This window comes from Oryctolagus cuniculus, chromosome 7, assembly GCF_964237555.1.
Source record: "Oryctolagus cuniculus chromosome 7, mOryCun1.1, whole genome shotgun sequence".
NCBI classification, from domain to species: domain Eukaryota; kingdom Metazoa; phylum Chordata; class Mammalia; order Lagomorpha; family Leporidae; genus Oryctolagus; species Oryctolagus cuniculus.
Window position 1 is genome coordinate 38310433 of NC_091438.1, and position 144179 is coordinate 38454611.

The 144179-nt window shown below is 43.3% G+C and overlaps 3 protein-coding genes across 5 annotated transcripts; 2 read left to right on the top strand and 1 right to left on the bottom strand.

The window, feature by feature from the left end:
* Window positions 1-19385: 19385 nt before the first annotated feature.
* LOC100353281 (heterogeneous nuclear ribonucleoproteins A2/B1) lies at window positions 19386-21200 on the bottom strand. Of its 2 annotated transcripts, XM_051858467.2 has the most exons (2): window positions 20220-21199; window positions 19386-20099 (listed from the first exon to the last, which is right to left on the bottom strand). In XM_051858467.2, exons 1-2 carry the CDS (start codon window positions 20971-20973, stop codon window positions 19915-19917), a joined length of 939 nt encoding a protein of 312 aa, XP_051714427.1. In that variant the 5' UTR covers window positions 20974-21199; the 3' UTR covers window positions 19386-19914. The 2 variants fall into 2 exon arrangements, with proteins under 2 accessions (XP_051714427.1, XP_002715276.1); XM_002715230.5 differs by having other exon boundaries at window positions 19386-21200.
* A 1018-nt stretch (window positions 21201-22218) lies between these two features.
* On the top strand, window positions 22219-57154 carry CD84 (CD84 molecule). The gene is made up of 8 exons (XM_008264214.4): window positions 22219-22363; window positions 42936-43277; window positions 52477-52728; window positions 53099-53218; window positions 53824-53856; window positions 55211-55308; window positions 56329-56391; window positions 56901-57154. Exons 1-8 carry the CDS (start codon window positions 22318-22320, stop codon window positions 56964-56966), a joined length of 1020 nt encoding a protein of 339 aa, XP_008262436.3. The 5' UTR covers window positions 22219-22317; the 3' UTR covers window positions 56967-57154.
* A 16654-nt stretch (window positions 57155-73808) lies between these two features.
* SLAMF6 (SLAM family member 6) lies at window positions 73809-115729 on the top strand. 2 transcript variants are annotated; one of them, XM_008264216.4, is made up of 8 exons: window positions 73809-73941; window positions 100046-100372; window positions 109783-110046; window positions 110490-110600; window positions 110898-110936; window positions 112249-112328; window positions 114078-114152; window positions 114485-115729. In XM_008264216.4, the coding sequence occupies exons 1-8, from the start codon at window positions 73848-73850 to the stop codon at window positions 114530-114532; spliced, it is 1038 nt and encodes a 345-aa protein (XP_008262438.2). In that variant the 5' UTR covers window positions 73809-73847; the 3' UTR covers window positions 114533-115729. The 2 variants fall into 2 exon arrangements, with proteins under 2 accessions (XP_008262438.2, XP_008262439.2); XM_008264217.4 differs by lacking the exon at window positions 110490-110600.
* Window positions 115730-144179: the final 28450 nt, after the last annotated feature.

Sequence of the window (144179 nt, forward strand, 5' to 3'; positions counted from 1 at the left end):
CAAACTCCAAGACAAGGCCATAATCAAAATGGAAGTTCTCTCCTCTTTTCAGAAAAAGGTACCTCCTTCTTTGATGGTCCATTTTTTCCACTGGGATCTCACTCACAAAGAACTTTCATTTAGGTCACTTTTTGCCACAGTGTCTTGGCTTTCCATGCCTGAGAAACTCTCATGGGTTTTTAGCCAGATTCGAATGCCTTAAGGGCTGATTCTGAGGCCAGAGTGCTATTTAGGGCATCTATCATTCTATGAGTCTGCTGTGTATCCTGCTTCCCATGTTGGATAGTTCTCTCCTTTTTAATTCTATCAATTATTATTAGCAGACACTGGTCTTGTTTATGTGATCCCTTTGACAATCCTATCTTTATGATCAATTACGAACTTAAATTGATCACTTTAACTAGTAAGATGGCATTGGTACATGCCAACATAATGGGATTTGGAATCCCATGGCACATTTCTAGCTCTACCATTAGGAGTAAGTCTGAGTGACCATGTACCAAACAATACATCTCCTCCCTCTCTTATTCTTCCTCTTCTTTTTTATTTTTATTTTTATTTATTTGACAGATAGAGTTAGACAGTGTGAGAGAGAGAGAGAGACAGAAAGAAAGGTCTTCCTTCTGTTGCTTCACCCCCCAAATGGCCACTATGGCCGGCGCTGTGTTGATCTGAAGCCAGGAGCCAGGTACTTCCTCCTGGTCTCCCATGCAGGAGCAGGAGCCCAAGCACTTAGGCCATCCTCCACTGCCTTCCCAGGCTACAGAAGAGGGCTGGAGTGGAAGAAGAGCAACCAGGACTAGAACCCAGTGCCCATATGGGATGCCGGTGCTGCAGGCAGAGGATTAACCAAGTAAGCCACGGCGCCTCCCCCCCCCCTTATTTTTAACAGGGATCAATTTTCAGTTAAATTTAAACACCCAAGAATAATTGTGGTTAATTAAAGAGTTCGACCAATGGTATTAAGTAGAAGAAGAAAATATTAAAAAACAATAAAATAGTAAGCTGTTCCTTGACAGTAAGGACAAGGGCTGATCAAGTCATTGTTTCTCATAGAGTCCATTTCACTTCTACAGGTTTCCGTTTAGGTGCTCAATTAGTTGTTACTGATCAGGGAGAACATATGATATTTGTCCCTTTGGGACTGGCTTATTTCACTAAGTATGATGTTTTCCAGATTCCTCCATTTTGTTGCAAATGACCGGATTTCATTTTTTTACCACTGCATATTATTCTATAGAATACATATCCCATAATATCTTTATCCAGTCTTCTGTTGAAAGGCATTTAGGTTGATTCTATGTCTTAGCTTTTGTGAATTGAGCTGCAATAATCATTGAGGTGCAGACAGCTCTTTTATTTGCCAATTTAATTTCCTTTGGGTAAATTTGGTGGAGTGAGATGGCTGGGTCATGTGGTAGGGCTATACTCAGCTTTCTGAGGAATCTCCAAACTGTATTCCATAGTGGCTTTACCAGTTTGCATTCCCACCAACAGTGGGTTAGTGTCCCTTTTTCCCCACATCCTCACCAGCACCTGTTGTTAGTTGATTTCTGTATGTAAACCATTCTAACTGGGGTGAGGTGAAACCTCATTGTGGTTTTGACTTGCATTTCCCTGATGGCTAGTGGTCCTGAACATTTTTCATGTGTATGTTGGCCGTTTGTATTTCCTCTTTTGAAAAATATCTAATTAGGTCCTTGGCCCATCTCTTAAGTGGGTCTTTTGTTTTGTTTTCGTGGAGTTTCTTGATTTCTTTGTAGAATCTGATTATTAATCTCTTATCAGTTGCATAATTTGCAAATATTTTTTCCCATTCTGTTGGTTGCCTCTTCACTCTCTTGACTGTTTCTTTTGCAGTACAGAAACTTCTCAATTTGATGTAATCCCAAGTGTTAATTCTGGATTTGACTGCCTGTGCCTCTGGGGTCTTTTCCAAGAATTCCTTGCCTGTGCTATATCTTGCAGGGTTTCTCCAATGTTCTCTAATAATTTGATGGTGTCAGGTCATAGATTTAGACCTTTAATCCATCATGAGTGGATTTTTGTGTAAAGTGAAAGGTAGGGTCTTGCTTCATACTTCTGCATGTGGAAATCCTGTTTTCCCAGCACCATTTGTTGCATAGACTGCCCTTACTCCAGGAATTGGTTTTAGATCCTTAATCAAACTTAAATTGGCTGTAGATGTTTGGATTGATTTCTGGTGTTTCTATTCTGTTCCATTGGTCTATCCATCTGTTTCTGTACCAGTATCATGTTGTTTTGAGTATAACTGCCCTATAGTATGTCCTGAAATCTGGTATTGTGATGCCTCCGGCTTTGTTTTTGTTGTACAAGATTGCTTTAGCTATTCGAGGTCTCCTGTGTCTCCATATGAATTTCAGCATCATTTATTCCAGATATGAGAAGAAGGTCTTCGGTATTTTGATTGGTATCGCATTGAATCAATAAATTGCTTTTGGGAGAATGGACATTTTGATGATACTGATTCTTCCAACCCATGAACATGGAAGATTTTTCCATTTCTTGGTATCCTCTTCTATTTCTTTCTTTAAGGTTTTGTAATTTTCATCATAGAGATATTTGACATCCTTGGTTAAGTTTATTCCAAGATATCTGATTGTTTTCATAGCTATTGTGAATTGGATTGATCTAAACAGTTCTTTCTGAGCCATGGCATTGCCTGTGTATACAAAGGCTGTTGATTTTTGTGCATTGATTTTATATCCTGCTACTTTGCCAAACTCTTCTATGAGTTCCAATAGTCTCTTAGTAGAGTTCTTTGGATCCTCTAAATAAAGAATCATATCATCTGCAAAGAGGGATAGTTTGACTTCTTCTTTCCCAATTTGTATCCCTTTGATTTCTTTTTCTTGCCTAAAGGCTCTGGCTAAAACTTCCAGTACTATACTGAATAGCAATGGTGAGAGTGGGCATCCCTGTCTGGTACCAGATCCCAGTGGAAATGCTTCCAACTTTTCCCCATTCAATAGGATGCTGGTTGTGGGTTTTTTATAAATTGCCTTGTGTTGAGGAATGTTCCTCCCATACCCAGTTTGCTTAGAGTTTTCATCATGAAAAGGTGTTGTATTTTATCAAATGCTTTCTCCGCCTCTATTGAGATAATCATATGGTTTTTCTTCTGGAGTTTGTTAATGTGGTGTATCACATTGATTGATCTGCGAACTTTGAACCATCCCTGCATACCAAGGATAAATCCCACTTCGTCTGGGTGGATTATCTTTCTGATGTGTTGTTGAATTCTATAGGCCAGAATTTTATTGAGGATTTTTGTGTCTATGTTTATCAGAGAAATTGGTCTGTATTTCTCTTTCTCTGCTGCATCTTTTTCAGGTTTAGGAATTAAGTTGATGCTGGCTTCATAGAAAGAATTTGGGAGGATTCTCTCTCTTTCCATTATTTTGAATAGCTTGAGAAGAATTGGAGTTAGTTCTTCTTTAAATGTCTGGTAGAATTCAGCAGTAAATCTACCTGGTCCTGGGCTTTGCCAAACTCTGGTCCTGGGAGGTTTGGTCCTGGGAGGGCCTTTATTGCTGATTCAATTTCTGACTCAGTTATGGGTCTACTTAGGTTTTCTATGTTTTCACAGTTAAATTTAGGTAGGTTGTATGTGTCTAGGAATCTATCCATTTCTGATAGGTTTCCCAATTTGTTGGCATACAACTCTTTGTAGTAATTTCTGATGACTCTTTTTATTTCTGTGGTATCTGTTATTACATTCCCTTTTTCATCTCTGATTTTATGGATTTTGGTCTTTCCTCTTCTTGTTTTAGTTATGGGCCAATGGTGTCTCAATTTTCTTTATTTTTTCAAAAAAAAAACCCAGCTCTTTGATCTTTTGTAATTTTTTTGGATTCAATTCTTTGATTTCTTCTCTAATTTTAATTATTTCTCTTCTCCTATTAGTTTTGGGTCTGGTTTGCTGCAGATTTTCTAGATCCTTGAGATGCATTGAGAGCTCATTTGTTTGGTGCCTTGCCAATTTCTGGATGTAGGCACCTATTGCTATAAACTTTCCTCTTAACACTGCTTTTGCTGTATCCCATAAGTTTTGATATGTTGTGTTCATTTGCTTCCAGAAAGTTTTTGATTTCTCTTTTGATTTCTTCTATAACCCACTATTCATTCAGAACCATGTTGTTCAGTCTCCATGTGTTTGCATGTGCTCTAGGGATTCCTGATTTGCTAATTTCCAGTTTCATTCCATTTTGTTCTGAAAAGATGCATGGTATGATTTCAATTCTTTTGAATTTGCTGAGACTTGATTTATGGCCAAATATGTGGTCAATCCTAGAGAAAAAGCAATGCACTACTGAGAAGAATATGTATTCTTTAAGTGTAGGATGAAAAGTTCTGTAGATACCTGTTTTGGGCTATAGTGTCGATTAAATCTGCTGTTTATTGATTTTCTATCTGGCTGATATGTCTATTGCTGAAAGTGGAGTATTGAAGTTCCCCAATACTATTGTATTGAAGTCTAAATCTCCCTTTAAGTCCTTAACATATCTTTTAAATAGGCCAGTGCCCTGTAATTAGGTGCATAAACCGTTATAATAGTTTTATCTTCCTGTTCAATTGATCCTTAATCATTATATAGTGACCCTCTTTGTCTCTCTTAACAGTTTTTGTGTTAAAGTCTATTTTTTTCTGATATTAAGATGGCTACACCAGCTCTTTTTCTGGTTTCTGTTGGCATGGAATATCTTTTTCCAACCTTTCACTTTCAGTCTACAAACATCTTTGTTGGAAAGGTGTGTTTCTTGTAAGCAGCAAATAGATGGGTTTTGTTTTTTAATTCATTCAGCCAGTCTGTGCCTTTTAACTGGAGAGTTGAGCCCTTTTATATTCAATGTTACTATTGATAAGTAGTGACTTTGTGCTGCCATTTTTCCAAAGATATTTCTAATATATACTTTGAACTTCCTGTGATCTTTTACTGAGAGATTTTCTTCCTTTACCTTCTTTCATATTGATGACCATGTTTCTGTGTTTCTGTGTGTTGCACATCTTTGAGCATCTTTTGCAGGGCTGGACAAGTGGTGACAAATTCTTTCAATTTCTGTTTGCTGTGAAAGGTCTTTATTTCACCTTCATTCATAAATGAGAGCTTTGCAGGATATAATTTTCTGGGATGGCAGTTTTTTTTCTCTTAGTACTTGGGCTGTATCTTGCCATTCCCTCCTAGCCTGTAGGGTTTCTGATGAGAAGTCTGCTGTGAGTCTAATTGGAGATCCTCTGAGAGTAATCTGACATTTCTCTCTTATACATTTTAGAATCTTTTCTTTATTTTTTACTGTGGTGAGTTTGATTATAATATGTTGTGGGAAAGATCTTTTCTGCTCATGTTTATTGGGAGTTCTATGTGCTTCTTGTACTTGGATGTCTCTTTCTTTCTCCAAACCTGGGAAACTTTCGCTAGTATCTCACTAAAAAGGCCTTCTAATCCTTTCTGTCTCTCCAAGCCTTCAGGAACTCCTAGAACCCGAACATTGGGTTTTTTAATAGTATCCTGTAGATTGCCAACAATATTTTTTAGATTTCTAATTTCCTCTTCTTGTCTTTGGTTCCACTTTATACTTTCCTGTGCTCTGTCTTCTAAGTCCGATATTCTCTCTTCTGCCTCATTGGTTCTGTTTTTAAGGCTCTCAACTGCATTTTTTTTATTTGTCCTACTGAATTCTTCATTTCATTTTGATTTCTCTTCAATTTCAGTTTCGTGTTCTATTGAATTCTTCATTTCATTTTGATTCTTCCTTAAGATTTCATTTTCATGAGAGAGATTTTCTTTCATGTCCTGTATGGATTTAAGTAGCTCATGCATTTGTTTTTGATTACTTCTAAGTATTCTTATCATCAATTTTTGAGTTTCATTTCTTCTTTCTCATCATCTTCATAATCTTGTATTGAAGTGTCATGTTTTTTTTGGGAGTGTCATGTTGTCTTCCTTATTCTTGTTTCTCAGATTGTTGTACTTGTTGTACAGCATTTGTGGAGATACTCACTGGTTTCTTCTTTTTTGCTGTGGCGGCTTTTCTCATTGTATTATGACTCTGTAGATAAGTGGACTGTCTGCTTTCAGTGAATCTTTAGAGGCTTGTGGTGGGTGTGGCCAGAGAGCTCTGTTCAGTTCTTAAGGGGTAAGGGTTTGCCTAAGGTGACACACCCAGGTTTGGCATGGTAAATCTTCTCTCTCTCTCTCTTTTTTCTTTTTTTTAATCAGAAGGGAAGTAATTCTGCTCAGCTGGGCTCTTCTCCTTGATGGCAATCAGTGCCTGAGTCTAGCTCCAGTGGGTATAATATTTGTCTGCTCTGTCCCAAGGACTACACAAAGGATCTGTGTAGTACTCAGTGTAAGCTCGGAATCCCCTGCAATGTCTCTCACCGAGTTGCCAGGGCCGCCCAAGCTCATGGAGTCTCCCACCAAGACTACTCAATGTCTCGGCCACACCATGAGTTTTCCCACACACCCTTAGTTTTTTTTTTTTTTTCTTTTCACAGTCCCAGCTTAGAAGCTCCACACATTCACTAGGTCTCAGTCTCATGTTATTATTCCCCACCAGAGTGAGGTTTCTCCACTCGGCTGATTGCATTGCCAGGCGCAGCCCCGAGCTGGCACAGCTTTTATGTATGTCCAAAATGGCGCCTGCTCTATCAGCTCATAAGCCTTTGTAAGGTGATTGGAGAGAGAGAGAGAATCGTATCTGTATCATCCCTATTATTTTTTCTCTCCTCTAGTTAGGCTGGTGTACTTTCCCCCACGGGGCTTCAAGCCTCATTCCCTCTAGGCTCTTCCTGCCTCTTTTCTGCCAGTGTCTCAGGCTACTGCAGTCTCGTCTCACCTCAATTTCCAGTGCTGGTGCAGAGGCTCTCAGCAGCTGGAGTCCCGAGCCATGGGCACCTGTGCCCTCCACGTAGGTCCACTGTGTCCCTCTAATTACAGAAGAGTTTCCTCTGCCATTTTTTCCCTAACTCTTCCCTGAGACTACACTATCTCCACTTTTATTAAACTATCTTCTCCTGGACTAGATCAGTAAGCTCCCTCCCTATTCCACCATCTTGGAACCCGGTTCAACATTTCTTTTTTAACCCAATTATCTCTTTAATAAAAAGCTGCTCTTACATATATTTTCATTTATGAAGAGAGTTGAAGAGCCATAGTTTTACCTGTAACAAGTTTGCCCAAGGCTTTGATACCCACTGCTCAGGATACCTTAAAAATCAATTTCTCTCCTGTTACTTTCCTTTCCTTCTACCTTACCATTCCTTTTACAATGCTGTGAAGAGAGTTCCCCTCCTCAGATGAATTGGTATTATTTTGTTTGTTAATGGGCAATTTTGAGGATGAAAAGGGAAGATATAATTTCTTCGATTAGCACTTATTTAGATACGTACACTCTAGGAGAGTCCTGATATTTAGTTTCTAAATATATACTCTCTCCTGGATTTCCTCCTTAACTTTTTCTAACTTTGGGTCCATTTTATTCATTGCTTCCCCTTCCAAGCAGCTCTTTTCATGCAGAACCGTGGTACAACATTTTAAAATTCCGATGGAAAACACCATAAGGAAAGTCTGTAGAATCACTAGTGACTAACTATTGGGAAACTATTTTCTCAGTCTTCTTCCATATGTATTCTTTGTAGTCTCAAGATACATATATTATGTATTTGAATTGCTGAAAAATTGAAAATGAAGTTTAAAATAAATGTATATAAAGTATATGTTGTATTAGTGCAATAATGATAATTAAAATGTGGAAAAAAAAAAAAAAAGACCATCTCAAAGTCTCAAGTTAGCAAAAGAACTCTTGAAGGGACCAGAAAGGGGAGGTAAACTGGGCTTAGGAACAAGGGCAACAAAGGACAGGGCCAGCCACAAATCAGTCTGTGGCCAGATGTTCGGGGGACTGCTGTCAGTCTCAGTGGTTACTTTCAGCCTACAGTCATAAATGCAGTTCTCTAGGCATGATGACTGGAGCAGACCTGACTACTTTGCATCTTCAGCTAGCTTTCTCAAGACTAATTTCTAGAATTTTCAAAAAAGTGTTATTTGGCTGTTGCATTAAACAAAAATCTGATTAGTTGCAAAGTCAACTGCTAGCTTTTGTTAAAGTCAAGTCATTTGAGATGCTGTTACAAACTGATTGTATATTCATTTTTTAACATGGTTTGCTTTTTATGAGAACAATGGAGAAGAGATGGTATAGAGTGGAGGATGTGTGGTCAGGAGATAACATTTGGAGGATTAGGTTATGAAGCACATGGAGAAATTGGTGTTGTGGGAAGGAGTGAAGGGGACAAAGTCCAAAGAGCATGGGGAACACGAGCTTTTCACTCAGAGCCACCTCCTTGTTTCTTCTGGTGGACACACCTGTATTTCTCCTCATGATTCTGCTTAATTCCCATGTGATTCACCCTTTCTTTGTTCTGTAAATACAAATAGTAACATAAGTAGAATAGTAATCCCTGTATGTAGTCACAGAATTTCATTACTTTTTTAGCTGCATCTGTCTCTCGTATCAGGTCACTGGAATTTTTAAGAATGCATGTTTTAATCTAAATGAAAGATCCTGGTGAACAAGACTCCAGCAGAAGGATCAGGCCATCAAGGAGGGAGGCGCCTTTCTCTGAAGGGAGGAAGGAACCTCTACTGTGATACGGCCTTGACTAAACAAGTTCAGAGTCGGTGAACTCAAGGGGCTTCCATAGCCTAGACAGCTCATAGCAAGAGTCTCGGGTGATTGCTGACGTCATAAATAAGAGTGCCAATTGTTAAATCAACAACGGGAGTCACTGGGTACATGCTCCCCACATAGGATCTCTGTCCTTAATGTGTTCTACTAGGAAACTTAAAAACAACACTACTAGTCGAACAATACCCTATACCTTGTGTGGTTGTGTGAGTGCAGCCTGTTGAAATCCTTGCTTAGTATATACTAAGTTGATCTTCATTATATGAAGGTAATTGAAAATGAAACTCGATGAAGGGTGGGATGGGAGAGGGAGTGAGAGAGGGGAGGGCCACGGGAGGGAGGGAGGTTGGAGGGGGAGCCATAACAATACAAAAGCTGCACTTTGTAAATTCACATTTATTAAATAAAAAATAACTATATAACAAACAAAAAAAGAAACAGAAAAAAAAGAACTTAATACTTTACCCTTTTAGTATTTTTTATGTTCTACTTAAAACTATTGGTTGAACTCTGTAATTAATACACAATTACTCTTAGGTGTTTAATTAATGCTATCACTAGTACTCAAATAGTATTTTACACTTTGTGTATCTGTGTGGGTGCAAACTGTTGAAATCTTTACTTAATATATGCTAAATTGATCTTCTGTATATAAAGATAATTGAAAATTAATCTTGATGTGAATGGAAGGGGAGAGGGAGTGGGAGAGGGGAGTGTTGTGGGTGGGAGGGAAGTTATGGGGGGGAAGCTATTGTAATCCATAAGCTGTACTTTGGAAATTTATGTTCATTAAATAAAATAAAATATAAATTAAAAAATGCATGTTTTAACAGTGATCTTATTAATTTAATTTAATTATCTTCAAATTACTATTTTAAAAAAGACTTTATTTATTTACTTGAGAAGCAGAGTTACAGACAGAGAGAGGGAGAGTCAGAGAAAGGTTTTTCATCTGTTGGTTCACTCCCCAGATGACCACATGGCCAGAACTGGGCTAATCCAAAGCCAGGAGCCAGGAGACTCCTCCAGGCCTCTCATGCAGGTGCAGGGTCTCAAGTACTTGGGACATCCTCCACTGCTTTCCCAGGCCATAGCAAAGAGCTGAAACAAAAGAGGAGCAAGGAGCAGCCAGGACTAGAACCTGTACCCACATGGGATGCCGGAGCTGTAGGTGGAGGCTCAGCGCACTCCACCACAGCGTCGCCCCTTCAAATTGCATTTTAAAAACACAAAAGAAAAAGAGGAAGAGAGGAAGAAAAATGGGCTTCATTTAAAATCTGAACCTCTTTGTATTTGTTGAAGATAGGGATTTCTTGCTAATGCTTGATTCTGAGAAAGGAATAAGGAGAGAAGAGGGGGCCTGCTGGACTCCTCATAGGTTTCTCTAAGTGATGAGAGAATGCAGATAAATCCTTGCTGATGTTTTACACATTTTCTCATTCCACAGCTAAAAACACATGATTCCAAAATAAGTTTCCATGTATTGATATAAAAAGTGATTTCTTGAGAAGAAAAGCAGAGGCAGTGCATTCCCAGAGGAGAGTTGGACAGAATTTTGCAGTGGAAACTCTACAGAAAGAAGAGGGATGCTGTGGAGCAGCATGGAAAGCACAGACGTGCAGCAATAACACCACCAACGACTGCCACCGCCCAGGGTTGGAGGAGACGCCAGCTTCTGAGAGGGAGCTCACGCCTCCAGGTGTTCATTGAAAGAGCAGACACTGATCCACAGAGGCAGAGTGCAAAGACAAAAGCCAAGAGGAGAAAACCAACAAGTGTTCCCACAAATGTCTACAAATAAATGCAGAAATACAAGAAACAAGAACAAGGAAGACAGCGTGACTCCGCAAAATGAACACACCAACACTTCAATATTAGAATGTGAACACAAAGAGATTGATGATAATAATAAGATCAGAAGTGACAAAGGACATGTAATACAGCTACCACAGAAATAAAAAGAATCATCAGGAATTACTATAAACAGCTATATGCCAGCACATTGGAAAACCTAGAAGAAATGGCTAGATTCCTGGACACAAACAATTTCCCAAAATTGAGTCATGAAGACATACAAAACCTAAACAAAACAATAATCAAGACACAGTTTGAATCAGTAATAAAGATTCTCCCTGGCCAGCGCCATGGCTCACTAGGCTAATCCTCCGCCTAGCGGCGCTGGCACACCGGGTTCTAGTCCCGGTCAGGGCGCCAGATTCTGTCCCGGTTGCCCCTCTTCCAGGCCAGCTCTCTGCTGTGGCCCGGGAGTGCAGTGGAGGATGGCCCAAGTCCTTGGGCCCTGTACCCCATGGGAGACCAGGATAAGCACCTGGCTCCTGCCATCGGATCAGCACGGTGCGCCGGCTGCAGCATGCCGGCCGTGGCAGCCATTGGAGGGTGAACCAATGGCAAAAGGAAGACCTTTCTCTTCTCTCTCTCTCTCTCTCTCTCACTGTCCACTCTGCCTGTCAAAAAGAAAAAAAAAAAAAAAAAAGACTCTCCCAACAAAGAAAAGCCCAGGACTGGATGACTTCACTGCTGAATTCTACCAGACTTTTAAAGAAGAACTAATTCCAATTCTTCTCAAGTTATTCAAAACAACTGAAAGGGAAGGAATCCTCCCAAACTCCTTCTATGAGGCCAGCATTACCTTAATTCCAAAATCAGAAAAAGACACAACAAAGAAAAAAAAAAACTATAGACAAATACTCCTGATGTACATAGATGCAAAAATCCTCAACAAAATACTAGCTGATTGAATCCAAAAATGCATCAGAAAGATCATTAACCCAGACCAAGTGAGATTTATTACTGGTATATAGGAATGGTTCAACATACCCAAATCAATAAATGTGATACATGACATTAACAAATTAAAGAATAAAAACTATATGATTATCTCAACAGGTGTAGAGAAAGCATTTGCCAAAATACAACATCATTTCATGATAAAAACCTCAAACAGATTTGGTATAGAAGGAACATTCTTCAACATAATCAAGGCAATATATGGCAAACACATTGCCATCATTTTACTGAATAGGGAAAAGTTCAAAGCTTTTCCATTAAGACCCAGAACCATACAAAGCTGCCCACTTTCACCATTGCTATTCAACATAGTCCTGTATTTTAATCAAGATCCATTAGGCAATAAAAAGAAGTCAAAGGGATACAATTTGGAAAGGATGAAGTCGAACTATCCCTGTTTGCAGATGGCATGATCCTAAATATAGCATAACTGAAACACTCCACTAAGAAAATATTGGAACTCATAAGAGATTTTGGTAAAGTTGCAGGATATAAAATCAACACTCAAAAAAGTCAATAGCCTCTTTGTATACACAGACAATGCCATAGCTGATAAAGAACTGTTAAGAGCAGTTCCATTCATGACAGCACAAAAAATTCTAAATATCTTGGAATAAATTTAACTAAGGAGGTGAAAGATCTCTACAATGAAAATTATAAAACATTAAAGGAAGAAATAAAAGACACAAAAAATAGGAAAATCTTCCACATTCATGGATTGGAAGAATTAATATAATCAAAATTTCCATACTACCAAAAGCAATTTACAGATTCAATGTGATTCCAATCAAAATACCAATGACATTCTTTTCTGATCTAGAAAAAAATGATGCTAAAATTCATACCCACACCAGCTCTATGCCCATATGCCAGCTTGAAGAACATTCAGAAGATGGACCTTCACCCATACTACTCCCATAAGATTATGGACTACTTCTCTTGAGGGGGAATATTAAGGTAGCTAGGTAGACACTGGCTTATGTGTATATGAGTATATGAGGAGCTAAAGAAAATGAAACTTTTTTTTAAGAAAATGATAATTTTTGTTGATGGAAAGAGGAAGCAAGCCTTGGGAGCACCCAAGTATTTACACATTAAAAGTGTTCTCCTTGTTCAATAATCTTGTTGGTTGAGTATTTTGTGTGGTTGAATGGGGGAAGAAATGCAGAAGCAAGCCTGACCAGCAATTGCATAGCTAAAGTATTGCTTTCATTCATTAATCTTCCCAGGAGCAGCTTACAGGAATTGTCCCCACCCCACACCTAGGAACTATTGGTCCTTTATGGAGTTCTGGGAGGATCTCCAATCCAGAAAACCCTCCACACAACATACCCCAGAAGACAGAGGGGAAGAGGAACAGAAGGCCAATACCCATTTCTATAGAAACTCCAGTCTGAATACAGACTCAGTTCTCAGTTCCTTACCAAAATGCCCACCATGTCTGCTAGTTGTACTGTCTTCATCAAACTTGCTAGCATGCTTACTGATAAAAAAAAATTAGGTCTTAATTTTGGTCATGTACAATTTATCAATTTGTTCTTTTATGTATTGTGCTTTTGATGTATCTGAAAGAACTTGGTCCATCCTATTGTTGCAAATATTTTCTCCTATGGCTTCTATCTTTTTTTCTAGAAGCTTTATTGTTTTAAGTTTTACCTTTAAGTCCATGATCAATTTGAATGAACTTTTGCATATGGTAGGAGGTCTGCCTCAAAGTTCTCTCTCCACCCCCTCCTGTGGATATCCAATTGTTCTAGCACCATTTGTAGAAAAGGGTATCTTTTTTGCACTAACTGTTTTTGTACTTTACCAAATCATCCATGAGTGTGTAATTCTATTTCTGAATTTTCTCTTCTATTCCATTTACCTGTTTGTCTGTCTTTATGCTAGCATTATTTAACTCTAAACTTACAACTGATGAAAGTAGGTAGTGTTAGCTCCCCAACTATGGTGTTCTTTCTCAAAGTTATTTTCCCTGACTAGGACCTTTGCATTTCCATATAAATTTTAGATCCAGCTTGTTAAGTTCAGGGATTTTGAGTAGAGTTGTGAAGAGATCATAGATATGTTTGAATAAAATTCACATCATAATAATAGAAAATTTTCCAATCATTCACAAGTATTTTTCTCCATTTACTTAGGTGTTAATTTTTCGGAGCTGATTTTTCTAGTTTACAGTGTCTTTTATCAGATTTCTCCCTAATTATTTCATATTTTTTTCTCCTTTCTCTACTCCAGTTTGAATAGTTTTTATTTGTTCTTTTTTTATAGAGCCCACCCTACTATTAACCCCATTTAGTTATTTTTTCTAAGACAAGTAGAGTTATACACAGTGAGAGAGAGACAGAGAGAAAGGTCTTCCTTCCGTTGGTTCACTCTCTAAATGGCCACTATGGCTGGTGCTGCGCTGATCCGAAGCCAGGAGCCAGGAGCCTCTTCCTGGTCTCCCATGCGGATGCAGGGGCCCAAGCACTTGGGCCATCCTCCACTGCCTTCCCGGGACACAGCAGAGAGCTGGATGGAAGAGGAGCAACCGGGACTAGAACCGGGACTAGTGCCCATATGGGATGCCAGCGCCGCAGGCGAGAATTAACCAAGTGAGCCACAGAACCGGCCCCCCATCTAGTTATTTTTAATGTAGATTTTTTTTTTTTTTTTTTGGACAGGCAGAGTGGACAGTGAGAGAGAGAGACAGAGAGAAGAGAAAGGTCTTCCTTTTGCCGTTGGTTCACCCTCCAATGGCTGCCACGGCTGGCACGCTGCGGCCGGCGCACCGCGCTGATCCGATGGCAGGAGCCAGGTGCTTATCCTGGTCTCCCATGGGGTGCAGGGCCCAAGCACCTGGGCCATCCTCCACTGCACTCCCGGGCCACAGCAGAGAGCTGGCCTGGAAGAGGGGCAACCGGGACAGAATCCGGCGCCCTGACTGGGACTAGAACCCGGTGTGCTGGCGCTGCAAGGCGGAGGATTAGCCTACTGAGCCACGGCGCCAGCTTAATGTAGATATTTTTTATCTTTGAATTTTAGAATTTCCATTTGGTTCTCTTTTGGGCTTTCATTTCTCTCCAGAAATACCCTATCTCTTCAAGTTTTCAACAACTTTTCCTATAAATTCCTTAAAATGTCACAAACAGTTGCTTTAAAGTCCTTGTCTACTGTATCCTAATAACTAGGCTATCCATGGTCTGCTTTTATTGATTTAGTTTTCTCCTGATTATGAATCAACTTTCTTAATAATTTTCATAATTTTTGTTGAATTCTAATAATTGAGTATGAACGAATAGTATATTTTGTCTTTCTTTGCTTTGTTAATTTCCCTGGAAATGTAAGCCCTTCCCTCTGGCAGTTGGGAGTGAGAAGAAATCCTCAAAATTCCCTTTAGAATTCACCTGAACCAGGATGAAACCAAAACCTTAATTACATTGAATGCACCTGCAGTTAGGCTAACTCTCCAGCCTCCTTCACCACTGCCTTTTAAATCTTATCAATATTTTATATGGGAAGGGATTGGACTTCAGTTTCAGTATTTTCAGTTTACTTTTAGATTAAAACCTCAGAATCCAATTATTATAAAACAGATGGTAACGTACAATTTGCCTCTGTTTTCCAGTCACTTCTCGGTGCCACTTTCTCAGAAAAAAATCTGCAGAGGGATGAAAACTGTTGAACAAAAATATTTGTCTTCCACTTGGGGCTCTTCCAGATCCCAATCTGTCTTGCCAGCCCATCTGTCACCTAAGTGTCCTCTCATACATCCTTCTCCTGCAACGTCTTTGTCAATGGCAGACCCTCTCTTCTATTTGTCTCTACCCAGGCCAGTCTCCTGCCCAATGTGTGGGAGCTACTTCGATCTTTGCTCATCTATAAAAGGCTCATTTCTCTTCTGTAACTTTGTCCATCAAGGGTGTTCTGCATACACTATAGAAAAGTATGGCTTTAATTTTGTTCATGGTTTTCTTATTTCCATGGAACAGAAGAATTTCAAATCCTTCTATGTGATTATCAAGAGAAAGAATTCTCAAATACAGTATCTTCTTGCTAAAGATATACCAGTTGTCTGGTAACTTAAGTTTGAAAGACAAAAATAAGATTCTGGTCCAGGTTTAATGGGAAATAAAACCTTGAGCAAGATACTAATCTAATGTCTCTAAAGACATAGACTTGGGGCTGGCATTGTGGCGTAGTAGGCTAAGCCTTCCCCTGTGGTGCTGGCATCCCATATGGGTGCCAGTTTGTATCCTGGCTGCTCCTCTTCCAATCCAGCTCTCTGCTATGGTCTGGGAAAGCAGTGGAAGATGGCCCAAGTGCTTGGACCCTTGTGCCCATGTGGGTGACCCTGAGGAAACTCCTGACTCCTGGCTTTGGATCCATCCAGCTCTAGCTATTGCAGCCAGTTGGGGAGTGAATTAGAGGATGGAAGACCTCTCTCTCCGTCTTCTCCCTTTCTCTGTCTGTAACTCTGCCTCTCAAATAAGTCTATACTTTAAAAAAAAAAACATGGTATCAATCAAGAGTTAAATGGTAGGGCTGGTGCTGTGGCATAGCGTGTAAAGCAACCACCTGCATCCCATATGGGCACCAGTTCAAGTCTCTGACCATCTGGGGAGTGAACCAGCAGATGGAAGGCCTCTCTCTCTCTTTCTCTCTCTCCCTCTCTCTCTCTCTCTCTCCTGTCTCTCTGCCTCTGCTTCTCTGTAACTCTGCTTTTCAAACAAATAAATAATTTTTTAAAAAAGAGTTAAATGGCAAGGGAAGCAGGAGCATTCTAGTAAGAGGGAAGAAAGAGAGTATAGAAAGTAGACATAGAAGGGCTGGTGCTGTGGCGCAGCAGGTTAATGCTCTGGCCTGAAGCACTGGCATCCCATATGGGCACTGGTTCGAGACCCAGCTGCTCCACTTCCAATCCGGCTCTCTGCTATGGCCTGGGAGGGCAGTGGAAGATGGCTCAAGTCCTTGGGCCCCTGTGCCCTCATGGGAGACCCGGAGGAGGTTCCTGGCTCCTGGCTTCAGATCGGCACAGCCCTGGCCATTGTGGCCAGTTGGGAGTGAACCTCTCTCTCTCTGTGTAACTCCAACCTTCAAATAAATAAATAAATCTTTAAAAAAAAAAGACACTGAATCAGATTTTTAGCTCTTAGCAATTTCATATTCTTTCTCTGTATGTATTTGATACATGATAGAGGTATGTTTTTGCACATATAATAATTACATATTTCAGAAGACACGCTTGCTAGAAATGTAAAATAATATGGTTTAATCTTATGAAATAAAATGCCATTAATTTGGGAAATTCCACTTTTATTCCTAATCTTTTTTTGGTCTCAAACAGCTGGTAATTTCTTTTTTTTAAATATTTATTTATTTATTTGAATGTCAGAGGAAGCCAGGAGCTTCCTCCCAATCTCCTATGTGGGTTCAGGGGCCTGAGGACTTGGACCACCTTTCGCTGCTTTCCCAGGCCACAGCACAAAGCTGGATTGGAAGTAGAGCAGCCGAGACACGAACCAGTGCCCATATGGGATGCTGGCACTGTAGGCAGCGACTTTACTGGCTATGCCACAGCACCAGCCCCGGTAATTTCAATACACCAACATAAAGGCATTCAACTATCCAATAATGAATAAGAGTAAATGGGAAATGATGAAGAGTTTTTTTTTTTTTAATTTTTTGACAGGCAGAGTGGACAGTGAGAGAGACAGAGAGAAAGGTCTTCCTTTGCCGTTGGTTCACCCTCCAATGGCCGCCGCGGCCGGTGCGCTGCGGCCGGCGCACCGCGCTGATCCGATGGCAGGAGCCAGGAGCCAGGTGCTTTTCCTGGTCTCCCATGGGGTGCAGGGCTCAAGCACTTGGGCCATCCTCCACTGCACTCCCTGGCCACAGCAGAGAGCTGGCCTGGAAGAGGGGCAACCGCGACAGAATCCGGCGCCCCGACCGGGACTAGAACCCGGTGTGCCGGCGCCGCTAGGCGGAGGATTAGCCTAGTGAGCCGCGGCGCCGGCCTGAAGAGTTCTTTTTTGAAAGATTGATTTATTTATTTGAGAGTCAGAGTCACACAGAGAGAGAAGGAGAGGCACAGAGAAGAGGTCTTCCATCCGCTGGTTCACTCCCCAGTTGGCCACAATGGCTAGAGCTGCGCCGATCTGAAGCCAGGAGCCAGGAGCTTCCTCTGGGCCTTCCCACATAGGTGCAGGCACCCAAGGACTTGGGCCATCCTCCACTGCTTTCCCAGGCCATAGCAGAGAGCTGGATCAGAACTGCAGCAGCCGGGACTTGAACTAGTGCCCATATATGGGATGGTGGAACTGCAGGTGCCCTCTTTACCTGCTATGCCACAGTGCCGGCCCCTAAACAGAATTATTTAAAGACTTGTTCCGGAGAATCGGTTTGCTTAGAATCAGTTAGTCAGCATCTCCTCTCAGTGAGAAAAGCTGTACACAACTCTACCCACCCCCACCCCCACCCCCAGAACTCAAGCACTGTGTCCCCAGCCTTCCCAGCACTCCTCAAAACAATGAGGCCCAAGATCAAACTTCTTGGCTCCTGGACCCAAATATTTATTCCCACCGCCACCCCATGACACACCCCTGCACAGAGAAGGGCATTCGCTCTTATGGTTGGGACGTGGGCCATTGCTGAAGAACAGTCCCATGTTACACCTGGCTTAATCCCTCCTGAGTGTGCTTCCTCTGCACCTGCTGCTGTGCATGTCTGTGTAGTGCAGGCTTCAGCAAATAACCTTCTCTGGCTGTTACCCCAGTTCTGTAACTCACTGTGTCATCCTGGGAAAAATCACAGTTTCCCCAGCTACAAAACAGAGTAGATAGTCTAAAGAATCCCTTTCGATTTTAAGTCTTATCAAAGGTGTATTGTGGGGGCCGCACTGTGACATAGCAGGTAAAGCTGCCGCCTGCAGTGCTGGCATCCCATATGGGTGCTGGTTCGAGTCCCAGATGCCCTACTTCTGATCCAGCTCTCTGCTATAGCCTGGGAAAGCAGTAGAGGATGGCCCAAGTCTTTGGGCCCCTGCACCTGTGTGGGATACCAGGAAGAAGCTCCTGGCTCCTGGCTCCTGGCTCCTAGCTCCTGGCTTCAGATCAGCACAGTTCCAGCTGTTTCAGCCAACTGGGGAATGAACCAGCAGGTGGAAGACCTCTCTCTCCCTCTCTCTCTCTCTGCCTCTCCTCTCTCTCTGTGTATAACTCTTTCAAGTAAATAAATAAATCTTTTTAAAAAATACACTTTGTTGGGGCCAGCGTTGTGACACAGTAAGTTAATCCTCCACCTGCAGCGCCGGCATCCCATCTGGGCATCGGTTCTAGTCTGAGCTGCACCTCTTCCAATCCAACTCTCTTCTATGGCCTGGGAAAGCAGTGGAGGATGGCTCAAGTCCTTGGGCCCTTTCACCCATGTGGGAGACTGGAAGAAGCTCCTGGCTCTTGGCTCCTGGCTTCGGATCAGCACAGCTCCAGCCGTTGCAGCCATTTGGGGAGTAACCAATGGACAGAAAACTTTTCTGTCTCTCCCTCTTACTGTCTGTAACTCCACCTCTCAAATAAATAAATAAAATCTTTAAAAAAATGTATTGTATCTCTAAAAAGTATAATAGTAATCATATTTATAAGTATATAATTATATATTGTTATCTGTCATATACTTATAATGTTTTATATATTATAACTATATTTATATGATACTGGATCTTATATATTACCATAATTGTATGTTTTTTTTTAACTTCTGTTTAATGAATATAAATTTCCAAAGTACAGCTTATGGATTACAATGGCTTCCCCCCCATAACTTCCCTCCCACTCACAACCCTCCCCTTTCCCACTCCCTCTCCCCTTCCATTCACATCAAGATTCATTTTCTTTTTTTTTTTTCTTTAGAATTTATTTTATTAAATCATAAATGTACAACAGCTTCTTAACTCTACACACGCACTTAAATTTTTTTAAAGGAAAAACGTTATGTCTTATTACACCATGATCCTGGCTAATAGCTTTTCAAAACTTTGAGAAAAATCTTAAAAAAGGTTTCACATGTCACCTGAAACTTACAAATTTAACATTATCAAAGGAATGCTTCTACACTCTTACAAAGACCACTAGAAAGAAACAACAATTAAAAAGCTAAGAAACTGTCTCAAAGGCATTTTTTTTTTTACAATCCTTCCTCCACAGTAAGGTAATGTTATTAAATAATCCAATCCATTCACAAAATGGCTCTCTGCATCTGCTCTGGTGTCTTCTGCCATATCACTGCATATTTATGCATGACTGAGATAAGAGTTTCCTTAACATTTGTTATTTCGATAACCTGAAGCTGTTCTGTTACCTCTGGGCTCTCATCCTCTCCTATTTATACAGTGAAGCCCAAGGCAAAGAGAAGAAGCTCAATATCGGCTCCTCCCACCATAACCCCCACTTCCTCCACTGCCTCCTGGACCATAGTTTCCTCCACCATATGGTCCCCCCATGTTTCTGCTACCACCAAAGTTTCCACTCTTCATTGGACCGTAGTTAGAGGGTTGCTGGTTGTAATTTCCAAAATCATTATAATTTCCACTTCCGTAATTTCCTCCTCCATAGTTGTCATAACCACCTCCGTAGCCCCCACCCTGGTTGCCATATCCAGGTCCTCCACCACCATATCCTCCTCTTCCTCCTCCATAACCAGGGCTACCTCCAAAATTGCCACCTCCAGGTCCTCCTCCATACCCATTATAGCCATCTCCAAATCCACGTCCACTTCCATATCCATCAGATCCTCTAAAATTACTTCCTGGCCCTGGTCCAAAATTCCCACCACCACCACGTGAATCTCCAAAACCAAAGTTACCTCCTCTTCCACTCCTAGAACTCTGGACTTCTTGCATTTCTTGTCTAGACAAAGCCTTTCTTACTTCTGCATTATGACCATTGATGGTGTGGTACTTTTGCAATACAATTTTATCCACAGGATCATGGTCATCAAAAGTAACAAAGCCAAAGCCTCTTTTCTTCCCAGACTGCCTATCAGTAATTATTTCAATGGTATCAATTTTTCCATATTCTTCAAAGTAATCTCTAAGGTGATGTTCCTCAGTATCTTCTTTAATTCCACCAACAAACAGCTTCTTCACAGTTACATGAGCCCCAGGTTTTCCAGATTCTTCTCTTGCTACAGCACGCTTTGGCTCAACCACTCTCCCATCAATTGAGTGAGGTCTTGCAGCCATGGCAGCATCAACCTCAGCCATGGATGAGAAAGTAACAAAACCAAATCCTCTTGATCTTTTGCTTGCAGGATCCCTCATCACCACACAATCTGTAAGTTTTCCCCATTGTTCGTAGTAGTTCCTCAAACTTTCTTCTGTGGTTTCAAAGCTTAAGCCCCCAATAAAGAGTTTACGGAACTGTTCCTTTTCTCTCTTTTTCCTCTCCAAAGGAACAGTTTCTAAAGTTTTCTCCATCGCGGACTCAGTCGCCTCAGCCCGATTTCCCGCAGCCGAGCGAGATGAGAGAGATCTCCGCGGACGAACGCGAGCCGGACTCGTCCTGGCGCCGGGCTGAGCACTGCCGCAGCTCGAGAAACAACACCGCCTGCGAGCACCTCCGCCCGGGGCCCGGCGCTGCTGCCGCTGCTGCCACTGCTGCTGCTGCTGGAGCCGCTGCCGCCGCTTTTCTAGCAAGATTCATTTTCAATTCTCTTTATATACAGAAGATCAGTTTAGCATATATTAAGTAAAGATTTCAACAGTTTGCACCCACATAGAAACACAAAGTGAAAAATACTGTTTGAGTACTAGTTATAGCATTAAATCACAATGTACAACACATTAAGGACAGAGATCCTACATGAGGAGTAAGTAAGTGCACAGTGACTCCTGTTGTTGACTTAACAAATTGACACTCTTGTTTATGGCATCAGTAATCACCCTAGGCTCTTGTCATGAGTTGCCAAGGCTATGGAAGCCTTTTGAGTTCACCAACTCTGATCATATTTAGACAAGGTCGTAGTATATATTACCATATATGTATATATGGTATATATCACCATAATTGTGTGTTGTTAATATGCTAAATATTAATTATAGTAAATAATTTCCATAAGGAGAAATAATAATGATTATATATATCATTCTATTTGCTTACAATAAAATTAATCTATAATTTATCTTATATAATTACATAATTCTATCAATTTATGTAATGTTAATGATATAATATTAATTACTACCACTTAATAAGCTCCTACCATGTGTTGAGACATTTTTCTTCTTTCCTATCTACCACCAGCTTTTGCCTAATAATGCTAACTCACTCTTTAGGTCTTGTTCAGCACAGTTGTCCGTTCCTTCAGGGAGGTTTTGGCAGCTCCCTTTAGCCTGGGTTAGATGCCCCTGCCACTCCCATAGCTCCTTGTATTTCTCCCATGGCAACATTTATCACACTATATTGGAGTTGCCTGTTTGACTGTTGATCCTTCCAAAGAGATCATAAGCCCCACAAAAAGAGGTCAAGCAATTACTGTGTTACTCTTTATTTTACTAGTGCCCAGAATAGTATCTGCCACATAGTAGGTACTCAATAAATATTTGGATTTTGTTGGACAAATACTAATTAAGGCAAGGCACCTTTTAAGTTATCTAATTGGAAAAAATTAGCATAGCAATAAAAAAAACAAGTCTTCCTAAATCAGTTAGCTCACACTTCCTTTCTTAAACGTGGCTATAAAAAGGAGCAAGAAACTCAAGCAAAACAGTCTCTGCCAGCACAGAGCCGCTCTGGTGCAGACATTTAGACCCCAGAAGAAGATGGCTCTGCACCACCTATGGATCTTGCTCCTTTGCCTGCCTATCTGTGAGTTCTGATCTTTGCTAACCCCTCCTAGTTTTCATTGTTCTAAAAATTACATTTGGGAAGACACTGAAGTGTTGCTTTAATATGTTTTTAACGTAATGCCCTAAGTATCAGTATATTTTATACTCAAAAGAAAACCAACTGACTGGGAAGAAGCTAAAGACCTAAGCCTAAGTGGTTTTCAGTGGTAAGAGTTCATATTTCTGAATTTTATCTGTGCTACCTCCAAAGCTCTGAGATAAAACTATCTTCTCAGAAGAAGGGTTAGCACTTGGTAAACCCACTCCCCAAGCTTGACAAAAACATTATCCAAAACATTGAATAACTAAAAGCAATTTCTTTCTGGCACTAGAGTACAGTATATGGTTTTTCAGAAATATTTTCTTCCTAACTGTGTTTCATTGTTCTATTAAGTTAGAGTGATGTATCACATGATCATTGTAAAATCTCATCTCTAAGCTCTGTTTATTTTCAAAGCACATTCCCAGCTACTAGCCTACTTTTATCCCCCCAAAAACTCTCTAAATTAAATTGAAGAGATCTTTATCTCATTTTTACGAATAAGTTAACTATCAAAAAAAAAGAGGTAGGGAGCATTAAATTAAAATTAAACTAACTTTAAACCCTTGTTTTTCTTGCTTATGGCTTAGTAGCAAACTATAAAGGACAAAAATGAATATTGGTTGTTATTAGTACAAACTATGTAATATTAAGATGGCATGGCATTATTATCTCATCAAATTCAAATAATTTTCCTGGTTAGACAAAAACTCACCATGTTTGAAGTCTCTGAATCTAGTTCTATCTAGTTGGTATCTCTTACCAACTCTGGAAATATAGTAGAAAACTTCTGGCATGAGTTAGAAGCCAGTGAATGTAGAGGGTTAGGATTTTCTGAAAAGGTAGAAACAATACCTGTGATTCCTCTTGTCCCCTTGGCAATTTAAAGTTGTGGCTCCTTTTATTTTGATCTTCATGGTTTTTGTAACCATGAGCTAAGGCAAGGCTCTGGAGCCAGTGAGATGGTCACCCTTGTGAGGCAGACTGAAAGTGCTACATGGAGAGATGAACTGGATCTAGGAATACCCCTAATCTTTCAGAGAAAGACTAGACAGAATTTTATACCATTTAATTTGTAAGGTATTCTGTGAGTTTGTGCTTATATTCTTGCTATCTATAGAAAACCATTAAAATAGAAAGCTAGATGTGATTAATTCCATTATGTAAAGAAAAAATAAACTAAGATTCTGAAGTTTAAAATTTTTCCTGAAATTTCACCTCCTGAAATTGGTAGAGCTGGAGACACACCTTTACTCTTCTCATCGCAAAGCTAGAGGTCTTTCTGCTACACCTGACCTCACTCATTAAGTTTTAAAATACCTGATGTTCCGCAAGGGCTAGCACTGGTTAAGACAAAAGGCAGCTCTAGTCACTTCCCCATGTACTGAAACTGAAATGAAAGCAGTGGGTTCAGGTAGTAGCTAACCATTCACACTCATCGGCTTTATGACCCTAGGAAAGTTATCTAACCTCTCTCACTTGGTTGTTTCCATCTCTAAGTGGGAAAACTATTAATACAGTAGGGTTATTTTGAGATTAGAATAATAATGCATATACAGCACTTGGCAAAGAACAGGAACATAAACTGCTTAACAAATATTATCTAGTTCTATTGTTTTTCACACTTGCTTTGCATGCATTATTAGGAATAGCTGTGGCTTTATAACATCAAAATACTGGGCAACCCAAGCAATGTGAGCAGGAGGAAAGGCGGTCAGAGTTTGAGCTTAAGTATGGGCTGACAGCATACTGGAAAAGAAAACCAGGGGAGATATTCCTTTTATCAGGGACCCATGAAATAGGGAGTAGAGACTTGTATTTTGCTGGCTTGTTTCTGATGGTTTATTTTATTGTTTTGGGTTTTTTTTTTTTTTTTTTGTTTTTTTTTTTTTTTTTTTTTTTGAGAGAGAGACAAGTTACACACACAGAAAGGGAGTTTCCTTCGATTGTTTTACTCCCTAAATGCCCTCAACAGTTAGACTGATCCATGGCCAAAGCCAGAATCCAGGAATGCAATCTGGGTCTCCCATATGGTTAGCAGGATCCCAATTACTTAAGCCATCAAGGCTGCTTCCAAGGGTCTGTATTGTGAGTAAACTGGAGTCAGGATCTACAGCCAGGAAGTCAAACCCAGGCATGACATTATGAAACACAGGTGTCTTAACTGCTAGGCCAAATGCTCACTTCAGGGCTTACTTTCATAGAAGAAAAGTCAGAAGTACCTTCCATATCATTTCCCTTTACTGATGTATCTTTTTGCCTCATGTATCTTTCCACAAACATTTCCTTATTGCAAAAAAATATATCCTAAATTTCTCCTGCAACTATTCCTGGTAGAGGTGAGCCCTCATTTTTAGTGCTAGGCTTAAGAGTCAACACTGATTTTGTGCACCTCTGTAGAATTCTCGGCAGAAGCAATTAAAATTATTTGGAGAGCTGAATGTAGAAAGTCTCACTTCCCCCTAAAATAATTAGCATAAGGGAAGTTCAAGTGTGGAAACTCATGACTCCTCTGTATAAGGAAATTTATTTCTGGGCACCAAGACTCACAGTCTTATGTTCTGATCTCAAATTTATCATCATAACATGGAGAACACTGACTCTGACTGTACTTCCACTTACCCTCCTAACCACTCACCCTTGGATGATAGAAGATGAAAGAGTGCACTGCCTTTGCACCTGACCCATTCCTTCCTCATGAAGTCAGAGATTTCACAGTTAATTCTTCCTTTTCTCCATGGCTTTCATGCTGTTATTTCTGCAACTCCTTCCCTTTGCACCTTTCTCCTCTCTCTCATTAGTAAGAGTAATCAACCATGTAAGGAACAATCACTACATGTCAAGCATTACTCTAAGCAGTCTACTGTATTGAGACAATGGCTATCATCTCTAGTCTTCACCGTACCCTAGGGGATGTGTATTATCAGGACACTTATTTACAGATGGAGACATTGATAATACAAAAAGTGATGGAGGTAGGATCTATACTTCAAGGTCCTTAGACTTAATCAATTCAAGATGCTGTCTCCACCCACTTTGATGCTGAAATGGAGTAAAATACTGTCTCCATTGTAGATGGTTATCACAATTGGGAATTTATCAGTAAAGAGTGATGATTTATTTATTCCTGTCAAGACTATTTGGGTAGAATCTGCACCTGTCTGTACACCCCCTGTAGAGGGGGATGTGTCTGGCAGGCGGCTCCTTGTGAATTATAGAAGTTTAGGCAGGCCAAAAAGGCAGAACAACCTAGGCAGTAACCATCTCCAGACAGTTCAAGTACCATTCACACCCGTATTATTTGGATTGATCTGAATTAACTACTTTAAAAAGCATAATATCAAGATGGTCTTGCTGTCTAATTGGATGTAGACTAGTCATAGGGTGTTCCAGGAGTCAAAACTTGGAAATCCAAAAGGTGAATTGCCCACTTGGATATCTGTCCTTGGAAATTAGACACCAGATGCTGACAGAGTCTACCTGTCACTGGTATGAAATCCTTGCAGAGATGGGCCTTCAAGATGAAGACAAGGCCTCTATTCCAGAAAGAGATTTGAGCAGAGAGCTAACACACTGAAAGGGCTCAAGAGCAGAAGCCCAGATAAAGAAATGGAAAGCTGTTGTGTAAGGGGGGAAAGCTAGATATCAAGATATCAGCTCGCCGGCGCTGCGGCTCACTAGGCTAATCCTCTGCCTTGTGGCTCCGGCACGCCGGGTTCTAGTCCCGGTTGGGGCTCCGGATTCTGTCCCAGTTGCCCCTCTTCCAGGCCAGCTCTCTGCTGTGGCCAGGGAGTGCAGTAGAGGATGGCCCAAGTGCTTGGGCCCTGCACCCCATGGGAGACCAGGATAAGTACCTTGCTCCTGCCATCGGATCAGCGCGGTGCGCCGGCCACGGTGGCCATTGTAGGGTGAACCAACAGCAAAGGAAGACCTTTCTCTCTGTCTCTCTCTCTCACTGTCCACTCTGCCTGTCAAAAAAAAAAAAAAGATATCAGCTCTAGACTCAGTTTCCAAATTGAGGCTGGGACATTGTGGCCCAGTAATCCTGTAATGACACAAGAGAAAGCAGAAACCCAACTTGCCAGCCCATTTTGCTGAAGCAGCCCTGGAGGTCACTGTGGTGACCAGCAAGGCATCCAGAGTACTTTCACAGCAGGAGTTCTAGGCCATTCAGCCCACTTGGGTATTCCAGAATCAAACCTTTCTTGTCTTAGACATTGGAGGGGATGAATCTGCAAGGTTGGGGCTAACTAGATTCATCAATGTAGAATTTGGAAAAGAAAGAGAAATGAGCAATCATTAGGGGAGTCAGTACTAATGCTGGTGGAACTGTCTAGATACCCATATTTCTGTTATCAAACTCAGTGTTCAATTATATGCTAGTGGAAGGGAGCAATGACGAAACAATGGATGGCTGTGACCTTATATTTGTTTTGAGGTTTTTATGTGTGTATGTGTATATTTGCACATGTCTATTTGTTTTGAAACAACCAATTTAAGTCAATCCAGATCTCAATAAAGATGATATAAAATAAAAAGCTTCAGGGGGAAATAGAATATAATTGTATGGAGGGGCATGTAGTGCCAGCATCCCATATGGGTGCCAGTTCAAGACCTGGATGTTCCACTTCCAATCCAGCTTTCTGCCACGACCTGAGAAAGCAGTAGAAAGATGGCTCAAGTGCTTGGGCCCCTGCACCCTCGTGAGAGACCTGTAGGAGGCTCCTGGCTCCTTGCTTTGGACTGGGACAGTTCTGGCTGTTGTGGCTACCTGGGGAGTGAGCCAGCAAATGGAAGACCTCTCTCTCTCCCCTATCTATCTCTATCTCTGACTCTCTGTAACTCTGCCTTTCAAATAAATAAAATAAATCTTTAAAATAATGTAATCATATGGGAGTGGTAAGTTCCTTTTTTATTACACTGTGACCAAGGACTTTCTACCTATATGGAGAATGACACAAAACAACTTCTCTTTAAGCTTCTTTTTCCTCCTTTCCTCCATTCAGTTTGACCCAGTTCTCTTCTTGGTGCCACACAGATGACCTCTCATAATCCTCCCAAGCCTGCAATATTCATGTAGGCTCCACCCCAACTTACTGACTCCAGAAGGCAGTATATGAAAAAAGGAAATAGAGTTGGTGTCAAAACAGAAAAAGAAATTCTTATTTGAAGCATTATAATGAAACAAGGGCATAGAATTGTCTGCTAAGAAGCAATGCAATCTCCCCTCATTTCCTTTCTTATCAAAGCAACACACTGATCTCTAACATCTCCCCAATACTTCAACCCTTCTTTTCCACCTCAGAGTCAGCTGGGTGTTATTTCAACCTCTATAAAGCTGCTGATTTGCTTTATATGACAAATATTTAATGTCCACTATATACTAGGCACTATTCTAAGAGGTTTACAGATATCAACTCATTTGACCCTTCTAACATATCTATGATGTCACCACTGTGACGTTCATTTTAAAGCTGAGGACGCTGAGGCATAGAGAGTGTATTGACTCTCCAGGCCCACAGCCAGTCCCTGACAAAGCCAGTACTCAAGCCCAGGAAGTTGCATTTTTAATCACTAAGTCAAAGTGCTTCACACTGGGGCATGCAGTGGACACACCTCCAGGCAAGACTCCCCAGGGACTCTCAGGGTCCCTCCCCACTAGCATGTACACCCCACGTGTACGCTCCTTCAACTAGTCCTCCTCATAACTCTCTGAAGTGGCAGGATGGCTCTGCCCTAGCTAATTTACTGGCGAGGACCCAGAGACCTACTAGGTAAGAGGCATTAAAGGTCAAGGACTGGTTGCTAACAGACCCTTGACTAGGACCTGCTTCTCAATCCCCACTTCAGGACACTTGCAGTAACCATGGTCTGGGTCTAAATAAATTTTTCCTAGAAACAATGTAGAATACTAGAGTAGAAAAAAAGTTAGTTAGCCAACTGCTCCTGCTACTGCTGCTTCTTCTTTTAGAGTACAGTAGAAATATTTTTATTTAACCTATTTAAGAGCTTAATCATTTACAAACACAGTGATCCTATCATTTATACAGAAAGAACTCCATTTTGTTAAAATAGTACTACTGTCAACCTCTGCTTGGCCATTTTTTAATAATCCAGCTAAGTTTCCTAAAGTCATTTGAGGTTAGGGAGAATTCAATAAATAAATTTGAGACATGTCTAGTTAAACAGAATGAATTACTTTAAACTTTGACCTTTTTACACTAAGACCCAAAGACCCATAAATGTTCTCTCTGCCCTCATTTTTGCTCATGCTTTGTTGTTTACTTCCTTGGTTTTTTGTTTTTTGTTTGTTTCCTTGTTTTTTGTTTTTGGACAGGCAGAGTGGACAGTGAGAGGGAGAGTGAGAGAGAGAGAGAAAGGTCTTCCTTTGCCATTGGTTCACCCCTAAATGGCCACTGAAGCTGGCGCGCTGCAGCTGGTGTACCACGCTGATCCGAAGCCAGGAGCCAGGTGCTTCTCCTGGTCTCCCATGCAGGTGCAGGGCCCAAGCACTTGGGCCATCCTCCACTGCACTCCCTGGCCACAGCAGAGAGCTGGCCTGGAAGAGGGGCAACCGGGACAGAATCCAGTGCCCCGACCGGGACTAGAACCCTGTGTGCCAGCGCCACAGGCAGAGGATCAGCCTATTGAGCCATGGCGCCGGCCTACTTTCTTGTTTTTTATTGCTGGAAAATGGAATCAGTAGCAAGCAAAAAATGGGATCCGTAGCAAGCAACCACTTAATGAACACTCATTAATCAGCAGTGACTGAAACAAATGCTTTGCAACCAAGATGATTTCACTTTAGTAGGAGTGGGTTGGAGGGGAAGTTGAGGAGACAATAAGTACCTTCACATGCAATGTTAAATGAAAGTGAAGCTAGGCACTAGATAGTGAGGGGGCAGAGACTGCTACTTTCGGACATGGGTGATCAGGCCAGATCTTCACAATGAGATGACATGACAGCAGAGAATGAAACAAAGTGAGGACATGCTGTGCTGAGTGGATAGCAGAGGACAGCAGCAAGTGCAGAGTTCCCCCACTTGTTTGGAGAACAAAAGAAAGCCAGTGTGGTTGGAGCAAGTGAAAAGGGGAACGAGAGAAGATACGGAAGAAGGAGAGGCCAGATCAGACAGGGACTTGATGATGGTAAACCACTTGAAAGGAGACCAAGGAGCACCCCCAACCCCAGGTATACACTATCCTTTGTTTAACTAGAATCTAGGACGCCCAACAAAGTTTTTGGTCTAAATGCCAATGTCATCAATATTTGATATTTCAAAATCACTTGGGGTTCCACTCCACACTAGTACCTTTCTCTAAAGAATTTTCCTCTAACCATTGAAAGACCTCCTACAGAATCATCTTTACGACCAGCTGGAATTCCTGATTCCTTTCTGTTTTTTAACTTATCTTTCATTTTCTCATAATTCCTATTGCCTTCTTCTAAGCAGTGGCTTTTGGCAACTATGTGACCATGAAACATTTGTAATCTCTACCATATACGTAGAATGGATCATCCAGACAGAAAGATGTGATGAACTAGAAAATATGCCTCAGCTCAAACTAGGACACGGTGCCCTGTGCCCAAGCTGCTGTCATGCTGGCCTGTGGTTCTGGGCTTGTTCTTCACCGTAGCTACCAATGTCGCAGTAAAGAGATTTTTTTCCATCTAAATCTGCACTCCAAGGTTTCAACCTTTTCTTGCTCTTGCTTCTTGCCTTCCGCCTACCTTTCCCATCAGTGGTCCGGAATACAGAATTCAGGAAATCACACTGAGATGTTATAAGTGTGGGTTACCCAGGGGTTGGCGCTGTGGCATAGCAGGTAAAGCCACCACCTAGAGTGTGGCCATCCCATATAGGGTGCCCCTTCAAGTCCTGGATGCTCCACTTCTGATCCAACTCCCTGCTAATGGCCTGGGAAAGCAGCAGAGGATGGCCCAAATGCTTAGGCTCCTGCACCACATGGGAGACCTGAATGAAGCTCCTGGCTCCTGGCTTTGGACAGGCCCAGCCCCAGCCATCCTGGCCATTTGGAAAGTAAGTCAGCTAATGGAAGTCCTCTCTGTCTCTCCCTCTCTCTCTCTTTCTCTGTAACTCTGTTTTTCAAATAAATAAATAAATCTTTTACACGCAGTTTATCTCTCTTCACTGGGCTCTGATGACTTCTCAGCAATCATTAATTTGTTAATCTCTTATTGATTTCCTGTAGTGATGTTTCTTCTAGGAACGTTTCCCAATTTTTTTTTTACATTCATCAGAAAAAAAAAAAAATAGCGATTACTAGTTATATGTGCCAGGCACTGTGCTGGGTGCCTTAGGAGTATCTTCATGGTTGCATTTAATGATTACCCACATTTTAGAGTTGAGGAACCTAAGGATCAGTGAATTTTGGTAATGTTCTGAAGATGACAGAGCCAGATTCGCATATACCTGGATTCAAACCCTGTACCCCTAATGTGGATACTCCCCAGCCAGCCCCACCCCTGGCCTGCTTACCCTTAGCACATAGGCTTGCCTTCCACATTCCAGAAGAGATGAAGGCCGTCAAGAATGACTGCCTTCCACTTTATCTTCTTTGCTCTGAAACATCCACTATGTATCAAGCAGCTTCTGGGTGAGCTCATAATTCTCTGAGGCAGGGATCATTATATCCCATCTTCCAGCAAAGTAAGACAAAGTCCTCAGCAAATGTCAAGGACGGACTGTGAACAGGGGACTACCAGGTTCAAGTCCGCTTTCTCACCTTGACCAAGCAGTCCCGCTTGCTCCCCATAACCCACAACACCCAGAGTACCTTTGTTCTTTCATTCAAGCTTCCATTCTCCCTCCCCTCAAGAGAAGGTGCGACCTCCACTGATGGAAAATTGATAGCTGTCACTGCCCACTCCTTTCCTTTCATCTTTTATTCCATGACAGAGTCTCTCGTGCTGTGCTGGGTGTTGCAAATTTGTTGGCAAGGCCCCTGGACTCAAGTTGTTCATAGTTTCAGTAACACAGACTCATGGATCCATGGCTACCACAAAGGTGGCAAGGAAACATAGAGCCCCAGAGTGCTTACAGGTAGGCTCGCTTACCCAAGGGCAGATCTGTCGGGGGAATTGCCTCTGCTCACCGGCTCTAGCACTTCTCCCCGACACATTTATTCTATTTTTTTAAGATTTATTTTTATTTATTTGAAAGTTAGAGTTACATAGATAGAGGAGAGGCAGAGAGAGAGAGAGAGGTCTTCCATCAGATGGTTCACTCCCCAGTTGGCCGCAATGGCCGGTGCTGCGCCCATCCGAAGCCAGGATCCAGGAGCCTCATCTGGGTCTCCCACATGGGTACAGGGGCCCAAGCACTTGGGCCATTGTCTATTGCTATCTCAGGCCATAGCAGCGAGCTTGACAGGAAGTGGAGCAGCCGGGACTCGAACTGGCTCCCCTATGGTATGCCAGCATTTCAGGCCAGGGCGTTAACCCACTGTGCCACAGCACTGGCCCCCATCTATTCTATTTTAAAAAGAAAATCAAGTACATTTATTTTCCTTGACAGTACAGGAGTACTGTGGCCTCCAATTCAATTGTCCTACTTGCGCTACATTCTCAAAAGCCAGCATAACCCCCAATAGGCAAATCCATGAGCATTTTCTTTATCCCACTTGTTCATGCTGACTCCCTAGCCATCAGCGACAACTTTCTCCTTGAGACTCTGTAGGCTCAGGTTCCATGATATTGTCTACCACAGGGGCCATTGTTACCACCCAGTGTGTTTGATTTCTCTTGATGGTGCCTCTTTTGTAAATATAAGACATGTTCACAAGACTCAACCTGAGACTTCAGCCTCTCTCCACCTGAATGATCCTCCTTTCTTTCTTTTTTTTAATAAAGATGTATTAATTTACTTGAAAGTCAGAGTTACACAGAGAGAGAAGGAGAGGCAGAGAGAGAGGACTTCCATCTGCTGGTTCGCTCCCCAGTTGGCTGCAATGGCCGGAGCTGTGCCGATCCAAAGCCAGGAGCCAGGAGCTTCCTCCAGGTATTACATGGAGGTGTTGGGGCCCAAGCACTTGGGCCAACTTCTACTGCTTTTCCAGGCCATATCAGAGAGCTGGATCAGAAGTGGAGCAGCCAGGACTTGAACTGGCACCCATATGGGATGCCAGCACTGCAGGCAGTGGCTTTACCCACTATGCCACAGCTCCGGCCCCTCTCCTTTCTTTCTCTGCCAGTGGATTTTTTCCTAATCTCTTGACTTTTAGTTTCACAATAAGTAACAAAAGCAATAAAGTGATAATGGCTTCAACAAGAAAGAAGTTTATTTCTTGCATATATATATATATATATATACATAGCCCGAGAGTGTCAGTTCACAGTTGGTAAAATGGTTTACAAAATCATGCTTTCTTTTTTTTATTTATTTATTTATTTATTTTTTTGATAGGCAGAGTGGACAGTGAGAGAGAGAGACAGAGAGAAAGGTCTTCCTTTGCCGTTGGTTCACCCTCCAATGGCCGCCGCGGCCAGCGCGCTGCGGCCGGCGCACCACGGCCAGCGCACCACGGCCGGCGCACCGCGCTGATCCAATGGCAGGAGCCAGGAGCCAGGTGCTTTTCCTGGTCTCCCATGGGGTGCAGGGCCCAAGCACCTGGGCCATCCTCCACTGCACTCCCTGGCCACAGCAGAGAGCTGGCCTGGAAGAGGGCAACTGGGACAGAATCCAGCGCCCCAACCGGGACTAGAACCTGGTGTGCCGGCGCCACTAGGCGGAGGATTAGCCTAGTGAGCCGCGGCGCCGGCCAAAATCATGCTTTCTATCTTCCTGCTCCACCATCCTCAGTACTTGACTTCCTCCTTGTAATCCATCATGTCTGTCTGAGAAGCAGCTGTAGAATGTCCCAGCCTGCAAGGAGCAAGAAGGAGATGAAGAAAGAAAAGTGCCCTCTTCTTAAAGACAAAGAAGCCATATACAACACTTCCACTTTCATATTTGTGGCCTGTTTGTAGTCACATGAGCAAACTCAGTAAGCAGAAAGCCGAGCAATGTAATCTTTATTCTGGGTGGCATTAAATGCCATGCTAAAAGTTAGGTATTCTACTGGTAGGCATGAAGCAGAAAACAAATGCAGCAGAATAGCTAGCAGGGTCTGCTACCCTCCCTCAGACAACACTTCCAGCTCATTCTGTCTCCTTATCATCCATCCTTCCAGCTGCTTACTTAGAGGGTATGCTAGCATCTCACGTTCAAACTATTTCTAACACTAAACTTTCCTTTCCCGTTTGACTTATTTCTGCCATAAACTTTGATTTTTCCAAGAACTGAGTTATTCACTGATATGAAACAGAAACTCACAGTATACTGTTGAACAATCAAATTCTGTTGCAGACTTCCTGATTCTTTGCCTTGTTTGGCAAGGCAAATTTCTTGTTTCTGTCAAGTCCACAAACACAGTCCTCCATTCCCATGATCATCCCCTGGGTTCACACCCAGATGGCTCTAACAGTCTCCCAAGTGGTCTCTCTAGTCCAACTTCTCTTTCCTCTTATTCTTTCTCATTACTGAACATTACTGTGACCCTGAAATATTATTTTGATCATCATCCTCAAAAACTTTAATAGCTCTCCTCTGCCTTTCCTTCTGTTCTGTTATGCAACCTGACACTTACCCAACCCATGTAACAATTCTCCTGCTTCTAAACTTTTGTTCAGGACTCTGAGGACCTGACATATGCTTCCTTTCTCATTACATCCTGTAAAATTCTGTTTACCCTTCAAGATCCTCTTCAAATTCTGCGTCTCCAAGTTTTCTCTGACCACTACAGCTCAAAGTAATTTCTATTTCCTTTGAATATCATCTGGAAGTTCTGCTTCTACTATTCACTTGAATTTATTCATTTACTATCTCATACTGTCAAAGGCAGTACATGCATGTGTGTATATCCCTAATTAGATAGTAAATTCTAAAGGAAAATTTGGGAACCTATCTTAGGCACAGACCAGCATAATACTTTTCTTTTTTTTAGCTCATTCTTTTTTTATTGAGAAGAGAAACATTTATTTTATTTTTTAAAGATATATTTATTTTGGTGCAATTTTTAAAAAATCTATATTTTTCATAATAATCATTTTACATGAACTTTCTGAAGACCTCTTGATATTTCAGCAGAGAGTTTCTTTTTTTAGAAATCTTTATTTAATAAATATAAATTTCATAGGTACAGCTTTTGGATTATAGTGGTTCTTCCCCCCGTACCTGCCCTCCCACCCAAACAGTCCAACCTCCTACTGTCTCTCCCATCTCATTATTCATTAAGGTTCATTTTTAATTATTTTTGTATACAGAAGACCAACTCTGTATTAAGTAAAGATTTCAACAATTTTCACCCACACAGACACACAAAGTGTAAAGTTCTGTTTTACCGTTAATTCTCATAGTACAACTCATTAAAGACAGAGGTCCTACATGGGGACCTACAGTGACTCCTGTTGTTGATTTAACAATTGACACTCTTATTTATGACGTCAGTAATCACTCGAGGCTCTTGTCATGAGCTGCCAAGGCTTTGGAAGTCTCTTGAGTTCACAAACTCTGACCTTATTTAGACAAGGCCATAATTAAAGTGGAAGTTCTCACCTCCCTTCAAAGAAAGCTACCTCCTTCTTTGATGGTCCGTTCTTTCCACTGGGATCTCACTCACAGAGATCTTTCATGTAGGCCATTTTTGCCACAGTATCTGAGCTTTCCATGCCTGAAACAGCATAATACTTTTCATGATAAGTCTTCAAGACATGTCCATGCCACACGTTCTCTCTGAAATTTAGTTCATTCCAGGGACTATGGCATTTGGATCCCTTTAACACTTAAAAAATATATATATTGGTAATGACTGATATGGTGGTTTCTTTATAAAACTGAAATTTGCTCTTTTATGAGCAAATTGAGTCTACCAAGAGTCCCTAAAACCATTCCTGAATACTAATACCTATATTAACCTTAAAAATGTTCTTAACACTCATTCATGCTCCTTTATGGCCCTCACATCATAGGGGTGACCTATGGAACCCCTAAAGATCATGGACCAGTTTTTCAAAGGATGGTTAGCATTATCAGCCTCGGAAATAACTAGTATTTACTTGGCATTAATGGTTAACAAAATACTTGTACTCATGTCATATAATTTGCTGCTCACTACAGAGACAGGGCAAATATTAGTTATTATTTCCATCCTGTGGATGAAGAAGCACATTCAGAACGGCTTTGTGACTTTTGAACGTTGCCCAGCTCATCAGCCGCAGGGCTGACACCTGCAGCTTCTGCCTCCTTGCCTTTCCACTACTTGCTACGGCTTTGCAGCTGCACAGCGGAAGTGTTTAAAGGTGGCAGAACCTTTATCGCATGCCTGCATGTGAACCCTCTGCCTCTGCACAGCAATCACAGGATGCTGACCTATAGCACCAGGAACACAAATAACAGCAGACTTCCCCAGCTTCACCCACCACTGCCTGATTGCCCTTTGATGGCCAGCATCACTTCCTGCCTGCTACGGGAGGTGACAAGCACTTTTAACAATGCACCCCACACCAACCACTTGTGGCTTTACAATCGCCCTTAGTACCAAGAAGCCCTTGGCATACCCAAGCTGCCTCCACACTTCCTGGGACTTGGCTGAAAGACCTCATCAGTATTACAAGTCTGTGGACACCACGTCCTATTCACCTCCTCATTCACATTCACCTAGTATGAATCCACAGAGTGGAGTGCTGATTAGGTTCCAGGGCCTGACTTTGAAAAAGCCTGGAGAAATAGGAGATCGAGAACCGGGTCTGACTGTAAAATTTGCAGGGACCAGTGCATCAGGAAAAGTAGAGCTCCTTGTTAAAATAGAATTAAGAACTTGAAGGTGGCATTACAAGCAAGTTCACGGGTCTTCTGAGCTCAGGGCTCTGTGCAGCTGTGCAGCTCACATACCCACGTCGAGGACATCCAGGGATTTGGGCTGCAGTGTTCAAAGTGCCCCTTGAGTGGACCTCACCAGCCCAGCAGGACAGTTTAGCTGGGGAGAACTACTGTTCAGGGTGTTGGCAAACTATGATTGCAACTACTAAAGGCAGCATTAGCCTCGCTTTCTGTCCCCACAAGGGTTTGCTCCTAAAGCTCTTAACATTCAGCATTCATCACACTGTTTTACTTTCCACTTACATGAACATCTGTCTCAGTTCCTGGGTTCTGAAATCCTGAGGCCTTCAACGATATGCTTATTTACGCCTGTCTCTAACACAGCCCCTGACATATAGTTAGCACTCAATAAACCAGAAGTTCCTGGTTTGCCCCCTATCCAGTCCTCTAACCTCAGCCCCAGGGCATGTTACATCTCCTTCTATACTTAGTACAGCTGATTGTCAGGCCTTAATTGGGCTATTCCTCCTAGTAGAGAAACCTTCATTGTCCAGTAAGGAAGGGGGTTTACATCAGCAGTCCCTGGGGCTCAGTCAGCAGCTGCTGGGATGACAGGGAAAGGTAGCCACAACTGTCTAGTTGAGAATCTTTTTGTTTTTGTGACACTTCACAGTCATTTATATTCTTAGAGAACCTTATTTTTCCCCCATACATTCCAATCTCTGGGTAAACTTGAATTTAACCAGTATCCACTTATGTGGGAGATTTAGGTACTGGTCTTTGGAGCTTACACGTAGCCAGTGCGCATCAGAATAGCCAACAAGCTGTTGTGGCTCATGCCCTTTCTGATTGTCAGAGCTATGTCTCACTTGTTGTTAATTACTTCTACTACAACCCATGCTGGGCCCAAACACTATCTCTCACTACAGAAACTTCAGTGAATGACAGGATAATAAAGAGGAGGAGAAGGAGGAAAAATATTTCCTCTCATTCTGCAAACTATGTAATCAATCAATTTACCTTTACAAGGTGATAGAGAGGAGGAGGAGGAGGAGAAAATGAGCCTGCCACGCTTTCTATGTGATATTTGTAGGACCCATCCTTCAGCTCTCAGGAGCAAGTGTTCCAGAACATAAGTGTACCAGAACATAACAAGTCCCCTTTCCCCTAACCATTCTCCCATGGTACCGTAATACTTATGAGCTTGGTATCCACCCATCCGTTGATGTGCTGTCCAGTCACCATTGGTATCTTCCTATAACCGTAAATTCCAGAGCAAGACCTGTATCTGGTTTTTTCTTCACCTTTGTATGTTAGCTCCTTGTAGGATGCTTCAGACTAGATGCTCAACAACCATTTGCATCATAAATTAAATTAATAGATACCTGCCATAGTATGTGGGGAAAACACTGACCCAGAATAAACACAGGCATACCTTTATAAATGAATGAATGAATAGTGAACTTGGCTTACTTCAGAACTTGTTCCAGGAGAGTGCATCCTCATCCTACATTGGGCTACCTGGTGGATTTCTCAGCTGTGCTTCCTGAGACCAGCTACCCACCCATGCAGACCCTGGGAAGCAGCTCAAGTCATTGGGTTCTTGCCACCCACTTGGGAGATGGGAATATCACTCCTGGCTTCCTAAACTCCTGGCTTCAGCCCTAAACTAGTCCCAGTCATTGGGAGCATTTGAGGAGTAAATCAGCAAATGGTTCTCCTCTTTCTCCTTCACAAATAAATTATATTTTACTCTAAATATAATAATATAAATTATATGTACTCTATAAAATACTATACAGCAGTCAAAAACAACGAAATCAGGTCATTTGCAACAAGATGGAGGAATCTGGAAAACATCATGCTGAGTGAATTAAGCCAGTCCCAAAGGGACAAATATCATATGTTCTCCCTGATCGGCGACAACTAACTGAGCAGCAAAGGGGAAACCTGTTGAAGTGAAATGGACACTATGAGAAACAATGACTTGATCAGCTCTTGTCCTGACTGTTGATGTACAATGTAATACTTTATCCATTTTAGTATTTTCTCTTTGTTTTGTTCTAGTACTATTGGTTGAACTCTGTGATTAACACACAATTATTCTTAGGTGTTTAAATTTTAACTGAAAAATGATCCCTGTTAAATATAAGAGTGGGAATAAGAGAGGGAGGAGATGTACAATTTGGGACATGCTCAATCGGACTTGCCCCAAATGGTGGAGTTAGAATCATGCCAGGGGATCCCAATACAATCCCATCAAGGTGGCATGTACCAATGCCATCTCACTAGTCCAAGTGATCCGTTTCAGTTCATAGTTGATCACACTGATAGGTCTAAGAGTCAAAGGGATCACACAAACAAGTCTAGTGTCTGCTAATACTAGCTGATAGAATCAAAAAGGGAGAGAACAATCCATCATGGGAAGCGGGATACACAGTAAACTCATAGAATGGCAGATGTCCTAAATAGCACCCTGGCCTCAGAATCAGCCCTTAAGGCATTCGGATCTGGCTGCAGAGCCCATGAGAGTATTTTAGGCATGGAAAGCCAAGACACTCTGGAAAAAAAAAAAAAAGGAAGACCTAAATGGAAGATCTCTGCACATGAGATCCCAGTGGAAAGAATGGGGCCATCAAAGAAGGAGGTACTTTTCTCTGAAGGGAGGAGAGAACTTCCACTTTGACTATGACTGTGTCGGAATAAGATCGAAGTCGGCAAACTCAAAAGGCTTCCATAGCCTTGGCAACTCATGACTAGAGCCTAGGGAGATTACTGACGCCATAAACAAGAGTGTCAAATTGTTAAGTCAACAACAGGAGTCACTGTGTACTTACTTCTCATGTGGGATCTGCCCTTAGTGTGTTGTCCAATGTGAAGTAATGCTATAACTAGTACTGAAACAGTATTTTACACTTTGTGTTTCTGTGTGGGTGCAAACTGATGAAATCTTTACTTAATATATACTGAATTGATCTTCGGTATATAAAGATAATTGAAAATGAATCTTGATGTGAATGGAATGGGAGAGGGAGTGGAAGATGGGAGGGGTGTGAGTGGGAGGAAAATTATGGGGGAGGGAAGCCATTGTAATCCATTAACTGTACTTTGAAAATTTATATTTACTAAATAAAAAATTTTTTAAAAATGGAAAGGATGCCATTCCCAATAAAACATCTTTAAAGGAAAAAAGAAACTGTTCCAATAGAGTCTGAGCAACACGAGTGTATTAATCCCTTCCACAAATACAGTCATGTGCCACGTCAGCATTTCTGTCAATGATGAGCCACATATTCAATGGTAGTCCCATGAGATTATAATGCAACTGAACAATCCTTTTACCTGGTGACTTTGGAACCATCGTAATGATGTAGCTGAGTGCACTACTCATGTGTGAATGGTGCTGCCTATGTAAACAAACCTGAGGTGCTACTGGTCCAGAACATATGAAATATGAAACGTGCTAATGATAATAAATGACTATGTTGCTGGTTTATGTGTTTGGTATACTATATTTTTCAGCATTATTTTAGAATGTACTCCTCTGAACTGTAAAACAGTCCCAGGCAGCTTCTTCAGGAGAAGAAATGACAGCTTCATGGGAGTTGCTGTCGCTGAAAATCTTCTAGTGGGACAAGACGGGGAGGTGAATGACAGTGACCTTGATGACCCTGATCCCGGGGAGGCCTGACGGTGCATGAATCTTAGTTGTTTAAAAATAGTTTAAAAAATAAAAAAATAAAATAAAATAGAAAAAAAGGACACACAGAAAGAAAATACTTTTATTTCACTGTACAATGTGTTTGTATTTTAAGCTAAGCATTATTACAAAAGTCAAAACTTTAAAAGCTAAAAGTTCATAAAGTTAAAAAAATGACAATAAACAAGGGGTCATTTATTATTAAAGAAAAATGTTTCATAAACTCAGTGTAGCCTAAGTTTTTGGTGCTTATCAGCTCTACAGTGGTGCACTCACTCACCCTCTCACTGACTCACCCAGAGCACCTTCTAGTCTTGCAAGCTCCACTCACGGTGCACCGATTTTTATCTTTTATACCATATTTGTTTTGTACCTTTTCTCTGTTTGGATATACTAATGCTTACCATTGTGTATAACTGCCGATAGTATTCAGTACAGGAACATGCTATGTAGGTATGTAGCTGAAGAGCCCCTGTGGCCTAGGTATGCAGTAGGCTACACAAAGAGTGTAAGTCTATGATGTTCACACAATGACTAAATAGTCTAATAATGCATTTCTCTTAATGTATCCCCACCACTAAGTGACATGTAACTGCATTTATTAAGCGCCTGCCATGTGTCAAAAACTCTTCTAGAACCTGAGGACATAAAAATGGACAAAAAATACACTAAAAATCACTAACTTGGGCAATATTTTCTCCTGAGCTCCCAAAGCACCCTTTGCCTGTATCTTCTAGGAATAGATGCAAAAATGTGATTTTGTAAAAATCAAATGAAAGACAAAACAACGAGCCAAAGATCCATCAGCCCAGATAGTCCAGGGTCTTGTCCCAGCCCTTCCACCACTCAGCAAGAAAATTCTGGGGAAAAATACACTTGATATCTTCATCCCAAAGGGGGTTTGTGGTCTCAGATGCTTTCTAACTTGCAGAATCGATATGCCTAGGTAAACATGATTTGAATAAAGTGGATCCCTGGGGCAGGTGCTGTGGTGTAGCAGGTAAAGCTGTCACATCAAGTGCTGGCATCTTGTATTGGTGCTGGTTCGAGTCCTGGCTGCTCCACTTCCAATCCAGCTCTCTGCTATGGCCTGGGAAAGCAGTATAATATGGCCCATGTCCTTGGGCCCCTGCACCCATGCGGGAAGACCCAGAGGAAGCTCCTGGCTCCTGGCTTCAGATCGGCACAGCTCCAGCCATTGCAGTCATCTGGGGGGTGAACCAGCAGATGGAAGACCTCTCTCTCTCTCTCTCTCTCTGTCTCTCTATGCTTCTGCCTCTCTGTAACTCTGCCTTTCAAATAAATTATCTTTAAAAAATAAAGTGGATCCCTATAAACTCACTGAAAAACTTAGTTTTCTTTTTTTAGAAAGCTTTTATTTAATAAATATAAATTTCATAGATACAGTTTTTGAAATAAAGCAATTCTTCCCCCCATATTCACCCTCCCACCCCCACTCCTGTCCCATCTCCTACTCTCTCTCCCATCCCATTCTTCATTAAGATTCATTTTATTTATATTAATATACAGAAGATCAATTCTATATAAGTAAAGATTTCAACAGTTTGCACCCACATAGATACACAAAGTATAAAGTACTGTTTGTAGACAAGTTTTACTGTTAATTCTCAGAGTACAACTCATTAAGGACAGAGATCCTACATGGGGAGCAAGTGCACAGTGACTCTTGTTGTTGACACTATTATTTATGACGTTCATGATTACCCGAGGCTCTTGAGCTGCCAAGGTTATGGAACCCTTTTGAGTCCACAAACTCCATCATTATTTAGACAGGGCCATAAGCAGAGTGGAAGTCTCTCCTCCCTTCAAAGAAAGCTACCTCCTTCTTTGATGGCCTCTTATTTCCAATGGGATCTCATTCACAGAGATCTTTCATGTATGGGGGCTGGCGCCATGGCTCACTTGGTTAATTCTCCGCCTGCCACACTGGCATCCCATATGGGCCCCAGGTTCTAGTCCCAGTTGCTCCTCTTCCAGTCCAGCTCTCTGCTGTGGCCTGAGAAGGCGGTGGAGGATGGCCCAAGTGCTTGGGCCCCTGCACCTGCATGGGAGACCAGGAGAAATCACCTGGCTCCTGGCTTCGGATCGGCATAGCTCCAGCTGCAGCAGCCATTTGGGGGGTGAACCAACAAAAGGAAGACCTTTCTGTCTCTCTCTCTCACTGTCTAACTGTATCTGTCAAATTTTTAAAAAGTCTTAAAAAAAAAAGAGAGGGCCGGCGCCACAGCTCAATAAGCTAATCATCTGCCTGCAGCGCTGGCACCCCGGGGTTCTAGTCCCATTCGGGGTGCCGGATTCTGTCCCGGTTGCCCTTCTTCCAGTCCAGCTCTCAGCTGTGGCCCGGGAGTGCAGTGGAAGATGGCCCAAGTCCTTGGGCCCTGCACCCGCATGGGAGACCAGGAGAAGCACCTGGCTGCTGGCTTCGGATCAGCACGGTGCGTCAGCCGCAGCGGCCATTGAAGGGTAAACCAACGGTAAAGGAAGACCTTTCTCTCTATCTCTCTCTCACTGTCCACTACCTGTCCAAAAACAAAAGAGAGAGAGAGAGAGAGAGAGAGATATCTTTCATGTAGGCCATTTTTTGCCACAATGGCTTGGCTTTCCATTCCTGAAATGCTCTCATAAGATTTTTTAGTTAGATCTGAATGCCTTAAGAGCTCATTCTAAGGCCAGAGTGCTAAAACTTAGTTTTCAATTGAGAATCTTTTTAAAAATTTATGAAGTATGTGTGTGTGTGTGTGTGTTTAGAAGAGAATACAAAAAAAGAAGGAGAAGAAGAAGGACGACATCCTCAAGAAACTAGATGAGCTGTGTCTGTGGCAACTTCTGACATAGACCCAAAGCTGGGAAGACAAGGAACTCTCAAAGGTGCAACTACCACATGTTCACAGTGTTTCATTTATGTTCTCAGGGCCGGAAGCAGCTGGAAGAGATGCAGACTCCCGCATTGTGAATGGGATTCTGGGAGAGTCAGCGACTTTCTCCTTAAATCTCCAAGAACCACGGCAAGTTCAAAGCGTTGCTTGGATTTCCAAAACGTCTGTTGCTTTTGTAGCAGTAGAAGAGTCGGGAATAGCACCCAAAGTGACTGTGACCCACAGAAATTATTATGAACGAGTAAACATCTCAGTTCCTAACTACGACCTGGTCATCAGTGGTCTGAGGATGGAAGATGCAGGAGACTACAGAGCAGACATAAATATACAGCTCCCTCCCTTCACCATCACTAAGGACTACAGCCTCCAAGTCTATCGTAAGTTGTGCAAGGATAGAGAGCTTGTTTTCTTATTTTTACTTGCGAATTTGCTATACCAAGAACATCTGTAATTCCTGGAAACCACTCATCTGTGTCTATTATATCTATAGTTATGTTATTTCACGAGTGTTAAATAGATGGAACTTTGCAGTTGAAACCTTTTATTGCTGTATAGTATTCCATTGTGTGGTTGTTCTAGCTTGATCAACCATTCACATTTTAGGTTTTTTTTTTTAATTTATTTATTTGAAAGATTTGTTAAAGAAAGGGAAAGCTGGGGTTGGGGAGGGAGAGAGAGAGAGTTCTTCCATTTGCTGGTTCACTCCCCAAATGCAGCAATGTCCAAGGCTAGGCCAGGTCAGGCCAAGATCCAGGAGCTTAATACAGGTTTCCCAAGTGGGTGCAGGGACCCAAGCATCTGGGCCATCTTCTGCTGCTTTCCCAGGCACATTAGTAGGAAGAGGAAGCTGTATTGGAAGTGAAACAGCTGGGACTTGAACCCATGCCCATATAATATATCAGAGTTGCAGGTGGTGGCTTAACCTGCTATGCCACAATGCCAGCCCCAACCATTCACTCTTTGAGGGACATTTTATTTGTTTCCAATAATTGTTGTATATAACATAATAATTTGTATGTAAGTTTCTGCATGAAACTAGTTTTCATTTCTCTGGGATCAATGCCCAAGAAAGAAATCATACAGTCAATCCATTTCTTTAAATATTTATTTATTTATTTGTTTTAGTTGAAAGAGAGAGAGAGTTAATCTTCCATTTGATGGTTCACTCCCCAAATGGTTGCAACAGCCAGGGTTGGGCTGTGCCAAGGCCAGGAGCCAAGAATTCCATCCTGGTCTCTCACGTGGGTGGCCAGGGCCATCATCCACTACTTACCCAGACACATTAGCAGGAAGCTGGATCAGAAGCAGAGTGGCTGGGACTTGAATTGGCTCTCTGTTATAGCATGATGGTGTCACAAATGACAACTTCAATCCCCTGCCATTTTATTTTTACAAGAAACTGCCAAACCATTTTCCATTTTCCATTGCCACCAGGAATGTATGAATGATCCAATTTCTCTACAACTTCACCAGCTTTTGGTATCATTTTTTTTTATTTCAGATGTGCAATGATGCCTTATTTTAGTTTTCCTTTGGCTTTTTCTGGGAGATAACACAAAGAGTTTTTAAAGGTAAAATACTAGAACTATTTTTTATCATCATCATAATTGCCACAATTCACTGGACAATGAGTGTGATGTGTTATGCAATGCTATCCAGAGTGTGGTCTGTGGACTGACAGCACCAGCATTACCTGGGAGCTTTGAGGAAATGCAAACTCGCAGAACTTATCCACAACCTTGTGGAGTGAAGCCAAGAAATCTCCATTTAACACTCTGCATTATGACCATGTGCACTAAAGTTTGAGAAGCACTGATCTATAGCCACCTGTTCAATATGGTAACCCTTAAGCACTTGTACCACTTGAGCATCTGAAATGTAGACAGTCCAAATTGATATTGCCATAAATGTAAAATACAGATCAGATCTGGAATCTTATCACAAAAAACATAAAATATCTCATTAATGATTTTTGTACTAGTTACACAAGATTTAATTAGTGTTCTGAATATATTTATTATTAAATTGAATGTATTATTACCTGTTTAGTTTCACTATTTTTAATATAGTTATGGGAAAGGGGTTTTTTGTCTTTTTTTTAAGATGCATTTATGTATTTGAAAGGCAGAGAGGCAGAGGCAGAGAGAGGAAGAGAGACAGGGAGAGAGATCTTCCATCCGATGGTTCACTCCCCAAATGGCCGCAATGGCCAGTCTGCACCGATCTGAAGCCAGGAGCCAGGAGCTTCTTCTGGGTCTCCCAAACGGGTGCAGGGGCACAAGGACTTGGGCCATCTTCTACTGCTTTCCCAGGCCATAGCAGAGAGCTGGATCGGAAGTGGAGCAGCCAGGACTCGAACCAACACCTGTATGGGATGCCAGCACTGCAGGCGGCGGCTTCACCCGCAATGCCACAGCGCTGACCCTGGAAGAGGAATTTTTTTGTTTTGATTTGTTTTCAATTTGACAGATAGAGTTAGACAGTGAGAGAGAGAGGCAGAGAGAAAGGTCTTCCTTCCGTTGGTTCACTCCCCAAATGGCCGCTACGGCGGAGCTACACCAGTCCAAAGCCAGGAGCCAGGTGCTTCCTCCTGGTCTCTCACACGGGTGCAGGGGCCCAAGCACCTGGGCCATCCTCCACTGCCTTCCCAGGCCGCTGCAGAGAGCTGGGCTGGAAGAGGAGTAACTGGGATGAGAACCCAGCACCTATATGGGATGCCGGCGCGGAAGGCAAGGATTAACTAAGTGAGCCACAGCACCAGCCACAAGTTTTTTTTTTTTTTTTTTTAAAGATTTATTTATTTATTTGAAAGTCAGAGAGAGGAGAGGCAGAGAGAGAGAGAGAGAGAGAGAGAGGTCTTCCATCCGTTGGTTCACTCCCCAGTTGGCCGCAACAGCCGGAGCTGTGCCGATCCGAAGCCAGGAACCAGGAGCTTCCTCTGGGTCTCCCACGTGGGTGCAGGGACCCAAGGACTTGGGCCATCCTCTACTGCTTTCCCAGGCCATAGCAGAGAGCTGGATTGGAAGTGGAGTGGTCAGGACTCGAACCAGCGCCTATATGGGATGCTGGCGCCCCAGGCTAGGACATTAACCCACTGCACCACAGCGCTGGCCCCATGAAGAGTTTTTTAATTTCATAAGTGATTACGTATTTCTAGTTTCTAGTGTAAAGAATATAGGGGGTGTGTGGCGGTGCCATGGCTCACTTGGTTAATCCTCTGCCTGCGGAGGATTGTTTCTGAATGGAGTGCACAGTAGAAAGAGCATTAATGTTGGAATTAGACTTTGCCAGCTTCTGACCTTGGGCAAGTTGTTTAAACTCTCTGGACATTTTTCCTCATCTACAAAATCAAGATCATAACCAGCGGGATTAAGAGAGATACTGTTAGTTCAACTCCTAATACAATGTGTGCCTTAAAGCAAATATTCGATAACTAGTAGGCATTAATTTTTAATCCTCAGCCCTTTGAAAATTCTGGTTAAGAATTTCTAGTTAGGGGCTGATATTGTGGTGCAGCAGGCTAAGCCACTGCCTAGGATGCCTGCATCCCATATGAGCACTAGTTCAGGTCCTGATTGCTCCCCTTCCAATCCAGCTCCCTGCTAATGTTCCTGGGAAGACAACATAAGATGGCCAAATACTTGGGCTCCTATTACCCACATAGGAGATAGGCTTGGCCCAGCCCCAGCCATTGCAGCCATTTGGGGAGTATACCAATGGATGGAGTCAGTCTCTCTCTCTCTCTCTCTCTCTCTCTCTCTCTCTCTCTCTCCCACAAACAAATAAATAAATCTTTTTTAAAAAAATAATTTCTAGTTAAAGGATTTTCCTAGATGAAGAAGGCTCTGAATTGGACTTGAATGACATAGTCAAAGAAGTATATCCATGTGTGAACACTAGAAAATATTTGACTCATTCAAGAACTTTGGTTGATAAAAAAAAAGAAGGTATTCAATTAGGAGAGGTTTGTTTTTATCACTTTATATGCTTAGCTTTTTCCATCCACTCTTCAAGTGCTCTTGTATCAGTTAGGACAGACTATGGGAAAGTCTTACTGTAAAATCTTAGAGAAGGCCATATTGAGATACACCAAAGTATATACCTTATGAGCAATTACTTGAGAAGATAAAAAGAGAGGAATTAAAATTTATTTAACACTACCTATGTGTCTGGAATTCTACTACATAATTTAAAAGATATGTAGATTATACGTGTATAAGCAATAAATACACAGAGCAAAAGATCAAAGAGTGAAATGTAACCCTCCCTTCTCAGAGGCAGTGGCTGTGGCCAGTTTATTGTCTCTTCCATAGATCATTAATGTACATAGAGAGATAGGTAGGTAGGTAAGCAGGCAGGTAGATAAATGGACATTAGAATGGTCTTAATATAGCATATCTCACTTAATTCTCACAATAGCCCTATCAGGAAGAAATTGTTATCCTAGCGTTATAAGTGAGAGAGCCCAGTGAAGTTGTGTTCCTTCACCATTTCACAGCTAGAGTAGTGGAATCTGGATTCTGAACCAGGTCTCCAACAACTACCACATTCTTGACTTGAGCGAATGAATGAAGATTTGTCAGTCTAAACTCTAACCTTTTCTACCAGCAGCCTGTGTAAGTCACATCCCTGTTCCTGCCAGCATCTTATTCTTCACTACATGCCCCTCTCAACATCCACCAAAAAGAACAGAAAAAGCCCTATTAAAATCTGGTAAATATTAAGCACTAACATTATTTTTAAAGATGTATTTGAAAGGCAGAGAGAGAGAATCTTCCATTCTTCCATCTGCTAATTCACTCCTCATATGGCTGCAATAGCCAAGGATGGGCCAGGCTACAGCTGGGAGCCTGGAACTCCATCTGCATCTCCTACACAGGTAGCAAGGACCCAAGTACCTGGCCATCTTCTGCTGCCTTTCCAGGTGCATTAGCAGGGAGCTGGTTTAGAAGCAGAGCAGTCAAGACTCAAACTGAAATTCTGATATGGAATGCTGACATTGCAAGCAGTAGCTTAACCCGCTATGCCACAATGCTGGCTCCCGTGACAAATATTCTTGGAAATCAAATTTCTTTCTAAAATTTTTAAGAATTTATTTATTTAAGAGAGGTTGGCAGGCAAAGTTGGCAACCTCTCTGTGGGTTGACAGAGAGAGTTTCTACCTTCTGATTTACCTCCTGAATGCTCACAATGGCTTGGGACTGAGCCAGGCTGAAGCAGGAAATCAGGAACTCAACTCAGGTCTCACATGAGTGGCAGGTACCCAATTACTTGGTGCCATCACCACTGCCTCACAGGGACTACATTGACTGGAAGCTGGAGTCAGACACTAGAACTGGGTACAAAACCCTGGTACTCCGGTGTGTGACGTGGGCAATCCCATGAGCATCTTAACCACCAGGGCAAACACCAACCGCTGTAAGTCAAATTTCTTAAGAAATGCACAGGTGCCAGTGCTGTAGTGCAGCGGGTTAACACCTTGGCCTGCAGCACCGGCATCCTATATGGGCACCGGTTCCAGTCCCAGCTGCTTCACTTCCAATCCAGCTCTCTGCTATGGCCTGGGATAGCAGTAGAAGATGGCCCAAGTCCTTAGGCCCCTGCACCCACGTGGGAGACCCGAAGGAGGCTCCTGGCTCCTGGCTCCTGGCTTCAGATTGGCGCAGCTCCGGCTGTTGCAGCCAATTGAGGAGTGAACCATCAGATGGAAGACCTTTCTCTCTCTCTGCCTCTCCTCTCCTCTCTCTCTGTGTAACTCTGACTTTCAAATAAACAAATAAATCTAAAAAAAAAAAAAAAACAAGAAATGCACATGCACACAATTTGATTTGTTTTTCACTAATGCATTTTTTTTTATTTTTTGACAGGCAGAGTGGACAGTGAGAGAGAGAGACAGAGAGAAAGGTCTTCCTTTTGCTGTTGGTTCACCCTCCAATGGCCGCTGCGGCCGACGCACTGTGGCCAGCGCACCGCGCTGATCCGATGGCAGGAGCCAGGTGCTTCTCCTGGTCTCCCATGGAGTGCAGGACCCAAGGACTTGGGCCATCCTCCACTGCACTCCCTGGCCACAGCAGAGAGCTGGCCTGGAAGAGGGGCAACCGGGACAGAATCCGGCGCCCCGACTGGGACTAGAACCCGGTGTGCTGGTGCCGCAAGGCAGAGCATTAGCCTAGTGAACCGCTGCGCCAGCCTCTAATGCATTTCTATATCCATTGTTATAACTAATCAGGCTTTTCACTCCCAATGTGTTCACAAGGTTTGTTACCAAGCCATCACTAATGGTAGTCTGGAGTAGATCCCTCTAAGAAACTGTTAGGATCAATGACCAGCTTGGAATCAAATAACTGTACAACTTCTGTCTGCTCACACTTGACTCTCTCACAGGTACATACTTACCCTGCTGAATCTACTGCCTTTGTAAACTCTGTGTTAATTAGAAATTTATGTGCCAGTTCCTTCTAACTCCTCTATTCTTTTCCTCACATGACCACAGCAGAAGGAACAAGCCCCATCACAGCAGCTTTGCCCGGAGTGCACACAATTTATCAACTCTGAATGTAGTCATTTGCTTATCTCCTGGTGAAAGCCCTTCCCATTCCTTCTGCGGGCTCCAGATCCAGCTGTCACTTGAACTTCCATGTAACTGTTCTTTAGCAACCCCTTACCAGTCTACAGCTTCTACAGCTTATGTTTTGAATGCTCTAGAAAGAACATTTTTGAAAATGGACTTATAAAAAGGTTATAGTTTTTCACCACAGATACTTTAAACAAAAACTGAAAGAAAATACACATACAGCAGAAAACAAAACAAAAAATGCTTTTAAAAAATGTTTTCATGCATTTTTGGGCTGACAAATATTTAATTGGCTCTTGATAACATATGTGTGTGTTTGCCCATGCACATATTGTGTACATACACAATGTATAAGTCATGTAAGGCTTACCAACATGAAAGATGTATAGCATACAGTTTCATAACTTTTAATGAAATAAACAGTGTCTTTTTTGTAAAGTCCAGGTAGCCTACTATTCTTATAGAATATTTTCATTGATTTTTGCTGAACATTTATATTCCTAACCAATCTATACATATAATTGATGAATAAGTGTAGTTCCTGGTAGCTTTGGGATCCGCAAGGAGGGAAGGCCTATACTTCCGGGAATGGAGAGTCCCTACCCGCACTTCCGGGGGAAGAAAAGTCCTTGTCAAGGTCCCCACGGTTGCCTAAAGGTCAACCAATGAGGATCAGACCCGCCTCAACCTTTAACTCCAATGCCCTAAATCTATAAAAGGAGCCCTTCCAATCTCTGATGCGCGACTTCCCCAGTCCCCGCTCTGTTTGGACCTGGGAACCTCGCCAGAGAGCGGAATCCCAATAAAATCTTGTGAATTAATTGATTCATCTGCCTGGGAAGATTTGTTATGCACCGGACACCTTGCAGTTCCAACATGAATATTGTTAAATAATACAAAAAAGAAATTCAATAAAGACATATATGAAGCCGGCACCGCGGCTCACTAGGCTAATCCTCCGCCTAGCGGCGCAGACACACTGGGTTCTAGTCCCAGTCGGGGCGCCGGATTCTGTCCCGGTTGCCCCTCTTCCAGGCCAGCTCTCTGCTGTGGCCCAGGAGTGCAGTGGAGGATGGCCCAAGTGCTTGGGTCCTGCACCCCATGGGAGACCAGGAGAAGCACCTGGCTCCTGCCATCGGATCAGCGCGGTGCGCCGGCCGCAGCGCGTCTGCCGCGGCAGCCATTGGAGGGTGAACCAACAGCAAAAGGAAGACCTTTCTCTCTGTCTCTCTCTCTCACTGTCCAGTCTGCCTGTCAAAAAAAAAATACATATATGTTGGAGCTTCATATGTTCATCATTGATGTGAGTCACTTCTTTGCTGGGCTGGATAACAGCTCTCAAATACTGGAAGGATGATTTTCTATTTTTGTATGTGCTGCTTACAATGTACATGGTACACTTTTAAGTTTAATTTGCCTGAATACCATTTCCTCTCTTGCTTTCTCAAGTCCAGAGCAACAATAAGCCAACTCAATTTGATAGCATTTATCAGTTTCTGTAGAAATATATATAAATATATCTATAAGTACAAATAGATACTCCCATGGTGGCTGATTTTTAAGATGCAGAATTTAAGCTGTACATCATTACAAAGGGCAGATTTGAAGGTACTTTTAAAAGTTTATGGAGGAGGCTGGCGTTGTGGCATAGCAAGTACTGGTTCACATCCTGGCTGCTCCACTTCCGATCCAGCTCCCTTCTAATACACCTGGGAAAGCAGTGGAAGATGGCCCAAGTGCTTGGGCTCCTGCACCTGTGTGGGAGAACTTGAAGCTCCTGGCTCCTGGCTTCAGAGCAGCCCAGCTTTGGCCATCGCGACCATTTAGAAAGTGAAGCAGCAAATAGAAGATCTCTCTCTAGCCTTCTCCCGCTCCCTCTCCCTCTCCCTCTCTCTCTGTAACTCCCCCTTTCAGGCAAGTAAGTAAATCATTTTTTTCAAAAAGCTCATCAAGAAATGTGATTAAAAGATAATTTTGTTTGTGTGCAAAACATTTTTGAAATCCATGCACAGTTTTTTATAACATGAATTTTTCATGAATTTTTTGAGTATTCTTGTACCATAAATGTAAATAATCTCAAGAGCATAGATAGTAGTAATATGTAAAAAAAAAAAACACACACACAACTAAACAGTAATGACTTTTGAGTATTTGTTGCGTTTCCTTTTAATATATTTATTTAATTATAATTTCATAATTTACAATTTATTTATTTGAAAGGTAGAAATACAGAGAGAAGAGGGAGAGGGAGAGAGAGAGACAGATCTTCCAATCACTGATTCACTCCATAAATAGCCACAATAGCTGAGGCTGAGAAGCCAAAGCCAGGAGCCTAGAATTCCCTCCATGTCTCACACAGGAGTGGCAGGGAAACAAGCACTTTGGGCCATCTTCTGCTGCTTCCCCAGGCCCATCAGCAGGCAGTTGGATTGGAAGGGAGGCAGGACGGAGGCTGGTGCTCATATGGAATGCCAGTGTATCTGGCGCCAAAATGCCAGCCCCAAGGTTTCACAATTTAATTCTTTTTTTTTTTTTTTTTTTGACAGGCAGGGTGAACAGTGAGAGAGAGAGACAGAGAGAAAGGTCTTCCTTTGCCATTGGTTTACCCTCCAATGGCCGCCGCAGCCAGCGCACTGAGGCCGGCGCACCGTGCTGATCCGATGGCAGGAGCCAGGTACTTATCCTGGTCTCCCATGAGGTGCAGGGCCCAAGCACTTGGGCCATCCTCCACTGCACTCCTGGGCCACAGCAGAGAGCTGGCCTGGAAGAGGGGCAACCGGGACAGAATCCGGCACCCCGACTGGGACTAGAACCCAGTGTGTCTGCGCCGCTAGGCGGAGGATTAGCCTAGTGAGCCGTGGCGCCGGCCACAATTTAATTCTTAATGATATCTGTGTTTAACAACTATCTGGAAAAATTTATGAAAATTTAAAAATAAGTCCCCACAAGCTGATGGAAGGCAGCTGTAGCTCACTACAAGCCCATGTGTTTTCCCCTCATAGGTCGGCTTGGGAAACCAACAATTACCCAGAGTTTAATGACATCTGTGAACAGCACCTGCAATGTCACACTGACATGCTCTGTGGAGAAGGAGGAAAAGAATGTAACATACAGCTGGAGTCCCCTGGGAAAAGAAGGCAATGTCCTTCAAATCTTCCAGATTCCTGAGAACCAAGAGCTGACTTACACATGTACAGCCTGGAACCCGGTCAGCAACAGCTCTGACTCCATCTCTGCCCAGCAGCTCTGTTCAGGTAACCAACTCCATCCATCTCCCCCAAGGAGTATCAGAAACCTCTCCAAAGAGCCCCAGTCCTCAGCTCCAGGGGCGTGTGCCTCCTGTACACTGAACCTGATCCCTAGGGGGCAGCTGCTCCCAGAAAGCCCACTGGGGAGTGGTCCAGAGCCTTTTGAGAGAGGCTAAGCGCTTCAGGGTGTTCTGAAGCAGTTCCTGCTCTACTCTGTCATTCAGTTCGAAACCTAACGTCTGGCAGTAGGAAAGAGTTTCCCTAGGAGCTACGGTAGCCTCTGGAGGGCACCCAACTTTGAGAGTGCCCCTGAATGTAAACAAGCCCCTTGGGCTACTTCCTGAGAGCCAGGACTCACCACTGTTTCCATTTCCAGACGTGGCCATGGCCCACCGCACTCGCCACACCAGGTTGCTGAGTGGATTGGCTGTGCTCTTTCTTCTTGCTCTCATGCTGCCGGCAGTGTTTTTGTTCCTCTGGTGCAAAAGACAACAAGGTAGGATTTTTTTTCCAGAAGGTAAAAAGTGAAAGTGCACCTGCCTTCTTCCTGACACTGAAGTCATTTATTCAAGGTGTTAGGGAGAGGTCCTTTGTTCCAGCCTTGTTGCAATCCCAACCCCCATCCCCTCATCACCTTCCAGAATGATGGCCGTAAAGACTGCATGATGCTGCCCTAGATGGTTTTCAGAATCTGTTCCTGCCATCACCAGTAACTGGTGGGCCAAGTTTAGCTTCACCATTAACAAGCTTTATTTCATTGCCTAAGTATTCCCATATGTAAAATAATTAAACTAGAGAGCCTCTGGGGTCCCAATTTCATAGTTTTTCAATAATGATTCTTGGAGAGTCACTGAGAGACGTCTATTAGTTTTGCATTGTGTGATTGTCACTAGCCCTAATGGACCACTCAGGATCATCCTGTAATTGTGCTGTTCTCAATTCAGAAAACTTGACCTTCTAAGGACTTCTAAGGAATAATTACACCTCCTCCACCCAAGGTCTTCCTTTCATCAATCATGATTAAAAACAAAACAAAACAAAACAAAAAAACCCAGAACCTTTGCTTCCACATTACTGACTTCTTTGGGTCTACTTCCTCAGGTTCCCACTTCAAGGCCTTCACTAAAAGTTCTGGTAAGTTCTCAGTCGCGGGGTTCCCTGAGTAGCAAGTGGGAGGAGCTGGGGATTTGCAGTAGAGGAGTTCAGCCTAAAGTGCAGTCAGTCTGGGGATAATGTTCCCATCTTGACCATTTACTAGCTACAAGTTATTTGATCACTGTAAACATCAGTCTTCTGAGTTGTAAAACATTCATTAAAACAGGGCAGACTGCATATCCTTATTAAATGGGTCAGATGGAATTGCATGTATCAGATAGTTGGACTGGTATATAATAAGCACTCAGTAAATGTTAGCTGCTGCACTTAATAATTGACATGTCTGGGAATGATGCGAGGAAACACTCCAGGGGAAGGACATCTGTGACATGCGTGGTAACTCCAATAGACTCTTGAAGAAGAGAAGTCACAGCCTGCTTGCGCCACAGATGATCAGCCAGGTTTCTGAAAGAGATATCTATCCTTATTCCCTCTTTTGCAGCTTGTTGAGTAGGGGGAAGGACTATCCTTCACATCTACAAATGAGATAAGAAGAATACTCAGTCTGACTCATTCTCCAAATCTAGGGCAAAGGCTGGGATAAGCCCAAACTCTGAAACGTTGGTCTTATGATATTGCCCGATCGGACTCATTGTTTGTAGATATATTGTTTCTCTAGACTCTGAAGACCCAAAATTTTGGCTCTTTTCAACTTGATCCTAAAATGTTTCATGTTAGTACCAAAGAAGAGTTTACTAGGATAAATGTCTCTTCTAACTCATAAATTCTTAAAAGTAAGGACTTAGCCCCTTCTATGTTTGCTTCTCTGGGGCCTCACACAGAGCCTGGCACATAGAAGGAGTTTAATAAATATTCATTAAGAATGTGAATCAAGCAAGCAAACAATAAATGTTTGAGGAGCATCTATTATGAGCTTTAACATTCAGGTGGTACAAAAATGTAAGCACCAGAAGACATCAACACACAGTGTATAACTAGAGAAAATCAATCAAATTGAAACACTAAGACCCTAACATGAGAAGTCAGCTAGCCAGGCAAGGCAGTCAATGTTAAGTGCCCACACAACTTCCTATCAACTACCCACACAAGGGACTGGAAGGTTCTCTTTAGCCTAATCTAGACTCTAGAATAGAATTCTCACTGAGCTTTGTGTGAAGGCTGGGCCAGGGGTCTCCCATACTGCATGAAATCCTGGAAAAAGGAGAGACAGTCTGGGGATCCAAGCATGCATCTCCATAGGATGGGAGCCATTGGGCCTCTTAGGGCTTCATTTCTTCATCTTAAAAAAAAAAAAAAAAACAGTGGGATAGATCACCTCTAAAACTCCATCCACCTCTCATAGATTGTGGTTCTATATTTGTTTGTGATACAGATGCTGCCTCAAAGGCAACAATATACACATACATCACAATTTCAAGAGACGTGCAGCCTGCAGAGTCTACAGTCTATGATGAAATCCCCCAATCCAAGGTGAGCTGGTGGATGCCCCTACCCCCACCACCAAGACAGGTATCACCATTGTCATGTTTCTATGGCCTAGAAGGCCACCACAGCCAAGGAACAACACAGAAATACCACATCAGTGAAATGATGCCATGAGTCTGTCTCTGAGGACAGAAGCATGGCCGATTGCCACCCTATGGCAGCTTCTCTGGGTGGAGGCCATGACCTGGTTCCAGACGAGATGAGAGTCATAAGTAGGAGTGAAACACCTCTTTGGGGAAGCACACACAGGGGAGCCCTTGATGTGAGGTGGGGCTGTTATGTAGCCACTGACATGGTGAACAGGATGCTAGTGGGCTCTGGGGGCACAGAGCTGACAGAAGCCCTTTGATATATACTTCATGGACCAGCAGTAGCAAACTCTTAGGGCCAGAATGACAGCCCCAAGGACTGCATGATGCTGCCCTAAATGGTTTTCAGAATGTGTTTCTGGGATCACCAGTAACTGGTTGGCCTAGGACTTGGTTCCAAGTTTAGCATCACCATTAACATGCTTTCTTCATACTCAGACCCACTGTGTACCACATACTGTCCTTCCTGCCTTTTACTCACCCGCCCCATCTCTCATCTTCACCCTGAATCCCCTTCCTCTGTGCTTCCACCAGCCTTCTTCCTGAAGTCTGCCAGGAGCCAAGGGAGAAACTGAGGTCTGCACAGTGCTTGGACTTAGGGCAACAGGGTCCATACAGCCCATGGAAAGTTAATGTCCTGATGGAGCAAGACTCAGCCCAATCCATGCAAACCCTTTCCCTTGGTTACTGAGGTTTGTTTCTCCCAAGCCCCTTCCCAGCTGCTCCCCATCCACTCCCCCTCCCCATCACCTGATCCTAATTCCCTCCAAACTTGGATGGAACCAGAGCTGAGACCAGAAGAGTAAGCTACGGGGTAAAAATGGGACCAGGGAGATATGGGTGGGGGAAGAACTAGGAATAGGAACTGAGAAGATTGGCCTCATGAGCTCCCACACTGAAGTTGTGTGTTTTCCAGGTGTTTCCCACCAAGGAAGAGCCAGAGAACACGGTTTATTCCATGGTGCAGTATTCGGATAAGGTAAACCCTTGCTGGAATTTTTATCCCTGTTTTCTGTCTTTTCCAACCATTCTGGTGTGCTCCATCCATCAGTATGTAATTTAAAGTTTAAGACTTCTCAGCTAACAGGAATGTTGTCTGTGGCACTCTAAGTGACAGGATCACATAATGACCAGATGCCAGGTGCAGATGGAACTATTGGGTCCAGAAAGAACAAAGACTCAACTAGGAACAAAGATGTAGGTAGCTTGAGCCTGGTTGTTGCTGCAAGCATACAGTAAATGCCAAATCCCACTACCCTGCTCCCTCTTACTGTTGTGTTCTGGGATAAGAATTTAATTGCCCAGGGGCTCCAAAATGAAGTGGCAGGCACAGAGGCAAGGCATTGCTACCCCAGATCTCCCCAGTACCAGGGCAAACCAAGACATCCTCCTGAGCCATTTGTTTAACTGTCCTTGGTACTTTGTGGGCTGCTTTTCATAGCAATACCTTTCCACTAACATGTTCTCATGTCTCCCTCTTGTGTACAGATGGGGAAAACCAGCACACAGGATTGCAAACCTGCAATAACTTCAAGCTATGATATCGTGATCTAGATTGGTGACCAAGATCTTGTCTGCACAGTTCCTACCAGGAGATTGCAAAACAGCAGAAAAGCTGTTGATGGCCACAGATGGACAAAAAGATACATGCCCTTCTGAGGAAATGACAAGGCAGGGTCCCTGGTACTATATTTTCCAAACTTCCTCACATCTCAGTACATATGGGAAATAATATTTCTATGGCACTTTGTGGTAAGCAATCAAGATTGCTTATGTCTGGAGGCTGCACATCAAGAGAGGTTTCTCGTGTCTGCTAGGACAATCCTGCCCAGCAGCCACAGGAGAAGGAGACACTATTTGATGCATCTGTAACAAGCTGCAGCACCCTGGCTAGGACACTCTGCCCAGACTCAACACATGTGAAGAGCTCTGATGCATGGCCTCCATGAGCCCCAAGAGCACACTGAGCAAACTAGGAGTAGGCACTCTTCCCTTGAAGCACAGGTAGCTTCTCACCCCACTGCACAGCATGGCAAGCAGAGTATGGGCGCCCTGTTACTCCATTTCAGCCGCCCCTCACCCCTTTGCCCAGAAATATCCATGAGAGTAGACTGGCCCAGCCAACCTGGCTCTAGATAATGATGCCCTGTGGAGGCTGTCAGAGTGATGGCTCTCAGCTGTGCAGACAACGTTCTCCGACTAAATGGAGTGTTGGAAAATGCTCTTCCTGCAGGGACTAGACTACTGGACCACTTTTCTTTGGGCTCTACTTGAGAAGCATTGTAGGATTTCCTTTCTGGTCAAGCTTTCTTTCTGTTGCACTCCAACCAGCTTCAGCAAGAAGAAGAATCCATGCCTAGTGCCCCCACTTTCTAAAAGGAACCAAGCAACTATTTCTGGCATTCAGGAGAACCGGGTGTAACCCAACCACCCAAGCAAGAGTCTTTGAAGGAAATAGAGTCATTCTTCAGAGGAACTTGGGAGATGATGGTGCAGATGATAAAAATGAGCGCACCCCAGTTCCTAAAGCTCAGCTCAGAGAGTCATGCGGGTTGAGCTGAGGCTGAGTGCCCCTGCTTTGGCACCTCACCTCCCCCACCCCTGCCACACATACACACAGCTGGCCAGCTTGCACGGGCTTTCACTCCCAGCATTGAGGAAGACCTACCCCAGCTGAGCCAGACATTCATGTGATCATTTGAGGAAGTTCTCCCCTTTGGTGTTAACAAGCATAATCAGCTAAATCCTAGCACCTCGTGAACAATCCCAGGCTAGATAGCAGAGTAAGCTGCTTTTAGGAAGCAAGAATATGTCAGTCCCAGAGAATGGATCCATAGAAACGTACCGACTGCCCTGAGCACTACATTAGGCATTGTAAGGCCCCAAAGTATAAGACTAATATCTGCCCTTTTCTTAGAATGCAGTCCTGGCATAGACGCCACAGCTAATCTGAGCTGCAAGCTGCAAGTACTGGCATAAGCTAGCCCAGGCAGAAAAGATCGGCGGGTGTGTGAGTGAGTGTGTGTGTGAGAGTGTGTGTGTGTATGTGCACGTGTGTGTGTGCATGTGTGTGTGCATGGAAGCTGGTCCCGGAAAGATTGGCAGATGTGTGTGTGTGTGTGTGTGTGTGGAAGCTGGTCCCAGAAGGATGGATGGGATTTGAATAGAGAATGAGGAGGATGGGGCTTTCAAGTGGAGGAAAAATGAGTGGAGGCCTGGATCTGCGGGGTGCATTCAGGTCGCCTCCCCAGAAACACCATGCCCACTCACAGTCCTTTACCTCTACCAGAACATGTGCCCCCAATCCATTTACATCTCCTTCAATGGCCACCTCAATGGCCCCTCCTCTATGGAGCTTTCCCTGGTATCCTCAGTCAAAATGAATCACAGCTCCTTTTGCAATTCTTCCCCCACTCCCTTTCTGGTCCCTCTATCACTATAACTCATTGCATTCTGCCCCACAGCATAAATAATCATCTTTTCCACACTCACTGTACACTACTTATGAGCAAGATCCACGACTTGTTCTTTGTTTTATTCACCTCTACATCCCTTCAATGGAACATGATTTTATGCCAAACCAAGATGCGTTGAGTTTTTGTTTGCTGATTTGTGGTAACTAACACACAGAGTACTCAAAAACTGTAATGTATATGAGTGAAATTGACATTTTGAGATTTGAGTATTGTTTAAAACTCGTGTCTATACTCTTGAGGAACAGTGGTTTTTCTACTTAGTACTTGCTGAATTCTTTCTTTAGTAGAGGGTTAAGCCTGTGATTATAAAGTAAATTGAAAGTATGTCATTGTAAAAATTAAAAGAAAATTAAGAAAAATAAAAGAAGAAAGGAGTGAGGGAATGAGGGTGGGATGGGAAATGTCATTACTGTAAATGTGAAATTTGTTCTCTTTATAGAAATTTTTAAAAATAAAATTAAGTTTTAAAAAATGTGCATGGATTGTGAACTCAAGAGGCTTCCATAGCCTTGGCAGCTCATGACAAGAGCCTAGGGTGATTACTGATGTCATAAATAAGAGTGTCAATTGTTAAATCAACACCAGGAGTCACTGTGCACTTACTCCCCATGTAGGGTCCCTGTCCTTAATGAGTTGTATTATGAGAATTAATGGTAAAACTAGTATTCAAACAGTACTTTATACTTTGCGCATCTGTGTGGGTGCAAACTGTTGAAATCTTTACTTAGTATATACTAAGTTGATCTTCCGTATAAAAAGATAATTAGAAATGAATCTTAATGAAGAATGGGATGGGAGAGGGAGTAGGAGATGGGATGGTTTGTGGGTGGGAGGGTGGTATTGGGGGAAAAACTGCTATAATCCAGAAGTTGTACTTTTGAAATTTATATTTATTAAATAAAAGTTTTTTTAAGCCGGCGCCGCGGCTCACTAGGCTAATCCTCCGCCTAGCGGCGCCGGCACACCGGGTTCTAGTCCCGGTTGGGGTGCCAGATTCTGTCCCGGTGGCCCCTCTTCCAGACCAGCTCTCTGCTGTGGCCAGGGAGTGCAGTGGAGGATGGCCCAAGTGCTTGGGCCCTGCACCCCATGGGAGACCAGGAAAAGCACCTGGCTCCTGGCTCCTGCCATCGGATCAGCGCGGTGCGCCGGCCGCAGCGCGCCGGCCGCGCCGGCCATTGGAGGGTGAACCAACGGCAAAGGAAGACCTTTCTCTCTGTCTCTCTCTCTCACTGTCCACTCTGCCTGTCAAAAAAAAAAAAAAAAAAAAAAGTTTTTTTTAAAAATGTGCATGGAAATTGAGATCTCAGGGACAGAGCCCTCTAGTGGAAAGCATTGGTAAGATGTGGAAATTCGGCCAGCGCCGCCGCTTACTAGGTTAATCTTCGGCCTGCTGCGCCGGTACTCCGGGTTCTAGTCCCAGTTGGGGTGCTGGTTCTGTCCCGGTTGCTCCTCCTCCAGTCCAGCTCTCTGCTGTGGCCCGGGAAGGTAGTGGAGGATGGCCCAGGTGTTTGGGCTCTGCACCTGCATGGGAGACCAGGAGGAAGCACCTGGCTCCTGGCTTCCGATTGGCGCAGCATGCCGGCCGTGGTGGCCATTTGGGGTGTGAACCAACAGAAGGAAGACCTTTCTCTCTGTCTCTCTCTCTCACTGTCTAACTCTGCCTGTCCAAAAAAAAAAAAAAAAAAAAAAAAAGTGGAAATCCCTGTGCCTGCAGCCATTTCCTGGAAGACTCTACTGAGAAAATGAGGAATGTCCCAGCTAATTGCTCCCAGAAGAATAAAATGGCTTTAAAAATGTTTTTTTTAAAAAAAACTTCTATACAGCACTTGAAACTACACATTCCACAAGAGGAGGGCTTGGCTGGGCCACCTTGGAGACTGGGCATAGGCAGTGTCCTGCTCTGAGTTGTGTCAAGAGGGTACTTCTCAAGTTCTACCTGGGGATAAGAAATGACCCGGCTGCATTTTCTCCCAGATCCATTACTTTTCCTGTGTCTGACTTTTCCCTGAGTTTCCCTTGACTTGTATAGTTTTCACTAGAATAATAAGTGACAGTCTCTTGGTTATAAAATGAAGCTTAAAAAACAAAGACAACAGGAGGAAGTGTGGTGAGTGGTCTCAAAGGCTGGCTGTGATTTTGGAGTTCCTGCGTCTGAAGCCTGGCTTCTGAGTTACGTCACCTGGGAAGCTCCTCCAACCTCTCCTCCCATCAGGTTGCCTACCTGCAAAATAGGGATGCTAATGAAAAGTCCTGTCATGTAGGGCCATGTGGGCATTGAAAGAGGTATTACTATGAGAATATGCCCTAGGGCCAACACTGTGGCATAGCAGGTTAAACCCCCAGCCTATAGGCCGGCATCCTATAGGGGTGCCGGTTCAAGTCCCAGCTGCCCCTTTTCTGATCCAGCTCTCTGCTATAGCCTGAGAAAGCAGTAGAAGATGGCCCAACTCCTGTGCCCACGTGGGAGACCCAGAGGAAGCTCCCAGCTCCTAGCTTCAGATCAGCTCAGCTCTGGTTGTTGCAGTCATTTGGGGAGTAAACCAATGGATAGAAGACTTCTCTTTCTCTGGCTTTACCTCTCTCTGTAATTCTGTCTTTCAAATAATTCTTTAAAAATATATGCCACTCATGGTAAAGTCCTGAATCATTTTATATGTTGTGCGTTTAGGCCTGAAACCTTCATAAGAACCTAATCCAAATTTATGAACTACAACAGGACAACATAAATACAGTTGGCATTTTGCTAAATCAATGCTATATAACAAACTTCTAACTCTCAATCCTCCTAACTCAGACACACCACACTCTAGTTACCTGATACTATGCCTGGCTCCCCACTCAGACTGAGAGAACAGGGCTATCCTTAAATAACAATAATAATGGAAATAGAGGGCCTGGTGCTATGTCATAGTAGGTAAAGTTGCAGTCTGCAGTGCTGGCATCCCATTTGCGCAACAGTGAGTCCCAGCTGCTCCGCTTCCAATCCAGCTCTATGCTATGGGCTGGGAAAGCAGTGGAAGATGGCCCAAGTGCTTGGGCCCCTGCACCCATGTGGGAGACCCAGAAGCTCCTGACTCCTGGCTTCAGATTGGCCCAGCTCCAGCCATTGTGACCATTTGGGGAGTGAACCAGCGGATGGAAGACCTCTCTCTCTGTGTCTGCCTCTGCCTCTCTGTAACTCTGCCTTTTAAATCAATAAATAAATCTTATAAAAAAAATGTAAATAGAGCCCTCCTTGAGGGAAGGGAGCCAGTAATAACTCACTGAGAGCTTATTTTTCATTCCAACTTTACACTAGATGCTTTGTACGTTACTGCCAATACTTGCAACAACTCTGGAAAGGAGAAATTAGTTCTGGTTTACATTAAGGCTGAAGAGATAAATACCTCTGCAAAGTCAGGAAGCTGGCAAGGTGGGGTTTGAATATAAGACTTCTCACCACCAGGGGCCATGCACTTGCCTTTGGCCATACTGCCTCTTTTAACCTGCTGTGGATTCCCAGTACCTGGCACTGCCCTCACACACACCACACACCTGGCCCTTTGCTTTACACATAGTAAATGAGCCACAAAGATATGTTGAATGAATATTTACATTTACTAATATTTTTAAAGGATTAAAAGTAGCCCAAAGTATCTTCATTCATATGTTAATTCTATTGCTATCTGGAGAACCCCTCAACTTCCCTGCTGGAAATGTCCATTAAATTAAAGAAGCTTGGATAGAACTCTGCACTGGGGACAGAAGCAGTTTCACGGAACGCCAGGGATCCAGGTCACAAGCACTTCTTATGAGCTGTTGCAAAATGAGTGAAACAGTGTAAGTTTCCACCACTACTAGTCACAAGAATAACAGGAATAGAAGAAGAAGTAAGAATTTGGGAAACCATGCTGCACTCTGTGATGGAAATGGAAAGCTCCTTGAAGGAGCTGTGTACATTTAGATTTTAAGAAGCCCTTGTCCAAGTTCAAGGAGCCCTTGTGGTTTCTCAAAACACAGTAAGTGTTGATATATTTTGACAAAGGACCATTAGTAAAAATCCTTAGTCCTGACTTGGGGAAGCCAAGTACTACACAATCTCTAGGGACATAGAGAAATTGATTTGGAGAATTCTTAGAGGAATGGGTGACAATCATTAACTCTAGCTGGCTGGTGGTCTGGTTCTCTTTTTTTTAAGATTTTGTTTATGTATTTGTGAGGCAGAGTTACAGACATAGAGAGGCAGAGACAGAGAGAGAGGTTTCCCACCTGCTGGTTCACTCCCCAAATGGCTGCAATGGCCAGAGCTGTGCTGATCCAAAGCCAGGAGCTTCTTCCGGGTCTCCCACACGGGTGCAGGGGCCCAAGCACTTGGACCATCTTCCACTGCTTTCCTAGGCCATAAACAGAGAGCTGGATCAGGAGAGGAGCAGCTGGGACATGAACCAGCACCCACATGAGATGCAGGCACCACAGGAGGGGGCTAAGCCACAGTGCCAGACCTCCAACTGGTTCTGAAGAACCCTCCACAAGTCTCTAGGTGTGAGTTGGGTCCACTCTGTGACCTAAAAATGGCCACATCTGTGCAAATGAGAAATGGAGATTTTTGTTATGAATTCTTACTGTAGCCAAATAATTATATAAATTAGCTATCAGAGATTGTTTAAATATTTATTTTATTTATTTGAAACGGAGAGTGACAGAGAGAGAGGGAGAGACAGAGAAGTAAAGAGATCGTCCACCCACTGGTTCACTCCCCAGAAGGCCACAACATCCTAGGCCAGACTGAAGTCAGAAACCCAGAATGCCATGTAGGTGACAGAAGCACAAGTACTTGGGCCATCATATACTACTTTCCCAGGCATATTAACGGGCAGTTGGACCAGAAGCAGAGCAGCTGAGACTCAAACGGTTGCTCCAAAACAGGATGCCAGCATCACATTAAGCAGTGCTTTAGGGACTGGCACTGTGGCATAGGGGGTAAAGCTGCCACCTGCAGTGCCAGCACCCCATATGGGTACCAGTTCAAGACCAGGCTGCTCCACTTCCAATCCATCGCTCAGCTGTGGCCTGGGAAAGCAGTGAAAGATGCCCCAAGTCCTTGGGCCCCTGCACCCGTATGGGAGATCCAGAAGACGCTCCTGGCTCCTGGCTTTGGATCAGTACATCTTTGGCCATTGTGGCCAGTTGGGGAGTGAACCAGCGTATGGAAGACCTCTCATTCTCTCTCTCTCTATCTATCTCTCTCTGCCTCTCCTCTCTGTATAACTCTGACTTTCAAGTAAATAAATAAATCTTTAAAAAAAAAAAAAAACAGTTGGGGCCGGCACTGGGGTGCAGTGGGTTAAAGCCCTGGCCTGAAGCGCCAGCATCCCATGTCGGCGCCGGCTCTAGTCCTGGCTGCTCCTCTTCTGATCCAGCTCTATGCTATAGCCTGGGAAAGCAGGGGAAGATGGCCCAAGTCCTTGGGCCCCTGCACCCACGTGAGAGACCCAGAAGAAGCTCCTGGCTCTTGGCTTCAGATCAGTATAGCTCCGGCCATTGCAGCCACCTTGGGAGTGAACCAGTGGATGAAAGACCTCTCTCTCTGTCTCTATTTCTCTCTTTAACTCTGTCTTTCAAACAAATGGAATCAATCTTAAAAGAAAAAAAAAGCAGTGTTAACTGGCTGTGCCACAATACTGGTCCCCAGAGACTTTTATAAATTCACATAATCTTTGCTTTATAATGCAACACTTTTATGCATCACCTTTATTTCCAACTGTTTATGAGTTATCTCTGTGTTAGGGCCAGAAGTCCCCTCAAATTCACTGTGCCCAAAATTGAACTCAGGGGTGTGTCCCTGACCTTCCCAGCTTGCTTTCCCCTATGCTAGTTCACAACCTACGACAATCAGAATAGCTGGTGTTCATTGAGCATTCACTGTACCACTCCCTGTCCTATTTTGTACAGTGAGAGTCCATAAGAAACCTTCAAACTCATGTACTTTCTGAAGCAGATGCAATCATTCCATCTTACAAATTAAGAAACTGAGTCACAGGCCAAATAGCTCATCCAATAGTCAAACCCTGTCACCTAGCTGCCATCCACATCTAATCAGTCCTGTCAATTCCAAGTCCTCCATATGGTTCCTCTCAGCTGTGTCCCTTAAATCTGCCTAACCGTTCCAACACACCCTCCTACTACCATGAGTCACCTGGCTGCTGTTCCACAAAGAACAGATCCCAGATCTCAAATCTTGTCACGTCATTTCCCTACTGAAAGGTTTTTCCTGCAGGACAAGGCTTGTTGGCAATCCAAACAATCAAATTTTCCAGGCTCCTTGCCTGCCTGCTGCCTAGGCACCAGTCACACAGAAATATCATGGGGCCATGAACCCACCAAATCCTTTCCCTTTCCCCCTGTAATATCTTCTGCCTGGAATGCCCTTCTCTCTCCCCTCTGCCCCCAGATCTTTCATACATACCCCAAGGATCAAACCAACTATCTCCCTTTGGCATAGGCTTCCAGAACCTCCCACCCAAAGTCAAACATACAGCTGATAAACTCAGTACCAAAATGTATAGTAGTTGCACTTATCATGTTCCATGGTGTGATAATTGCTGTACCATCTTCTTTTTTATATATATTTTCATTTTATTTTTGAAAGGTATAGAGACAGAGAGGGATCTTCCACCTGCTGGTTTTCCTTCCAAATGGCCACAACAGGGTTGGTTCAGCCTGAAGCCAGATGACTAGACTTCAATGTGGGTCTCCCATGTGAGTGAGAGGGACCCAAGTATCGAGGCATTATCTGCTGTCTCACAGGGTGTGTATTAGCAAGAAGCTGGATCCTAAATGGAGTGATAAGGACTCAAATCAAGCATTCTAATATGGGTCATGGGCAACCCAAGCAGCAATTTGGCCACTGTACCAAACTCCTGTACTTACTGTACTGTTTTCTTGACTGTCTAACCAGTAAGAGAGTTTTTTGAGTCAAAGCTCTTTCTTCACCTTTTTTCTGTTTCCAGTGGTTAATGAACCTTGGATTCTTGAAATAAATGTTCATTGGGTTAGTTAATAAGAACATGAAGATTATGCTAATAGCAAAGTGCCACCAAACCTATTTCAGAAGCAAGGTGTCATGTTTGTCACAAGGTATTTTATTCTCTCTATTCATCATCTTTTATTTATTTCATGCTCTAATAAAGTATCATTTCTCAATTTTACTTTGTAAGTGCTTAAGAAATGTGACTATAGGTACCATCATAGGAGGCAAACATAATAAATACTGCTTTATAATGAATCTCTTTTACTTGTGCCTTACTTTGTTTTGTTTCCCAAGAAAAGAAAAAACAAAGTGAATAGCTGGAACAGCAAAGGAGACAGTGAATATGATCAAAGCCCCGGTGCAGTCTGAAAACCCAGGCCCTGAGTAGATGCAAAGGAGACCGAGACATGGAGGGTATTAGACAGAGGAGGGGGAATGGGATGTCTAATGGGGCTGAGATGATTGCAACCCTGGGAGGAGACTGAAAAGCTAGAGACAGGGAAGACCAGTCCCAGAAATCACAGGAAACAGAAGGGCAGCAACAGAGGTGTCTGACAGGAGGTAGATAAGGGGGTTCTGCCTTGATCAGCTTGGGTGGAAGGAAATCATGGTTTAGAGGCCACGTCCATCCAGAGCAAGAACTGTCTTAGTCATCTTTTCATGAGCAGCACCCCAACCTAGAAGTCAATGCCCAGCAAATGCTAATGAGCATCTGTTGAACTGAACTCGCATTGTAGACACTGAGAGAGCAAAAGAGGTCCTGGAGGCTCTCCCAGAGCCCAATCTAGGGAACTGGGGAGAAGGGACAGTCTGCGTGCCCCAAATGGCACCTGGAAAAAAGGATAGAAGGATTGGGCTTTTAAATGATGAGAATGAGGTTGTGACTCCCACAGAACTATAGGGTGTTTAGGGCCTTAGGATGTTTGCTAAAACCCTGAGTGGAAAGTGACTTGTTAAGAAGTCTTATGTGAGATGACAAATGGAAGCTTCTAGATCTGAGAAAAAAAAAAGAACAAAACACTTCCTTTACTCCCTGCTGATCAAAGAAGCCCCATATCCTCTGTTCTGAGCTACTCTTTGCAGATGCACCAAGTCTCCCAGCTCCCAGCTATGTCTCTGTATTCTCTTCTCATGGGACTGAAAATAACTGCTACTCTTGAAGAATCCCAGAGCTATTGTGTAGAAATTGCACAAGCAGATACAGCCACCACTGAAGAGGATGCTCTCCATGCCCTTGGAGGCCTGGCACTTCATTCCACTTCATCTACACATCTATCCTAGGACTCTCCCCCTGCCTGACACGCTTTACCTGTGCATTGGTACCCTCACCACCTATAACACATCTGTAACACCTGTAACTTTTGCCTCGTTAATGTCCACTCATTCATTCAAGCTCAGCTCAAATACCCTCTCCTGGGGAAGTCTAACCATCTCTGATGTCCAAACTTTGCTCTCTTTATGCTGCATCTTTCCTTCATAGGAGTTTTCAGAGTTTGCATTTAAATATTTCACTCTGAGATAATTTGAATAATTTCTCTCTTTCTCTGTTGGAACAAGAGTTCCATCAGGACACAGACCATGCCCAGTTTCTCTCACCATTTGTATTTACTGTGCCTAACCCTGTGTAAGCTACAGAGGAAGTACTCAATATACAAGGGGCCTTCAAAAACTTATTGCACTAGAAACAAAACTGCCCTGCGTGTTTCTGGGTCAGAACCACAGACCCTGTTGGCCCCAAGCTAAAAAGCCCTTAGTTCTGCCCAGCTTCCAACTCTAACCATTGCTATTGAAGGGATGACCTAGGGTCAATGAAAACATAAGTTTCCTTTGCCTATTCATACTAGTCTGCTATTCAGCTCTCCTCCTACTCCAGGCACATAATGGGAATCAACAGGGTGCCTTCCTTAAGGAGGTTCACACCTCTCTTCCAGAATCCCATGGATAGGTCTGGGTCAGGTCTTAAAGCCTATCTGAATGTTATTAAGCCTAAAAAGCCCCTCCTGCCAGTTCCTAAAAACAGGCCTTAGAGTAACAACTAACGTGGACAGTCCACCTAAGTAGACAGGCCTTCACAGAGGACTTAAAGGATAGTGAGGGCAGGTGCAAAATGATCCAGAATGTAGATGGTTTATTAGTCTGTTGCCTTTCCCAACCTGAGACTCTGGTCTTGTGCACTAGCTAACACTTTTAACTTCCTAGCAAAATGCAACAACCAGGCATCCAGGGAAAAAAGCATAGCTAGTCTGCCAGAAAGTTAATTATTTAACCCTTGTCCTCACCTCTGGGGAGAGAAGAGCAGCCCCAGAGAGGATGCAAGCCATACAGCAAATTCCTGCTTTTCCCTAACGGGTTATGGATTCCTAGATACAGGAAAACAGCAAAGTTCCTAAATCAGGCTCTCAACAGCGAGCCAAAACAGAGCCCTCCTATGAAAAAACAAACAAAATAAAACACAGCTTTCATCTATTGGAATACTGCCATGACTAGGGCCACTGCAACTCAGTACTGAACTCAGTACTCACTGCTGAACTCAGTACTCAGGCAGTCCTAGACCTGCTACCTGCTGCCCAAGAAAGTACCCCCAGACTAGGGTCAAACTAGATGAGTACACATCATGTTCATTCTTTCTTGGATGAGGACAGATAACTCCAGGACTGGTCGGACAAGGCTAAAATACCTGGACTAGCTTCTGGTCATAAAAATTCTGGTCATTGCCTCTCCTTGGTGACATGGTGTCCACATTCCTTCTGCTTCTCTGTAGACTACTGTGTTTTTGTTTTTGTTTTGTTTTCTTTTGTTTTGTTTTGGACAGGCAGAGTGGACAGTGAGAGAGAGAGAGACAGAGAGAAAGGTCTTCCTTTGCCGTTGGTTCACCCTCCAATGGCCGCCGCGGCCGGCACACCGCACTGATCCGATGGCAGGAGCCAGGTGCTTCTCCTGGTCTCCCATGGGGTGCAGGGCCCAAGCACTTGGGCCATCCTCCACTGCACTCCCTGGCCGTAGCAGAGAGCTGGCCTGGAAGAGGGGCAACCAGGACAGAATCCGGCGCCCCAACTGGGACTAGAACCTGGTGTGCCACACCGCAGCACCCGCCAACTATTGTGTTTTAATGCCCTTGTTTGTTTTGTCTCTAACAGAAGACAAGCCATCTTGCTTCAGGTGCTTCTGAGACAGGGCTTCCAGCCTATCTCGTCAGACAATATGACCAGCCCTCTAGACCAAGCAGGACAATGCCTTCCGAGGTCACCCTCAAACACCATAGGACAGAAGAATACCTGTATCCAGCTCTACACCCATCTGTCAGCTCTACAGAAACCACAGAAGACGGATCTTCATCCATTTTATCCCCACAAGATTATGGGTATTTTCTCTTGGTGGGGGGAACTTTAGGTAGAAAGCTAGAAATTAGCCTATGTGTGTGCGAGGGGCCTGAGGAGAACAAAGCAGCAGCCTAGAAGCAGCCCAGTATTTTACACTGTGAAGTCCTGCCCAGACCCTGAGAACTTCCCAGGTGGCCTCAGCCCTTCCTCCGAGGAAAGGTTCCCAGGAGAATCCTCTCTCCTCAGCACCAGGTGGGTTACCTGGCCTGATAACATGAGGCAATAAAACCTCCACAGCCTCCTCCAAGGCACACATCCTAGGGGAAGCTTCTGCCCAGCACCAGGTGGGCTCCCCAGTCAGATAACACTGAGTAGTAAACTGGGGGAGGAATTTTCCTAATTCACACTTAACAAACCCTTTGTCTTGGAGCAGAAGGGAGAGGGGGTGAAGAGAAAGAGTCAGAAGAATTAGACAGGATCCCTTAAAAATCGAAGTCTGCACAAAGACCACCCACCTGCTCAGCTTCCCTGAACCACAGGCCTGGCCTGCCAGGTGTATTCTCTCTATTTAACCACGTAACCTCGCTTTCCCCTAGTCTGAGTGACTGGGCTCCCTCCCCCTCCCCTCCCCTTCTCTCCCCCTCCCCTCCCCTCCCATAACTAGAAGGACTTCTTTAATTAGAGAAAAAAAGGAAAAACATATTCAGTGATATATTTCTCAAAACTAGTCTTGTGGACTAGTTTTGCCACCTTCAATGAACAAATAATTCCCATATGATTTTAACTTTCCAAGGCATAGAAAACAGTGGGAAGCTTCCAAATTCATTCAACACCATAACATAATACTGTTACCGAAGTCATAGGAGGAGGAGAAAAGTGAGATAACCCCAGAGGTTAGCATACTGTTGCCAAATCTACCTGTTTTTATATGGCTCACAGATAAAGAGTAGTTTTTACACTTTTAAATAATTGAAAAATTTTCAAATGAAAAGTAATATTTTGTGACAGGTGAATATTATATGCATTCAAATTCCAGTGCTCATAAATTAAGTTTTATTGGAACACAGCCAGCAACTGCTCATTTTTGTCTTGATTATGGCTGCGCTTACCCTATGACAGTAAAGAGTACTTGCCCAGGGCAATCTGGCCCTCAATGTTTATGATATTCACTATCTGAGATTCTACAGAAAAAAGTTGCCACAATGCAACCTGATGTAGGTCAATCTCACTTACAAATGTTAAAAATCTTAACCTAAATTTTAGTCAATTGAATCAAGCAATAAATTAAAAGGAAAATGCAATAAGTAAGATTTATCCTCAGAATTTATGCAGAATCTATCCTCAAAAGATATCTTTCAGAAACCTATTGTAATTTGTGTTTAAGCAAGTTGAAGGCGAGACAAAAACAATCATCTTGATCAATTCTATAAGATATATTTTATAAAATTCAACACCTATGGCTGATTTAAAAATAATTCTTCAGAGCCAGTATTGTGGATTAGCAGGTAAAGTTGCTACCTATGACACCAGCAGCCATGTGGGATGCTGCTCCACTTGGGTCTTTTGGAAATAACATGAAAAAAAGACAGCTCTTGAACTGTAAGAGGAGATGCCATTCCAAGTTCTTGTCATCACTCACATGGCAGCAAAACTCCAGGGCCTTGATTCTTGAGACCATACCTCCCAATGCAAGAGAGTCCTTCAAGACTCCTGGGACTGCACATCCATTGGAGACACAAGGTAAAAACTAGGAAAGTTTCTCAAAAGCAAATGATATCAAACACATGGCTGACTTTCCCAAGACCACATCATAAACACTTTGTCCCTTTTCCTCTTTTTCCTGGGTGGCTTTCCTGATTCTGCAGGCAAGTCAGGGTAATAATCAATGTACATGAGTGAAACTGACACCTTGAGATTTGATTATTTATTTGATTTTAATGGATTTGGTTCATGTGGGTTCCTGCTAAGGAGTACACGTTAACCTCTTTGTATTATCCTCCGGACAGTCATCATAATGATCTTGCTGCTGCACTGGGTGCTTTCCAGTGTGTTACGCAGTTGCATGAAGACATCCACTGTGTGACAAATGTCTCACTCTAGCTAGAGCAACAAAAGCATGAAGAGAACATTTTTTAAAAAAATCATTCCTATGATCAGTCATCATGACTTGTGAATTTCTTTTTTTATAGAAAGCTTTTATTTAATAAATATAATTTTCATAGGTACAGCTTTTGGATTACAGCAGTTCTTCCCCCCATACCCTAATCATCCCACTTCCTACTCTCCCTCCCATCCCATTCTTCATTAAGATTCATTTTTAATTATCTTTATATACTGAAGATCAACTCTATACTAAGTAAAAATTTCAAGTTTGCACACAAAGTATAAAGTACTGTTCGAAGACTAATTTTATCGTTAATTCTCATAATACAACTCATTAAGGACAGAAGTCCTACATGAGGAGCAAGCGCACAGTGACTCCTGTTATTGATTTAACAATTGACACTCTTATTTATGACGTCAGTGATCACCTGAGGCTCTTGTCATGCGCTGCCAAGGCTACGAAAGCCTTTTGAGTCCGCAAACTCTGTCAGTATTTGGACCAAACAAATCCACATCATGGTAGCAGAGAGTGATGTCAATGCCCAAAATTGAATTAATCTGTTAAAAATGAGAGGCTTATCAAAAGGGCAGCATTGTTAAATTAACTCAAATTTGGCCTAAGGCTGCCTTTGTATCCTGAGTACTTATAGAACAAACTGCAACCTAACTTAATAGGTAAACAGACTGAAAGCCTAACTTAACGGTACATTTTTGTAACAAACACAGCCATTATAGCAGCTGAGCTTCAGCCAATCACAGGCTGCCAACTGATCAGATCCTGTCCAAATAAGGCAAATGTCACACTGTAAACAACCCTGCTGTGCTGCATAGCAGTTCCTTTTTCTGTTCGTAAATAACGCCTGCCTCAATCATTGTACCTTCACTGGTTCTGGATGCTGCCTAATCCTTCACTCAAGTAAACGCTATGAAATTTAATTTGTCTGAAGTTTTTTCTTTTATTATTTCAAAGTTCTATCCTACATGGGATGCATGGAGGACTGGTCTCTTCTCACCTGGTTCAGACCCTAGGTGAGGTAGTAACAGGAACTACTGTAAGAACTGCACAGATGACACAGATACACAGAATCCTGGCCAAGGGACTGTGGGTGGCAACACACAGCCCAGCTTCTCCCTGAGGAGAAATCAGAGTAAGACTCTGGGAAAATAAACACTCAAAAACATTTGTGGGAGGCAGGCTTTGGGCACAACACTTAAGACATCACTTGGGACACCCACCTCCCACATCATAGTGCCTGGATTCAAGTCCCAGAGGTGCTTCCAATTCCAGCTTCCTGATGACGCACACCCAAGGAGGCAGCAGGTCATTGCTCAAGTACTTGAGTCCCTGCCACCCACGTTGGAGATCCACATTGTGTTCCAGGCTCCTGGTTCAGCCTGGCCCAGCCCCACAGGTTGGGGCATACAGAGAGTAAAAGGGAGGATGGAAGATAACTCTCTCTCTCTCTCTCTCTCCCCCTGCTTTTCAAATAAAATAAATATTTAAAAAAAAAATCTGAGTATATGGGAGAATTAAGAACGTCACACACAATCCCAGGTACAATGCATGCTCAAAAGAGCCATGTGAAGAACCCAAGTTTCACATTAGGCTGACACCTAGGATCAGTGGAAGCCCAGATAATTGGTGCAGGACACCTCCAGTGTGAGGCAGTTTGCAAAAACTGAGCATGGTGGCTATTAAAAAAAAATAACAAATCATACACAGAAATAGAAAAGTACAGTACATTCAAAGCAACAAAATGATTTTTAAGAGATTTATTTATTTGAAAGGCAGAGTGACAGAGAAGAACAAGAAGAAGAAGAAAGAAAAAGAGAGAGAAAGAGACAAAGAGAGAGAGCGTTCTTTTCATCCACTGAGTCAGTCCACAAATGACTGTAACAGCCAGGACTGGGCCAAGCTGAAGCCAGGAGCCAAGAACTCTATTCAGGTCCCCCACATGGGTGGCATGGGCCCAAGTCCTCAGGCCAGCTTCCACTGCTTTGCCAGGCACATTATCAGGGAACTATATTGGAAGTGGAGAAGCTGGGACTCAAACAGGCCTTCCAATATTAGATGCTAGCTTGGTAGCAGCTTAACCTACTGTGCCCTAATGCCAGTCTTAAAGGAACAAAATAATGACAGAAACTATCTCTAAGGAAGCCCAGAATCCTAATTTCTCAAAGATTTTAAAACTACTCTCTTAAATCCCAGAAAGGAAAATCACAAAGAACTAAAGGAAGTTGGAAAATAGAGGACTTGAACCACAGTGTAGATGAATTGGATCCAACGGTCAGATACAGAATATTCTTCTCAACAACAGTGGAATAGCTATTTTCTCAAGTGCATATGTTAGATCATAAAGTAAGTCTTAATACAGCTTAAAGGGATGAAATTCTGAGTCTTTTTTATGATCAAAATGTAATTAAGCTGAAAATCAGTAAGAGAGGGATTCTTAGTGAGAGGGAGGAAGTTCTCACTCACCCCTGTGAGAGGAAGGGGAAGTCACTTCAACTGACAGTGGCACCAGTGATGACTGTCTTGAGGTCGCCAGCACCAGTCACCACCGCTGAGAGCATGTTCTGGCTGTTCCTGTCTCTCCCATTTGTCTTCTGCCTGGGCCCAGGTAAATGTCGATGCAAACCCATGTAGCCTCTAGTGGCTCCTTGCTTTTGTGCTGCTTGTTCAGTCTAAATCACCTGTGTACAGCTGTCTGCCTGGCCTTCTGCCAAGGGACCGAGTGGGGCTTACAGTGGTGCCTAACAAACTGCCATCCTCTTTCTGTTTTAAACGCTAAAGGCCCGAGAGGGCACAGAGTGAACAGTTTCAGCTGTGTGTGCATGTAAGGGAAGTGTTTGCCGGGGCACAGGGAACAAGCTTTTCTAAGTCTGTTTGAGGTTTGGGAACAGCATGTTGTGGTAGAAAGAAATATCAGAAAAATGAGTCTTCACACAGTCAGCTGCTAGGCTATTGTGTAACCTTGAGTAGATTGGTTATCCTTCCTGGGCCTCACTGAGCTCATCTAAAACATTGAAAACCTATCATTCCATGTAGCCAACATTTCTGGGTCCAACCAGAAACACTAGAAAGAGTTCAGGTGCCGAGCATCTCTTACCTTTCGCTGACTGCGAAAAAACCGGATCTCCAGATCTCCCTTCCTTTGACGCAAATCAGGGGCTATAGCAAGTCCAGCAACACTTTATAAGGATGCGAGAAAAGAATTGACTAATGACTGATCTAACCTGCTTCTTGTTCCTGCTGTCAGTTAGAAAACATGAAGGTTCACCTCATGTTTGGGAAATTACAAGTGGTTTGTTGAAGGCAAAGTGTAAAGTTCAGCGACAGGAGACAGGAGACCAGACAGAAAAGGGAGCTCAACGCTAGCCCTGTGGAGTGATAAAAACAACTAACATTCATTGAGTATTTATTCTAGTTTCGATTTTTGGCCCAGGTGCAATTGTCTCAAGACAGTTCTATGATTCTACTATTCTTATCCCTGTTTTGAATTGAAGAAAGGGTGAAGATAATTTAGATGACTTATCCAAATGTCATCAGCCAGCAAGTGACAAGCTTTTGCCATAGTTCTGAGACACAATGATAGCTAAACAAACATGAGAACAGCACAGAAGAGGGAAGGAACAGAAGCCAGAGATGCCACAGAGGTAGATTCATTTTGTCATTCTATAAATATTCATCAAGGACTGAATGCCTGCCACGTTCTGGGAACATATCATGAGAAAAGCAGGCAAAAATGCCTGCTCTGGGAAGTTAGCATTTTAGAAAGGTATACAGACTACAAACACGACAAGTAAGTAAAAGACTATATAGGACAGTGGCAAATGATAAAAAGGAAGTAAAGCAAACAGGGGAAGAGGGTACAGAATATGGAGGAGAGGCGGCCAAATTTTGGATGGGAGAGCCAAAGAACGTGACAAAGTTGGGAGGTGGGAGCAGCCACTGGGAGCAAGGCGAGTTCCGTTTTAGAATGACTAATTTAAGACGTTGGTGTGATATCCATGAGGAGACTTCCTGAAAGCAGCTAGAAATAGAATGAGGGGTGGGACTGAGGCTGCAGACTTGAAAATCAACAGCATGAAGGTTGGAAGTGAACCCAAGGAGAAAAACGGAATGAGGCTAGAACCTTGGGAGGGAGCTATAAGATGGAGAAAGAGGCAGAATTCTCCAGCAACCAGAGACTGGAGCCTTTGTCTCGCTTTTACCTTCTCGCAAAATTGAAGCAGCCTCTACAATTAAATATTCTGGATGTCTTCCCCGTAAAACGCCTCACCTTCTCATTGCCAAGGACACTTCTTGTGACAACCCTGTCTGCTTCACCGATAAGGAAAGCAAGCAGAGGACACTTAAGTAACCTGCTCAAAGTCACACTGTCATGCGGGGGAAGGGTGCAGAGGGAGAAACAGATGTGTTTGCGGGAGGCAAGTGCAGGTGTTTTTAGGCCCAGAAGGAGAGCCTAGCTCCAGTCTGTGCTCATAACCATTTCACTGTGTGTATGTGGGATCTTCAAAAAGTCCAGGAAAAATGCAGTTTTAAAGAAAGAAAGAAGAAGAAAGAAAGAAAGAAAGAAAGAAAGAAAGAAAGAAAGAAAGAAAGAAAGGAAGGAAGGAAGGAAGGAAGGAAGGAAGGAAGGAAGGAAGGAAGGAAGGAACTATGCATACATTTTAAACCTGTTTTGAGCCAAAATAAACTAACCTTTTGATTCCATTTTTCCACAAACTTTTTAAACTACCCGCGTATTATTGTGGTCAAGTGTTCTGGTGTCCTAGAGAAGATGAATGCCATTTGTTCATCCATTTTATTCTTTCTAGAGGGGAATCTGCGAAACATTAGTGTTCACATAAATTACCTAGGCATCTCATTAAAATGATGGTTCTGGGATGGAGGCTAAGATTCTACAGTTCTAACAAGCTCCCAGGTGATATCAATGTTGCCTGCCCATGGACCACACTTCCAATAACAGCAAGGTTCTAAATCCCATTGGACTTTATTCAGACATCCTGGAGTTGGAGGGAGGAAGCTAATTTTGTAACTGTGTTTTCTTTTTTTTTTTTTTCTTTTTTTTTTTTTTTGACAGGCAGAGTGGACAGTGAGAGAGAGAGACAGAGAGAAAGGTCTTCCTTTGCCGTTGGTTCACCCTCCAATGGCCGCCGCGGCCGGCGCGCTGTGGCCGGCGCACCGCGCTGATCCGACGGCAGGAGCCAGGAGCCAGGTGCTTTTCCTGGTCTCCCATGGGGTGCAGGGCCCAAGCACCTGGGCCATCCTCCACTGCACTCCCTGGCCACAGCAGAGGGCTGGCCTGGAAGAGGGGCAACCGGGACAGAATCCGGCGCCCCGACCGGGACTAGAACCCGGTGTGCCGGCGCCGCTAGGCGGAGGATTAGCCTAGTGAGCCGCGGCGCCGGCCTTGTAACTGTGTTTTCAAGAAACGGATACAAGTATTCTGAGGCCCAGGAAAATGTAGTGGTTGGAAAGGTAGACAGATTTTTTTTTAGGATTTATTTTATTTTATTTGAAAGTTACAGAGAGAGAGAGAGGGAGAGACAGAGAGACAGATCTTCCATCCTCCAGTTCACTCCTCAAATGGGCTCAATAGCCAAGCATGGGCTCTCCCACGTGGGTGCAGATGTCCAAGCACTTAGTCCATCTTCTGCTGCTTTTTCCAGACCATTAGCAGGGAGCTGGATCGGAAGTGGAGCAGCCAGTGGAGCAGGAGGCAACTGCCTGCTACACCACGATGCTTGGTCCCCAGGCTGGTTCTTAAATCAAACCGTGCAGGACTCTGGTGCAAGGAGGTTACGATCTGATAGCTCCACTCCCCTGAGCTCCATTATCTGCCTTCAGACGTGTACTGTTGCTCAGAATGGGTAGAGAGTGGTTTTACATTTTGTCATCATCCTCAAAGGCACGAGTGTCTCCATGTCCCAGAATCTGCAGTCTGTCCCCAATGAGACCCCCTGCCTTCCATGCCTCTAGTGTTTGATCCCTCATCCCAGATCTATCTTCAGTTGTTCCTCAATCCACACTCAGACTTCTTAAATCATCATTAAGGTGGGATTCACATAACATAAACTAACGGTTATAAAGTGTACAACTCAATAACATTTAGCTAGTCACAATAGTGTGCAACTGCCTCCTTTGTTATTCTAAAACATTGTATCACCCCACAAGAAAACCCTGCACCCACTAAGCAGTCACTTCTCATTTCCCCTCTCCTCACTCTCTGGAAAACACCACCCTGCTCGCTGTCTGTGGGTTTACCTCTTCTTGATATTTCATATAAATGTGTTTTGGAAATATCCTGTGTACAAGAATTGTCAACAAAGGTGGAAGAGGCCTACAGGCTGAAGAAAGAGGCAAAAACCCCAAGATTACAGCAATTATAACTTATTAAGAGGACTTACAGGCAGAAATGTGTTCTCAGGCCGCCACAAGACCGTGGACTGCCCTGCTCTCGGTCAGTGGGAAGGGGTTATATGTTAAGCTAGACAAAAAGCCCACAGCAGGTGAACTTTCTCAGAAATACTAACATTCCAGGTATTAGATAAGGGATATTCCAGGATCAGGCTGGCAAAAAAAAAAGCGTTGTTTGCGAGTCAGGGACTTGGGATGGCAGTTAGAGTCATCTTTGAGCAAGATAGCAGTTGCATCCCAAATAGCTACAGTCCTATTGTTGTGGTTTGGATAATAGTTTAGGTGTCCCACCAAGGCCTATGTGCTGGGAGCTTGGTCTCCAAAATTATGTTAGCGATTAGTAGATTGAAGGTAGAGACTTGATCCAATTATGGTGCCCAGGAGGAGGGCCCGGTGGGAAGTGTTTAGGGATTGAGGCCATGTCTGTAGAAGGTAGTTCTTGGGAGAGGGTTGCTTATATAAGCCAAGTGGGCCTAGATGTGCACTCTCACTTGCTCACTCTCGCTCTCCTTCCTGGCTCGCTCCACAAGTATTCTGCCAAGCTCTGCCCTCATGAGATGCCAGCCTCACAGGGCCCCCATCTTCAACTATGAACCCCAAAACCATAAGCCAGAATCAATCCTCTTTCTTCATAAGTAACCTCTTCGGGGTACTTTAGATTTAGTACTGAAAAGCCTACTTACACACATGTCAAGCTAAATGTCCACAAAATGAAACCATACAATGTGTGACCTTTTACCTATGACTTCTTTAGCTTAGGATATTGTTTTTAAGGTTCGTCCTTAAAAGTAGATGTGAAGCAGTATCTCATTGTGGTTTTGACTTGCATCTCCTTTTTTTAATATTTATTTTATTTATTTGAAAGGCAGAGTTCTAGAGTTACAGAAAGGCAGAGGCAGAGAGAGAGAGAGAAGTCTTTCATCCACTGGTTCACTCCCCAGATGGCCATAATGGCCGGAGCTGTGCTGATCCGAAGCCAGGAGCCAGGAGCTTCTACCGGGTTTCCCAAGTGGGTGCAGGGGCCCAAGGACTTGGGCCATCTTCCACTGCTTTCCCAGGCCATAGCAGAGAGCTGGATCAGCAATGGAGCAGCTGAGACTCGAATGGGCACCCATATGAGATGCCAGCACTGCAGGCAGCGGCTTAACCCACTACACCACCATGCCAGTCCCTCATCTCCTTATTAACAAATGATTTTGAACATTTTTTTCATGTGCTTATTGACCCCTTGGGTATGTTTTATGGAGAAATGTCTATTCAAGTCCTTTGCCCATTTTTAATTGGATTAAATATCATCATTGTTGAATCATAAGATTTCCTTATATTTTCTTGATATTAGACCCTCATTAGACATATGATTTGAAAATATTTATCCCATTCTGTACTATGTGTTTTCATTTTCTATAAATGTCTCTTGATGCACAAAAGGTTTTAATTTTCAAGGAACACAATTTATGTATTTTTCTTTTATTACTTATGCTTTTGTTCCCACAGCTAAAAATCCATGGACAAATCCAAGATCATAATTATTTACTCCTATATTTTCTTCTAAGAGTTTCTAGTTTTAGCTCTTATATTTAGAAGTTTGATATACTCACATTAATTTTTGCAAATGGTAAAAAGTAGGGCTATAAGTTCATTTTTTTAATATTTATTTATTTAAAAGGCAGAATTACAAAATAGGAGTGAGAGAAAGAGAGAGAGAGAGAGAATATTTCATTCACTGATTCACACCTCAAATGGCTGCAACGTCCAGGTCTGGGCCAGGCCAAAGACAGGAGTCTGAAACTATCTGGGTCTCCCATGTGGGTGGCAGGGGCCCAAGTACTTGGGCCGCCCTCTACTGCTTTCCCAGCCACATTAACAGGGAACTGCATCAGAACTGGAGCAGCCAGGACTCAAACAGGCACTCATACAGGATATTGAGTTATTGGTATTGTAGGCTGTGGCTTACCCCTCTGTGCCGTAGCATTGGCCTCTAACTTCATTCTTTTGTATATTGATATTGAGTTGTCTCAGCACCATTTGTTGAAGAGACTATTCTTTCCTTATTGACTGGTCTTGGTACTCTTGTCAAAACTCACTTTGCGGCCAGCGCCGCGGCTCAATAGGCTAATCCTCCGCCTTGCGGCGCCGGCACACCAGGTTCTAGTCTTGGTCAGGGCGCCAGTTCTGTCCCAGTTGCTTCCAGGCCAGCTCTCTGCTGTGGCCCAGGAGGGCAGTGGAGGATGGCCCAAGTCCTTGGGCTCTGCACCAATATGGGAGACCAGGAGAAGCACCTGGCTCCTGGCTTTGGATCAGTGCGGTGTGGCGGCCATAGCAGCCATTGGGGGGTGAACCAACAGAAAAAGGAAGACCTTTCTCTCTGTCTCTCTCTCTCTCACTGTCCACTCTGCCTGTCAAAAAAAAAAAAAAAAAAAAACTCACTTTGCCACAAATGTGGGTTTATTTCTGGACTCTCAACTGAATTCCATATATATATATATGGAATCCTGTGGATCCCCATGTAGTACATTATTTTGATTAGTATAGCTGCATAAGTTTTGAAACTGGGAAATGTGAATCTTCCAACTTCGTTTTTCCTTTTTTTTATAAAAAAAATCTATTTTATTTATTTGAAAGGCAGAGTCATGGGTGGGGGGAGAGTGGTGGGATGGGGAGAGAGAGATCTTCCATTTTCTGGTCTACTCCCCAAATGACAGCAATGGCTGGGGCTGGGCCAGGCCAAATCCAGGAGTCTAGAGCTTCTTCCAGGTCTCCCACGTGGGTGGAGGAGCCCCAGGACTTGGGCCATCCTCCGCTGTTTTCACAGGCTCATTAGCAAGGAGCTGGGTAGGACTCGAACCAGTGCGAATATGGGATACTGGCATTGCAAACAGCCGCTTAACCCATTATGCCTCAGTGCTGGCCCCAATATTGGGTTAGTTATTGAAATCTCTTATAATTCCATATAAATTTGAAGAGTTGTATTTTTGTTAACGAAAAATGTAATTGGCGTTTTATGTGCATTGCGGTGAATCTGTAGATTATTGCCAGTATATAAGATTCCTGGCTGTTGTATTAATCTGTATAGTTACCTTTAGCTTTGTTCTATTTTTCTTACTAAGGCATTCAGTTCTAACCCACTATAATTTCATTTGCACCTGAAAGATTTCCTGTAGCAATTCTTATAGTAAAGATCTACTAGCAATGAACTCCATCTTCTCTTGTTTATCTGGGAAAGTCTTAATTTCTTCTTTATTTTAAAATTAATTAATTTTTAAATTTTTTAATTAATACACAACTTTGCACATTTTTATGGGACACAGTGTAATATTTATTTCCTCACATAATTGCAACATAATCTAAGCATATCAATTAGCCTTTTCACAAAAAGTTTGTAGAAAATGGAATCAAAATATAAAAACAAAAAAAAATTAGCTTTATTTCTCAACATAAGCTCTGTCAAGTTCAAGGTACTTCTGTAAGTAATGATATCAGCCATTTATTCTGTCCCTAAAGAACTGAAAGAATTTCCTGGGAATTTAAACACGTCAATAAAGTCTCTTTCACATTATTAACTGAAGAAAAATTGGTACTGTTCAAATATTTTTTTTAATTAAGAGGCAGGGCCAGCACTGTGGCACCTGCAGTACCAGCATCCCATATGGGCGCCAATTCAAGATCAGGCTGCTCCACTTCCAATCCAGCTCTCTGCTATGGCCTGGGAAAGCAATAGAAGATGGCCCAAGTCCTTAGGCCCCTGTATCCACATGGAAGACCTGGAGGAAGCTCCTGGCTTCTGGCTTCAGATCGGCGTAGCTCCAGTCGTTGCAGCCATTTGGGGAGTGAACCAGCAGATAGACGACACATCTCTCTCTCTCTCTCTCTCTCTCTCTCTCTCTCTTTCTCTCTCTCTCTCTCTCTTTCTGTGTAACTCTGACTTTCAAATAAATAAATCTTTTTTTAAGAAAAATCAAAAGGCAAAAAGAAATCAAAATGAGGCAATGAGGATAGCACCTAATTATTTTCCACTGAAACTCCTAAAAAATTTCCTTTGTTTTATGAGAGGAATAAGTAGGAGCCATATCATGGTGGAGAGGAACTCTGGTGAAGCTCTACTGAGCGTTTTTCTTTTTTATAATACCCATTTTGGTGTTCTTTTTATATTATCCATTCTGACTGGTGTGAGGTGATATCTTGTGGTTTTGTTTGCATTTCCCAGATACTTAGTGATATCAAGCATTTTTTCATGTATTTGTTGGCCATTTGTATTTCTTCTTTGGAGAACTCTCTGTTCATGTCTTTTGCCCATTTCTTAACTGAATTGATTATTGTTGTTGTTGAGTTCTTTGAGTTTGATACATTCTAGATAATAATCTTTTGTCAGATGAATAGCTTAAAATATTTTCTCCCATGCTATCCCATCTCTTCACTCCATTGATTATTTCATTTACTGTGCAGAAGCTGCTTAGTTTGATATGACCCGTTTGTCTGGTTTTGTTCTTGTTGTCTGTGCTTTCGAGGTCTTATCCATTGGGTGGGTCTACACCAGTGTTGTCAAAGGTTTCCCCTGTGTTCTTCTAGCAATTTTCATAGTTTCTGATCTCACATTTAGGTCTGTGATCCATGTGCAGTTGATTTTTGTATATGGTTGGGGGGGGTAGGGATCTAATTTCATTTCCTACACATGTATTTCCAACTTTGCCAGCACCATTTATTGAAGACTGTCCTGTCTCCAATGTATGTTCTTGGCACCTTTGTCAAAAGTCAATTGATAGTATGAGGAAAATTTCTGGATTCTCTGAACTGTTCTGTTGATCTACCTGTTGGTTTTTATGACAGTACCATGCTGTTTTAATTGCCATAACTTTGGGTATGCTTTGAAATCAGGAATCGTGATGCCCCTGGCTTGATGTGTGGGTCTGTATATATGTGTGCACATGAGTACGCTCAGAATTGCTTTGGCTATTCGAGATAGTTTGTGGTTCCACATGAATTTTAAGATTGCTTCTTCTAATTCTGTAAAGAATGTCATTGATATTTTGACAGGGATTGCATTGAATCTGTAGATTGCTTTTAATAATATATTTTAATTTAATAATATAATTTAATATTTTAATAATATTAATTCTTCCAATCCAAGGGCAAGGAATAACTTTCCATTTTTAGGTGTCCTTGATGATGTCTTTTTTTAAAAAGATTTATTTTTTATTTGTTTGAAAGACAGAGTTACAGAGAGAGGCAGAAAGAGAGAGAGGGGGGGGGGGGGTCTTCCATCTGCTGGTTCACTCCCCAGATAGCCGCAACGGCTGGAGCTGTGCCGATCTGAAGCCAGGAGCCAGGAGCTTCTTCTGGGTCTCTCACGTGGGTGCAGGGGCCCAAGAACTTGGACCATCTTCTACTGCTTTCCCAGGCCGTAGCAGAGAGCTGGATCGGAAGAGGAGCAGCCGGGACTAGAGCTGGCACCCATATGGGATGTCGGCGCATCAGGCCAGGACTTTAACCCGCTGCACCACAACGCTGGCCCCTGATGATTTCTTTCATCAGTATTTTATAACTATCATTGTAGAGATCTTTTACTTTTCTTTTGTTAAATTTATTCCTAATTATACAAAAATTAATACTTAATTTTTGAGGTTATTGTGAACAAGATTTCTGTTTTGGTATCTCTTTCAGCAAGATCATTATTGGTGTATTAAATGCTACTGTGTTTTGTATGTTGATTCTGTATCCTTCAAATTTACTGAATTTTTCAATCACTTCTAACAGTTTTTAGTGGTATGTTTAGGTTTCTACGCCTACAAAATCATGTCATCTGTAAACATGAATATCTTTATTTCTTCCTTTCCTATTAGGAAATTTGGAAATTTTCTAATTTCTTTCTCTTCCCTAATTGTTCTTGTTAACAGTTATAATACTATATAGATAAAGGTGGTGAAAGTGGACATTCTTGTCTTGTTCCAAATCTGAGGAAACATGCTTTAAGCTTTTCCCCATTCAGTATGATATTGGCTATTGGTTTGTCATATATAGCCTTTATCATTTTGAGGTATGTCTCTTGTACACCTACCTTGCTGAGAGTTTTTATCATGAAGGAGTGTTGAATCTTATCAAACACTTTCACAGCATCTATTGATATAATAATATGGTTTTTGTCCTTTGTTCTGTTAATATGATTTATGACATTTGTTGATTTGTGAATGGTGAGCCACCTTAAATATCTGGGATAAATCCCACTTGATCATCATGTATAATTTTTATATAATATTTTGTTAGAATGCTTGCATTCATTTTAATCAATGATGTTGATCTGTAGTTTTCTTTTTTGTGTTGTGTCTTTGGTTGGTTTGGTATCAGAGTAATGGCTGGCCCCATAGAAAGAACTGGGCAGAGTTCCATCGTGTTTAGTATTTTGAAATAGTTTAAAAGTATTGATGTTAGTTCCTCTTTAAATGTGGAATGTGGAATTCAGATATAAAGCCATCAAGTCCTGGACTTTTATTCGTTAGAAGACTTTTAATTCCTGCTTCAATCTTGTTATTTTTATGGGTCTGTTTAGATTTTCTGTATCTTCTTGATTTGATTATGGCAGTTTACATGAACCCAGGAATTTTTCCATTTCTTCAAGTCTTTCCAATTTGTTAGCATATAATTGTTCATAGTAGTCTTATAATTGTTATACTGGTTGTCTGCTTTTTCATCTCAATTTTGTTAATTTGGCTAAAGGTTTGTGATTTTATTTACTTTCATTTTGTTGACCTTTTATAATTTTTTTTTAGTTTCAATTTCATTTCTTTCTGCCTGATTGTATTATTTCTCACCTCCTGGTAATTTCAGATTTGACTTTTTCCTGTTTTTTCTAAGTCTTTGAGATGCATCATTAGATTATTTTACATGCATATTTTTAAATATAAGTACTTATTGCTATAAATTTTCCTATTAATAATGCCTTTTCTGGACCCCACAGATTTTGATAAGTTGTGTTTTCATTTTCACTGGTTTCAAGAAATATTTTTAGTTTCCTTTTTAATTTTTTCAATGAACCATTGGTCATTCAGGAGCATGTTGCTCAATTTTTGTCTATTTGTAAATTTGCTATTGTTTTTATGGTTGCCTTTTAGTTTTATTCCCTTTTGGAATGGTATGATTTCAATTTTTTAGTTACTAAGATTTGGTGACCTAATACATGATCTATCCTAGAAAATGTCCTACAAGCTGATAAGAAGAATGTGAATTCTGTAGCTGTTGGGGGAAATGTTTTATAAATGTCTGTTAGGTCCATTTGCTCCATAGTATGATTCAATTCTGATACATCTTTGTTGGTATTCTCTCTGGATGATCTGTCCATTGATGACCGTGAGGTGTTGAAGTCTCCACAGCATTATTGTGTTGGAAACTCTCTATCTTTAGGTCTAATAATATTTGCTTTATATTTTTCAGTGGTCTTCTGGGTGTATATATAATTATGACTGCCATATCTTCTTGCTGAATCTATCGCCTTAACAATATATGATGTTTTTTTGTGTCTTTTTCCAAGTTTTAATCTAAAGTCTCTTTTTCCTGATATAAACATAGTTACTCCAGCTTGTTTTTAATTTCCATTTGCATGATATATCTTTTTCCAACCTTTTTTTTTTATCTTTTATTTAATGAATATAAATTTCCAAAGTACGACTCATGGGTTACAATGGCTTTCCCCCCCATACCGTCCCTCCCACCCACAACCCTCCCCTTTCCCACTCCCTCTCCCCTTCCATTCACATCAAGATTCATTTTCGATTATCTTAATATACAGAAGATCAGCTTAGTATACCTTAAGTAAGGATTTCAACAGTTTGTTCCCACACAGAAACATAAAGTGAAAAATAATAGATGATTTTTTTTTAAATCATGATGAAATCAGATCAGACCTATTGTCATGTTTAATCCCAGTGAGAGTCAAGTTGGGAATTGATAATTTCTTTTTTTTTTTTTTTTTTACAGAAGATCAGTTTAGTGTACTTTAAGTAAAGATTTCAATCGTTTGCACCCCCATAGAAACACAAAGTGAAATATACTGTTTGAGTACTCGTTATAGCATTAAGCCTCAGTGTACAGCACATTAAGAACAGAGATCCTACATGAGGAGTAAGTGCACAGTGACTCCTGTTGTTGACTTTACAAATTCCAACCTTTTTTTTTTTTTTTTTTTGACAGGCAGAGTGGACAGTGAAAGAGAGAGACAGAAAGGTCTTCCTTTGCCGTTGGTTCACCCTCCAATGGCCGCCATAGCCGGCGCACAGCGCTGATCCAATGGCAGGAGCCAGGTACTTCTGGTCTCCCACGGGATGCAGAGCCCAAGCACTTGGGCCATCCTCCACTGCACTCCCTGGCCACAGCAGAGAGCTGGCCTGGAAGAGGGGCAACTGGGACAGAATCTGGCGCCCCGACCGGGACTAGAACCCGGTTTGCCGGCGCTGCAAGGCAGAGGATTAGCCTAGTGAGCCGCGGTGCCGGCTTTCCAACCTTTCAATTTCAGTCTATGGGTATCTTTTCCTGTGAAGTGAATTTCTGGTAGGCAGCATATAGTCAGATCTTGATTTTTTTTAATCCATGTATCCAAGTTATACATTTTGACTGGGTAATTTAGTCTATTAACATTCAAGTTTAACAGTTATAGACGGCTGGCGCTGCAGCTCACTAGGCTAATCCTCCACCTTGCGGCGCCGACACACCAAGTTCTAGTCCCGGTTGGGGCGCCAGATTCTGTCCCGGTTGCTCCTCTTCCAGGCCAGCTCTCTGCTGTGGCCCGGGAGTGCAGTGGAGGATGGCCCAAGTCCTTGGGCCCTGCACCTGCATGGGAGACCAGGAGAAGCACCTGGCTCCTGGCTTCGGATCAGCGTGGTGCACTGGCCACAGAGCACCGGCTGCAGCGGCCATTGGAGGGTGAACCAACGGCAAAGGAAGACCTTTCTCTCTGTCTCTCTCTCTCACTGTCCACTCTGCCTGTCAAAAAAAAAAAAAAAAAGTTATAGACAAGAGAGCCAATGTTGTGGTGTAGTGGATAAAGCTGCTGCCTATGATGCTGGCATCCCATAGGAGCACCAGTTCAAGAGCCGGCTACTCCACTTGTGATCCAGCTCCCTGCTAATGACCTGAGAAAGCAGCAGAAGATGGCCCAAGTGGTTGGACCCCTGCAACCCACATGGGAGATTAGAAGAGGCTCCTGGCACCTAGCTTCAGCCTGGCCCATTCGTGGCCGTTGCAGCCATCATGGGAGTGAACCAGTGAGTGGAAGATCTCTTTCTCTCTCTCTCCCGCCTCTCTGTAACTTTGACTTCAAATAAATAAATAAATAAATTTTCTAAAAAATAATAGGTAAGAACCAACTCCTAGTCATTTTGTTGCTTGGTTACTGATTGTATCTGCTCTGTTAGTAAACTTTGTACTGTCAAGTGTTTTCATGACGGTTAGTTCTAATTTAATACCCCCTTCAGAATTTCCTGTTAGGTTGGTCTGCTGGTGATGAAGTCTCTCAGTTTTTGCTTATCTAGGAAATATTTTATTTCTCCTCACTTCTAAAGGATAGCTTCACTGGATATGATCTTTTTCATTGGAATTTTTTTCTTCCAAGACTTGAATATATCATCCCACTCTCTTCTGGCCTGTAATGTGTCTGCTCAGAAGTTTGTTGTTAGTCTAGGGGCTCTTTCTTTATATGAATTTGACATTTTAATCTCACTAGCTTTCATATTCTCACCTTGTCCTTAACTTTTGACCACTTCATTATAATATGCCTTGGAGAAGGTCTTTTTTTTCTTTTCTTATCGAGTCTGGTTGGGGTCCTTTGAGCTTCCAGTATCTGAATATTTATATTTCTTTCAAGACTTGGGAAGTTTTCGACTATTATTTCATTCAGTAGGTTCCCAGAGCCTTTTTCCTTCTCTTTTCCTTCATGTATTTCTATACTATAAATATTTACCTACTTAATTATACCTCATATGTCTCATAGGCGTTCTTCATTCTTGTGCCATTCTTTTCTCTTTATTTTTGTCTGACTGGGTTATTTCAAAAGTCTTATCCTCAGGATCAGAAATTCTTTCTTCTATTTGGTCTATTCTGTTATTGAAGCTCTAAAATGTACTTTTTTATTTCATTGTTTGACATTTTCAGATTCAAAATTTCTTTTGGGTTCTTTTTAATGATTTCTATCTCTTTGCTGAATTTTTCATTCATATCATGCATTGTTTTCCTCATTCCTTTAAACTTGCTGTCTGTATTCTCTTGCATCTCATTGAATTTCCTTAGGATAATCATTTTTAATTCTTGTCAAGCATTTCATAGATGTCCTTCAAATAGGGATCTGTTTCTGGAGAACAATTGTATTCTATTGGAGGTGTCATGCTTCCTTGCTTCTTCATTTTTCGTGTGTTCCTACACTGACATCTGAACATCTGATGTAATAGTTCTTTTTTGTGGAGTAGATTTCATTGCAACAGACTTTATGTCTATATGGAATGCAGGTGTCACTTGAGCTGTTACTTTGGTATTGGTTCTAAGTGAGCCCAGGAGTGTAAATTCTGAGTTATTTCTTCATCTATATAGGTGTCAGCAGTGTCTATGCCAGAATTGTATAGTCTGCAATTCATGGAAGCAACAGTATGACTTTGCAGTGGACATGAGCTTCCAAAGGTGTGTGTCTTCAGTCCCCAGAGAGTTGGACGTCAGTTACACTAGGTTTTGTGATAGTTGTATCCATATTCCTAGTACTGTGGGACAAAGAGGTAGCTGTCCCTTTGTCCTACCAGGATAGCCTGAGTGATGCTGGGCTTGTGGCACTAACAACTATGGGCCAGGGATTATGCAATGTGGATTGGACATTTGTCAAGTCCTTCCATGTGGGTGTGACTGATTCTGGGACTTAAAGCACCAAAACCCAAGCCCCAGCACTGGTGGATGTTAAAGGGACCATGCACCTGCTCTACAGGGTGAATACAGATTATGCTTGGAATTGTGCACTGGCAGATACTGGTCTGGAGTAGTGGAATGCAGGTAGATTTTTCGCTTGTCCTCAAGGATAGGTTCTAGTGACTAAGGAATAGTCACAATCCTGGAGCTTCAGGATGCAATGGGGTCCTTACCAAGTCTCACAGAGCAAGTGTCAGTTAAACAGAAGAATGCAGACCTTATGGTAAGTGTGAGTGTGAGTCACTGGGGAGGTTGTAGCATCAATAGCAACAGTGCTATAGCTACAGAGCACAAAGCGGACAGCCCCCAATTCTCAAAGGGCACGCAAGGGTGGCACTGGGGCATGTACCCTTACCACCTAGCACTCTGTGCTTTGAATTGCAGAAAGGTACTGCCTCTGGTCTGGTCGTCTGGGATGTATATAGCCTGCTGCTGTTATTGAGTACCCAGAAGCCAATGGGAATTTCCCTAGATTGCACTGGGTGAGTGATCATAGCTTTGGGGCTTATGCCCCAAAATCTTGCAGCTGCAGAATTCCAAGGGATCCGCTCTCTGTTAAGGAAAGCACCCTCACTCTGGTTCGTGGGCTTCTGATAGTGACAGGGCTGCTTGCTGTCCCCTTTTCCCAGCATCATAGCATCCCCTAACCACAGAGCCAGAGTAGGTACTGCAGTATGCTTTGTTCCCTTTCTCTGCTGGCTTTCAAACTCTCTGTGCTATTTGGAGTTCCCATCACTTCTTTACTAGTGTTTCCCCCTCAGTCAGTCTCCTGGAAATATGATTCTTCCTTTGTTGTTCTAGAAATGTGCGGCTGAGGTAAGGGCAGCTTCCTCTCTATTTAACCATCTTGTTCTCTCTCCAGGCTTCATCTTCAATATCATCTCATCCCTTTTGAAATGAATTATTCATACCTATTTGTAAGCTGCTGATTTATTCATCCCTGTAAGTTTTTCATAAAGCATCAATGACTTCATCGTAAATGTTAAGTTCATTCTTGCTTCAATTTTAGCAGAATTTATGTTGCTCCAAAAGGGGCGCTTTTCAAAGTGATACCCTTCTTCATGCAACAAATTAGATCCTGTTCAGACATGCTAAAACAAGTTCATATTGAGTTCATTATTGCCCCCAAAATTCTGAAATCCAAGCATAGATTTTTTTATTAATATACATTTTCCATGACGTTTTTGAGAAGCCCTTGTGTAGTTTTTGCCAGACATAGAATTCTTGATTGGTAGTGATTTTTTTTTCTTCAGGATCTTAAATGTGGCATCCCACTGCTTTCTCACATTCATGAGTCTCCTGAGAAATTGCTGATAGTTTTATTAAGGACCATTTCCGTGTGACAATTTGCTTTGTCTTGTTGCATTTCAGATACTCTCTTTGATTTTGCATTTCAACACTTCGATTATAAAGTGTTTTCTTATGGATTTCTTTGTGATTATCCTTCTTGAAGATCATTAACCCTCTTGTATATATAAATGCATGTCTTTTATCAAATTTATCAAGTTTGGCCACTATTTCTTTAATTTTTTTTCCTTTCTCTCCCTTCTCATCTTTTGGATTCCCATTATGCATATGTTGGTAAGTTTGATGGTCTCCCACATATTTCTTATACACTGTACATTTTTCCTCACCCTTCTCCTTTCTGTTCCTCAGACTGGAAACTTTCAATTGACTTAGCTTTAAATTAGCAGATTCTTTCTTCTGCCTACTTAAATCTACTATATAAATATTCTAGTGAATCTTTATTTCAATTATATTTTATTGTCACTCCCCCTCTTTGCGGAGGAACGACACAGGACCCTGCGCTGTTCTTTTGTCTGCTCGGCCCTCCCCGGGTTTGCTGCTGGTTCTTCCCGGGTTGGCTGCCGTCCCTTCCACCTCCGTGGAAGGGTGGTGCCCCCTGCCACTTTCCCCACTTCCGCAGGGGAGCGGCACACCGCTGGCCGGCTCTCTCGGGGGCTGCTTAGATGTTCCTCAGGTGTTCCCCTTGGATGTTCCTGGTGCATGTTGTCTCTCTCCTCCTTTATAGTCCTCTTCCACCAATCCCAACTCTGCTACCCACATGCCGAGTACGCTGCTCTCCTCCAATCAGGAGCAGGATCAGCTCCTGCAGGTTATTGGTCGAACTGGAGGCAGCTGTGTAGAAGTTGTTTACTCCTCTCCCAACGCCATATTGTGGGAGAGCAGATGCATAGAATAAGTCTTAATTCCAGTAACTTAGTCTAGTCCGAGTTGCTCCCCACATTTTATCTCTAATATTTTCATTTATTTCTTTGTTATAATTTCTATATTTAATATTCTCATTTTGTGCATATATTTTTCCTCTAGGTCTTTGTCAATGGTTTCCTTCAATATTTTGAGTATATTTAAGACAGTTAATTTTTAGTTTTTGTCTAGTAAATTTAACACCAGTGCTTTCTCAGATAATTGCTCTTACAAATGGGTCAAGTTTTCTTATTTCTTCAGGTGAACTCTATTTTTCTGTTGTTAAGATCTGTATGCTTTGTATATTATAATATGTTAAATCTGAAAATCAAATTTTCCCTTATTCTCAGTGTTTGTTTTTATTGTTTGCTCTAGTTTGCAGTTCTTGTTTGCCTAGTGGCTTTTCTAAACTACTTTTTTTTTCTTTCAAACTTTTATTTAATGAATATAAATTTCCAAAGTACAGCTTATGGATTACAATGGCTTCCCCCCATAATGTCCCTCCCACCCGCAACCCTCCCCTTTCCCACTCCCTCTCCCCTTCCATTCACATCAAGATTCATTTTCAATTCTCTTTATATACAGAAGATCAGTTTAGCATACATTAAGTAAAGATTTCAACAGTTTGCTACCACACAGAAACATAAAGTGAAAAATACTGTTTGAGTACTAGTTATAGCATTAAATCTCAATGTACAGCACATTAAGGACAAAGATCCTACATGAGGAGTAAGTGCACAGTGACTCCTGTTGTTGGCTTAACAAATTGACACTCTTGTTTATGGCATCAGTAATCACCCTAGGTTCTTGTCATGAGCTGCCAAGGCTATGGAAGCCCCCTGAGTTCACTGACTCTGATCATATTTAGACAAGGCCATGGTCAAAGTGGAAGTTCTCTCCTCCCTTCAGAGAAAGGTACCTCCTTCTTTGATGACCCATTCTTTCCACTGGGATCTCACTCGTGGAGATCTTTCATTTAGGTTTTTTTTTTTCCAGAGTGTCTTGGCTTTCCATGCCTGAAATAGTCTCATGGGCTTTTCAGCCGGATCTGCATGCCTTAAGGGCTGATTCTGAGGCCAGAGTGCTGTTTAGGACATCTGCCATTCTATGGGTCTGCTGTGTATCTCACTTCCCATGTTGGATCATTCTCTCCCTTTTTTATTCTATCAGCTAGTATTTGCAGACACTATTTTTGTTTATGTGATCCCTTTGGTTCTTAGTCCTATCATTATGATCAATTGTGAACAGTTATGGATCACTGGGACTAGTGAGATGGCATTGGTACATGCCACCTTGATGGGATTGAATTGGAATCCCCTGGTATGTTTCTAACTCTACCGTTTGAGGTAAGTCAGCTTGAGCATGTCCCGAATTGCACCTCTCTTCCCTCTCTTATTCCCACTCTTACATTTAACAGCGATCACTTTTCAGTTAAGTTTCAGCACTTAAGGAGAATTGTGTATTGATTACAGTATTCAACCAAAAGTATTAAGTAGAACAAACAAAAAAAATACTAAGAGGGATAACATATCAAGTTGCTCATCAACAGTCATGGTGAGGGCTGATCAAGTCACCGTTTCTCATAGTGTTCATTTCACTTTAACAGGTTTCCTTTTTGGTGCTCAGTTAGTTGTCACCTATCAAGGAGAACAATGGTATTTGTCCCTTTGGGATTGGCTTATTACACTCAGCATAATGTCTAAACTACTTTTTAAAATATTGTATTCTTTTGTCACTTGTGGTCTGTAAAGTCTCTTCTTCTTTAGCTTATGGCCAGCTAATGCTTTGATAGATATATTTCTTTGAATATTGGAAGCAAAAACAAAAACCTTATCTCTTTCTTTGCTCACTCTATGTGTGTGTTCATGTGTGTGTGCACCTCTGTGGAGGGATGGTTATGGAACTACTTACTGTGCCATTTTCACTGACATCACCCACCCTCAGACTTTTGGCCAGCAATGTCCACAAAGTAGTCAATATTTCCCTGCAACATCCTCCATTTGATGCCATATTTAGCTCTTCCACCATGCTCATTGCTGTTATCAAGCCCACACACCTCCTTTCTCTCTTCTAGGGCTACATATGCTATCATCATCAGGGAAATAAACAATTCTGTACAAATTCTACAAATGATGCCTGTCAACCAACCATGGCCAAGTCCTCCTCAGTACCTCCACACTTATCTAATGATCTTTTTCCATTTCCCTAATAGATTCCTAACAGTAACCTCTAATCCCAGTCCACCTGAGTTCCCTAGACTAGATTCTGAGAAATGAAGAGCTGACTAAGACAGAAGCACACCATTCAAAGGATGAAATGTGGAAACAAACACATCTCATGCTTCCACTGGTTTTACATCCTTACCAGGGTATAAAACAGGACCTCAGCATCATTCCCAAGCTCTAATTGGTCCTCCAGTGAATTTTGAGGTCCCCTAATAGATATTTATGCCTATAGGTCCCCAAAGCAGCATGCCAGCTGCAGCCACCATGAGTTATCTTTCCAATTCTTAGTCCCCCCTTCTGGTTCTGGTCCTCTAGTTCCACCTACATTCCCAGCAGGCAGATGGATGCCCTGCCAACCCCAAGAACATCAATGTCCTTGCCAAGCATGCTGACCCAAGGCGCTCCCCACCAATGCTGAGCCCAGGAAGAGCAGATGAAAAAAGCTCCTTATGCCCTCTGGGCCATTCCACATCATCTAAGGCGTTTTGAGCATTTCAATAGCTTCTGAACTTAACCTTCCTCAAGCATATTGGCTCAAATCTAGTTTTGTCATTCTTGTTACTTCACTTTAGACCTTCAGCGAGCCTCTCCTGTCATCTCATCCATTCCTGTGCTCTTTCCCCCTTTCCAACACCACAAACTCCTTTCTCCTCCCCTTCTACCAATGTCAAACCCCCTCAAATATAAGCAGAGGCAAGTAGATATGATTGACAGCCCCTGAAGGATGAATTATTGGTCTGTTTTTTAATTACTCTAGCAAAATATCTGAGGCAGGCTAACTTCATAAAGAGGTTTATTTCGCTTACAGTCTTGGGAGGCTGAAAGTCCAAAAAGCATGGCATAGCTATTGCAAGGGGACTCCTCTTGGCTGCTTTACTTCATGGCAGATGGGAATAGGTAAGCTTGTATGAGAGCAATCATATCACCAAATAGGACATCAGAAACTGGAGAAGCCAGGCTTGCTCTTTTTATAAACCTCCTCATTAGAACCACCCTTGGATCCAAGGAGAACTATGTTAATCCCTTTCGCCAGTGGTACCCTCAACAACCAAAGGGTCTTCTCCTAGGCCTCATCTCCCAGAGGTTCCACCTCCCAACACTGCTTCACTAAGGACCAAGCTCCCAACACATGAACATTGGAGGGACACTGAGTCCACAGCCAACCACAGCTGATACGTAGGAGCTTACTGTGCAAGGAAGATGGGGAAGAGCATTTCAGACATAGCTACCGGCAGAGAAAAGAACGTAAGGTGTTCCGTGTGTGTGTGTGTGTGTGTGTGTGAAATCAGGGAATAATAGAACATTGGAGAAGTCTCCAATTTTATTCAAAACCCTGATGTGATCCAACTTCTGTGAAGTGATCTTCTACCAGTTGACAATTCCAACTGTACTTAGTCCATCAATCTCACTATTTGTGCCCCCATAGAGCTCATAGCTCATCAATTTGACATCTATTGAGTTAGAATGGAAGTGCTAAGCACTAGGAATATGAGATAATAAGGATAATGCCTACCCTCAAATTTATGAAAAAGAGAGAAAAGCAATGTTGGAATTGTAATGAGGAAAAAGAAGTATTCAAGATTGAGTGCACAGGGTGCAGTAGTGGTACAAAGGCAATGCAGAGGCAAGTCCTATTCAAGGTCAATACCTAACCCGCTGTACCATAACTAACTACTCATTTACCTGTCAGGCCCCTCTACCAAAGGATGAACTCAGAGAATCAACAATGCCATATTCATATTTTCATTCCAGTCTCCATCCCAGAAACTGGTACATAAAAGAGGACTAATAGCTATGGCCTGAATGTCATGATTTCTAAGGTTTTGCTCATTGCATTAGCATAGAATTGAGCAAAAGTATATAAGTGGTTGTTAAATAAGTTAATAATTGCAATCTATAAAATTAAGAGAATTTAAGGAGAGTACTAGTCAAGGGAAGAGCAGTTCCCAGTGTGCTATGCTGAATGTCCCATATTTTAAAGTGACACTATTAAGAAGTGGTGCAACCTTTAGGAGATGAGACCTATTGAGATGTCCTTAGGCCACTGAGTGTACTGCCCTTGGAAGATAGTCATCATGTGTCTTCATCAGCTCTTGAAAGAAGGTTGTGGCTGGCACCGCGGCTCAATAGGCTAATCCTCCGCCTGCAGCGCCGGCACACCGGGTTCTAGTCCCAGTTGGGGCGCCAGATTCTGTCCCAGTTGCCCCTCTTCCAGGCCAGCTCTCTGCTGTGGCCAGGGAGTGCAGTGGAAGATGGCCCAAGTCCTTGGGCCCTGCACCTGCATGGGAGACCAGGATAAGCACCTGGCTCCTGGCTTTGGATCAGCACGGTGCGCCAACCGCAGCGGCCATTGGAGGGTGAACCAACAGAAAAGGAAGACCTTTCCTCTGTCTCTCTCTCTCTCTCACTGTCCACTCTGCCTGTCAAAAGAAAGAAAGAAAGAAAGAAGGTTGTTTTAAACGGGAGTCACTGTGCACCTACTCCCCATGTAGGATCTCTGTCCTTAATGTGTTGTATTATGCGAATTAAAGGTAAAACTACTACTCGAACAGTACTCTATACTTTGTGTGTCTGTGTGGGTGCAGTCTGTTGAAATCTTTTCTTAGTATATACTAAGTTGATCTTCTGTATATAAAGATAATTGAAAATGAATCTTGATGAAGAATGGGATGGGAGAGGGAGTGGGAGATGGGAAGATTGCAGGTGGGAGGGAGGTTATGGGGGGGGGGAAGCTGCTACAATTCTAAAGTTGTATTTTGTAAATTTATATTTATTAAATAAAAAAGAAAGAAGGTTGTTATAAACACTTTAATTTGGGTGCAGCCACTCTTGCCCCAGTTCACCACGTGATCCTTCCTCTGCTCATGTTCCATCATCCATTACGGAGCCTTCCCCAGAGCATGTGTTATGCTGCTTAGACCAGCCTCCAAAACCGTGAGCTAAATAAACCTCTTTTCTTCATGAGTAGTTCATCTCTGGCATTTTATTGTTATAATGAAAAGTTGACTAATACTCTATTGAGTCCTTGGGCTGCATGGTATGCCCAGACTCTTTATTAAGAGGAATTGAACCTTAATACCCTAGATAGAAAACCTCCAAAAGAAGGGATGGAGACGTGTCCACTTACTCTACAAATCTTCACTGGATGCCTACTCTGTCTGCATTGTTCAAGAGCATTCGTAACAGAGGGTAACACAAGGACAAAAGCCCTTGGCTTTGCAAAACTTGTGTTTAGTGGAGAAGAACAAGAGCAAAGAAAAACCCAAGTATGTTAATTATGAAGTATGCTAAATGTTTAGCACTATAGAGAAAAATAAATCTAAGTGTTGCTGGATGTACAAGAGTGGGTGAGGTAGAGGTGTTCGCAGAAGGTCTCTCTAAGAGGGAGCACTTGCATAAAAGAGTTGATGGGGCAGAAGAGTGAGCTCCATGTACACCTTGAAGAAGTGCATTCCAGGCAGTGGAAACTGCAACAACAGAAGCCCTGACCTGTCTAAGGAGTAACCACGCAGTTCAGAGCAAAGTGGACAAGGGGAGAGTTCTAAGAACTAGATCAACATGAAAAAAGGGACCAGATCATTTTAGTCGTAACAGGCCATTGTGAAGATTTTCTTTAGGTTTGGTCTTGTCATTGTTTCAATTATTTTTCCCTGGAATACAAAAAGGAAACTATACAGATTCTAAGTGTCAGCTAAACATATTACCATAAAATGCATAAATCTGTGTAGCCTGACACAGGTCAAGAAACAGAACATTGCCTGCACCCCAGAATTCCCCCTTTATGTTCCCTCCATTTGTTACCACTCCCTCTTTCTCAAAGGTAACCACTCTCCTGACTTCTTTTTTTAAGATTTATTTGCTTATTTATTTATTTGAAAGAGTTACACAGAGAAAAGGAGAGGGGGAGAGAAAGAGCAGAGAGCTTCCATCCACTCGTTCACTCCCCATTTGGTTGCAACGGCCAGAGCTGAGTTGATCCGAAGCCAGGAGCCAGAAACTTCTTCCAAGTCTCCCATGTGGGTGCAGGGCCCCAAGAATTTGGGCCATCTTCCACTGTTTTTCAAGGTCATAGCAGAGAGCTGGATTGGAAGTGGAGCAGCTGGGACAAGAACCAGCACCCACATGGAATGCCAGCACTGCAGGTGGCGGCTTTACCCGCTATGCCACATGCCAGCCCCATCTCCTGACTTCTTAAGTGTAGCTTACATGGCCTGTTCTTTAACTTCAAATAAATGGAAGCATACCAATGTATCCTTTGTATTTGGATTTTTTGACTCAAGATTCTGCTTATGATGTTCACCCATGTGATTCTGAGAGAGAATAGTGGTCAAAATGACAAATTACAGGGTATTAAATGCTGACTGGAAAGATGGAGTCCAGAAGGGGAACTGATGACAGCAATCTTCATGTGCCTGAAATTTGTATGACTGTTGGGGAAAGAAAGAGGAAGTGCAAGCTCACCTAAGAGCTGTCAGGATCCCAGGAGACAACCCTCTCCCTGGCCCCTTCGACCCCAATCCACTTTCTCAGCTCCTCTCCTGCAAAATAAGAAACTTCAAAAATTTGAGGTCATGCTTATGGTTATTTATTCATGGACTCATTCAAACATCTCTGCAGATCCTACAGTGTATCAGACACAGTGCTCAGTGCTGAAATACAAGGACACTGAAGGCACGGCCAGCTAGACTAACGAGGAAATAGAGGACTGCAAAATGCTGTGATAAGTATCAAGAATTTCATAAATGATGCTAAGGAAACATCCTTTTTTTTTTAAAGAAATATTGTGACAGGGGCCACTATTGTGGCCCAGCAAGTTAAATCACCACTTGGGACAACAGCATCCTATATGGGAATGCTGGTTCTAGTCCTGGCTCCCCCACTTGCCATCCAGCTCCCTGCTAATGCACCTGGGAAGTCAGTGGATGATGGCCCAAGTACTTGGGTCCCTGACACTCATGTGAGAGACCCAGATGGAGTTTTGCTCCTTGCCTGGCCCAGACCTGGCTGTTGTGATCTTCTGAGGAAAGAACCAGCAGATATAAAATATCTCTCTCCCCCGCCCAATCCCTCTATGTGTGTGTAACTCTGACTTTCAAATAAACAAATAAATAAATTTTTCTAAAAAAAAATCATTGTGGTAATTTTACAATTTTTGCCTGAATGTTGATGATTCTGAAATAGGCTGGCAAGACTGTGGCTGTTATGTCTTACTTTGAAATTGCATTTATTATTTTTACATTTATCCGTCTTCTCTCATCAGCTACTAGATTAAACCTTTCTGGTGGTAGAAAAATCATCTAGCATGAAAAGAACAAAATTAATTGGAGTCAGCTGTTTGGGCATGAGCCCTGACTCTTCCATTCTCAGCTGTTTAATGCTGGGAAGTTTGGTTAGCCTTGCTGTATGCCAGCTCCTTTATTCATAAATAAAGATAGCAAAATCCACCCTCCCTCCTTCACAGAACTTGTCAGCACCCAATGAAATAACGTATCAGAAGAACTCTGCAAACTGTAAATTCCTGTTATTAGTCCTCTAAATCACATAAGCCTACTATGTGTGAATGAGAGCACATAGGAGGTAGTCAGTATATTTCAGGTTGTAATTATACCTCATCTGCAAAGAGTTCCAGTTTTTGGAGCCTGTGCCAGAGAATGGATGCAGTTCTTTATCCTTCATAACCTAATGTCCAAAGAATCAAGAGGCTGGGGTCCCCACATGTGAAAAGTGACCAGACAGTGTGAAAACAGGCACTGGCCAGGGTCACTTGGATCAGCTTCCCCGTAACCAAGAGTGTCAGACATTTTTGAAGGTGGAGCCACTGGGTGTTTAATTGCCATCTCAATACTTCTTATTTATTTTAAAGATTTATTTTTATTTATTTGAAAGGTAGTTACAGAGAGAGGTAGAGACAGAAAGCGGGGGTGGGGGGATGTTTCCATTCGTTGGTCCACTCCCCAAATTGCCACAATGACCAGGGTTGGGCCAGGCCGAAACCAGGAGCCAGGAGCTTCTTCCAGGTCTCCTATGTGGGTGGGCAGGGACCCAAGGACTTGGGCCATCTTTCTCTGACTTCCCAGGCACCTTAGTGAGGAGCTAGATTGGAAGTGGAGCAGCCAAGATAAAAATGGCATCCATATAGGATGCCAGCATTGCAGGCTGCAGCTTAATCCACTGCATCATGACACCGGCCACATAGAATATATATATATATATTTTTTTTTTGACAGGCAGAGTGGACAGTGAGAGAGAGAGAGACAGAGAGAAAGGTCTTCCTTTTGCCGTTGGTTCACCCTCCAATGGCCGCCGCGGCCGGCGCGCTGCGGCCGGCGCACCGCGCTGATCCGATGGCAGGAGCCAGGAGCCAGGTGCTTTTCCTGGTTTCCCATGGGGTGCAGGGCCCAAGCACCTGGGCCATCCTCCACTGCACTCCCTGGCCACAGCAGAGGGCTGGCCTGGAAGAGGGGCAACCGGGACAGAATCCGGCTCCCCGACCGGGACTAGAACCCGGTGTGCCGGCGCCGCTAGGCGGAGGATTAGCCTAGTGAGCCGCGGCGCCGGCCCCATAGAATATATTTTTAAAAGAAAATTGACTAGTGGAATTTTAAGACAAAAAAAGGTAAATATACAGTATACAAGGACTTGGGCCATCATCTTCCAGTGCTTTTCCAGGTGGGTTAGCAGGGAGCCGGATTGGAAGTGGAGCAGCCAGGACTCAAACTGGTGCCCATAAAGGATGCCTGCACCGCAGGCCAGGGCTTCAACCTGCTGTGCCTCAGCGCCAGCCCCATTTCAATACTTGTAACCCTTTCTCTCCCCAGCCTCTCTCTGAGCTTCCATTTCAGAGAGCTCTAATAGACTGGCGGAGCTGGGGGAGATGGTGCAGGACCCGGAGGAGTGGCTGTCAGGGAGTTTTATAGCCTTTGCCTTTTGTTTTTACAGGGACTGTAGTTTCACAAAGCAGCTCAACCCCATTGGTGGTGAACGGGATTCTATGGGAGCCGGTAACTCTGCCTCTACAGCTTCCGGCAAAAGAGTCGGTCATGATCATCACGTGGCTTCACAATGGAGCATCTATTGCCGTCCTACAGCCAAATGGACGCCCAGGAATCCTGGTGACCAATCCAGCATGGCAAAAACGACTGAACTTCACCCAATCCTATTCTTTGTGGCTCAACAACCTGACAGAGGCAGAAGTGGGATCTTACAGTGCTCAGATGACCACAGAGAACTCTGTGATATTCTCTAATTACACCCTGAGAATCTTCAGTAAGTCAAAATGTGGGGTTTAGCCTTGTATGGACTAAAAATATGGCATGTCTCAGTCGTTTGTGATGTCAGTTGTGGACCATAGCCCAGTACTGAAGCGTACAGCTTTTGGAGTCAGAATGAGGCCCAGTGGTAAATCGACTCGGTGACAATGCACAGCCTTTTAGGGACAGAACTGAGACTAGAACCTAAGTCTTGCGGCTTCTAGCTCAAGAATACCTTATTTTCCTTTACCCACTGCAACCAGAAATTAAGCAGTGAGATACTTAGGGTCCTGTTACTACGTGCATTGCATGCATCTGTCATGTAATCCTAACCAAGGCTACACACAGTAGGCATCACAGTAACAGTACTGAGCCACAAGAACTTGCCTAGAGCCACAGAGACAGCAAGTGGCAGCACTTCCCACACCACCATTCAGCACAATACCTCACCTGACACAAAGGCTGGTGTGGCCCTGCAGAACACTCTGTGTGCAGAACAGTGGTCTACCTTGAAAGTGCTCTGTAAGGATGAGCTGATAAAATGTCTTTTCTATCAAGACTGTTTAAGTCCTAACAATATTTTCCCCCAGACAGTTTATGTGGATTTCCAGTCAAACACCTGCCTCTGCAAGATTAAAGAATGAAAATGCCCTCAACATAATGAGCTATAATGAGGCAGTATATGAACCAATATCAGAAAAAAATCATGGGCCAATGCTGTGGTGTAGCAGGTAAAGCCACCACACGTGGTGCCGACATCCCACATGGGCACCAGTTTGAGTCCCTGCTAATGCACCTGGAAAAGCAGCAAAGGATGGCCCAAGTGCTTGGGATCCTGCACCCACATGGGAGACCTGGAAGAAGCTCCTGGCTCCTGCCTTCAGATCAGCCCAGACTTGATCTCTGTGGCCATCTGGGAAGTGAACCAGCACATGGAAGATCTCTCTCAGTCTCTCTCTAGCCCTCTCTCTCTCTGTAACTCTGCCTTTCAAATAAATAAATCTTTAGAAAAAGGGAAAAATATTTCCAGCAATCTGATGTTCAGTAATACCATGGCTTTAGTCTGATCACTGACACTTAATTAGGGATATAGTACAGAAAATTCCAGAATCAAACTGATAGTTAAAGGCTGATGAGATTCCATGATTCTTATCTACTAGAGAGCTCATAGTGTCTACAATTCAAAGTCCTTTGAATCAAGATATGCCATCCAAAAAAAAAAAAATGCCTCCCCAAGTACATTATGTTAACTTTAGAATTTCAGGCCGGCGCCGCGGCTCACTAGGCTAATCCTCCGCCTTGCGGCGCCGGCACACCGGGTTCTAGTCCCGGTCGGGGCGCCGGATTCTGTCCCGGTTGCCCCTCTTCCAGGCCAGCTCTCTGCTGTGGCCAGGGAGTGCAGTGGAGGATGGCCCAGGTGCTTGGGCCCTGCACCCCATGGGAGACCAGGAAAAGCACCTGGCTCCTGGCTCCTGCCATCGGATCAGCGCGGTGCACCGGCCGCAGCGCGTTGGCCGCGGCGGCCATTGGAGGGTGAACCAACGGCAAAGGAAGACCTTTCTCTCTGTCTCTCTCTCTCACTGTCCACTCTGCCTGTCAAAAAAAAAAAAAAAAAAGAATTTCATGAATATTGGACTGGTTTATCTGTTTTGTTAGTCAAAGTCGTATGCCTGAAAGAATAGGGTACAGAACAGGTAAATGTGATGGGAGAGAGATGATGTCTGGAAAGGTTCTACACCAATTACTCCAACAAAAGGGACAAAGTTGCCTGGGGCAGTGTATTAATTTCCTGAATTTTGCTGAAACGAAATACCATAAGCTAGGTGGCTTGAAACTGTATAGATTTATTCTCCCACAGTTCTGGAGACCGGAAGCCCAAAATCAAGGCGTGAGCTGGGCTGTACATCACCTGGATGCCCTCTGGCACAATGCGTTCTTTGCCTCTTGAGTCTGGCTGTTGCCAGTGTGCCTTGGTTCTCCTTGGCTTGCAGGTACCTCGATCCAGTCTTTGTCTTTGTAGTCACATTGCCTCCTCATCTTCTCTGTTTTCTGCCTTTTTGTCTCTCTCAGATATCCCTCTGCTTTTCTCTTATAAGAACCCTTCTCAGTGGGTTTATGGCCATCTAAATAATCTTGGATGATCTCAACTAATCAGCAAAATCCCTTTTTCCAAAGATGGTAATAGAATATTCTGATTCTGTGGGTTAAGGTGTGGACATATCTTCTGTGGGGTCAGCATTCAAGGAACTAAGGGCAGGATCACCCTGGGTGGTCAGGGATCATCAAGGCGGTGCTGGAACCCTGGAGAGAAGAAAAGCCCAGGAACAGATGTTATAGCAGACCCACTGTGTTTGCTGAGACAATGTTCTTCTGACACTACTGAGAAGACCAAGTATGACTTCTCCTACAGCAACCACACTCCTGGGGCTCATTGCCAATCCCTTTTCAGGCTTTTTTAAGTGCCCCTCCTTTGAAGGCACATACACAAAGAGATGTGTGAGCTATACTAACTTACTGACAAAGCTGCAAAGGAATCTCAAGGCTTGAACTATACAGCATTTGTTTGTCTGTTTATTTGTTATCATTGACCAATCTCTCAGTATGTGCCAGGATAGGAACAGCAAAATGTCATTTCATGAGTTAGTAACAATGGATTGGAAGTGACTGCCTAGCCTTCAGTGTTAGGAAAGATGTTGAAGCCATGTTAAGTTTATTCACTAAATCATCAATCTTTGTTGGACAAGGACAACGTACAAGGCACTACACTGGGTACATCAGTGAACAAAATAGACAAAGATCACTGCTCTCCCGGAGTCAACATTCTACATGGAAAGTGGAGGCAGGTAATACATAATACACATAAATATTAACAAATGATAGGGTATGCAAGAAAGCCACAAGTCCTGAGGAGATACGAGAACAGTGTAAGTGGGAATCAAAATGCCAGGGTGCAGGGATAAGTTTCTTTTTTTAAAGATTTATTTTTGTTTTCTTGAAAGAGGGAGTTACAGAGAGAGGTAGAGCCAGGGAGAGAGAAAGGTCTTCCATCCACTGGTTCACTCCAGAAATGACTGCAACAGCCAGAGCTGAGCTGATCCAAAGCCAGGAGCCAGGAGCTTCTTCCAGGTCTCCCACGCAGGTGCAGGAGTCCAAGGACTTGGGCCATATTCTACTGCTTTCCCAGGCCATAGCAGAGAGCTGGATTGGAAATGGAGCAGCGGCTCTCGAACCGGTGCCCATTTGGGATGCCGGCACTGCAGGATGGGGCTTTAACCCACTGCACCACAGCGCCAGCCCCAGGAATCAGTTTTGAACAGAGTGGTCAGAATTAAACAGATGGTATTTGAGCCAAGACCCAGTGAAGGGGAGGGAATGAGCGCGAAGCTATCTGGAGAAGTCCTCCATCATGTGCAGCAAGACTCCCCGGTGCCTGGCACACTCAGGAACATCAAGGAGGCCAAACACTGAGGAGCAGACTGAGAGGCAGAGTAACAGGAAGTGAGGTTAGAAAGGAAATAGAGGCCACATCATGTAAGGCCCACTGAAACCTGGGCTTCTACTCAACAAGATTGACAGCCTCTGGATGGCTTTGCACAAAAAGTAATGCAATTTAACTTACTTGTTAAAAGGACCGCTTTGGCTAGTCTGTTGAGATGCTAATGGACCAATCAGGAAGCCATTACAGTCATCCAAGCCAAAGGTGATGCTGGATTGCACCAGGGTAGTAGCAGTGGAAGTGATGTAGAGTGGTTGGATTCCTTGAATTCTGATGTTTTGAAAGGATTTCTTGATATGGGAACATAAGAAGGATAAATGAGTCAGGGATGTCTCCAGGTTTTTGGTCTTAGTTACTGAAAGGATGCAGCTATCATGAACTAAAATGGAGAAGGGTTCAGGTTAAGCAGAGTTTGGAGAGAAAACCAGCATTCCTTCTGAACATGTTGAGTTTCAGATATATCCAAGTGTAAACATCAAGTAGGCAGTATAATTCATAATGTGAAAAAAGGTAGCCAGATAGATTTCTTTAAGATTTATTTATTTATTTGAAAGAGCTACAGAGAGAGAGAGGGAGAGACAGAGAGGTCTTCCAATCTCTGGTTCACTCCCCAGCTGGCCTCAATGGCCAGGGCTGGGCCAGGCTGAAGCCAGGAGCCAGGAACTTCTTCTGGGTTTCCCACACAGAGGCCCAAGGACTTGGGCCATTGTCTGCTGCTTTCCCAGGTGCATAATCAAGGAGCTGGATCAGAAGTCGAGCAGCTGGGACACAAACCGGTGCCCGTATGAGATGACAGCATCACAGATAGCAGCATCACCTGATAGCTTTACCTAACAAGACAGACTTTTGAGGTCAGCCACAGATGTGGGATGCGATGTGACATTCGTGCCAAATATTTCCCATCATTGTCTTGTTCTATTTTCATAAGTGCCTGAAAAGGAAATATGATTGCCCTGTTCCCCAGATAAGAAAACCAAGAGTAGGAAACATTAATAATTTGTCCATGGCTCTATAGCCAGTAAACAATGAAGCCGTGATCCTAACTCCAATTTTCCTGACTCCAAATTTAGGATTCTTCCTATACATAAAAACTGCATTCTGGAAAAACAGAAATATACAAGGGGTCTTCAAAAAGTTTATGAAAAATGCATATTATGAAAACATTATGAATGAATTTCAAAAATTTTTTATGGTCACCACTGGAGAGAAGTTGTAAACTTGTAGCATTTGTATTTGCAGCTTACAGTTCCAGAAGTGCATCGAAATGGATTACATAACTGTTATTTTTATCCCTGATGTTTCCATCTGTCCCAGGCTGACACCTGCTCTTGGCTGGCCCACTTCAGTATGGGCTTTAATTTCACTACCCCACAGTACTGTCTTCTGCTTTATTATAATGCTCAAAACACCTGATAAAATCTCATTTTGCAGCCAGAAAAGACTTGATTGAATCCTTTTGGCACTAACTGCAAAGTAAGATTTTTTTCTCTAGATATTGATTAGCAGGTAGTGCTCCAATTAGCACGAACTATATTGATAAGTAAACAGCAGCTGACGATTAACAAGTGGATCATCATGTTCAATAGTTAACAAGTGTGTGACAAATATTCTGATTGCTACTTTCTTTTTATCACACAGAATTGGTGGAGGGGGTGGATTTGGGAGGAAAGGTATAGCTATAAACTGTGTTACTGAAGAAGACAAGAGGATTCTTCATGACATTGAAACTTTCTACAGTACCACAGTAGAGGAAATGCCCATGAATGTGGCTGACCTTATTTAATTCCTGGGATGAGAGTTTGAATGCTGAATGGGCTATTTTTTTTTAATAGGTAAAATCCAACAATTTTATGTAGTACAAGCAAGTGGTATTTATCCCACGTAAGCAAGGCTGTCAGCATTTAAAAAAATCAATAAATTGGACATACTACACAAACTGCAAAAATGTTAAATGATTACATCAACTTTTGTAGAAGATATTTGGCATAAAAAAACTGAGCAAACAAGGAACAGAAGAGAAATTCCTCATCTAGATAAAGAATATCTACCCAAACCAGCTTTAATAGTGAAATTGGACAGTTTTCCCTTAAGTTGGAGAAAGGGGGAAGTGTCTTTTTCTCACCACTACTTTTCAATATTATGGTGGAATTACTAGACAGTGCAGTAACACAAAGAAAGGATACAAAATGCATACATATTGGGAAGGAAGACATAAAACTGCTAGCAAATGTCATTATTGCATGTATAGAAAATTCAAAAGTACATCATAAGTACCCCTGGAACAATGTTAGTGTAGCAAAATGGCAAATTACATGTACAATTTCATTGTTGTTCCATGTATGGGTAAGAGCTAGGATTTGAAATTTAAAAACAAAATTAAGCATCATTTAAAATTGCATCAGGTTAAGAAGCAAATCCCAATTGGTGTCTTTTAACTGGACAGTTCAGGCCATTAACGTTCAATGTGACTAATGAAAAGTGGTAACTTTGCCCTGCCATTTGCCAAAGATAAGTTCTAATATATGCTTTGAATTCCCTGTGATCTTTTGCTGTGAGGTTTCCTTCCTTTATCTTCTTTCATATTGATGACCGTGTTTCTGTGTTTCTGTGTGTAACACATCTTTAAGCATCTGTTGCAGGGCTGGACGAGTGGCGACAAATTCTTTCAATTTCTGTTTGTTATGAAAAGTCTTTATTACACCTTCATTCACAAATGATAGCTTTGCAGGATATAATATTCTGGGCTGGCAGTTTTTCTCTCTTAGTACCTGGGTTATATCTCGCCATTCCCTCCTAGCTTGTAGAGTTTCTGATGAGAAGTCAGCAGTGAGTCTGATTGGCGATCCTCTGAGAGTAATCTGACGTTTCTCTCTTGCACATTTTAGGATCTTTTCTTTATGTTTCACTGTGGAGAGTTTAATTACAACGTGTCGTGGTGAGGATCTCTTTTGGTCGTGTTTATTAGGGGTTCTGTGAGCTTCCTGTACTAGGATTTCTCTGTCCTTCTCCAAACCTGGGAAATTTTCTGCTAATATCTCACTAAAAAGGCCTTCTAATCCTTTCTCCCTCTCCATGCCTTCAGGAACTTCTAGAACCCATATGTTGGGTTTTTTAATAGTATCCTGAAGATTCCCGACAATATGTTTTAGATTTCTAATTTCCTCTTCTTTTCTTTGATCTGACTGTATCCTTTCCTGTTCTCTGTCTTCTAAGTCCGATATTCTCTCTTCTGCTTCACCCATTCTGTTTGTAAGGCTCTCTATTGTGTTTTTCATTTGATCTATTGAATTCTTCACTTCAGTCACTATCACAGTTTCCTGTTGTACTAATTGTTTCGTTTCATTTTGATTCCTCCTTAATATTTCATTTTCACGAGAGAGATTTTCTATCTTGTCCATTAAGGCTTTATGTAGTTCAAGAATTTGTTTTTGAGAACTTCTTAATGTTCTTATCAATTTTTTGAGATCTGCTTCTTGCAATTCTTCTATGTCATCATCTTCATAATCTTGAATTGGGGTGTCTTTTTCATTTGAGGGCGTCATGGTGACTTCCTTGTTTTTATTACCTCGGTTTTTGCGTTTGTTATTTGGCATATTGGAGATATTTGGTTTCTTCACTGTGGTGCTTTTTCTTGTTATACTATGACTCTAGATTAAGTGGACTATCTGTTTTTGATGGAGCCTTAGGGCTTGAGATGGGTGTGGCCTGAGAGCTCTGTTTGGTGTGCCAAAGGTGACACTCCCAGGTTAGGCGTGGTAAATCTCTCTCTCTCTCTTTCTTTTTTTGATTCAAAAGGGAAGTAATTCCGCACAGCTGAACGAAGTTGGAGGTAGTTAGCAGGCAAATGATATACCCACAGGAGTCAGAGATCGGAAGCTCTTTCCCAAGGACCACACAGGGAATCTGTTCTGCCCTCAGAGTGGGCTCAAATTCTCCTTCAGTCTCCCACTGGGTTGCCAAAGTTACGGAATTGTAGCATCTCTGGAGAGTACTCAGGTGAATTCCTTGAGTTCTCTCCCCCACCGTCTCTTTTTTCACAGTCTCAGTTCAGTAGCACCACAAATTTACTAGGTCCTAATCTCCTGTTAATTCGCCCCGCCCAGAGTCAGGTTTTTCTGCTAGGCTCAGGGCCGGTGCAGACCTGAGGTCGCTCTGCTTATGACGTATGTCCAAGATGGCGCCTGCTCTTTGTCTGGCTCGCCCTTGAGAGGTGAGCGGAGAGAGAGAAACCTGTGTCCGTACCAGTCACCTTTTTTTTTTTTCTCTCTCTCTCTCTTCCAGTTAGCCTGGTGAACTTTTCCCCGCCAGGGGTCGTTCGCTCTAGTCTCCTCTCTCCGCTTGCCTGCCGGTGTCTTGGGCTATTGAGGTTCGGCTCACCTCGCGTTCCAGCGCTGGTGTGTTGAGTCTGCCGCTGGTGTCCCGAACTGTGGGCTCCCACGCTCTCCACGCAGGTCCGCTGTGAATCACGCGTTCTGGAAGAGTTTCTTCTGCTGTTTCCTCCCCTACTCTTCCTTGAACCTGCAGTATCTCCACTTTTATTAAACTGTCTCTCCCCGGACTATCAGTGTGCTCCCTTCCTATTCCGCCATCTTGCCTCTGTCCTCTGAATGGGCTATTACAAAGCGCACTGCGCTTCTTTCTTTGGGAATATTTGAATCTTGTCTCAATGCCCATAACGGATCAGAAATACAGATTTTGATAGCAAAGCAACACTAGTCATGAGTTCTTGTGAGGAAAGTCATTGGCTTTTTCCTTTTTAGAGTTAGACTGTTGGGGTGGGTATAAAAGATAGAGGTCTGTAAAATCTTTCTTTCTTAGACATTTATTTCCTAGTTCTGTAGAAATGGTTTTAACAGATGTTCTCTACCATTTAATACACTTCTGAACCAAAAGATATAAGAGCTGTATAAAATCAACCTATTATGTTAAACTATCATGTTTGCCTTTATTGTGTTTGTCGTTAGCCTGAATAGAAAGTTCTTTAAAATGGATTTTTTAAGAAACCGTTTGAATACAAAAAAAAATTTACACTAAAATAAACACCTTTCAATCGCATTTTCCATGAACTTTCTATTTTGTGTTCCACAACTCCTACTCAGTTAGTTAAGCTTTTTAAATTTTATTTAAGTTATAAAGTTTCATGTATTTCATATATACAGACTTAGGAACATAATGATACTTCCTACCCTACCCTCCCTCCTGCCCATGCTCCAACCCTTCTTTATCCTCCTTTTCCCATTTCCACTCTTACTTTTTATAAAGATGTACTTTGAATTTACTTAATGATTGTAAAGTTAACCCTACACTAAGTAAAGAGTTCAACAAATAGAATGAAGGGAAAAAAAACACTGTTCCTCAACTGAAGAGACAAGGGCTGTAAAAAATCATCAAATCTCAAAATGTCCAATTCACTCCAGTATGTTACATTCTAGGTGCTCTATTATATTAGTTACCTCATATCAGGGAAAACATATGGTAACTGTCTTTTTAGGGCTGGCTTATTTCACTAAGTATAATGGTTTCCAGTTGTGTCCAATTTGTTGCAAAAGACAGGATTTCATTTTTTTAACAGCTGAGTAGTACTCCATAGTGCATATAAACCATAATTTCTTTATCCAGTTAACAGTTGATGGACATCTGGGTTGATTCCATATCTTAGCTATTGTGAATTGAGCTGCAATGAACATGGGAGTACAGATAACTCTTTCATATGCGGGTTTCTTTTGGTTTGGATAAATTTCCAGCAGTGAGATGGCTGGATCATATGGTAGTTCTATATTCAGATTTCTGAGGTATCTCCACACTGTTTTCCACAGCAGCTGTACCAGTTTACATTCCCACCAACAGTGGGAATCCTCGCCAGCATTTGTTGTTTGTCAATTTCTGTATGACAACCATTCTAACTGATCCCCCTTTTTCTCTAAACATAGGGCGACTGAGGAACTTGCAAATTACCAGTCACGTTCAGCTGTCTGAGAATAGGACCTGCGAGATTCACCTGACCTGCTCTGTGGAGAATCCAAATGACAATGCCTGGCTTAGGTGGCAGACCCCAGGAAACACATCTCTAAGTGAACCAAACCTCACTATCTCCTGGGACCCCAGGAACGACAGTGAACACAATTACACCTGCATAGCTGAGACCCCTGCCAACAACTTATCTCTCACTGTGTCTGCCAGGGGCCTCTGTGAAGGTAACAGTCTACCTGAGGTCTCTCTGAGAGCCTAGAGGGGCCATAGGGTACACCATGTCCTCACACCTTGCATGATTGCCAACAGTGGCCCAGTGGGAGGCAGCCAAGCAGTGCTGGGAGGGAACAAACATGCTCTGGAGTCTGTGCTTCTCACCACATAAGCCAGCCGCCAGAGATCTCTGCTCCTTCCTTCCCCACCCTCCCCAGTCTCCAGTTTACTCACAGCCCAAGGGCAAGGTCTTGAAAAGTCTTGACTGCCTTTTACCCTGACTCTTCTGGGCTCGCACTTTGCTCACTCCACACTGCCCAGAGGCCAGAGCCTCGGGCATGGATGAAGTCCCCCAGCCTCCAAAGCAGTCGAGAAGGGGCTCATTGGTGCCTCTGCAGGGGCTAATTGCCTCCCCACTTGTGTCTCATGTTTTACTTCTTTTTTTTCTTTTCAGGTATTTTCAATAAGGAAAATGAACGCTGGGATTTCACATGGATAATAATTATGGCTCCTTTGATATCTATAGTCATCATTGTGGGGATAATTTTCTGGTGTAAAAGAAGAGGCAGGTTTTCTTTCCTCTTATTTGTCTCTTCTCCAAGGTTCCAGGGAATAGAATCTCGGGTCTCCAGTTGCCTAGGACCCCTTGTGGAGGACAGGTGAAGAGGGAAAGATGCACACCCTGGCTGAGCTGGTCCGCTGGGATGACCTGACACCTGCTCTAGCCCGGAAAGGACAGGGCCAGCCTGCCCTTCTTTTGTGACCCCTCCCAACACACTCCCTAGAGAAACACCCACGAGGAGGCAGTGGGGAACCTCTCCCACCACAGTCACACATTTCATATCCTGATTTTATTTTTCAGGTTCCCTTCATTTGTCTACTCAGCAAACCCAGAGTCCTGGTGAGTACCCAGATTCTTAACTAGGAAGAGCTGAATGGAAGAGAAATGGGGGTGACCAAAAGGGCTAGACAATGAGAACACAGCAAATCAGAATGTCCCTGCTCAGACTACAAGTTGCAAGGGGAAATGGCTTGTAATCATGGGACTTCTAGAGTCCCTCATAAGCATGAGGTCCCATCCCTCACACAGTTTGTCCTAGCAAGCTCAGGGCAGCTTCCCACCCTGCATATGGAGACACTCCAGTGCCATAGAAAAAACTTATAGGCTGCCCATTGACACCAGCAAGGGCAGGGCAGGGTCAGGATTCAAGAATCAAATGCCTAAAACCAAACTGCCTGAGTGTATCACTGCTGTTCAGCCAAGGCTTGGGCAGCGGATAGACACAATCAAAAGATAAAACGTGGGGCTGGCACAGTGGCATAGTGGGTGAAGCTGCCGCCTACAGTGCCGGCATCCCATATGGGCGCCAGTTCAAGTCCCAGCTGCCCCACTTCCGATTCAGCTCTCTGCTATGGCCTGGGAAAGCAATAGAAGATGGCCCAAGTCCTTGGGCCCTGCACCCATGTGGGAGACCCGGAAGAAGCTCCTGGCTCCTGGCTTCGGATTGGCCATTGCAGCCAAATGGGGAGTAAACCAGTGGGTGGAAGATCTCTCTCTCTTTCTCTCTCTCTGCCTCTCCTTCTCTCTCTGTGTAACTCTGACTTTCAAGTTAATAAATCAAAGAGGGAGAGAGAGAGAGAGAGAGAGAAACATGGTATTGGTGGGAATGCACACTCCTGGCATGGATTGGCTTTGAGTCACCTTTCATGGCTGAGAGATACCTGACATCTCACACCAAAGAAATAGATTTGGAGTCAGGTAGTCAGAAGACATGCATTTGAGTTCCTGTTCTGCTACCTCCTGTGTGACCGTGCAGAAATCATTTGAGTTTTCTGAGCCTGCCATTCCTCATCTCTAAAATAACCAACTCCACCTTAAGGCCCTCTGAGAACTTTGATGATATCACATATGTGGAATAATTGGCTGCATTATGTTTACCAATGTAGTATCTCCATCTCATCTGTAGGCCCAGGAGCTCTCTGGCCACTCAGGGAGATGCCCCAAGACCACCTCCCCCCCCCAACAGATGAAGTCAGAAATAGACCTCATGAACAAGAGTTTTCTCCAGATTATTGAGCAAATGAACTCTCTAAGGAAGGACAATACCTTGAACATTGTCTCTGTGCACAGGAAGTGCTCTGGGGAAGGCAAAGTCCTAGGGAGAGACATCAAGATGCCTTCTGCCACTGACTGTGCCTTCTTGTACTTACAGTAGAGTCCATGTGGAACTTAGAGTACACTTCGGGATCTCCAGGGAGCACTGTGTATGCACAGGTCACTCATCCAAGCCGGGTGAGTCTTTTCAGCTTTATATTCCATAACTGTCACTGTTTTTACAGTCATCCCTCACACACTCATCACCATAATCACCTGACTATTCCAAATGACATTCACCAATGAGGGGAAAAGAAGGCAGCAAAGAGGCTGCAAAGTCTTGTACTAGACCAGTCTAGGATCAGCCGCTCTTGCCCTTGAGGGAATGTTTATTCCTACCCTGCTGCAACTCTGCGCTCCAACTGCTTAATGCATCGTTAAGTCTTGTCTCCTCAGCGCAGTGGCAAGCTGCCTGAAACTACAAATGAAGTCTTTGTCTCTCTTCCCCTGTAGGATACTCAGCCAGTGCTTGCTGAGCCGATCAGAGTTCCATTGAGAGTTTCCAAGGGAGGCAGTTCTGTAGTAGAGGGCTTCTTCCTCTGGATGTAGGGATATTAGGTAAGGTCAGAAGAACTCTGCCAAGAGGGAAAGAAGGGCAAGAATGTACAACCTTCCACAATAGGGGACACAAAAGCCATGAGCAGCCCTCAATTCTCCCCTCTCCTCTAGCAACACAACAAGATGGGCTTGGTCAGGCATCAGGAACTCCTCTGTTATGCATCAACCACCACCTCCCCTAAATAAAGCACCTGCAGGTGGCATATTTCTAAATAACACTGCACATCTTGGGGGGCCAGTTCTTGTGATTTCTGAAAAATAAACCAAGGAAACATCTCCAAATGATGGAAGCAATAATCCAGATAGAAATCTGGGGATTTCCCAAGCAAATCTTCACTCGCACAGTCCTGCACAGGTATTTGCAAAGCGGGCTCCTTGCAAAGAGAGGACAAGAAGGGATACTCTCACCTGTTTACTGATCTTTCCACATTTCTCTTGACAACAAGCCAAATCACTCTCTAACAATCCAAGAAACTGAACTCCAACACATTTGTTAGCTGCTTCTTTAGTTTAAAAAGTATACTTTGGAGAGTTTCTGAGGTCTTAACAATTCTCTCAATGTTCCTTAATTAATATAAACTGTTAAAATTTATGAGATTTGGGCCAGAGCCATGGCACAGTAGGTTAATCCTCTGCCTGCTGTGCCGGCATCCCATATGGGCACTGGTTCTAGTCCCAGCTGCTCCACTTCTGATCCAGCTCCCTGCTGTAGCCTGGGAAAACAGTGGAAGATGGCCCAAGTACTTGGGCCCCTGCACCCACATGAGAGACCAGGAAGAAGCACCTGGCTCCTGCCTTTGGATCAGCTCAGCTCCAGTCAATGTGGCCATTTGGGGAGTGAGCCAACCTTTCACTCTGTCTCTCCCTCTGTCTATCTGTAACTCTGTCTCTCAATAGATTAATAAAAATCTAAAAAACAAAAAAATGAGCAGCTCCAAGTGTAGCAAGTGAAAATCTGAGACCACATCTACCACACAGTGATGACCTAGTTAGTGCTCAAAGGTGGAGCAAGGAGACAGTGCTAGATGCAGGACAAGAATGCTTCCCTTCCTTCACACAATGAGGCCGCCTTCCTGTGTCTCTCTAGCTCTAGAGCCACTGGTTTGCTGGGGTGTTGCTCTTCTATTTTGGACTCAGGAAACGCCGCTAATCTGTCACAGGTCTGAGCTGTGGCACTTGCTCTCTAACTCCTTTAGTTAACCACTGTGTGGCCTTCCTCTCAAAGAATTTGATAGTCTCTCTTTTGTCACACCGCATTTCCCAAGAATACAACTGTGTATGTATCTCTTTGTCTCGGTTTGAGCCAAATGGGTATGATCCTTTTTACAGGAAAAAGAAAACCTAGCACCTGTGAAAAACAATGAATCCGTCACAATTTACTCCACAGTCAATCATTCCAAAGAGGTAAGCTGTGATTGCCCCGTGTTCTTAAACTCTAGCCTAAGACTTTGCAAACAAATCAAGAGAGAAAGAACCTTTTCATACAGGCACAAATACCAGCAGTATACAGAAAGTCTCAGGCCATTGCCCAAAGGTACCCAAGAAGTTATCTTGCATGAGATCGCCATGCATAAATAAGTTTTCAACTTATTTGGTTTTAGTTTAATGCAGCCTTATGATACCAGTTTCCCTACTGTCTGTTTGTCAGGGCTCCCCCATCTTCTCTCTGTAGCCAAGGGGGTGGGCTAAGGTTCTGGTTACTATTAAACTACCTCATTTTCCTCTTTTTCCCACAGAGTAAACACATTTCTTCCAGAACAACTGCCCTTGACAATGTCATCTAATTTCCTAAAGGACCTCAGATATTCAGGAATGACACATCTCCTGATCCCATGGCACAGAACAAAGACAGGAAGCTTGGTTTTCTGCCTGGCGACAGAATCTAAATATCTAAGATGACTGCTTCCCATCCTTCAGTCTTGAACCTGCTTACCTGGGTAAAACATCATTTCCAGCATGGGATCCAAATAGTATTTTTCAGTCCACTCTGGGACAAAACACGATTCAGTCAACACACTTGTGGCTTGACTTCCTTTTTGGTAACTGAACGAACGGAGTTGCGTTTGACAGAGATATTGTAATTCAGAAGACAGCAAGTGCTCCTTTTATAAAGCATGAGGACGTGACTCCTTGGCAGAGCACACTGTGTGTTGGCAGTCTGTGGAGCTAAGCAGACCCACACTCATATCCTGAAGCATCCCTTTACTGGACTGACACTTGGGCCGCATGAGCTCCAGACTGAACAGGAGGAGGATGGCAATGCATCAGCTCCACGGCCCGACTCAGGAACCTAAGTCATCCCTGACTCTCACCTCTCCTTGCCCAGGGTCCTCGGATTCTCCCTCCGGAATGCAGTTTGGACCTGTCCGCTTCCCTCCACGCCTCACCTACCACCTCCAATCTGGAATACCATGATCGCATCCAAAGAGCTCTTCTCACATTTTTCTCTTGTCCCTCGCCAATGCATTCTGCACAAGGCAGCCAGAGTAAGGGTTTTGAATATAAATTAGACCCTTCATTTGCCTGCTGGAGCCCCAGCAGGTTTCCCAAGAGAGTCCAGTGTCCATGGCCCTGCATGGTCTAGACTGTCTCCAGCCTCAGCTGCCGTCACTCTCCCTACTCTCTCGTCTTCTTCCAGCTCCTCTGTTAAAAGAAAATGTTCTCAGTGTTAGAGTGATTCATGTCTGCCTCAAGGCCTTTCCTCTCCTCCTCATTCTTTAGGTTTCAGCTCTAATGAAGCCTTCAAGGTTCCAGCTACAATGGTGACCTTCTAAGAAAGGCCTGCCCACACCACCCCATCTGTTACTCTGTTACACCTTCCATGTCACTTGACACATGTCACTAGGTATTTATTTTTATTTGTTTATGTCTGTTTCTCTGAATGTACCATAAGCTGTTCAGGTGCACAGTGAGTGTTTTATTTTGGTAATCCTAGTATCTAGCACATTGCAAGTGGTAAATAAATATTTTTAATAAGTAAATGAATATGTAGTGTGGTTTGTGAGAATTAAGTAAGAACAATACAGCCAGTCAGTAGATTCTGCAATATCCATGGACTCTACACCAATGGATTCTGTAACCATGGATTGAAAACACTTCTAAAAAAATCTTATCGGGGCCAGCGCTATAGCGTAGTGCGTATGGCCACCAGTTTGAGACCTGGCTGCTCCACTTCCGATCCAGCTCTCTGCTGTGGCCTGAGAAAGCAGTAGAAGATGGCCCAGGTGCTTGGGTCCCTGAACCTGCATGGGAGACCCAGAGGAAGCTCCTGGCTCTTGGCTTCACATTGACCCAGCTTTAGCCATTATGGCCATTTAGGGCATAAACCAGCGGATAAAAGATCTCTCTCTCTCTCTCTCTCTCTCTCTCTCTCTGCCTCTGCCTCTGCCTCTCTGTAACTCTGACTTTCAAGTAAATAAATAAATAAATCTTTAAAAAAATAAAACTTGTCTGGGGTCTGGCATTATGGCATAATGGGTTAAAATTGCCCACTGAAATGCCAGCATCCCATATGGGCCCTGGTTCCAGTCCTGGCTGCTCCACTCTCAATCCAACTCCCTGCTGATGCACCTGGGAAAGCAGCGGAAGATGGCCCAAGACCTTGTGCCCCACACCCACACCAGAGACCTGGAAGAAACTCCAGGCTCCTGGCTTCAGCCTGGCCCGACCCTGGGCCATTGTGGCCATTGGGGGAGTGAACCAGCGGATGGAAGATCTCTCTATTTCTCTCTCTCTCTGTAACTCCACCTTTCATATAAACAAAATAAATCTTAAAAATCTTATCTGTACTGAGCAAGCACCGATCTTTTGTCTTGTCATTGTTCCCTAAGTAATTCAGTATAATAATTATTTGCATAGCATTTACATTGTGTTAGTTATTACAAGTAACCTGGAAATGATTTAATGAATATGAGAGTTACCTACGTAGACTATATGCAAATAATGCACCATTCTATATAAGGGATTGGCAGGGGTCCTGGAACAAATCTTCTACTGATGCTGAGAGGTGACTGTGCCCCTGAAGCCCTAGCATAGTGCCCAGCGCCTAGAAGAGCTCCTGCCATGCCCGCCATGGTCATTGCTGTCATTACTCACAGTGTGACTAGTGTTAAATCACACTCTCCTGGACTTGCGGGACCTTCTCCGTAACTGCCAGCACCATCAGGAGAACGGACACTGCTTGTTCCACCTCCACATCACTTCTGGCCCTTGCACTGCTCATCTCTTCTGATTCCATTCTTTTACTCCACAAGAAAAATAATGATCCTCTTCCCCTGAGAAGAAGTCTCTGACTTTTGGGGGAGCTGAGGTATTCTTTAATGTTTCTTTTTTAGTGTGTCCGTCCCTAATTACACAAATAATAAATACATGTTCAAAGTAAACAATTCCAAAATCTGCAAAAATCCCCTAAAATTCCAAAGATAACTACCATAAATGTTTCCATATTAAAAAAATAACTTTTGGGGCCGGCGCCGCGGCTCACTAGGCTAATCCTCCGCCTAGCGGCGCCGGCACACCGGGTTCTAGTCCCGGTCGGGGTGCCGGATTCTGTCCCGGTTGCCCCTCTTCCAGGCCAGCCCTCTGCTGTGGCCAGGGAGTGCAGTGGAGGATGGCCCAGGTGCTTGGGCCCTGCACCCCATGAGAGACCAGGAAAAGCACCTGGCTCCTGGCTCCTGCCATCGGATCAGCGCGGTGCGCCGGCCGCAGCGCGCCGGCCGCGGCGGCCATTGGAGGGTGAACCAACGGCAAAGGAAGACCTTTCTCTCTGTCTCTCTCTCTCACTGTCCACTCTGCCTGTCAAAAAAAAAAAAAAAAAAAAAAAAAAAAAAAAAAACTTTTGGGCCGGCGCCACGGCTCACTAGGCTAATCCTCCGCCTTGAGGCGCTGGCACACCGAGTTCTAGTCCCGGTCGGAGCGCTGGATTCTATCCCAGTTGCCCCTCTTCCAGGCTAGCTCTCTGCTGTGGCCAGGGAGTGCAGTGGAGGATGGCCCAAGTACTTGGGCCCTGCACCCCAGGGGAGACCAGGATAAGTACCTGGCTCCTGCCATCGGATCAGCGCGGTGCACCGGCCTCAGCACACCAGCCACGGCGGCCATTGGAGGGTGAATCAATGGCAAAGGAAGACCTTTCTCTCTGTCTCTCTTTCTCTCACTGTCCACTCTGCCTGTCAAAAAAATAAATAAATAAATGAAATAAAATAAAATGGGAAAAAAAATAATAACTTTTGGGGCCAGCGCTGTGTTGTAGCTGATAAAGCCACCACCTGCAATGCCAGCATCCCCTGTGGGCACCGGTTCATGTTCCAGCTGCTCCACTTCCAATACAGCTCTCTGTTATGGCCTGGAGAAGCAGTAGAAGATGGCCCAAGTCCTTGGGCCCCTGCACCCACATGGGAGACCAGGAAGAAGGTCCTGGCTCCTGGCTTCCAATTGGCTCAGCTCCAGCTGTAGCAGCCATCTGGGGAGTGAAGCAGTGGGTGGGAGACTTTTCTCTCTGTCTCTCCCTCTCTCTGTAACTCTACCTTTCAAATAAATAAATAAAATCTTTCCAAAAAATATCTCTTAAACAACTTCCCAAAGTCAGAATATGTGGTTCTATTACATTATTTTTGCTTTTGATTATTTTTGTCATTATTATCTGCAAATAATTAAGTCAAAATAGTCTTTTAAAATGTATATAGCAACTAACTACAGTCTCTTTTTTATATGCTCAGTGTCACACTCCTGCTTCTACACACACATACACATACACACACACACTCTATTGAATTCCTGTTACGTTTGCTTAGTCTCATTCTCTCCTCACCCCATCTTCCTAATGCAAATACATCTCAATTTTGGTTACACACATATTAAACAACTATATCACTATTACCATGTAAAATGTTGTTCAATGAGCCAAGTCATGATTACTGTTACATTTCCTTTCTTGCATAACTTTTGGATTTTCTTACAGTTGATAATTGCCTCATTTTTCCTTTTACTTTGTTTTCAGTGAACACTGACTATCAGCCCGTGTTCTATTAGCTCTACAAAAATGATCCTCAATATAATTTTTCACCTGGTTAAGTCTGTGAAACAATTTATCAGATTTATATCCTTCTACAGAAATCCCTACTGGAGCATCTAACCTCCTCGTCCATACTGTGCCTGATGCATAACAACTATATTGGGACTTTCCTTTGCCATCCCTTCAGAAAATTCTTTACCTAAGTCCTCTGTGAGATGCCCTAACTTATGTAACTGAGTATTTCCTCTATATATCTCTGAATTGCTTAAATAATTACAGTAATAATGCACTCTTTGTGATTTTGTAAACCAACCAAATTCCCTTAAATTTTTAACCAATTTTTAAAATTAAGCACAGCACTTTAACAGGGCTATCAGAGAGAATCCATGAACTGAAAACTATGTAATAGAGTTAAGCTCTCAAGACTTCAAGTTTCAAAAGAAAAGGAGAAGGAAGAGAAGTTGAAGTGGGGCAGAGCTACAACAACACCAGGCAGTTGAAGAGGAAAGCAAAATGCATCAATGTGCAATTGATCTCAAATACAGGCCATTTATTACGTTATCAGTCTGTGGAATAAGGCGAGTCTGAGAAAAATCAATCAGGAGGAAGGAAGGGAAGCCAGGAATAGAGTCGTGGAGACTTCAGTGAAGAGAGAAGGCAGAGCATTACTGCTCTGATCTTGCCAGATGAGAGCAGGTTTCACTGGGCTGGAGCAGAGTGCCTTCCCGGTCAGGACCACCAAGAACAGACCAGCAAGAATCCCGAGATCCTTCAAAGGGGCAGAAGGGGTCGTCGGTGAAGTCATGTCAGGTGGAGCTTGTGTTTCGCAACAGAACACGTAATAAAATACAGACTGCCTAATGCTTCTGTTTCCTGCAGTCTTTCAAATCTCCGTATTTATTATCAATACCACACTCTCTTCTCCCGGCTTCGTGGGCACTGCATTGCCCTGGCTTTCCTCTTTCCTTCCTAGCTGCTTCTTGGTCTCTTTGCTGAGCATCTTCCTCCGCCAAAGGACCAGTAAAGGCTGAGCTAAGGCTCAGATACGGGGCCCTTTCTGTTCTCCATCTAGGTGTTCTTTTCTGAGGTCAGTCATTCCTGTTCCTTGCTACCATTTACATGCTGATAGTTTCCAAACTCCTATCCTTGACCCTATTCTCCTGGCTTACATCACCAAATGCCCATCTGCCATGACCATGGAATTCATTTTTAAAAACAAAAACTGTTGATTTCTCTTGCCATGCTTTTTCTTCCACCATTTTTCTTCAGATCAGTAAATAGCATCATTGTTATGGGACACTCTTCATTAGAGCTCCCTGGAAGACCACCCAATCTTCACCATACAATTAATCATTTTTCCTTTCTTGTAGGCAACAAATGCATATAACCAGCTGTGACTAATGCATTGTTTTGAAGGTGAATACATTAAACTTGGATGTCTCATTCTCGAAAGACACATATATATTTTGCAGGCAGGGAAAAAAATCAGTCAATAATTAAAAAATGCCTACCAAAACAAAATGGAAACTCCCTTGTCCAGAAAGTTGGCGTGTTCTTTAATATTCTTATGGTAGAATGAAGGAAACGGCAACCCCATGAAGTGGCTTTGACTGAGACAAGAGGCTGTGATTGGCTGTCTCAGTCAGACTGGCCATCACTCAGCTCCTGGAATAATCCAAACTCCCCTTCCTACTTTGCTTCAGCTCCTGCCTACCTTCATCCTTGTTCACAGATCAATAAAGCTGCCATTAACACTCTGTGCAACTCTTTCATAGTTTTTCACTCTGCTGGGTCAATATCCAACCCAAAGGATTCCATATCCCCATCCTGCTTTCTCAATGACTACATCCAACCTGTAAAGGGTATAAGAGAAAACCATGAAACCAGGCAGCACACCACAAAGCCGTTCCATTTCTCTTTGGTGCTTTGTTCCAGTCAAAGATACAGTAACTCCCCCGGGGGATTTCCTAGGGATTCCAAAGCTTCTCCACACTTCACATGTTCTCAATCACATCACTGTCACCTTCCCAGTGGTTCCCAACTCCTTAGCTGCTTGTTAGAGTCAACCAGGGAGCTTTTAAAATTATAATTGTGGGGGCCGGCACTGTGATGCAGTGGGTTAAAGGCCTGGCCCGTAGCACCGGCATCCCATATGGGCGCCAGTTTGAGTCCCAGCTGCTCCACTTCCAATCCAGCTCTCAGTTGTAGCCTGGGAAAGCAGTGGAGGATGGCCTGGGTACTGGAGCCCCTGTACCCATCCAGTCATCGTGGCCATTTGGGGAGTGAACCAGCAGATGGAAGACCTCTCTCTCACTGTCTCTACCTCTCTTTGTCGTTCCAATTTTAGTATATGTGCTGCCGAAGCGAGCACCTCTCTCTTTGTAACTCTGCATTTCAAATAAATAAAATAAATCTTAAAAATAAAACCACTATTGTGGGGTGAGCATTTGGCCTAGCAATTAAGAAACCTATGTCCCCTTTGGAACATCTAGGTTGAATAACCACCTTCGGCCCTGATTCCAGCTCTCTGCTAATGAGGACTCTGAAAGGCAGTGGTGATGGGGCAAGTCATTGGATCCCTGCCAGCTACATGAGTGATCTGGGTTAAGTTCTCCATTCCTGACTTCAGCCACAGCCAGGGACAGTTGGGGAATGAAGCAGCAGATGGAAAATCAATCAATCTCTCTCTCTCTCTCTCTCTCTCTCTCTCACTGCCTTGTAACTAAAAACAAATAAATAAAACTACTATTAGCAAGGCACAACCACCACAGATACTGATTTAATTGGTCTAGGCTGAGACCCAGGCAAGAACATTTTTGCTTTTTTTTTTAAGATTTTTTTAATTTATTTGAAAAGCAGAGCTACAGACAGAGAGGTAGACAGGGGGAGGGGGGGGGCTTCCAACCAATGGTTCACAGTCCATATGGCCACAACAGCTGGATCTGGGCCAAGCCGAAGCTAGGAGCCAGGTTCTTCCAGGTCTCCCACGTGGGTGCAGGGGCCCAAGTATTTGGGCCATCCTCCACTGTTTTCTTGGGTGCATTAGCAGGGAACTGGATTAGAAGTGGAGCAGCCAGGACTCAAACCTGTGCCCATACAGGATTCTAGCACTTCAGGTAGCAGCTTAATCCACTAAGCCACAATGCCGGCCCACAAGAACACTTTTAACTCCTCCAAGTAACTCCAGGGTACTCCACAAGAGAGGCATTCATTTTTGCATATAGATTACATTGATTGGGTAGTCTTCAAGAAAATTAGCCTTCTCACTCAGGTTTTGTGTTCATTGTCAGATACCTTAAAAGAAGACTGATGGCAACATTGTGGATTTGAGAAACTGAAGTGGGGCTGACACACCTCCCATGTTTACCCTGTCACAGCTGCAGGGCACAGTCCTCTGTTAAAAGGAAAAGTTCTCAGGTTGGAGTGATTTACATCTGCCTCAAGGCCCTTCCTCTCCTGCCTACTTCAGCTTGCTTGTGTTATCTGCCTGGCCCCTAAAAATACTTAAATTTCCAACTTCTAGCCCAAGCCAGGAAGCTTTGCCGCATTTCCTGTTGGTGAAGGAGCACAGTGGATAGTCCCAAAATAACAATGCCTAATCTCCTTTGTTCACTCCCCATTCCACCCCCAAACCAACAGCTGGATCCTGTGTGGCTTTAGGATACTTACCTGAGGGTTTTAGAAAAGAAATACTTAAGCTCCCTCTGGATCCAGTGTACATGCTGATAGAAGGAATATTGCCACAGCTGGATGAGGAACAGAGAAGGTAACCTTGCTCCAAGGTCCTTGGACAGACTTTTCCCCCTGGATTATAAGGTGGTAAAAAGAATCCACAGGGCCGGCGCCGCAGCTCACTAGGCTAATCCTCCACCTGCGGCCCCGGCACACCGGGTTCTAGTCCCGGTCGGGGCGCCGGATTCTGTCCCGGTCGCTCCTCTTCCTGTCCAGCTCTCTGCTATGGCCTGGGAGTGCAGTGGAGGATGGCCCAAGTGCTTGGGCCCTGCACCCGCATGGGAGACCAGGAGAAGTACCTGGCTCCTGGCTTCAGATCAGCACAGTGCGCTGGCCACAGTGCGCCGGCCGCAGCGGCCATCCACCCTGCCTGTCAAAAAAAAAAAAAAAAGAATCCACAGAGAAGTGACTCCTCAAATGGTGAAGGAACAAGTCTGACCCCCGCAACGCTCCTCTTCCTAGAGGTTAGCCAAAATATCCTCCCTATAGGGAGGAGGGAGGGGGCATCCTCAATGGCCCTTAACTGTCACACTTCTGCAATGAACGACTGTGCCCAAATCTTTCCCTTCCTCACACCTCACCTCACCCCTCTTCTGTGTCTGCACTCCTCTAAGGTACCAACGTCCAGAAGCAGAGGTCTTTCTGCCATATTCCAGTGCCCTCTGCAGCATGAGTATGGCAGGACCCCACCCACCTGAACATTTCCCTCACTTAGCTCTCCTTAGGTCGCACCATCCTGGCTCCCTCTCTGCCCCTCTGCCTCCTCCTGACCTCTCCCCAGTTTATGCTTTGTGTATCATAAGTAGATTTGTTTCCCTAGATTCTGCTGACTGCAAACCTCCTGGACATCACCTTAAAGTCCACTTTTCTCTTTCCCTGTGTTCATTTCCATAAACTAATGTGATTGAGACTCCTGATGAACCAAGGGGAAGAAAGTATCCAATCAAATCCCCTCTCGGGATCTGGTAGCAAAACATATCATAAAGAGACTTCATGACAAGTTAGGACAACATGGAAAATAACTTCAACACTTAACTGAGAACAGAGATTTTCAAGGAAGGAAGGGTAGTCAGAAATACAAGACATGGAGCAAATTAGCACAGTTAAGGCTGGAGATACAGATGCATGTGAGCCACACGCATTTAGGGGGCAGCTGAAGTCATGCAATTGATGAAATCACCCAGAAATTGTGTGTCCAGTGAGAAGAGAGGACAGCTGGGGAACCCTGGATAATGCCACTGCCCAGAATTCAAAAGACAGTGGGTGGCCAGAGGAGTAAATGACAGAGAGGCAGGAGAACTAACTCATCTCATGATCAAAATTTCAAGAGAAAAAATAAAAGGTCTATGAAAGTGGAAGTGATGACCAATTCTGCAGAAAACTCAAGATAAAATGTTGTTAAGTAGGATGTCATGTGTGACCATAAGATGAGCAATTTTAGCTTTGAACCTCATGTTATAAAACCCCACTGTGCTTCCTGTTGCAATCATCTGCCATCCTCAGATCGCTGCACCCTACTCCTTGAAGAGTTTGGCTCCTGGCCTACTCTTTCATTCTTCACAATCAGTCCTTCAGAAATCGATCTGGATGGATGATCCCTGCACAGCCCAGCATTTTGGATCCCTGATCTCTCCTCCATTGCTCTTGTCCTATACTCTTTTCACTGCTTCATCCTTTCAGCCTTTCAACCATGAGCTGTGTCCTGCACCAAAGCCACAACCCCTCTAGGATCTTCATTTCAAGCATTTGACTGTCATCACAACCCTCCATTTCTCCTTTTCACTCTCTCTAGCCCCGATTTCAATAATCCTCCAGCCTCCATCACCCATCCTAAAACCCACTGATCCAACCAGTTTTTACTATTACTCCTATCCCTTATGCCATCATGTTCCTGCTAACACAGCTTAAATTCCATAATAAGTCATTATCACAACTCCCTCCCACACACCTTCAACTCCTTTGTTGGATTGTCCTTCCCTGGAGTGGACAAACACACACACACACACACACACACACACACTCAACATTTCTATACTACTTCCATACAATTCTTTGACACTTTAGTCCCTGAATTTGCACAACTAAGGGTAGCCAGAGAGGGGCTGGTGCTGTGGTGTAGTAGGCTAAGCCTCTGCTGTTTCTCCAGCATCCTATATAGGCACCAGTTTGTGTCCCATCTGCTCCTCTTCCCATCCAGCTCTCTGCTATTGCCCTGGGAATGTGGTATAAGATGAAACAAGTACTTGGGCCCCTGAACCTGCATGGGAGACCTGGAAGAAGTTGCTGACTCCTGGCTTCAGATCAGCCCAGCTCCAGCTGTTGCAGCCATTTGGGGAGTGAACCAGCAGATGGAATACCTCTCTGTCTCTCCCTGTCTGTGTGATTTTTCCTAAAAAATAAATGAATAAAAAATTAAAAAAAAAAAAGTAGGGGCCAGCGCTGTGGTGCAGCAGGTTAACACTCAGGCCTAAAGAGTCGGCATCCCATATGGGTGCCGGTTCGAGACCCAGCTGTTCCACTTCCAATCCTGCTCTCTGCTATGGCCTGGGAAAGCAGAGAACATGGCCCAAGTCCTTGGGCCCCTGTACCAGCGTGGGAGACCAGGAGGAAGTGACCAGGAGGAAGTTCCTGGCTCCTGGCTTCGGATCAGCACAGCTCCAGCCATTGTGGCCAATTGGGAAGTGAACCATTGGATGGAAGACCTCTTTCTCTTTCTCTCTCTCTCTCTCTCTCTCTCTCTGTGTGTGTGTGTGTGTGTGTGTGTAACTCTGACTTGCAAATAAATAATCTTTTTTTAAAAAAGTAGCCATAAAAAAGCATGCAATAATACTTACTAGTCTGACTTAAATTTGTGACCCCAACTCCAATGGCATCGGGCAATTATACTTTATTTCCCTAGTTCATTCTCTCATTATCCTAGACAACTAGGAGATAAGGGCAGAAAATTAGTAATAGAGGGCACCAACTCTTCAATAAGTCTTTTTTTAAAGATTTATTTATTTATTTATTTGAAAGTCAGAGTTACACAGAAAGGAAGAGAGGCAGAGAGAGAGAGAGAAAAAAGAGAGAGAGAAAGAGAGAGAGGTCTTCTATCCACTACTTCACTCCCCCAATTGGCCACAATGGCCAGAGATGCGCTGATCCAAAGCCAGGAGCCAGGAGCTTCTTCCCATTCTCCCATGTGGTACAGGAGCCCAAGCACTTGAGCCATCTTCCACTGCTTTCGGAGGCCACGGCAGAGAGCTGGATCGGAAGTGGAGCATCCGGGACTCAGGACCGGAACTGGCATCCTTATCAGGTGTTAGCTAGGGAGTGATTGCACTGGAATTCCTTTTTTTTTTTTTTTTTCCGTTTAGGATTGAAAAAAAAGATTAAGGAGAGAAAAATGATTACTGATTTAGCAAGTTTCTGCAACAACGACAAAAAAGACTCAGCAGAATCCAACAAAAATGTGTAGTGCCTGCTACCATACAATGTCAAGTGTAGAGATATAATGAGTGAAATAAACACCACGTAGCTTACAGCATACATGAGTGAGAGTAAGACCACAGTTGTAGGTTCTGGCCTTAAAAATGGAGGGAAACAAAAGAGGAGGCAAATGTATTGATTACATAAAACTGAGGAACTTCATATATCATGGCCTCAATTTTCTCAGCAAAAAGACTATAATCTATTTAGCGTGAAAGGAATATGAGAAATGGGTTTAAAGAAAGTTGTATAGGTTAAAGATTTGCAATGAAAATTAAAGGGAGTAGTAGAGGAAGCTAATAAAACCAAGACAAAAAGACTGCCAAACAGTTCTGAGTGCCTGAAGATATTAAATGTCATTAATCTGTAAAAGCTTTGTTGTCTATGGTTTTGTGGTTTTACCCAATAACACTCAGCATTCAAATGCAGAATGATTTGTAGAACTAGGAGGTGGTTGGTTGCTTTGCAGTTTAGGCAAAGAAGTAAGACGTAGTACTGGAATCCAGAAAAAAAAAATCTAAATTTCAACTTGGATTTTCCCACTTCCAACTCTTTCTAATACAGAGACAGTAAAAGCTAAGCAATTTTCCAGCTGTCCTACAGCTAGGAAATGCCATCTGGTATGCATCCAGCCAATGACTCTTGAGCATAAAGCTGCAAATGCTACCTCTTCCACTTCCTTCTTCCTTCTGCCCACAGCAGTCATGAGACCTAGAGAAGCAGTAAGTGCTTGGCACCATTGAAGCAACAAGTAATAGGACCAAGGCAGCACAGTATGGATTGCAGAGCAGAAACGCAGAAAGAACCTGAGTTCTTGATGGCATTGTGGAGCTGCTGCATCAGCTCTGATCTGTCCCACGGCAGAGTTCTTATTTTGTGGGGGAAATAAACATGGATTTATCGAAGACATGAGTTTGATATTTTCTGCTGCTTTGCAATCAAATGCATTCATAACTGAAACAGATTCAGGCTAAATAAATGTGTTAGTCACAATGCTTCTGGTTGTAAAAAACAAAAATATTATTAAAGTAGCATAATAATAGGGGCAGGAGTTGTGGCATAAGAGGTTAAGCTGCCACTTGGAATTCCTGCATCTCATTTATCCAAGTGACTAGTTCAAGTCCTGGCTACTCTGTGCCTCCAATTCAGCTTTCTTATAACCTATCCGGGAGCAGCAGATGATGCCCCTGCCACCCACATGGAAGATCCAGATGGAGTACCTGGCTCCTGGCTTCAGCCTGGCCTAGCCCAGCATTGCAGGCACTTGGGGAGTGAACCAGTGAACGGAGATCTTCTCTCTCTCTCTCTCTCTCTCTCTCTCTCTCTCTCGGTGTTTCAGGTAAATTAATAGATTTTTTTAAAGTAACGTAATAATATTTTTAAGAACTAGGAAAGGATTTATTGGCTAACATAACTGGGAAGTCTAAGAGATACAACTGGCTTCATGCCCGGCAGCACCCACATTTCAAATAATGGCATAGGAGTGCTGTCTCTCTTAACCCTCAGCTCAGGTTGCCTCTGCTTGACTTCATTTTCCCCTAAGTCCAATTGTGACAGGACAAGCTCCCTAAGTTCTGTTTTCACAAGTTCCTTAGAGCCCAGGGTTACATAGACAGGCCCCAGCCCTTTCTCTTACAGTGTACATAGCAAACCCCAGAAGGATTGCTTGGTCAGCCAGGATCTGGAATCCATACTTGGAGGTTGTGGGGGTGGGAGGAGGATAGGCTGTATGACTAACAGTCCTATCAACATCACGTGGAGTGAGAAGTTCCCCAGGCCGGTGCCGCGGCTCACTAGGCTAATCCTCTGCCTTGCGGCGCCGGCACACGGGGTTCTAGTCCCAGTCGGGGCGCCAGATTCTGTCCCGGTTGCCCCTCTTCCAGGCCAGCTCTCTGCTGTGGCCAGGGAGTACAGTGGAGGATGGCCCAAGTGCTTGGGCCCTGCACCCCATGGGAGACCAGGAGAAGCACCTGGCTCCTGCCATCGGATCAGCCGCGGCGGCCATTGGAGGGTGAACCAACGGCAAAGGAAGACCTTTCTCTCTCTCTCTCTCACTGTCCACTCTGCCTGTCAAAAAAAAAAAAAAAAATTCCCCAAAGATACAAGTATTAGGCAAACAAAAAAGCAAGAGGTCAAACAAGCTGGAGGTGAAGCCAGAAAAGAAAAAATTAACTAGAGAAAAATGTAGCCAGAAGATACATCTGGGTCTCCCATGTGGGAGGTCCAAGCATTCAGGCCGTTTTATGTTTCTTTTTTATTTTAATGTTTATTTTATTTATTTGAAAGGCAGAGTTACAGAGAGAGGTTGAAACAGAGAGAGAGGTCTTCCATCTGTTGGTTCACTCCCAAAATGGCTGCAATGGCCGAAGCTGAGCCGATCCAAAGCCAGGAGCCAGGAGCTTTTTCTGGGTCACCCACACGGGTGCAGGGGCCCAAGCACTTGGGCCATCCTCTGCTACTTTCCCAGGCCACAGCAGAGAGCTGGATTGGAAGTAGAGCAGCTGGGACTCAAACTGGCATCCATATGGGATACCAGTGCTGCAGGCTGTGGCTTTAACCTGCTGCACCACAACAGTGGCCCCTCACACCATCTTCTGCTGCTTTACCAGGTGGATTAGCAGGGAGCTGGGTCAGAAGTAGAGCAACCAGGACTCCAACCAGTGCCCATATGGGATGCTGGCACCACAGAAGTCGATTATAGCTATTACTTACTGTACTGTGTTGGGTTTTCCTGTAGTTTCTGTCCTAACAGGAGAACAACAGAATCTTTTTTTGTCATAGAAACTGCCCCTACAGCCCTAGCATCTTGTAAACTGCTGTTTCATGGTTGCTGTGATCTGAAAATGCTATCAGCATATAAATATGAAATAAGAGTTGCCAGGCTCTGGGACCAGCATTGTGGCATAGCAGGCAGTCACTGCCAACATTCCATACATGCCCTGGTTTGTGTTCCAGCTGCTCCACTTCCAATCTGGCTTCCTACTAATGTGCCTGGGAAACGCAGTGAAAGATAGCCCAAGTACTTGGGTCCCTGCACCCATGTGAAAGACCCAAAAGAAGCTCCTGGCTCCTGGCTTGCTCCTGGCCGGGACCTGGCTGTTACGGCCATCTGGGGAGCAAACTACAAGATGGAAGATCTCTCTCCCCTTCTCTACCTATAACTCTGACTTTCAAATAAATAAATAAATCTTTAAAAATACATAAAGAGAGAGAGAGCAAGCGAGCTTGGGGCCGGCGCCATGGCTCACATGGTTAATCCTCCGCCTGCAGCACCGGCATCCCATATGGGCGCCGGGTTCTAGTCCCGGTTACTCCTCTTCCAGTCCAGCTCTCTGCTGTGGCCCGGGAGGGCAGTGGAGGATGGCCCAAGTGTTTGGGCTCCTGCACCCACATGGGAGACCAGAAAGAAGCACCTGGCTCCTGGCTTCGGATCGGCATAGCTCTGGCCGTGGCAGCCATTTGGGGAGTGAACCAACAGAAGGAAGACCTTTCTCTCTGTCTCTCTCTCTCTCACTGTCTAACTCTATCTGTCAAATAAATTTTAAAAAAGAGAGAGAGAGAGCTGCTTGGCTCTGAAAGGTGACCCAAGGACACACAGAGTTTCAGACACAGGCCTGATGGTGATCAGTATAGCAGCCTTGCCTTCCTTCCTACGTCTCCTGGTCAGGTAATCTGGATGTCTAAATTTCTGAAAGTCTGGAGCAATTTTTGTCATAATTTTACTGACATAACTTGGGGTCTTGCCTTTTGTACATATTACCATGGCTTCCCCACTGCCAAGACAGGAATGGGGATGGAAAGGGATAGAGGGGGGCCAAATTAAATAATTTTTCACTTATCATTCAGAGGAAATAATCAAACTGTGTCTCTTTGGGTCATTCTTGTTCACTCACACTATTTTTAATGTTATTTGTTTACTTATTTATTTATTTTGAAAGAGATCTCCCATCCATAGTTTCACTCTTCAAATGCCTGCAACAGCAACAGCTAGGAGCCTGGTGCTCAATCTGAGTCTCCCATTAGTTGGCAAGGACCCAAGCACCTGAGCCATCACCTGCAGCTTCCCAGAGTGTGCATTAGCAGAGAGCTGAAATCCCGAACAGAGCTGGAACTCAAACCCAAGCGCTCTCATGTGGGATGCAGATGTCATAAGCAGCATCCTAATTGCTATGCCAAATACCTGCCCTTTAAACCATTTTAAATGTAAAATATTTCTTAAATATTTAAACCAAATATTTCTAGGTCTTCTAGATTTCTGGGGCCATCCTTTCCTCCTAAATAAACTAAATAAAATTCTCAAGCATCCTCCCACAGAACTGGAGGATTGCCAGATGGGCGGCAAAGGGGTGGTGCCTGGTGAACTCTCACTCCACACTGCCACGTCGACAGGATAGCCAGTCACCGCCCCTTCTCACCTTCTACAGCTCTGTTCCTGCCATGCTCCACCACCATGAGCGCTGGCCCTCCCCCTCAAACACAAGTCTGTGTTTCTGTTCCGTGTTTACCTAAAGGATTTTTTTTTAATTTCTTCATTTTGTTTGAAAGGCAAAGAGAGATAGATATCTCCTGTCCTCTGGTTCACTCTCCCAAATGGCCACAACAACCAGACCTGAGCCAGGCTAATGCCAGGAGCCCAGAACTCAATCTAGGTCTCCCACATGGGTAACAGAGACCCAAGTACCTGAGCCATCTACTGCTGCCTTCCCATGGCATGCATTAGCAGGAAACTGGATTAGAAGTGGGGGCTTGAACCAGGCACTCTGATATGGGATACAAGGGTCCCAAGCAGTAGTTGGACTGCTGGATGCAGGCCCACTCCTCACATAAAGGTCTGAGGATAAGGGCAGGAGCCTAGAGTACAGCACAGAACAGGAAACAGATGAGAACTTTAGATCACTATCCTCAAAGCCCCTTGGTTGGGGCCAGCACTGTGGCACAGTGGGCCATCTCAGCGTAATGGCTGAGGGACCAGCTGCTCTCCTTCCCACCCAGCTTCCTGAGAATATGTCTGAGAAGGCAGAGGAAAATGACCCAAGTACTTCGAACCTTGCCATCTGTGTGAGAGACCAGGATGGACTTCCTGGCTCCTGTCTTTGGCCTGGCCCAGGTCTGGCTGTTGTAGACATTTGGGGAGTGAACCAGCAGATGGAAGATTTGTATCTCCCCTACCCCCACCACCACCAGCAGCCTTTTTCAAATAAATAAATAAATCTTTAAAAAAAAAAAAAAAAAAAAAAAAAAAAAACCTTTGCTATCCCTGTACAGGAACTGTCTCACCAGGTGTCGTTTGGCTTGAGACTTGGCCTACAGCCTTCCTAAGAGCCCACGCTCCTACTCTCCAAGTTCCAGGCCCCCAGAACTAGTGGTACACAGATTACTGATGCAGGTCCACACGTTGCTAAAATCACAGGGATTCTGCCAAGCGGTTGTTAAATATAGCACTAATTAAAAACGAAATCACACTTACATTTAAATCAATCCTATATTTTTAAAGGTTGTAAGCACTTAAATGCTTCCTAATTATCTTGTAGCACTTTGCCTGTGGTTATCTGCATCTGCTGTACCTGCATAGGGGAAATCCTCTGTGAAGGTGCACATCTTCTACTCCAGCAGCTTGATGCAAATGCTACCATATACATGGGCAGGGGGGTTGGCGCTGTGATGTAGCAGGTAAAGCCACCGCCTGCAGCACCAGCATCCCATGTGGGCACCAGTTCGAGTCCCAGCTGCTCTACTTCCAACCCAGCTCTCTACTATGGCCTGGGAAAGCAGCAGAAGATGGCCCAAATCCTTAGGCCCTGCACCTACATGGGAGACCCAGAAGAAGCTCCTGGCTCCTGGCTTCGAATCAGCACAGCTCCAGTCATTGCGGCAAATTGGGGAGTGAACCAGCGGATAGAAGATCTCTCTGTCTCTCTCTCTGCCTCTCCTTCTCTCTCTGTGTAACTCTTTCAAGTTAATAAATAAATCTTAAAGAAAGAAAAAGAAAGAAAGAAAGAAAGAAAGAAAGAAAGAAAGAAAGAAAGAAAGAAAGAAAGAAAGACAGGCGCTGCAAACCGTGTGTGGTTTCTTGTGTGTTTTTTGCTGTTTCTAATGGAGAGGTGATTATTGCACACTCACCAGTACACCACTCTATCCCCCTCTGTGAGACTACAACATACCCATTGCTCCATCACAAACCAGTTTAAACCCATCTTAGCCACAGCAGTTTGCTTTTCAGAGCAGGCTCTGGGGTCTGGATCTGAACAAAATGGCTTACTGAGGGGCCTTGCCAAACCAGAGAGGCTGGTGCTAAGAGAAGAATCTTACCCTAACATTGGTAAGGGCCGCCGCAGTTTTTCAAATCCCTGTCTTCTTCCCCAGCCAATACTGAACACAGTATTCAGTATCAAGATGGCTCACGAGAAGTCAGAGAGAGAGAGGAGGGCAAGGCAATGCATGTTGTGACTTCGGAAAAACTTAGTCCCCTCAAAGAAAGGAATGAGGGGGGCTTTGAGCGGCTGTTGAAGGAAAGCTCCTGAAAACAAAGCAAATGGAAACTCCTGTCTGAGAGGGGACAACACAAGCGAGGGGCATGCCCCCCCCCAACACTTATGAGTCATTGCCTATTTCAGTTCTTCCTGTTTGTCCTTGGTTTTTCCATAAGTAATCGTTGAGTCTCTACCTTTCACCTTGGCCTCCTCTCCCAGGTCATGATTATCACAGGCCGGGCACTGGTGGAGCATGTTGAGGGTTCTGGAGCACTTTGAAGTTGAAAGCTGGGAGGGAGCCAGAAATGACTACTAAACGTGTAAACTTTCCAGTTGCTGTGAGCCGACCTGATTAGACAGGTAGATAAAAGCTCCCAGCCCAGCCCTGGTCTGAACCCTTGAGCCTGTGTACAACATCGGCCTCTCTTCTTCCTCCCTCCCTGTCTCTCTTTCTTCCCCCATCCTCTCTTTCTTTTTCTTCGGGGTCGCTTTCAGTCTTTTAAATGTGTGTTACGAAGCAGTGCTACCACAGGGACAGGAAGTAATGGTTTAAGCAAAAGATTCTGAAACTCATAACCGAGTTACTGTTGGTCTCCTGGAGGCATGAGAAAGACAGACAGATAAAAGGAGCCAAACAGAGTTCCTTTGAAAGGAAAACCATAGAAATGAAATTTCTTAGCATGATTTACCTTTGCCCAACTAACACTCGAGTACCTGCCACTGAAGATAGTAATAGCTAGGCTTTCTGTGGTGACTTTGTTCTAAAGTGCTCACGTAGTTGGAAAGAGCAAGAATTTTGCAAGAATTTTGCAAGAGGGGACATCCTGTCCCCTCTTCACTGGCTTCCTGGCCTTGTACAAGTTGCTCAACCTCCTCCTGTCCTGTGGTCCTCACCAGCACCCTCCATGGCCAGCAGCACCCTGGCTAGTCAACAACTGTGCTATACTAGCTACTAAATGTTTCTTAATCAACCTTGAAAACATTAAACTGGGAATGTTCATTTAGAGAACCTACCACAGATTCTTGCATGGCACATGGTAGTGGATGGCCAATAAATTTTAGTTCTATCAGTCTTTTTTCCTATCCACCCACCCCTAACCCTCATCACCAACACAGTTCTGTTGGAAAACAGTAATATGAATATATATACATATATATATAACTATTATTATTTTCCACAGCTTACATAAAGGAAAACCTAGGCCCAGAGGTGAATCAGAGGTACCAGCACTCACACAAAACTTCTCAAGAGGACTCAGAGAATCAGTTGCAGGGCTCTGGGCCTCCCTGATAACCAGCTCACAATTTTTAAGTGGCAATAATGGAATCAGAAAGTTCTGGGTTCAGATTGTGCTCCTCTACTTACTATCTATGTGACCTTGAACAAGCCACATCTATCTAAACCTTGGTTTCCCCATGTGTACATTAGGATCAATTTATTTAAATGATTACTTGAGACAATACACAACAAAAGAGGTTCAAAATGGGATTCTTTCTTGTGCAGTTTGAGCTGTAATTCCAAAAACAAAAACAGTAGATGCTAATCCCTCCCCCACCACACAAATGCACACACATATTGGATAGCTTATTCACTTATTCAGGGGGTTATAAAGGAGATAATCAAAATCTGACATTGTGGGGCTGGCGCTGTGGCATGGTGGGTAAAGCCACTGCCTGCAGTGCTGACATCCCATATGAGTGCTGGTTCGAGTCCCTCCTGCTCCACTTCTGATCCAGCTCTCTTCTATGGCCTGGGAAAGCAGTAGAAGATGGCCCAAGTCTTTGGGCCCCTGCACCCTCATGGGAGACCCCAAAGAAGCTCCTGGCTCTTGGCTTCAGATTGGCTCAGCTCCAACCGTTGCAGCCAACTGGGGAGTGATCCAGAGGGTGGAAGACCTCTCTCTCTCTCTCTCTCTCTCTCTCTGTCTCTTTTCTCCCTGTGTAACTCTGACCTTCAAATAAATAAATAAATTTAAAAAAAATCTGACGTAGCCCTTAGCACATCACCTAACAGTATCAGAAACTGAAGAAAAAGAGAGAGGATTTCTTTAGAAGGAGTTGTTGGAATGCTGTGTTCTACTCCTCTCCCCAGTGGGGAACAGGGACGTTCCCTTCACCTCAAGCCAGTCAGACGGACTTCCATAAGATGATAAGTGGGAGAGCATTCAGCCTGTCATACACCCTCTGGAATTTGGGGTACAAAGAGTGTGAAGAGAGGCTAGCTGCACTTCAGGCTACAGAGCAGAGAAACAAAGAAGACTGTCTACAGAAGGTGGGGCAGGAATGCCCAAGTGCGTCCCCTGACCAGTGAACAGAGTTGGCTGGGAGCCTGTTCGAGGGCTCACAATTCCATAGAGGTCCCTCATAACCAAGTAAGGGAAGCTAAGTCCTGAGGACTGAAGTTAAAACCAACCAGTCAGATAAGAAACATCACCCACATCACAGGAGTTACCATTCAAGGTTCCCAGCAGAGGAATCTTTTTTCTTTTCTAAGAATATTTAATGTATTTTTTTTTTTTTTTGCAAGGCAGAGAAACAGGGATAGGCAGAGACAGAGAGAGAGCGCTTCCATCTACTGGCTCATTCTCCAATGCCTACTATAGCCAGAGTTGAGCCAGGTCAAAGCCAGGCACCTGGAACTCAATCCAGGTCTCCCACATGGCTTATATGGACCGAAGGACTTGAACCATCATCCACTGCCTCCCAGGGTGTACATTAACAGGAAGCTGGATTGGGAGCAGAGGAGCCGGGACTCAAGCCAGGCATTCTGTTATGGGTTGCAGGCATCGCAAGTAGCAACTTAACCGCTGTGACAAATACCTGTGCCAACAGGGGAATCTTTGAAGAACAGAAAATCTATCTCATGGGGGAAAATAATCAGAAATGATATATCTGGTGCATCCTAGACCACAATGGTACATAGAATGGGCTCAGTTTCCATTCTACAGTCTATGGCATTCTGATGCCCTCTTTCCAGTCAAGACTATTGTATTCACCTCCTGCTTCTGTTCAGTTAGTTCAATTTATGAATCATTTGACCACCCATGTGACCACCCATGTGTTTCCCAAGTCCTGACAAACTTAAAGTGTCAAGATCCTTTCTGAAATCTCCATGGATACAACATTCTGATTATACTGAAGGTTTTGCAAGAAGAGCTGCTTTACACTGAAGTAACACATATGGGCAACTTTTTTTTTATTTTCCCAGCTAGCATTTACACCCCCATTCTTCTTGTAATAAACCCTTCATCTGTAGGCAAAAATGGAGACATGTGACCTGTATAGGACAATCATAGTGTCCAAATTTCCTGGAAATTATGATTGACAAGGGATGGACATGTAATCCAAGGAAGGCCAATTAGAACAGGTCCCTAGAATTGTTCTATGGGTACTGGGACCAGGCAAAGCTCTCTTTCTGGATTGCTGAGCTAGGTCTGAGAGCAAACAGCTTTCCTGCCACACGGCTAGGTCCTATCTGTAGTAGAAAAGAGTGAGGTCAACATGGGAAGAAAACCAGAGTCACACAGTGATGAGAAAGCTAGGGAAATAAAGAAGGGAGGGAGGAAAAGAAAGAAAGAGAGAACTTGGCAATTTCAATTCAAATTTCGGGTTCCAATTTCTGCAGTGCTCGTTTCTATAATTTTGCCTTACATGCTTCAAACTACATTGGAATCATTCTAAATTTTGTGAGCTGCTAAGATTTCCTGTTATTTAATTTTTTTTTTTATTTTTTATTTTTTTTTTGACAGGCAGAGTGGACAGTGAGAGAGAGAAACAGAGAGAAAGGTCTTCCTTTGCCGTTGGTTCACCCTCCAATGGCCGCCGCGGCTGATCCGATGGCAGGAGCCAGGTGCTTCTCCTGGTCTCCCATGGGGTGCAGGGCCCAAGCACTTGGGCCATCCTCCACTGCACTCCCTGGCCACAGCAGAGAGCTGGCCTGGAAGAGGGGCAACCGGGACAGAATCCGGCGCCCCGACCGGGACTAGAACCCAGTGTGCCGGCGGCGGAGGATTAGCTTAGTGAGCTGCGGAGCCGGCCCTATTTAAATTTGTTTAAAATGGGATTGTGGGACCAGCATGTGGTGTAGTGGGTAAAGCCGCTGTCTGGGACGCCAGTATCCCATACGCGCACCAGTTTTTGTGTCCTGGCTTCTCTACTTCCTATCCAGCTCCCTGCTAACGGCCTGGGAAAAAACAGCAGATATGGCCCAAGTGTTTAGTGCCCTGACACCCACATGAGGGATCTAAATGAGGCTCCTGGCTCCTGGCTTTGATCTGGCCCAGGCCTGGCCATTGCAGCCAATTGGGAAGTGAACCAGTGTATGGAAAATCTCTTGTCTCTCCCCCTCTCTATAACTCTGACTTTCAAAGAAATAATTAAATCTTTAAAAAATAAATAACGAAATAAAATGAGGGTGTGTCATTAAAACAGCAGAAAGCTTCCAAGAGTGGGTAGCTCTAGCCTTAAAAAGCCTTTCCTCATTTCTTCCCAAGAATTTTCTCCCCAAGTGTGTCTCTAGTTTTATACTTCCTTAATAGATTCACTCAGTTCCCTTTCTTTCTTTCTCTTTCCTGTTGCCTCCTAGGATCAAAACCAAATTCCTTCCCTACATTTGCAGAACAGTTCAACTATTTTTTTAAACTACATTGATTCCTGACGACCATGTCCTTTGATCATACCATTTACTTTATGTGGTTTATCAGGGTATTTTCCTAAAGACAGTTCAGTATAAAAATAAATCATGATTGGGCCGGCGCTGTGGTTAATCCTCTACCTGCAGCACCGGCATCCCACTGGGCATTGGTTTGAGTCCCAGATGCTCCTCTTCCAATCCAGCTCTCTGCTATAGCCTGGGAAAGCAGTGGAGGATGGCCCTAGTGCTTGGGCCCCTGCCCAAGGAGAACTGGATGAAGCTTCTGTCTCCTGGCTTTGGATCGGCACAGCTCCAGCCATTGCAGCCATTTGGGTAGTGAACCAGTGGAAGGAAGACTTTTCTCTCTGTCTCTCCCTCTCACTGTCTGTAACTCTGTCTCTCAAATAAATAAATAAAATCTTTTTTAAAAATAAAATAAAATGAAATGAAAATAAATCATGAGCCATTTATTGACTATGAGAAAAAAAATCAAAACCAGGAATTCTTTGTCTAATAAATTTTTGGGAGATCAGTCAGGTAAAGTACTTAACTTTTCTCACTTATATAATTACTTACATTTTGTTTAGATTTTATTTATTTATTTGACAAATAGGAATTTCCCATCTCTGTTTCAATCTCCAAACAACTGCAACAGTCAGGTTTGGATTGCACTAAAGCCAGTGATACAGAGCAACCCCAATACTGGCTGGAGAAGTTGCTTTAGACCCCTCAATACTGGGTCCTGTCACCCAAAGAACAGAAAGCCAACTGGGGCCAGCACTGTGGCGCAGTGGGTTAACGCCCTGGCCTGAAGAGCAGGCATCCCATATGGGCGCTGGTTCAAGACCCAGCTGCTTCTCTTCTGATCCAGCTCTCTACTATGGCCTGGTAAAGCAGTGGAAGATGACCCAAGTCTTTGGGTCCCTGCACCTATGTGGGAGACCCGGAAGAAGCTCTTGGCTCCTGGCTTCAGATCGGCGCAGCTCTGGCCATTGTGGCCAATTGGGAAATGAACCATCGAATGGAAGATCTCAATATTTCTCTCTCTCTCTCACTCTGCCTCTCCTCTCTCTGTGTAACTCTGACTTTCAAATAAATAAATAAATCTTAAAAAAAAAAAAAGCCAATCACTGACACCAGGATAGGGCAAGAAACAAAGTATTTATTGCAAAGTCAGAAGAAAGGATCTGGGCTGCTACCACTTAATTCTTGGGATTTCTGAAAGGTTAGGGATGATGCCTCTTACAGACTGCAGCTGGGGTTGAGTGGGGCATGTTCAGTGTGTGTCAAATCCCCCATTGGCTGGCAGTGCTCATGTCCTTCCTTTGATCTACGATATCACACCCTTTAGGAATTTTGATGATGGCAAAGTGTACTTCAGTCATTTGGGAGCTGTGTGCAGGCTTGTAGTTACTTTATGCTCCAGGTCTGGCATTCCTGGAAAAGAAACCCCTCAATATAAGACCAAACATGGAGACGCTATCTATTAGAGAAACAAATGATCTCATGGGTCTGGTGATTAGAACTTTATAGGACCAGCTACATCACTCCATTAATTCAAATGAGTTAATTTTAGTATATAGTTGATTTTCAATCAAAAAATCAGGATAAGGAAACTTTCAGTCAAGATAAGGAGAATGGGACCTGGTGATATCTGCATTCAAAGCACTGTATATGGGCTCAGTTTCAACAGGAGCCCAGACCTCAATCTGAGTCTCCCATGCCTGTGGCAAGGACCAAGTACTTGAGTAATGTGCACCTGCTGCCTCCCAGGGTGCACTTTAGCAGGAAGCCAGAATCAGGGATGCAACTGGAACTCAAATCCAGGTACTCTCACAGGGGACACAGTCATCCCAAATGACATCCTAACCACTATGCTAAATTCTCCACGTCTAGAACTTTTTATGTAAATAAAATCCTATATGGACTAGATGAAGAAAAATAATCATAATAATAAATGTGTTAGCTCAGATCATCCAAAAAGTAAATGCCAAAGATTCATTGGAGGAGATGTCTACATGAGAAGGGAGGACATTGGAGAAGGTAGGGAGACTCTTCAGACCATGGTGCAGGTCTGACCCCCAAGAAAAGGAAACAAAGGAAGAAGGATTCGATAAGTAGAGTCTCAAGGCTGCTGTGCCATTATAAGAAAGGTCCACAAAAGACTCCACTAAGAGACTATCGGAACTCATAAGAGAGTTTGGTAAAGTGGCAGGATATAAAGTCAACACACAAAAATCTGTAGCCTTTGTATACACAGACAATGCCATGGTTGATAAAGGACTTGTAACATCAGTCCCATTCACAGTAGCTATAAAAACACTCAAGTATCTTAGAACAAATTTAACCAAGGAGGTGAAAGAACTCTATAATTAAAATTATAAAACATTAAAGAAAGAAATAGAAGACACAAAAAAATGGAAAAATCTTCCATGTTAGTGGATTGGAATAATTAATATCCTTAAAATGTCCATACTACTGAAAGCAGTTTACGGCTATCCCAATCAAAATTCTTCTCAGATTAGAAAAAATAATGCTAAAACTCATATGGAAACACAAATGTACCCAAATAGCTCAAGCAATCTTAAATAACAAAAACAAATCCAGAAGCATCATAATATCAGATTTCAAGACATACTACAAGACAATTATAATCAAAACACCCCGGTACTGACACGAAAATAGACACATAGACCAATGGAACAGAATAGAAACCCCAGAAATTAATCCACACTTCTGCAACCAAATAATCTTTGACAAATGAGCTTAAATCAATCCCTGGAGAAAGGCTAGTCTCTTCAACAAATGGTGCTGGGAAAATTGGGCCTACACATGAAGAAGTATGAAACAAGACCCCTACCTTACATCTTATACAAAAATCAACTCAAAATGCATCAAGGATCTAAATCTATGACCTGATGCCATCAAATACTAGAGGGAAACTCTAAAAGACATTAATGTAGGCAAAGATTTCTTGGAAAAGACCCCAGAAGCACACACAATCAAAGCAAAAATAGACAAATGGGATTACATCAAGCTTCTGAACTATAAAGGGAAACACGGGTAGAACAGGGGAGTGCAGGAAGTGTGGCTGCCTTCTTGCAACTGTACCATGGAATGAATAAAATCTGTTCTCTTTATATTAATGAAAAAAAATTTTAAAAGAAAGGTTCAGCCAGCCTGATGGGGAGTCCTTAAACCAAGCCACCTATCAAAGAAGTCCAGATCTTACAAGAAAAGACTTGTGTTAGTATTCACATCACATTCAATCCTTGTCTAGGAGCAGCCTATTAACAGTGTGACTTTCATGCAAACACAATGGTGGATTCAGGGAACAGCTGCTAGAGCCATCAATCAATTGGGCGTCCTGCAACAATATCTAAACAGTGTACTTTCATGGGTGCCTAAATAAAATGATTTTTTTAAGAAGTTGCGTTTTGTTCTTTTTTTTGTATCTTCTATTTATCTCCTCATGTGTTCATTCAGAAAGATAGAGAAGACATAGAAAAGCACCAAATGGAAGCTGCAGAACTGAAACATATAATATCTGATAGGATAGTTCCTAGCTGGACTTCACAGTACAGAACAGATGATCAGTGAACTTGATGACATTCAATGGAAACCATCAAGACTGAAGAATAGAAAAAAAAACTTAAAAAGTGAAAACACAAAGGGCAATGCCTCAGCGAAGTAGAGCACTGGTGAGCAGTGGAACATAAATGAAATCAGAGACCCAAAAAGAGGAGAGCAGGGAATACTTGAAGGAATAATGGCTAAAAATATTTCAAATTTGATACAGCTATAAATATACGATGCAAGAAACTCAATGAACCCCAGCAAAACACGCATTTAAAAAAACGCATACCAGAGATACCCACTGGTCTATCAAGTATACTCCTTTCTTTATTTCTCATCATTGAATTTTGCTTCCTCACTTGCCACTAAAAAAAAAAAAAAATCAGAACCAAATTGCTGGAAACCAAAAAAAAAAAAAAAAATCTTAAAAGCAGCCAAAGGAGAAAGAAACATTGCATTACATTACATGCAGGTTAATAAGATAAGAAGTGTTGCACAGACAGGTGTCCTGTTAAGGCACCATTTGGGATGCCCATATCCCATACTGGAGTGTCTATGCTTAGTCCTGGCTCCATTTCTGATTCCAGCTTCTTTTATTCTGGAAGGCAGCAGATGATGGCTCAAGTACTTGGATCTTTGCCACCCATATAGGAGACCCAGACTGAGTTCTAGGTTCCTGGCTTCAGCCTGGCCTGATCTTACTGTTGCAGGCAAGATCTCTCTCTCTCTCTTTCTCTGTCTCTTTTTCTCTCTCTGTAACTCTTTCAAATAAATAAATTTACTTATTTTATTTATTATTTATTTATTTTATTTATTATTTTATTTTTAAAAAAGAATGAAAAAAGTAAAAGTAAAAGAATGAAAAAATTCACGACCAGAAGACCTAAACTATATGATACGTTTTTAAAAAATAAAGTTTCTGGGGGCCGGCGCCATGGTGCTGTAGGTTAATCCTCTGCCTGTGGCACCAGTTCTAGGCCTGGCTGCTCCTCTTCCAATCCAGCTCTCTGCTGTGGCCTGGGAAAGCAGTAGAAGATGGCCCGAGTACTTGGGCCACTGCACCCACATGGGAGACCGGGAAGAAGCAACTGGCTCCCGGCTTTGGATCGGCTCAGCTCTGGCCGTTGTAGCCATCTGGGGAGTGAACCAGTGGAAGAAGGACCTTTCTTTCTGTTTCTCCCTCTGTCTGTAACTCTACCTCTCAAATAAATAAATAAAATCTTAAAAAAAAAAGTTTCTAAGTTTGAAATAAGAAGATTCCAGGGGCTAGTACTTAGCCTAGTGCTAAGACACTTGGTTACCATGTCTGCATCCCACATCCAAACACTTGAGTTTAATGGCCTTGTCCAAATATTGATGGAGTTTATGGTCACAAAAGACTTCCACAGCCTTGGCAGCTCATGGCAAGAGCCTCAGGTAATCATTGACGTCATAAATAAAAGTGTGTTAATTGTTAAATGAACAACAGAAGTCACTGTGCACTTACTCCCCATGTAGGACCTCTGTCCTTAATGAGTTGTACTATGAGATAACTGCAAAACTTGTTCTCAAAATGTACTTTATATGTTGTGTATGTGTGTGGGTGCAAACTGTTGAAATCTTTACTTAGCATAGAGTTGGTCCTCTGTATATAAATTTAAACTAAAAAATGAACCATAATGAAAAATGGGATGGGAGAGGGAGTAGGAGGTGGGACAGGAGTGGGGGTGGGAGCGTGGGTATGGGGGAAAGAACCATTATATTCCTAAAGTTGTACCTATGAAAAATGCATTCCTCAAACAAAAGCTTTAAAAAATACATCACTCAGCTCTTTATTCCAGCTTTCTGCAAATGTAAACTGTGGGAGGTAGCAGTGACGGCCCAGGGAGCTGGGCTCCTCCCACCCATGTGGAAAACCTGCACTGAGCTTCTGGCTCCTGGCTTTGGCCCAGTCCAGTCTTCATTGTCACAGGTATTTACAGAGTGAACCAAATGGGAGAATGGAAGCTTTCTCTCTCTCTCTCTCTCTCTCTCTCTCTCTCTCTTCCCTGTCTCCCTCTCAAATAAAAATAAAGTTTTACATAAGTGTTTAAAAAATGATTCCAGATGGACATTCAGGTAAAACTATATAAAAAGAAATTAAGAGTTCTGGCTCTAATCTCATCCAGCAAAGCTTAAGAGCAAACCTTAAAATATCAAGCAGTGTCCAAGTAAATTAGCTATACAAAAACTTCAAATAATTTAATGAAATACAAAAATTCTAATTATCTAAAATTCACAATATTTTCCATTCAATAAAAAAAGAACAGACATGCGAAATAGCAAGAAAATATTACCCATAATGAGAACAAAAACAGATCATTAGAAATAGAGCCAGAGATAATATGGATGATTAGATTAGCAGAAAAGAACATTTAAAAAGCTACGTCAGGGGCTGGTGCTGTGGCATAGCAAGCAAAGCTGCCGCCTACAGTGCTGGCATCCCATATGGACACCAGTTCCAGTCCCAGCTACTCCTCTTCCAATCCAGCTCTCTGCTATGGCCTGGGAAAGCAGTAGAAGATAGCCCAAGTCCTTGGGCCCCTGCAGCTGCGTGGGAGACCCAGAAGAAGCTCCTGGCTCCTGACTTCAGATCATCTCAGTTCCATTGATGTGGCCATTTGGGGAGTGAACCAGAGGATGAAAGACCTCTCTCTCTCTCTCTCTCTCTCTTTCTCTCTCTCTCTCTGTAACTGTCTTTCAAATAAATATTTTAAAAATTTAAAAAGGCCGGCACCGCGGCTCACTAGGCTAATCCTTCGCCTGTGGCACCAGCACACCAGGTTCTAGTCCCGGTCTGGGCACCGGATTCTGTCCCGGTTGCCCCTCTTCCAGGCCAGCTCTCTGCTGTGGCTCAGGAGTGCAGTGGAGGATGGCCCAAGTCCTTGGGCCCTGCACCCACATGGGAGACCAGGAGAAGCACCTGGCTCCTGGCTTCGGATCAGCGCGGTGCGCTGGCCGCAGCGGCCACTGGAAGGTGAACCAACGGAAAAAGCAAGACCTTTCTCTCTGTCTCTCTCTCTCACTGTCCACTCTGCCTGTCAAAAAAATTAAAATAGAGTTGTTATATAAAAATAGATTAATTAATTAATTAAAAAGCTACTATAGGGGCTGGAGCTATGGCGTAGTGCATTAAGCCTCTGCCTGCAGCATCAGCATCCCACATGTGAGCCAGTTCATGTCCTGGCTGCTCTTCTTCCAATCCAGCTCTCTACTTATAGCCTGAGAAAGCAGAAGAAAATGGCCCAAGTGCTTGGGCCCCAGTGTGAGACCTGGAAGATGCTCCTAGCTTTGGATCAAGCCAGCTCCAGCTATTTCAGCCATTTGGGGAGTGAGCCAGTGGATGGAAGATCTTGCTCTCTGTCTCTAACTCTACTTCTCAAATGAATAAATAAAACATTTTTTAAAAAAGCTACTGTAACTATTCTTTATGTGTAAGAAGGTAGCAGAAAAGATGAGCATTTAATAAAAGTATGAAATATATTTTTAAAACAAGCCCAAATTAAAGTTCTAGAAATGAAAAT

What these genes read in the sequence shown, in the direction of transcription:
- LOC100353281 (XM_002715230.5), bottom strand. Translation starts at nt 20,973, where the DNA reads ATGGAGAAAACTTTAGAAACTGTTCCTTTGGAGAGGAAAAAGAGAGAA.
- CD84 (XM_008264214.4), top strand. Translation starts at nt 22,318, where the DNA reads ATGGCTCTGCACCACCTATGGATCTTGCTCCTTTGCCTGCCTATCT. An exon ending in CTGGTGCAAAAGACAACAAG is followed by an intron (nt 53,219 to 53,823) that starts GTAGGATTTTTT and finishes CTACTTCCTCAG; the next exon opens with GTTCCCACTTCAAGGCCTTC. An exon ending in GGCCTTCACTAAAAGTTCTG is followed by an intron (nt 53,857 to 55,210) that starts GTAAGTTCTCAG and finishes TTTGTGATACAG; the next exon opens with ATGCTGCCTCAAAGGCAACA.
- SLAMF6 (XM_008264216.4), top strand. Translation starts at nt 73,848, where the DNA reads ATGACTGTCTTGAGGTCGCCAGCACCAGTCACCACCGCTGAGAGCATG. An exon ending in TTTCTGGTGTAAAAGAAGAG is followed by an intron (nt 110,601 to 110,897) that starts GCAGGTTTTCTT and finishes TTTATTTTTCAG; the next exon opens with GTTCCCTTCATTTGTCTACT. An exon ending in CAGTCAATCATTCCAAAGAG is followed by an intron (nt 114,153 to 114,484) that starts GTAAGCTGTGAT and finishes TTTTTCCCACAG; the next exon opens with AGTAAACACATTTCTTCCAG.